Source organism: Cyprinodon tularosa, unplaced genomic scaffold, assembly GCF_016077235.1.
Source record: "Cyprinodon tularosa strain WSP-4 unplaced genomic scaffold, ASM1607723v1 ctg424, whole genome shotgun sequence".
Lineage (NCBI taxonomy): Eukaryota > Metazoa > Chordata > Actinopteri > Cyprinodontiformes > Cyprinodontidae > Cyprinodon > Cyprinodon tularosa.
In genome coordinates, this window is record NW_024039146.1 from 261,994 (window position 1) to 406,172 (window position 144,179).

General features: G+C 39.7%; 5 protein-coding genes across 8 annotated transcripts; 2 read left to right on the forward strand and 3 right to left on the reverse strand.

Annotated features, from left to right (window-relative positions):
* Positions 1 to 5,050: 5,050 nt before the first annotated feature.
* On the reverse strand, positions 5,051 to 25,025 carry narf (nuclear prelamin A recognition factor). 2 transcript variants are annotated; one of them, XM_038299304.1, is made up of 12 exons: positions 24,741 to 25,025; positions 24,175 to 24,243; positions 24,034 to 24,099; positions 21,796 to 21,924; positions 21,572 to 21,704; positions 21,289 to 21,423; positions 18,693 to 18,811; positions 14,816 to 14,945; positions 10,648 to 10,720; positions 10,381 to 10,518; positions 6,051 to 6,208; positions 5,051 to 5,977 (listed from the first exon to the last, which is right to left on the reverse strand). In XM_038299304.1, exons 2-12 carry the CDS (start codon positions 24,241 to 24,243, stop codon positions 5,730 to 5,732), a joined length of 1,398 nt encoding a protein of 465 aa, XP_038155232.1. In that variant the 5' UTR covers positions 24,741 to 25,025; the 3' UTR covers positions 5,051 to 5,729. The 2 variants fall into 2 exon arrangements, with proteins under 2 accessions (XP_038155232.1, XP_038155231.1); XM_038299303.1 differs by having other exon boundaries at positions 24,175 to 24,247.
* Positions 25,026 to 25,851: 826 nt separating this feature from the next.
* Positions 25,852 to 31,178, forward strand: LOC119792604 (cytochrome b-245 chaperone 1 homolog). Its single transcript, XM_038299312.1, has 6 exons — positions 25,852 to 26,007; positions 28,670 to 28,757; positions 28,848 to 28,889; positions 28,970 to 29,140; positions 29,229 to 29,373; positions 30,467 to 31,178. The coding sequence occupies exons 2-6, from the start codon at positions 28,670 to 28,672 to the stop codon at positions 30,612 to 30,614; spliced, it is 594 nt and encodes a 197-aa protein (XP_038155240.1). The 5' UTR covers positions 25,852 to 26,007; the 3' UTR covers positions 30,615 to 31,178.
* hexdc (hexosaminidase (glycosyl hydrolase family 20, catalytic domain) containing) lies at positions 31,015 to 43,724 on the reverse strand. Of its 2 annotated transcripts, none has more exons than XM_038299309.1 (12): positions 43,563 to 43,724; positions 41,322 to 41,416; positions 41,124 to 41,239; positions 38,954 to 39,041; positions 38,706 to 38,870; positions 38,444 to 38,627; positions 38,264 to 38,335; positions 36,216 to 36,414; positions 34,192 to 34,353; positions 34,011 to 34,118; positions 31,632 to 31,721; positions 31,015 to 31,541 (listed from the first exon to the last, which is right to left on the reverse strand). In XM_038299309.1, the coding sequence occupies exons 2-12, from the start codon at positions 41,403 to 41,405 to the stop codon at positions 31,370 to 31,372; spliced, it is 1,440 nt and encodes a 479-aa protein (XP_038155237.1). In that variant the 5' UTR covers positions 41,406 to 41,416; positions 43,563 to 43,724; the 3' UTR covers positions 31,015 to 31,369. The 2 variants fall into 2 exon arrangements, with proteins under 2 accessions (XP_038155237.1, XP_038155239.1); XM_038299311.1 differs by lacking the exon at positions 43,563 to 43,724 and adding an exon at positions 41,493 to 41,590 and having other exon boundaries at positions 31,370 to 31,541.
* A 99-nt stretch (positions 43,725 to 43,823) lies between these two features.
* Positions 43,824 to 98,863, forward strand: uts2r2 (urotensin-2 receptor 2). Of its 2 annotated transcripts, XM_038299328.1 has the most exons (9): positions 43,824 to 43,981; positions 44,976 to 45,202; positions 49,601 to 49,676; positions 49,786 to 49,828; positions 60,293 to 60,357; positions 60,877 to 60,933; positions 61,168 to 61,321; positions 70,664 to 70,787; positions 97,239 to 98,863. In XM_038299328.1, the coding sequence occupies exons 1-9, from the start codon at positions 43,914 to 43,916 to the stop codon at positions 97,373 to 97,375; spliced, it is 951 nt and encodes a 316-aa protein (XP_038155256.1). In that variant the 5' UTR covers positions 43,824 to 43,913; the 3' UTR covers positions 97,376 to 98,863. The 2 variants fall into 2 exon arrangements, with proteins under 2 accessions (XP_038155256.1, XP_038155257.1); XM_038299329.1 differs by lacking the exon at positions 60,877 to 60,933.
* Positions 98,864 to 112,418: 13,555 nt separating this feature from the next.
* LOC119792605 (urotensin-2 receptor) lies at positions 112,419 to 113,764 on the reverse strand. Its single transcript, XM_038299313.1, has one exon. It carries the CDS (start codon positions 113,548 to 113,550, stop codon positions 112,459 to 112,461), a length of 1,092 nt encoding a protein of 363 aa, XP_038155241.1. The 5' UTR covers positions 113,551 to 113,764; the 3' UTR covers positions 112,419 to 112,458.
* Between the last annotated feature and the right edge of the window lie 30,415 nt (positions 113,765 to 144,179).

Sequence of the window (144,179 nt, forward strand, 5' to 3'; positions counted from 1 at the left end):
CTCTGCTTTGAGCTTTTAAAAACTCTATAAAAAAACATAGTGAGGTAAGTTGCTAAATGCTCCTTTTTTTGCATGTGAAGGTCATAATTAAAAGCTTAGCCAGCTTTTACAAAAGTGCCAATAGCGAGAAGTAAACATGATTATCATGCATAACATCCAGGTTTTTCATGGGTGTTTGCTTCAAAGACATCGCTAATCCTCCTAATTATCAATCACTCTTGATATGTTTATGCAAGGCCGTCATACATGCCAGGATTTACTGGGGGTGAGTATGACATAGCGGAAACATTGCAAATTTTCTTTTGGAAAGTAAGCTTGTATGAGCGATGCAAACGACAAAGTTTAAACAGAGTGTGCATGAGGAGAAATGGGCTTGTACGCGCTCGCACACACATTTAATAGGCGTTCCCTCTCGGGAGCGGGTACACGGTTGTGCATGTGCATTTTTTGTGGGCAGGACTTTTCAAGAATTCGCAAAAACCGTCCACTATACCTTTAAGCAGAACTCCATACCCCTTTAGCGACTTCTTTGAAAAAAAAAAAAAAAACGACACTACGAATCTAGCCTTTTCTCCCTGTGTTACTGGAGAAACACGATGCTATTTTCTGTGGGGAGAGCTGTGCAGATGCAGCGTCCTGCAGAAACACCCGCCTGAACTTATGGAGAAAGGGAATCTTTCCAGTTTCCATTATTTAAAATAAATCAAACGTGCAAAATTTCAAAATAAACCCCCCTAGATTAGAAAACTTGACATAAATATCTTATATAATCCCGAATATGCATTTGATTTACACATCATAATAATTTATTTAACACCCTTTTGCCAATTAGCACTAAGAATCGGTGATGTGATGATAGATTAGAGTCCTGTTTCGCTTCTTTGATTACTATTCACAGCAAAAAAGTCAGATTAAAAAAACCTTGATTCATCTAGCAGAGAAAAACATTAATACATGATTTAATTTGGAAGAATTTAGATAAGCAAAATCATCTGCCAGTGAATTGTACTTGACAATTATTGTTAAAAATATTCTCAAAATATATATGTAAATGCTTAATTTTATTCTGTATACTGTAGTATGTTCAGTTTGTATCAATTCTGACTAAAATTCACCTGTTTGTTTTCAGAGAAAGCACAGCACCCATCCCCTACCCTTGCTCTCACTGCAGCTGCCACCAAAATGTAGGGACCTGGATCCAGAGAAGGGGAACTCCATCCTGCAGGTCTGGTCAACTTTTACATTTTTCAATGATGCAAGACGTTCACAGAGTTCTATTAATGATCAAATTATTTTATTCTGCTGTGTTGAAATAGAGAAATATAAAAGTTGCAGGACACTTTACCTCATAAAAAGTCTGACAGCCCTGAATTATAAAGCTGTCTTTACTGCATTGTTAAACCATGGAATTTATGATTAAACTAGAGTTAAAAATTACAATTGAAAGTGAGTTTGATGTTGTAGCCATGTGCTAAATTCAGATTGAATAACATATGGTATATTTCTTTGTTGTAATAAACACATTCAAAAGTGTAATCTTTCATATTTTTTGCAATTAATGATATTTCACTTTGCAGATCATCACTGATATTCCAAAATTCCAATTCCCAAGCGTGAACTTTGACTGAAGGTAACAATGAAACAGGCATTATCCCCATCGTTGTTCAATTCAATAATGTTATTGATGCATTAAAGAAAATATACATATAGTACTTACACTTATTAATTGTTGTGAAACTTTGCAGTCCATTCAGAAAGTACTTCTAATACTTTAGATATTTTTAAAAGCAAGTACTTTTTTACTTTTACTAAAGTACAAATGCCTGTGTCATACTTTTACTAGAGTATTTATTTGTACTTGTACTTAAGTACCTTTTCTGAGTACTTTTTCCACCACTGGATGGGAGAGTCTGTTTTCTGTTCTCCTGCTCCAATAATGGCTTAAGTATTTTGTTCATTAAAATATCTTATTTATTGTTTATGTCCAAATCTGACCGGCCTGCTATATATGTGCTGTGTGACTCTCAACCTCTTTTTTCTTCAGCAATTGAGAGATTTCATTTCATATTTCCATCAAAGTGGATGCATCTCTCTTCCTCTCAGGCTCATGAAATTGCTGCGTAGTCCCACTAAAATAGACCTGGGTTCTTTCTCAGTCAGATTATGCAAATATGTTTTTTTTTCTTTTATTCAATCATAATAATCTCACTGTATTCCTGCCTTAATTTAAAGGTAAATACAGTTATTTAAGGAAAAAGGGCTCATGCATAATTAAATTTTTGCATGTTTTCAGTACAGGGACCAAAGTAGGGGCCGGGACCAGTTCTAAGGGGGCCCTACTCTCTGTTTAGAACTGCCCATGGTTTTTGAGAGGCTGTGTCATTATGACCCATATTATAAGCTCAACCTCTGCACAGTACAATTGTCTTTGAGAACCAGCTAAAGTACAATACCTTTGAAAAAAATCTCATTAGTGGGATTTTTTTCAAAGGTATCGTACTTGGTTGAGCAATTGGTTGAGTTTATCCTCACGGTCATAATTACCTGGCTTCACAAAAACCATGGGCAGTTCAATACAGGGATTAGGGCCCCCTTAGAACTGGTCCTGGCCCGTTATGGCCCCCGTACTGAAAACATACTCTGCAAAAATTAAAACATACATATATGAGTCTTTTTTCCTTAAACAACTGTATTTACCTTCGATTTTAGCAGGAATAAACAGAGTGAGATTGCAATTTCATTAGAATCTTATATGAAAGCGAAAATGTCAGGCTAAAGTAGGCAAACATAATAAAAAAAGACTAGCTTCTTGCTCACTGCACTAATTTATTTCCCTTAATAGCAAATAATGAAATATGAGTGAGAAGAAAATACAGTGACTCATTCCTCTTCCATGAATCAGAGACACTCCTCTGGGACGCCAAGTTTTCTCAGGAAACGCATCAATGGGCTGTCTGTCTTTATAGCCATTCACCCCACTTGATTCAAAAATACAGGCTAACTTCCTATTCTAATTAAATGAGTCACATGATGAATACAGAATAAAGCATAATGCCACCAGTCTGCAAAGAGCTGGATGAACTCATCACATTAGTACAAATATATTCAAATGGTTTTCTACAACATAATCATCATGTTTGAACCATATTATCATGTTATGACAGGATAATTTTCAAAGATTTATTTTCTGTTTTGACAGCAACAGGCTTCCATAAATCAGGGACTTTTCCATGTAATGATCTGATGAAAGGCCTTCAGGTGTATCATATTATTCCCCCACTGACAAATATAAAGAGCAGTGGAAGAATGAAGCACAGAAACCAGATGTTGCAGGAATCTAGATTCTGGTTCAATTTAGCTTTTCAGCCTGTATACCCAAAAGTAACAGGTGGCCCCCTAAAAATGCATATTCACTTCACTCTTTAATCTTTATATATAGATAAATGTATGATTTTAAATGGCTTTTAAATGGCTATTTAATTAATTATTTGCATTTCATAACTTCACAGTAAATAATGTATGTAAAAACCTACTAATTTCAATTGATTAAAATTCATTTGTAACTTTATTGAACATTAATTCAATTGAGCATTTTATAATATCATACTTAATATTTAAATCATGTTTTTGATAAATTAATAAATGGCATTTACTTGTTTTTTTCACACTTTATTATTTGATGGGACTTTTTTTTGACATTACGACAGTAGAAACCACATTGTTCAGTGTTAAAGAGTCAGAAGTCGTCTGGGGTGCTGCTGCTGTTGCCCTCTTGTTTTGTTTTTTTTGTCTGAGTATTTCGATTATGATTTACTTAAATAAAATTTCTTGCATTTAACTATTTATGATAAAAAATATACTGCAGAATTGTAGATTACGGTTGTAATTTGTGATGGAAAAAAGAAGGAATTGCAGGATTTACCCTCATTATAGCTTCAAATCACATCCCTGTTCTTATCTTTTTGCTGATGCTGTAACAGACTCACAATGCTGTTCATTTTCTAGACATTTAATAAACATTTAGAAAATGTCAGATTTTTCTGAATGGCATAAGATGTCTAAAATCTTATCTGGTTATTTCACACATTTTAGTATTGCTTATTCAGTCACCAGATGACAAACCGGGAATACCAACAGGTTTTCTGACCTTCTGTCGGCCTACATGCTTTTTCTTTCCCAATATTAAACCTCCACCCAATGTTCTTCATTTTCCCCCCTCGCGGTACTCCACGGGCCTTATGTGGGAAATAAACCAAATAAAATACTTTCTAACAAAGAAGCATCTCTAGATGCTTTGTTAGAAAGTATTTTTTCAACAAAGTTGTTAATTTTAAAGGAGAATTCCGGTTTTTAACACTTTTAGCCCATTTTCTGTAGTGTCCAGGATGAAATCGAATGATCGACACCAAAATTTTGACAATTGGTCCTGTCTCTGCTTTTTGGCTCATTTAGAATCCACCCCTGGCTGCTTCAGAATGGCTTCCATAGTGCATGTCCGATAATGAGAATCAAGAATCCACCTTTCGTATTCCATTTTCAGAGTTTTTTAAAGTGTTTAACAGAGACGTTAGCACCTCGACGTCGGAGTACACAGAGTGAAGCGAAAAGACTACAACTGTGTAAACAGGCCCCATTTCTGTTTCCGGTGGCGGAGGAATATTGACTATTCCAACAGAACTCAATGGGATTTACAAAATGCTAAATAAAACACTACAGGAACGTTTTTTCTTTACGAAACTTTTTTTGGAACGTCATTGAACAGCGCTGACGACCCGGTTAGTAGCATATTTTAAAAAAAGAACGTTTAAGGTTGTTTTAAGGACATTATCGGACATGCACTATGAAAGCCATTCTGAAGCAGCCAGGGGGGGATTCTAAATGAGCCAAAAAGCAGAGACAGGACCAATTGTCAAAATTTTGGTGTCGATCATTCGATTTCATCCTGGACACTACAGAAAATGGGCTAAAAGTGTTAAAAACCGGAATTCTCCTTTAAAACACTCTTTATGTTCCTAATCAGCACAGCAGCAATGATAGAAATAATTCAACATTTCTTCAAAGAATTTCTTTATTTCTTTATATGTTACAGGTACGTTGGATCTTTGCGCATAAACACATATATAATTTAAAAAAATGGATGGTGGAGCTGGAAGAAACCTGAATAAAAATATGAGTACCACTTAAAACAACTACTTTTCAACCCCTCTGTTTACTGGATCTGTAGAGATAAGATGCTGTTGCATAGTTAGCTTTGTTTCGGACACAGTTTGTGTCTGTCGTCATGACAACAACGAAGCAAACCGCTGCAACATAAAATAAAACAGCAGATTCCAAAGTAAAATGATAGATTGGCAATATATTCAAACTGCTCCCATTTCCACCTTGGGACCGCGAGTCACTGCATGGTCCTGCATACGGATAAAATAATCCAGCTTGCTCCAGATTATCTGGAAAATCACCTGGTTTATCTGTTTATGATCCATGCTGGTACTGCTCCAGTGAGCAGGAATGGAAAGCTTGTACTGCTGTGGACCTCATATCTTCTTAGCTTAAGGTTTAACACATAGAGGGCCACTGTCTCAAAGGAGACAGCGCCCCCCTATGGTTGAAAGGATGAATAACCTGCAGAGACATCATGAGGCTTGTTATGCGGCACGGTCTGAAACTTGCTCTTAACCGGTTCAGGATTGTGAGCAGAGTTCTTCTGGACAGAACCAGAGGCGGTTTGATCACCACTGCATGTGTGGAGGCTGCGTGTGAGACTGACTCTGGCCTCTGAACTCTGTGTGAAGCAGCTTGTTGGCCTGCGGCGAGTCCTGGCCTTGTAGCCAGTCCTGATACAGAGTGTTTAAGATGGGGTTCAGTTCTGGTAGGCGGACTGGCAGGCTACTGTAGACCTCCTCCATCTGCTGAACCAGGGCTTTATCCACTCGACCAACAGCCTCACTCTCTGCCTGACCTCGGCCACTCAGGCATCCTGAAAGAGAAAAAAAAGATCAGCTAGAATCTTCTTACCGATCCAAGCAGGAAGCAGAATCTCTGAGCTTTACCTCCAGGGCAGGACAGCACCTCTACCAGCTGGTAAGGCACACGGCCTTTTCTCATCCGGTGCACCAAGGTCTGGATGTTCCGGAAACCATAGATGGCGGCGAACTGCAGTAGTGTTTCCCCGTCACGCTCCAACGTCACTTCCTGGAAATCCCGATTCCTGCAAAACCAACAACATTTTCTTTAAGAGGACAGAACTGAACCGTTATCGCTGACACAGCGGCGCCTTACAAAGATGCTCATCCCCCTTCAAATTTCACTATTAATCATAAAACATTTAATGTTTTCATTTGAATTTTGTGAAAGATAAACACAGAAACAGGTAGATAACTGTGATGTGGTAAAATATCACAGACCATATCTGTGACTTTATGACAGAGTAAAAATACTGATGTTACATTATGTTTTAGTCAGAAAACTTTGCAGTAAATTGCTGTAAATAAAAAAGGTTTAGAATAATCTTACTCATTTTTTTTCTTTAAAGCTGTAGGATCAATAAATAAAGTTTAAAATTGATCAAATAAAAAACTTTAATCTTAATTTTTTCCTCTTTCTATCCAACAACATCTATTTTCTGACATGCTTAATCCCAAGTGGGGTCACGAGGGGTGCTGGTGCCCATCTCCAGCTGTCTACGGGCAAGAGGCGGGGTACACTCAGGACAGGTCACCAGTCCATCGCAGGGCAACATAGAGACAAACAGCAACATTCATGCACGCACTCACACCAAAGGAGAATTTAGAGAAGCCAATTAACCTAACAGTCATGTTTCTGGACTGTGGGAGGAAGCTGGAGTACCCAGAGAGAACCCACACATGCTCAGGGAGAACATGGAAACTCCATGCAGAAAGACCCCAGCCTGGGAATCAAACCCTGAACCTTCTGGCTGCAAGGCACCTACTGCGCCAATGTGCAATCCAGCAGTTATAAGTCAGAAAATCGCCTAATTTATGAGAACTTTCCAAACATCTGAATAACATCGATTCTACGAACATTTTCCTCCTTTCATAAAACTGCTGTTTTGCTTCCATCTTTCCTACATTCCACTTACCAATAGGTTTCCTTTGTCCCGGCATAATCATAAATCCTTTTACAGAAGTCTGTTGGTTTTCACTAAGCATATTAGCCATTAGTGAAATATTTACCATAAAATACTTTCTGTGGAGAAAAAAGCTCTAACTGGTGGGTTAAAAACAAACCAGAGCCTTATTCTTCTGTCTTTTTATCAAATAAGAGTTACTGTATTTTCACGACTATAAGGCGCACTTAAACGTCTTTTTTTTCCCTCAAAATGTGCGGTGCGCCCTTTGGTGCGGTGCGCCCTATGTGTGTTGTAACTGCGACTTTTGAGACCACCTCATTGAGGAGATGATGAAAGAGTGGCTGAATGTAAGGAGACCAGGTGTTTTTTTTCCACTCATCACCATCGCTGTTAATATGTAACTCCATGCGTGCCCATCTCACAGCTGATGTGAAAAACATGGTGAAACAAATTAACGCTGTGCTCGCTGTTCAACCGCTCGACATCGGTGTGAACCGGACCCAGCAGGTGCAGCAGAAGCAGCGAGTTTACATGCAAAGTCAATGGTTGACGCGCGTATAGGTGCAGCAAAAGGTCCTGCAGCGCGTTTTGGTGCAGCACGTCGGGAGCGTTTAAGCATCTGACGCACCGCCAACGCGCTGCTGCTGCTCTAGATGGAAAAGTTTTGCTGCTGGATGCGCCGCATCAACCAATCAGAGAAGCTGATCTGGGAGCTGACAGAGAGACAGACACAGCGCTCTGATGACATATGATATAAAATGAAAAAGGCTGGATGAAGCGTGGCTGAGGGAGGTGAGGAGACCAGGTGCTTTTTTCCACGCATCACCATCGCTGCGTGCCCATCTCACAGCCGATGTGAAAAAAAGATGAATCAAATTAACGCTGTGCTCGCTGTTATCCCAGGGGTCTGACAAAGGAACTTCAACCGCTCGACATCGGTGTGAAGCGGCCGTTCAAAGTAAGGCTGCGAGCGGCGTGGGAGCGATGGATGACAGACTGAGACCACAGTTTCAGGATAAGTGGAAGGCAGCGCCGGGCAAGTTACGCCACCGTTTGTGGATGGATCGTAGATGGACTAACGTGTCTGCTGGCTCTGTTGTTCAAGCTTTTGCAAAAGCCGGCATCATTTCTGAGGAGCCGCGCTGCACGGAAAGTGACTGACAGCGATGAAGGGGAAATTGGCATGTCTGATTTAGCGCAGCTGTTTAATTCAGAAACAGAGGATGATGACTTTGATGGGTTTGATTAATACTTTGTGATAAATACATGAATAAAGCACAATCATACTCAGTTTTGCTCCCGCTGTATTTTTCTACCTGAAAACTTAATTCAACAGCAGCCTCTGGGCGGGTCTCCTCCTCTTCACCGCGGCGGCTGGCAGGTGTTTTTTCATCTAAATAATCTTAATCTTGCAGCTATATGTGCTGTGATCAGTGGGAATAAAGTAGTTTTAATATGTTTTTAAGTGAGAAAGTCCACCTGAAAACTTAATAATTGCAGTCAGTTCATCCAGATTATCTATTTCTGTCGGAGGCGCTCAGACCCCCACATACCAGCGGTGCGCTGACAGGAGAAATCCCTTCATCAGCAGCCTCTAGGCTGGGCAGCCTCCGGGTTCACGCGGTGGCTGGCAGGTGTTTTTCATCTAAATAATTTACAGTGCAGGCACCAGGATACCGGTAATAAAAGCGAACATATTCCGTCGGCAGGTTTCAGGATTTTAAGTTAATTTAGGAGTGATCACAGCTCTGTCATCTGCGATGTGTCTGTCTCACGGCCAGCTGCCAGGTTTGATTAATACTTTGTAATAAATACATGAATAAAGCACAGTCATACTCAGTTTTGCCCCCGCTGTATTTTTAAATACGCAGTAGAGCTATTTAAAGGTAGTAGAGGACATGTACCTGTATATAAAAAAACGCGCCCTATAGTCCGGTGCGCCTTATGTGTGTGTTAAATACAGAAATGGGACACATAACTGAGACTGCGCCTTTTAGTACGGTGCGCCTTATGGTCGTGAAAATACGGTATTAGGTAAAGTGTATAAATAACAACAGTGTTTGTACTTTAATGGTATCCTTCTCTTCTTAGTTTCTATAAATTTTACATATTATTCAGGGAAATAAAAGCAAACAAAGGCTACATATGGAAGAGAAGAGATTCTGTTTAACTACCATTTCTATTGGCACCAGTAACTATGCTGCATTTTCACAGTTTATTGAACAACCATTTTTTGTCTAGTCTTATAACTGACTGCAGCAATCTGATTTCCTAAAGGATTTATTTACATTTAGCTACTTTGGGAATAAATTCTTTGATTTTCACCTTTTTTCCGTCTCATTACAAAAGGGTTCCTACTGCTTTCTATCCAGAGCTTTAAAGGTTGACTGCAGGTGAAAGTCCCTCAGCTCTCTGGCTGCCATAATACTGCTGATGCTTAGAGCAAACCTCCACCTCTTGTTTTGCTGGTTATTGTGTAATTAGCTCAAACTTACAAACGTTTTTGATCACTAAGTTCAGCCTGAATCGATCCACTTCTTTCTGTGGACAAAGACGCACCAGGCTCCTCCATGGCTGCTCTGAAATGTGCCGCATCCTCCTGATGAAGGCGACGACTCTGGACCGAACAGCCGCTACAGTCTTTAAAGGACGGACAGACTGCCAGTCCGTCTCATGCATGCTTGTGATTGTAAATCATCCATTTTTACCTGTCTTTGTTTTCTCCTCACTCATTGTTATGGTGCAGCAGGTAGTGATTATAAGGACTACAGTAAAAACGTATCCGAATGATTATAAATGTCAAATAAAAATATATTTTTTTTGCTTAATGCATTTTTTTTTTTTTTTTTTACACACACATCTATCCATCTTTTTTCATGAGGTTTTAATTTGGGCTTTTCTGAAAACATCCAGGGTGTTAGAAAATGTCATGTAATTTTTTTCTGTTCTTTTTTCCTCTTTTTCCATCCAGAGATGCTCTCGATGTTTTTTTTATATCATCTTGGTACAAGGGATTTGGGGAGCTAAGGTTAATAGCATATAAGGATACTTTTTTTGTCATAGTTTAGATTGTAAATCATAATTATATTATTTCAACCTGTGTAAATGTTGCATAAGCACTGTTGGGGGGGATGGGCAACCAGCCCTGTAGCCCCGTCATGCTGTGGGGGAGAAAATACTGGAAACTGGAAAAGAAGTTCACCTTCCAGGAGTGGAGCTAAAATTATAAATGTGAAAAAATGTTGAAAAGTTCAGACAATATTGATACTTTAGCGCAGCAGGACTCTGACCTGAGGGTTTTGTATGTGATTTCCTGCACATCAAGACCAAACAGCTCTTTCGCCGTGTGTTTGAAAACATGTTCCAGGAATCCTTCAGAGCCTCTGCCATCGTGCCTCATCAGCGCCTCCTCCCCGCCTTCTCCCAGCCTGCAAACACATCAGACAGTTAAAGAAATAGATTTACTGAAACCGACCGAGAAGATTCCTGGTATCTGTTTAGCTGATCACATCTTTAATTATTCAGCTGAAAACCTGAATCAATTGAACTGAACTCACACTTGGTCCAGTGGAACAGAGTCCAGCTCCTCCACTGATACTTTCCTCTTCTCCATCAGGTGATAGATCTCCTCTGAAACACCAAACAGAAAATTCTTCAAAAAAAAAAACAAACTCCACAGCTCTGAGCATTCAGATATTCTATGAAAAATAACTATGATCTACTCCGATCTCTCTGATTGGATGCCATGATGGATCAACTGGGTCGTTATTATGGTTGTGGAAAAGGAGGAAAAAAAAAAAAAAAGTAAAGATAAAACATAAAATAGTTTTTTTTATTTAGTTTTGACTTTCGATTTTCAGTTCTATTTTCCTTAGTATTTGTTAGCAGTTGGAATTTTAGTCTTTTATGTAAAACAACTTAAAGCTACAGTGTGTAATTTTTAGCAACATCTAACGTCCAGACTGCAGACCGCAGCAACATGAACATCTCCCCCCCACCGGTTCTCCCCCCCAACAGTACGGCGAGCGTTACGCTACAAAATGTCTTTCACGATGTCCGCATCACCTACCTTCTTAAGTGATGAGGTTTGTTTACATAGATAATTTTATAGATAATATTCTCAGGCATAATACTGCCATCTACTGTTCAGTACCGTCTCAGTTAATCTCTCTCAACTTGCCGTAGTTACTTTCGAGCGTAATGGGCGATCTCGCAATCGCTAGTTTGTTGGCTCTGCGCTGCCGTAGCGCAAAGATGTCTGCCTCCATGGCTGCGAGACCCGCTCCTATGTAATTATAAATAACGAATTCTAAGGCAACGCAAATATTAAGGTTAAGAGGCTGAGCTCGTAGATGATGATAAATAACATAGTTATGTATAATATATTACATTTCTGACTGTATATCCCTGTAATTATTACACACTGTAGCTTTAAGTACCGGGGGGAAATAAACAAACAAAAAATAATAGAAAGAAAATCCCAGACAGACTGCACTGCAGCAAAACAAATGGCCTGACTCCTGTACTGCCATCTGGTGGCGTAATGCGGTACAGTAGGGGGAAAAGCGAAGCAGGACAATAGACCTAATAATAATAATAATAACAACAATAATTATAGGACTTTATTGATGTCAAATTGGAGAAATCTACCTCTGCAGTGGGCTGCCATTGTGCGGCACCCTGGCAGCAGTGAGGGGTTAAGGGTCTTGCTCAGGGACCCAGAATGGCAGTCTGACCTTATATTAATGCATTGTGATGAAGACCCAAACAATAATAAAGCCCATTCTCTATTAAAGTTCAGTTAATTTTAATTAGTTTTGTAAACTCTCGTAACACTTTCAGTAAATTTTTTCCAAGTTTTCCAAAACTAGAACTAAAGTTTGAAACTAAACTTTCCAACTAAACTTTTCCAGTTCTAGTTTTAGTAAACAATAACATTGGTTAGAATAATCTTCATCTTTTGTGTAAACATCCTTCCCAGGGTTCCTACAGCATACGGCAAGTTAAATTCAAGACTTTTTAATGCCACTTGAAATCAAAATTTAAGACCAAATTCACAAGAGACACAACAAAAACCTGCTTGTGACAACTTAACCCAAAGGTTTATTATAACATAAACCACTGCACTAAAGTTTCAAATTTTGAAAAGTTTCCCATACAGGAAGCTAAAAACAAACAAATGACAGATATATTTTAACAATTATTTAACTGAATTCACCAACTTTGTTTTAGCAGGGAACAAAACAAATCAGTTTAAAAGCCATAACATAACCAGTGCTAAGTCTTTTTTGCAGCTATTTTTCTTTGTATCGTTTTCTCAGTATGTTTGATTTCGTGATAAGTGGAGGCGTTGCAGAGACAAGGGTGGAACTAAACTGAGAAATACCGCCTTTTTCTCGGTAACTCCATTTTGACGCTTTGTGTTTCGCGCTTCGCATGTGACTCCACTGCCTTAATTCCCATCGTTCTGAGCTTGAATCGCTTCTTGCACAAAATATACTTTGCCTCATGTATGTTCCCTGGTTTTAGCCATGGAGAAAACTCTTGGCTGGAGCCAATTTTCGTTTAAAAAGTTAATGGTGCATCTCCCAAATGTCCCGTCCGCAACAACGCTTTTCTTGGTTCCGCTATCGGGACGGAACCAATAATGGCGAGCCATAATTTTTGTTTTTTTTTTTTATATAAAAAAAATTGTGAATTTTAACGTTTTATTTAGATTACAAAAATAAATCGTAATAAAAATAATCCTATTTATGATGTTTTAAAAATTAAGACCTACGAAAGACTGATCTAAGACATTTTAATACCAATTAAGGCCTTAATTTTATTTTGAAGAATTCAATGCCTTTTAAGACTTTTTAAGGACCCGCGGGAACCCTGCCTTCCAAACAAAAAAATGTTTTTTTTCTTGTACGATGTCCATGCTGTGCTCCAAAGAGACGAGCAAAGCTCTTAATAGAGCAAAAAAAAACTTTCTGTTAAATTTGTACATGACTAAAAAAAATTATTTAACATGCTTAAGAAAAATACTTTTAATAAGATGAATTATGAGTTAACAGACGTAGAAGATTGTTTAATTGAATTAATACAGAAATAAGCAGCAACTGAGGACGACCGCAACAGGGAAGTTAGTGATACATCTACTACCCGTACTTTGTTTGACTGCAAACACAGACAAACCTTGTAAAAGAAGAAAAAATGGATTAAGATAAAATGGACCAGAAGTGTAACATTAAAAGAAGAGAAAAGAAAATAAGAAACAGTTGGGGGCGGGGCTTATAGCTAATCCTGCGCAGAATAGGGGCCGGAAATTGACTGCATTAACATTATAATCACAATTTATTTAAACGCAATTTTTAAAACTCAGAGGCAGTTCATTTTGGTCACAATACATTTAACAAGAGGGTGACAAAAAATTTCTCATTCCAGCCATTTAGGTGGCAGAAATACGCTGAAAGTGCTTTAGTCCCACAGAGAAGAGAAAGCTGATTTGCAGATAGCATGCAGACTCATTAATGCATGAAGAAATAAGCACTTTTTCACACAAAGGTTACAGAAAGTCATCAAACAATGGACGCTGGACAAGAAAGCTCGTAAGGTTGTAAAAAAAAAATTAAACCTTGAAGAAAAAAATAAACAGTTTTGTTCATCCAATGGAGAATCAGGTAAAGTTTCTTTAACTGGCTTAGAATAAATTACATCTGATGATCAACAAGCCATATCAAAGCAGGAGGAAAGGTGCAACATTAGCCTGAAATCAGCAAACTGATTTTTATGAATTAACCATCAGCAGTAGTGTTCGGTTAACTAAAGCTGTATGAGTCCAGCCTTCAGGGTTGAGTAACATGAAGGGAGGAAAACATACAATAACATTGGAAGTGTTTAATTTCTGACATTATTGTCTGTTTTGGGTTTAAAGCCCACATAGCTCCCATATAACAGCTTGTTCATCAGGCTACTTGAAAAATAAAACAGAAGCTGGTTACGGTGGAATTACAAAACAAAACACTAGAAATATAAATATATTTTTTGAGTTTTTGCGGCACTAGTGGCTCGTATTTTTTATTTTTTGGACAGTAGGCTGACAGGAAAGGAGGTATGAGAGGGGGAGAGATGCGGCAAAGGACCACGGGTGGGATTCAAACCCGGGTCGCCCGCTCTGAGGACTACGGCCTCTGTACATGGGTTGCCAACCACTGCGCCACCAAAGCACGGCCCCTAGAAATATCTTTTGCGTTAAACTACACTTCAGGGTTTCCAGACTATCCCAGATGTTCTCTTTTCTAGCTCCTCCAAACATGTCTGAATGTGCAGATTTGTTCAGCAGCACTTGGAGATGCTCCAAAACCAGAATCAATTGACTGATGTCAGTCCAAAAAAAGAAAATGAAAAACGATCCACTGGACTTTGTTTCCAAGTTGCACTGCACTGCAAACTGCAGTGAAGACGGATGTCAGATGTTAGCTTTAGTACAAATAGTCGGACAGCAATGGTTAAAACATTCATGTTTAGATGTTATAATGATTTGGCCGTTTGTAGCGCCTGAGTGTGGGTGTAATGTTTGGGTTTTCTACATAGCTTTAAAAAAATTTTTGAGTAGAAAAGAAGTAAAACGGGTTTCAAAAGGAAGTGGTTTGATTAAAAAGCAATCTAACCAGAATATTTTAAGTACTCCTACAGAGATCAAAGGGCCTTCACACCATGTGGAGATTTAAACCTTCTTACTTGAGGTGAGGACACAGTCGACGTCTCTGGTCTCCATTAGACTGTTGTAAAACTCCTCCCTGACGGCCTCCAGCTTCTTATCAAAGCAGGGAGCCACCACCATGTGATAAACCTTGTCTGGACTCAACTTCTGTGGGAACAAAAGGAGAAAAAAAGAACTTTAGTGGAGGAAAAAAAAAAGAACAGATCTGGACAGGACACACAGTTCATGTTTGTTACAAATAGTGACAAATCCTCTAAAACACTTCAGGGTTGGCAGAGGTGGTTTGGTGCTAAAGCAAAATTATTATTTTTTATCTCATCTGCTGTAGGCATATCTTTCTTTTTTTCCCTCCCTGCTTATTAAATGCACCTCTTTGATTTTCCACCTTTTCTCCATACTGAGAGGCACGTGTTCACCTACAGTCAGGGTGAGTCTGAGTGGTTTGAGTCCAGGATTGAGACAGACCGGTTTCTAACAATTATGTACAAATACAGGGTTTATACAGGAATTGGTAACTCTTAATTAATGCTTTTTAATGCTCTTAGAAATAATTTTAATGAGATCAACAAGTACTCATGACTCTCATATATACTCAGCAAAATCTTTCGTCATCTTTACCGTCTACAGGCTGCAGCCATGTACCGAATTCCTCGTTTTCCAGCCAGTTTTGTGGAAATTTACAATTTCCCATTCTTTAGCTTTTTCTCCGCCTTGAGCTTCTTTCCCGAACAAACGGCTTTACGATCAACTGGAAGCAGATTCACTCAAATATATCGCAATATATCTGACAAAATAGGTTTTATAAACTTTTTTTTAATAAAGCATTTTAAATGCCACAATAATCACATTTAATGAGTTTTAATGCCAATTAAGGCCTTAATTTAAAAAATAATAATTTAATTACTTTTAATGACCTGCAGAAACCCTGAAATAAAGAAGTGAATGTGTTAATAAAAAACAGGATATGTGGCCATTATGCTCATTTAACTTTATTAAATCAGACTAATTAAATGGACTGTGGAAGAAGATGGAACCTTAGAGATTTTAAATGTTGCCTATGTGTAAATCAACCTGATAGTTTGAGCTCAAAAAGCAGAACCTCACCGACCTAAAACCTTTTTGAATTGACTAGAACAGGTGTTATAGTTAAACTCAACTCTTGTTTGTTTTTGGGTAAATTAACACTTCAGATTGTTGCTACTTCCCTCAATAACAACAACTTCATAATTTACTGCTTAATTCTCGACTCAAAATGACCAGAAGGCTCAAAGTTTATTAGCTAAAAAATAAGATCAATACAGGAAAAATAAGATTAATTTCTGTAAAATGCTTCTACAACTGAAAGGCTTTAAGCATGAAACCTACAGAGTAAGATGGACAATCAGATACTGCAGGAACCCTGCAAGTCCCAACTAGTTTGGACAAATTCATTGTGGTTGATTAAAAAACTAATTTCAGAGAAGATCAATAAAGTTCAGGAAAAAAAAGACTTTAGATGGAAGCTCAGCACATTAGTAGCATATGACTGAGGTTGATGGAGGTCATGTTCTGGGTTGACAGGAGGTCAGAGGCAGTACAGTGTGACTGGTCTTTGAACTCTGACGTCTACTCTGCCGCATGCAAAGGATTCTCAACAACACTGACGGACCACAGCCAGGAGCCCCAACCTATTTAAACACAGGTGGACTGGGCTCAAACATCAACTCCAGCCTGGTGTCAGACTACCAGATGTTCAGGGGAGTTCCAACAGCTGTGGACACACAAACAAAAGCTGCAGAGCTGCAGTCCAACACCCAGCGGATATTTAAATATCAGAGTCCCTCCATGGTAACTCTGTTTCACTTTAGATCCACTGCTCTGATCTAATCAACCTTCAGCTTTATTTGGTTTTCTTCACTCTGCCTGGGTCAGCTTTACGGTACCTGGACATATTTTAAGCATAAATTTGGCTTTATTGATGTACAGAACATAAAAACTTTAATTTTAAGGCTTATTTGATTATTTTATGCTCCCTTTAATCTAAATACTTTATCCCATTAATACTCAAATATAATCTTCTGAAAATACAACCACTCCAGTTTGATTTCGATTCTTTTATCATTTCAATTGTAAGCGATGGGGATAAAGTCTTTGTTTCTCAACATTGAGCCTTTGATTGTAGAGAACGCCTCCGCTTTATGAACACTTTTAATTAATCTGCCGCCGTTTCACGTTTCTCCTCTCCCTGTGAGTCACTGTCGCATGTTGAACATCCGTCCACTTTATCCCCTCAGCCAATCGCAGTTATCAATGTTTAAAAATAACTTCAACATTGAAAAATAAATAACTGTCCCACTAAGCCCGTTACTCCCAAAGCTTCCCACGACGTATCAGGTGAGGTCCCATCATAGCAGCTGAGGAGTATGCTACCACTGTGTGACTAAAGCTGAACAAAGTAGCTATAAAAAGGCTTCCTGTTAAAAAAGATACAAGTAAAGAAGAATCAGGTGCAGTGCTGCCACATCTGCTCTTTTAATGAGGGAAGTGAAAATTCAACGTTTTTCTTCTCTGAGAAGATCGACGTCAGCATTTCCATAAAGTATAATGAGTAGGACTGATCAGAACAACAACATTTCCAGGTTAGTTTAGATTAAAACATGAGGCTGGAGAACTAAATACACATTAGACATGCTGTCAGTCTATGTATTTAACCAGTTTATGATCAGTATCATTTGCTGACAGGAGATTAAAAATAATTAGGTCATGTCAGTCAGTAAGGCTATAAAGCAATAGTTTGTGTTCATGTCCGATGAACGTAGCAGCTGGAGGCTGGGGAATGTCGCCCGCTGACATTCCATGAATTTTTTTAAGGTTTTGTTAAGCTGAAACAAAGGAGGTGATTGATCAGCAGCTGTGCTCTGTCACGTTGGTTAGCAACTCTAACCAAGTGCTTTGGAGCACAGGAAAAAGAGAGCAAACATCTGAAAGGAAGGTTAAATAGTATTTTTTTTTTTCCTCATCAGTGTGTGTTAGACATGGATTAACACAATTTAAAGTGGTACATAGACTTCATTTCACCAGGGACAAACTGGCGAGAATTTTACAGGGAGCTGATCTGACTTGCCATAGATGTAAATAGGTGCCAACACATCCCATATGTTTTGGTCTTGCCCCAGACTCAAAGAATTCTGGATTGAAATCTTTAAAACTTTTTCATCTGTCTACAGGAAAGACATTGAACCGGTCCCTCTGGTAGCCATTTTTGGTGTGGCACCGGGGGGCATAGAATTAACGACAGCTCAAAGGAAGGCAATGGCATTTTCTTGGCTGTTAGCCAGGAGATTGATCCTATTTAATTAGGTGAAGGCAGTTCCACCAACTCATAAACGATGGATAGAGGAGGTAATGGCACACCTAAAGCTAGAACATCTTCAATTTACGTCACAGGGCACCATTAAGAGATATTTCAAGATTCTGCAACCTTTTATTTCTTATTTTGAATCCGAAGTTCCATCTGCTTCAGCATAATCAGCAGTTTTATTTATTTATTTTTTTTCCCTGTTTGGTGGAATTATTATCATTATGACTGTTATTCATACTTATGTTTTTGGTTTTCAACCCACAGATGTCTGGAACATGGGTTGTATGTGCGGGTGTAGTAATTGTCTTATTGATAGTTGCTTTTTTTGTTGTGATGTCGGTGTGATTTAATTATAGAGTCTTTTTGTTTTGTTTTGTATGCCCTGGACGGGATGTCTGTTGGTTTAATATGAAAAACTAGTAAAAACAATTTGATAATTATTTTCTTTTCCCTCTAAAAGTAAGAAAAAATCTGCCTTGTTTACAGAAGGCGCAAACACAGCAAAAAACGTCCAGTTATTATGACCTAATCTAAGCTCCTAAATGTGAACTCACCTGCTGCTTGGAGAAATAATCCTTGACCAGGCAGCCCATGATCTGCTGGGGGGATCTGGCCGTGCAAATATGAGGAGTGACCAGGCTGCCCAGGACCCGTTCAGCGTAGCGGATCCAGCCTGCAAACAAACCCTAGCAGCTGAAACGACCTGCAGTCTGATGTTTGAACCGAAACAACGCGACTTTTATTACAGTTCATAAAATAACCCCACCAAGAAATCCCAGACTGATAAAGGTTTAGCAGCAGCACGCCTTCTGGTGAAGGTCTAACTATTTAGTTAAATAAAGGAAGAATTCTACAGATTCCACAACTCTGAGATCTTTTTACAGCGTTTTTGTGAAAACATAAAACTAACCCCGTAAGTCTTTCGGAATATAAAACAATTATCGGTGGGATGTTTTTATGATGCTTTGTTTTCTTTAAAGTGAAAACCCAAAACAACCAGAACCCACCAGATGTTAGATCTGAAGGGAACTAGTTGGGTTGACTGCTTTGAATCGTGATGAAACCATGAAGCAGAAAGTCTGAAAGATTTGTAACCCTCTAATTACATTTCTGCACAGTTTTTTAAGTAATTCATCACATGTTTGTTAGAAAGAAAGAGGACATTGTTAAACTTCTTAATGTGGATTTTTCATGTGTTAAAATTCCAGACGGTCTGAGGTAGGCCTGGGAGATTAACCAGATTTTTACCATCATTCACCACGATAATTTGCGACAATTTTCCCAAGTCGGTAAAATAAATAAATGTAATTCTGCTGTTTTCCTGTGTGCGCTGGTGACTGGTATTTCCTTCCCCTTTAAGACACTGCAGCGTCCACCGATCCAGTAGGAAGCGTAATCAAAGAGAATGGCGGCTGAGCCCAGTAAAGAAGCGTCTAACTCAGCTGTAAATTAAATTGCATAAGTTAATCCTGTGGAGCCGAGCGGGAGCAGAGATGAAGCTGATCACGCAGAGAAGAAGTTGTCATGCTACGTTCACACCGGACGCCGCAGGCGCAGCAGAAGCAGCGAGTTTACATGCAAAGTCAATGGTTGACGTGCATCAAGGCGCAGCAAAAAGTCCTGCAGCGCGTCTGAGCAGCGTGTCGGGAGCGTTTAAGCATCTGACGCGCGTTACGCGCCGCAAACGCACTGCCGCTCGAGATGGAAAAATGTAACTTTTGCTGCTCAACGCGCCGCGTCAACCAATCAGAGAAGCTGATCTGGGAGCTGGCAGAGAGAGAGACAGCGCTGATGATACAGAGCGCTATGATCACTCCTCTGAAACGGTTTATTAATGCCTAAATTCACTTAAAATGCTGAAACCTGCCAACAGAATATGTTCGCTTTTATTATCCTGGTGCCTGCAGTTTGGATTATTTAGATGAAAACCACCTACCAGCTGCTGCGGTGAACCACGAGGAGACGACCCGGCCAGAGGCTGCTGTTGAACGGGATTCCTACTGACAGCGCACCTCTGGCATGTGGAGCTCTGAGCGGCTCCGACAGAAATAACATTGGAAGGCAGGGTGATAATCTGAATGAAGTGACTGCACTGATTAAGTTTTCAGGTGTATTTTCTCACTTAAAAATCTATTAAAACTACTTTATTCCCACGGATCACAGCAAATATAGCTGCAAGGCAAAGAAAGGATAGGGTAGCTCCGTCAAACGCGCGTCAGACACACTTTTGCACCGAGCAGCAGGAGCAGCAAAGCTGCTTCAGCCGCGCGTCAGAACTAAACTGGTACAAGCAGCAAAAATGAAGCAGCAGACGCGATTTTGCTGCTTTTGCTGCGTCCGGTGTGAACGCAGCATCAGAGTTGTGCACGCAACAGACCGATTTTGTAACCCTCTAATTACATTTCTGCAATGCACGATCAGTTCGGTGGCAGCAAAATTATACGATAGATGTCGAGTAAAAGAACACGAAATGCAAAGTTTGTCTGAAAACTGTCAGAAGTACCCAAAGTAACACATCCAACTTCCACCACCTACAGCACAACCATGCTGCTGAGTTCAAAGATGTGCAAAAGGTGCAATTACCTTTGAGCAAAAATGTTTGCAAGAGAGGAAACATTTACTCCTGTTCAATGAGACATGGCTGAATGTTTAAACCTGAATGGGCACGAGACTAATATTTAATTTAAAGTAATATTTAATGTGATTTATTCAATAAATAGACCAGCTGCATTTCCTGCACATGCCTTTATAAGTGATAGCTGGAGAATTTATTAAAACGGCCCAATTTATTATGATATTGATTTGAGGTTATATAATCCAGCCCTAATCTGAGAATACTTTCTTAATGATTAAGACTGCTACAGAAATAACCATAAATTCTTTATTGGTTGGTTTTTCCATTGTTCTTTGTAACTTTCTGGATATTTCTCTAACAGCGCTGATCCAGGGAGAAAGAGGCTTAAATATTGTATTAATGATTTACGACAACAAATCTAACCAAAGTTATGGACAAAATAAAGATGATCAGCGTATGTAACTTACACAAACAGCACAGTTGTGTGGGAAGTAGAGAGAGAAACAACAAATAACCTGAAGCAGATTTAGCTTAAAGAAAACAGAAACAAAGTGGGAGGAAGAGAGGCAGCTTACCTGGACAGGAGGAGGTGAACATGGGCAAGGCGTGGGAGTCATGGTGCCTCCTGCGATACCTCTGAATAAACTCCTTCTGGGTCTCTAAGATGCTGAAGCCTGCTGCCACGGTGGTATCAAACACAAACTTTACTCCTGCAGAAAAACAAAACAAAACAAAGAGTCATAAAAGGAAGAAAAATTCTGGTCACATCTTTATAGACTTCAAAATAAAATAAAAAATGGGTTCATTTATCATTAAATTAAGGTCGTTAAGGGATAAAGATGTCTCTGATCGGCTCACCGACACTCTTGAGGAAGCAGCAGAGCTTATGTGCGGCTTCGGTAATATCCAAACCAAACTGGACGGCGAAGAAAGGCAGCGACTGTGGACAAACCGACGCCACCACTACCTTGTGCTTCGATGCGTCACATTTCTGCCAACGACAACAGAAATGCCGCCAACGTCAGCCCAGACCCTTTCCCCTCCCCTCCGCTATGCTTCGTGCAGAATGCGTGTGGACCCACCTTGTTGAGGGCCAGAACACGCTCCACCTCCTCCAGGTTCTGCTGAGTGATCCTGAGGGTGTCCTCCTCAGAGAGGCAGCCGTCACAGGAGAGGCAAGCACTGAGCAGCAGCTGGGGACCTTCTTTTACCTGAAGGAAGAAAACGCCTCAAATTAAAGGATTCAGACATTTATTTACCATCTAACTACAGAACCTTGACAGCCTCATATTATAGACTTTTCTAAGAATTCAAATGACAGACGAACACAAAGTGATGCAAAGTTTAGAAGTGGAAGGAAAACAATATTTAGCTTTATATATATATATATATATATATATATATATATATATATATATATATATATATATATATATATATATATATATATGCAACAAAACGGTGTGTATGTATTTAAAAAATGTAGAAATAATAAAACAGATAAATAAAAGAGCTGAAGAGATGACATTCAATGAAAACATCCTTCAATACTGATGCAGTAAATTCACATTTCCTTTTCTGCTTTGTTTTTTATCTGTCCTTAACTTTATTATAGCACTCCGATGAGACCATGCGACAGGCTGACTGCATTATTGGCCTTTAACATCCAGGCACCCTGCGCAGGAAGGTAACTAATCAGAGGCTGTGAGAAGCTTAAGAGATCTACAGCTCAGGTGGGAGAATTGTTAGCGGGGCAACCATGGGGAGCTAAACAAATCTACCCATCGTGAAAGAAGAAAATGTCATCAGGATTACATTCATGGGAGACCAAAATGGAGATTCTTATCCTACACAGAACAGCTATGTGTGTAAGAAATTACAACTGCCTGTCGCTGTGAAAATGTCATCCATACCCTGAAAACTGTGTGGTTGCAGCAGTGTGATGATTCCTGGATTCAATAGAGCTTCTCCTTCCAATGCTAGACATCCAGCAGAATCATTGCATTGGTTTAGATTAAAGCAGAACTGCTCTTTGATATACTCTCATCCAATCAGACTGAGCATTAGTCACTTTGTAAAGAATTGAAGCCTCTAAATGTGCAAAGCTTGTTAGGTGCATCACACTGATAATTTGCACCATATAAATGAATGTTCTGAACATTCATATCAAAGCGCTTTTTGCACAATGTTTTTTTTTTCCCTCCACACTGTTTACATTTGATCACTGCTGCACTTTATGAACTGGAAATGTTAAAGTCGTAGTCTGTTCCAACCGTTGCATTTCCAAATTCTCCCGAGTGGTGCACAACTTTACACAAGTGAATAAAGTGAATGTGATTAGTCGTTTATCAAGGGGGCAGGATTGTTGTGGCGGAAGGTTCGCAAGCATGTTTGATTGTGGCCGGTTTGTTGGAAGCATCTTGTTAACCAGTTAGCAACTTAGTGCTAGTAGGTTCCCAATGGAAAATGACATCCAATAAGTGTTGGGAGGATAGTTTTGTGTCGGAGGTCGTGGATGAGTCTCCTCCGTCATACATTTTTAAATTAGAGGAGGAAAGCGGGGAAGAAGATGTTGTGGAAGAGGACGCCATGGTGGCAGAAGCTTGGTTTGGCGTAGAAGGCTTACAGCCGTACATGTTTGAGCCCTTGCATCCTAACGCTGCCAGTTCTGTTAGCTCTACGCCTGCTGAAGACACAGACGTCCACCCCCGTGAACACTGGGACGGAATTTAATGGTTGAGTAAATGATTCTTATTTCAAAGGTTGCGTATATTAGCTGTGACATATGAATCAAGATGCTATGACTGAAAAAATTTGATTGACAGATAATGGTTGATATATGATTGGCCAAATTTAGGTGTACAAGCTGACGTATAACTAACTGGCCTATATAAGATAATGAAATAATAGAAATTTTGGAACATTAAAGTCTGATAAAGTGACATTTATTTACATGTTTAGGCCAGAATGATTTGAAATTTAAATATGACTTCCCTACAACTTTAAATTACTGTCTGAAAGCTGTGCTAAATGAAATGTTTTGTATAAACTCTGTGTATATAAAATGACAATTAAAGTTGTCTAAGTCTAAATCTTTACATTTTATAACAAAAAATATATACACTTTCTTCAGCTTCACAACTTTGCACCCCTTTACGTTCGTCTATCTCATAAAAACTACATTCTAGATGTTGAGTTTGTCTCATGATCAATCAAACTGTATCAGTACCTTTTAAATGTGCTGTATAGAATAGAAAAAATAAGCTTAAAAAAAAAAGAAGTAGACGAGGGGCATTCAAGTCAAATGAAAAAGTCATTACCTGCCCATTGATTTCCTGAGACTCCAGGTCTGAGATGGCTTTGTCCTCAGCCTGCTTCTTGTTGCACTGCATTTGAAAAACAATCAGCATTTAAGGGCTTTCCTAAACAACTGAATGAAACCGTTTTAAACAGAGTCTTACCTGTTTGGTGCAGTTTTCACACTTCTCCTTCCGCTGTGAGATCTTTACCTCTGACATTTTCCCTGTCATCTACCTGGGAGGGAAGATTCAGAAATTGGGAAACAGAAGCATGAACTTATTTCCTGGCAACCTGTTTTCTAATGAAGTGAAGCCTGAAAGCTGCTGAGGCTGTTTCTGTTGGGAGCTCCACCCCCCCTCCTATCACCACAAACCAGCTTATCAGAACCAGAACAGCCTTTTAAAGCCGGGAAAACTCTGAATAAACACGATCCATCATCACCTTCACGTCAAACACACACAGGGATTACATCACAGCAGGCAAACAGGGTTAAAGTCTTAAAGTGGGACAAAGCTCCTCATCTTTAACCCAAAACAACAACAAAAAACATTGACTTTAGCTCAGGTAATGACTTTAAAAGCAATAATGCGTCACATTGATTGACCCTTTACAAACCTCTAATTTAGGCTGTAGCTAACAGGGTGGTTTAATCCGATATATGCCGCTTAAACTAACGTTAATGTTTATTTAAAGCTAAACTGTTTCCGAGCTGAATTTAGAAACTCACCGGACGGTAGCACTTCTGGACAAAGAGGTGAAAAAGGACAAGTAGCGGGAGAAGGAAGGCTTCCGCACCGACAGCGTTTCTGAGCTCAACTCAAGCCGAACTCTGTCGCTTTAACCCGGTATGAGGAAACAGAAACAGCCGCTGTCGACCTCAACCTCGCTGGGTCTATTTGCTCTTGAATTAAAGTAACTGTTGCCCGACAGGGCTTCCTATGTAACTCGCCATTCGTGTCTATGTACATCCACCTCCATTGTGTGCACCCGGACGGGCCTTGGTGCATGCGCACAAGAGGTTTTAAACTCCGGAAGCTGCGACAGAAGAACTTCCAAAATAAAGGTTAGACTCAATTCAATTCAGTTAATTTATATAGCGCCAATTCACAAAACGTGTCATCTCAAGGTTCTTTACAGTTCACCAGAACATACAGTCAAATTTATTCAAAGTTTTCTATCTAAGGAAAACCAGTTGATTGCATCGACTCATTGACTCAAATGCAATCCCTCACACTAAGCATGCATGTAGCAACAGTGGAGAGGAAAAACTCCCTATTAACAGGAAGAAACTTCCAGTACAACCAGGCTCAGTTTGAGCGGCCATCTGCCGAGGCCAACTGGGGATCAAGGAGATAGAAGCAGAGAAACAAAAGGGAACTGTAAAAGGCAGCCCGGTACAGGAAACACACAGCCAGGCAGACCAGCTCTGAGCCAGCTCTCATGTCAGAGGATGAAAAGAGCACATCCAGTCAGTCATGGTCAGAGAAACAGGACTACACTGAAAAACAGGCTGATCTCCAACATCTATAAACAAAGGTGTTGATGGCAGCAGCACAGCAATCAAACAATCAGTCAATCAAAGTATGTAGCTGCACAGTAACAATGCCAATTGGTGCAGCAACCATTATGTTGTGTTTTATATGTATTTTTATTTCTTGTAAAATATACAGGAAAAAATATAAGTGATGATAAAAAAGGTTTGAATAATATTTGCCTTGAAAGTGATGAATAACCTCAAATGGTGCATAGACTTTTGGGACTACTGCTCAATACAAGTGCTTTTAAGCCTTTATTTTGAAAGGTATCCTGGCTGGAGAGCTCATCCAATGAGAGTTCAGGAAACGCGGAAGGAAGAGTCCCTCATTCATGACTGTTGTTGCGACAACATGAATACAACTTCCTCGTAATGCTGTAATTCGTATGTTTCATCGTGAAAATTATCTTCTCTTTAAATCTACAAGGTGAAAGTTTACAGGGAAAAAAAGGATTTTAAGGTAAGAAATCATAAGAATATAAAAATGAGCGCATTTGTTGCCTTGTTTGTGATGATGAATTAGAGAATAAATCAGCCCCTTACATGCATCATTTTTCATTGTGGAAAATAAAAATCAATATATTGGCATCTTTATCCAGTTTCAGCTGCGATTCAAGGGTCAGATCATCCAGGAAGGAAGAAAAATATGGAAAAGCATAAATGTTTATGTTTTCTCATCTTAAATTGTTATAGAAAACATTAAATGAACTTCTGCCTGAGCTGTTTGGTAGGTTAAACAGTTTTCCTCATACACAGAACATTAGATCTGTTATTTTTAAGAGGATACTTTTAAATGAGCATGTCTCCATAATACGCTGAGTTTCAGGTTGTCAATATCAGCTTTAAATGCTTGCTGTGAAACAAGCATTAGCCTTAGCTCCTTTTCAGTTTGAAAACAGAATTAGGGAACATTGCAGATTTGTGGAGAAACAGGAAGTCTCCACAAGTTGAAGTAAATGAGATCCGCTTCCAGCTTCTTCAATTTCACTCCTTTGTGACTTCATCCAAACCTTTATCTGCTCAAATGAAAAGCATATGATCCTTAGTTGTTCATCTTTATTGGTATTTTATTCATATATTATGCACTGACCACAAAATCTAAGAAAAAAAAGGCAATGTTTAGTGTTGCACCGATACAAGTATCAGGCGGAGCCCCGATCCAGCACTAAAATGGTGGTATAGGTATCGGCGAGCACCAACAAATAGGGCACCGATACCATTTTGAGAGCCAAATGTTTATTCAACTATTGTCACCCATTCCAGTTAGGTAATAAAAAAGTTCTACTGGATTCTCTTTGTTTTAGTCTTTTTCCTGCTTCACAAAGGTAGGCAGCAGCTTGACAAAACCATGATGGCAATTATTTTACATGCAAGTAGTATGCAGTTCTTCATATATAAACACACACGTCAATTTCAAACAGATGGTATCGGTATCGGCCGATAATGCACAGCCAGGTATCGAGTATCGGGGCCAAAAAATGGCATAGACGCAACACTAGTAATGTTGGTAAAAAGATCTAAAAAGTCTCTTAATCCAGCGTCCAGTGTTCCTGCTATAAATGGTTATTAATTATTTATGGGTTAAGCCTAAAACATGTGTGGAGAGAAATTAGAAGAACTGACTGCGGTAACTTCTGCCAATCTTCAGGAATGCTGCAATACATTTTCAGCTGTCAGTCATGCTTACCAATAGACAAATAAATGAGAATACTGCACACATTTTATTGATTATTAATAACTTACATTAATCCAAGATACCTTTTCTTTGAAACTCTCTCCCATCAATAGATAAATAAAATGAAGATAATCGACTGTGTTTGACTTAACAAACTAAATCCAGTTTTCCAAACTTCTTATTTTCATATATTTTATTAAGAATTCTTTTAAATTTCCTTTTTAACTTTCTAAAAGTCAAATAAAGTAATATCTTTTTTATGCAAAGCCTGATGTATTCTACATATCAGTCTCTCCCTCCCTGATTCTGCTGGATCTGTACTGAAAAGCTGTTTAAGGAATAGATGCCTCCGCTCAGTGTTGTTTTAGGGAAAAATGAGGACCGATTAGAGCGTGTTCTGTTGAAACACAAATGTAATTTCTGGCTGGGTTGGACAGACTATTAGTCACATTGCAGATAAAATACCAAAAATATGCAGCTGCATTTCGGGGAGTGAAAAAAAATTGCTGAGAGGGATCATAATTACTCGCCTGAGATGCTGATGAAGAAGCTGCATCTATCCGTTCTGATCCAGGAAGATTTTTACTACGGTAATCTAACATTTACGCTTCTTTTAAATTTACTGAATAGAGCTTTACTTTACAACAGAGAAAAACTTTGTTTTAGCATCGTATTCTTTACCTTTAACACTGGAAAATTGCCCCATTTATCTCACACATTTCTGCCTCTCAACATAAAAAACAATATTCAAAGTTTTGTTTTTTTTCAAATGTGAAATAGATCAAGAAATGCCAGTGTGTGATGGACATAACTTGATGTATGCCTCCAAATCACTCCTGCTTAGCACCTCACCAGTCCTGTGGTACAATACCATTCAAAATGGCCCTTCCCAGTCAAACGCCAGCCGAATGGCAGGCCACATCCCTGCAGCTCCCAGCAAAATCCCCTCCAACTTCCAGCCACTGGCCTTTTCCTGGCGTGCATTTTTTTACTCCACCCTTTCGCTGAATTACAGGGTCTGACCAGGAGATGATGCTTCTCTTTACATCTTAATGTCCACAAATCATGACTAAACGAATATTTTAGTACAAAGATTGATGTTTAAAAAGGAATTGTAGGGGACCAGCCAAGGACCCATCAAGAAGAGTGGGGAAATTTTGAATGGCTACTACTGTAGTAACAACTTTGGTCAGTAAAGCAATATATATATATATATATATATATATATATATATATATATATATATGAAGGCATGTGAGGGGTTATTCTGATACATACTGGTGATGACTGATGTGGTTATTATGTACACAGCTGAGCGTTATGGGTAAAAGCTGCAGAATGGCGGACAGTAATCTTGCGGCTTATTAATGCTGCTCTACTTGCAACACGGAAAAACTAAAGAGCTGTGGATGGGAAAATCTCATGTTCTGTAATATTTATTTGTCAGATGGGCTACATGTCAGTAGAGACCAACAGTCCCACCCTGCTCCACCTCAAGAGGTCCCCTGGTGTCCGCTCATGGTCTCTTCTTGTGGGTAAGTTAGTGTATCTGAGCAGGCGATCCACATTCAAACCCCTCCGTATGCTTGGATCGCCTTCTGAATCCTTCACCTTCTGCTCTGCAGGTATAGCATCTGTAGGGCTGGCAGCTGCATACTACAGCTCAGGTATGAAAGCTGAACTTAATAACTTAACCCCTTAAATGTGCAATATTTGCTCTATGCCTTCATTTGTGTGGCTTCTACAGACAGCATCCCCTGGAAGCTCTTCTACATTGCGGGCTGCCTGTTTGTGGCCCTTCAGAACATGGAGGACTGGGAGGAGGCCGTGTTCGATAAAACCAAAAAACTGATCGAGCTCAAGACAACCAGCTTGTACGCTCTGGTTCTGACGCTGTGGAGGAAAGGACAGGAGACAAGTCAGTGAAACCGCTAATTTTTCAGTGGTTGAGTGGGAAAGAGGACTCCATTAGTGTAATGGCACTTAATGCTCTCTCTTTTTTCCAGTTGTTCTGGACCTGGAGCAGCTCTGTGATGTTTGCGTCCAGGAAGAGAAGGTGCGATACTTGGGGAAGGGTTATCATGTGATGCTGAGGTTAGCCGCCGGCATCTCCTACCCCCTCACTCAGAGTGCTACCATGGGAAGTCGCAGGTAGGAAAACCACGCTGTGTTTCTGTATGAAGCGTGCAGGAATAAAAGAATCAAATATAAAACAGAATGATAAGAAAAGTATAACTTTTCAGGTTATCCTCTACACAGACAAACAGATTCTCCTAGAAACATAACCTCCTTGCTGGAGGTAACTGAACAATCGGGGGGGAAAAAACAGCAATTTTAGTCTAAAAATCTTGTCTTTGATAAAAATATTTTTTAAAGTTTAATTTTTGGAGTTCATTCTTTTCAAATTTTTATTTGTAAAATTTGTTTTTTTTCTTCAAATTTCAATGAAGTAAAGAAATGTACACCTTCGATTCTACCTGAAATCAGTACTGGACGTACAATAAAATAAACAATACATGTTGGAAAAAAAGCTCCAGAACATTTAAATGTATCTATCCTGTTAAAAAGAGTGTGATACACGTGCACAGCTAAAACATCCTGTTACCAGTGGAGATGTTTAAGGGGTTTGATTCTTGTCGATTCTGCTTCAAGTCTCCTCCATAGCATCTCCATCTGGGCTTTGACTTGTTCAAGGAATTTCTATTTCTTTATCGTCAAGCCTTGATTTACAGGCATGTTTTGGGTTATTGTGGCGCCGTAGATCTCAGACTGTCAATGGTTTTTCCTTATTTTTTTGCTTTATAACAAATCTCACATTTTTATTAAGCATCCTCTGTTCCGCAGAAGGATTCATGGTAGATTTATTAATGGTAAATTTATCCCTTCATCATGACACTTCCACTATGAGCCCTAAAATGACATTTGGGTCTTTGGAGACTTCTTTTAGTATCTTGCTGGCTGCTTTCAGGGCGGCTTTGCTTTAAAAGCCAACCCTGGTAACTTTGGCTTCTAATTTTTTTCCTCCAGTTTCAGACCAAATAGGGAAAAACATAATGTTTTTATACTTTTTTTCTCACCTTTTCTTCAGCTTAGTTATCCTATCTTTCTTCTAACATAAAAAAAAGTCTATACCTTGACATATTTTATAAAAACACACACACTGTCATATGATGTCCCAATCCTTAATCGTCTGGAATTAAGTCAGGAACTCTTAGTCATGGTGTTTTTGCTTGTTGCCTCAAAGTGACGTTGAGGAGGTGGCCTCATTGGTGAAGCGCTTCCTTGGTCTGGATGAGATGCAGCGAAAGCAGCAGGAATATGAAGACTATGGAGAGGAGAACGATTCGCTGGGGGACAGCACGGACTCAGATGAGCAGACAGACCAGCTCTGATGGCCGATGTATGCATTCCCAGTGCATCCTGGGATGAAAAGTTTGAATGCAATGCAAAGATATGGCAGAGGTGGAGACTTGCCCTACACATGTATTCCCTCATTTCTTTTTCCTTAAATAATGCTTAAATGCTGTGGTTTCCACACAGATTATGTGTTCTGTACTAATTACTGTTTGAGAGCGCATTCGGATTATGGTCCCAGTGTGCCTCCCTGTTGAAGTCATAACAATCATTTGTTTGGGAGATGAAGGAAAGTGCCTTTTCCCACAGTTTTCTGGACCACCCAGCTCAGATCCACCTACTTACATGTTTTCATACTACTGTGTGTCCAACCTGGAGGAACGTAAGCTCAGCCTCAGCCAGAGCAAACCAAAAGCAAACTGTGTGTGGCACGATAACGCGTGTCGATGCTTTATTTTTTATGTTTGAAGCATTTTTTTATTTGAACCAAAGACTTAAACTCAGGTGATCACATGTATTTCATTATGTTGTTGATTTTACACAATTTTAATGGTTATTGATGTTTAACGCCTAAACAAAAAGAATAAAAGAATTATGCAGAAGTTTTGAAAGTTTTTTTCGTTCACTGAATAATTGCTCGACTTTAATATAACTAATAAAAACATCTGAAATTTCTCCTTTCCTTCATACTCAATACATACATCAATTTACATAGGACGGTATAATTTGATTGTAAAAAAGGAAAGGAAATCTCTTTTAGGCTGAAAATAAAGTCCAGTAAAGCTTGATTTCTTCATGGCACCATTTCTTTAATGCATTCCTGGATAGCTTCTGTGATTCGCTGCAGTGGAGCCATTACAGCGCTGACGTGTTCCTCTATCCACTCCTCCACTGTAGAATCAGGATAAAGAGCCACCATTTCCTTTTTTAAGGCCTCTACTTTCTTCTGTAACGTGTCCAAATACCTGAGAAGGAAAGAAGCCCAAACATAAGCTACCGTTTTGCAGAGGCTGCTTTCATATGTTCATGTTCAACTATTTAAAATGGACTCTTACTCGGAAGCCTGCTTGTGAATATGCATGCAGTTTAACGGGTTTACCATCTTCCTCTGCCTGTGGTAGGGACTGAACCATCCTCGTACAAACCTATAAGAGCAGGAAAAAAGAATACTTCTTCAAATGAAAGGAAGCTCTATAGATTATGGATGTTATGCATTTGAAGCAGCAGTTAAAACTCATTTAAATGAAAATAGAAGGATATCAATAAACCTCTAAGGATTTGTAAGATCACCACAGGCTAAAGCAATTGTCACACCTTGACGATTTAGACCTGATGTACAAAAAATCTGGCAAAAACGCTGGCATACGTTGAATAAAGTGCTGGTTATCCTCCCGCAGCAGTGTGTCGCAGTGAGCTTGTTGAATATATTTTTGATTTATGCCCAATATTGAAGCGTGGTTTGCGCTATGTTATTCCACGCCACAACGCAAGAGGGACAATCACCAACTAGCTGTGGGTCTGGATACAGCAGAGGAAGTGGGGGCATGTTTGTACGACAACGGAGGGACATGACAGTGAAAAAGTGCGGGGATCCAGGTGGAAAAAGGGTCCCAGCGTTCTCGCGCACCTCGCTCTTCTAGCTGATCCAACTTCACGTGTCGTTTTCTACAATGGTGGTCATACAAGCAAAACAAGCTGGTAAGGTACCAAACAGGAAATACACAGAGTGTAGAGCGGGTGTAGATTTAACCAATCAGAGGCCTCCTGTCTGCGGTCACCTACAATTTTGGAGAGGTGCATCAGAGGGTCTGTGGCAGGGGCGGGGGCGTATTTGCGTTAACTGCGGCACACAAGCAGACTACCTGGTTTCTGAGTATAAATCAGCATTTAGTTATGGGCACGTTTTGTATAAGTTATGAGCACGCTGAAGTACACTGAAGCACGCTAGCACACGTCGACATATGGCGAGTATGCGGAGAAACTTTGAGCATGCTCAAAATGCTTCTTGTGCTCGCTGTTGATATATGCCAGCGGGTGATCATACCTGGGGCATAAGTTACAGGCAAGTATCTGATCGTCGACGTATGTTAAGTGTAAGTTACTCATAAGTCGTGGAGTCTAGCTAACCCAAAACCTCTGAGTAACTTCTGCATAAATTATACGTAACTTATCAAGAACTTCTCTCCAACGCATATAAAAGTATTTGACGTGTTTCAGATGACCGCTGAACCTCCGTTTCTAACTTACAGCTACTGTATAATGGCGTATTGGTAGCGTTTTGGTATGAAAGGGGGTTCACAGGAGGAAACCGTCAGTTCTACTCCAGACTTCATCCCCATCATTGGGTGAGAGAGACGGTGAGTGTGATGGATCCTCCCTGGGTTCACGGCCACGACCAGCAAACTTCCTAGCAGAATTTGCTGCTACTGCAAACCTTCTTTCTTTTAATTTATTCTTTTTTTGGGCGGGGGGTAAACAGCAGCTAGGTTAATACCGTGATCAAAGACATCTTTTTATGCAGGCCAGGTGCCTCCGGCCGCATCGCTGCCCCCCTCAGGACACTGGCTTGTGCATCGTATTATGGGCATTACGCTGCTGTGCGTTATGCTTAAGTTAGGCTGTCGTTGGACATAAGTTCTGGACTCATTATGACTACGCTACGCATACACCCAAAATTTAAAAAATACATGGAAAGTTCAGTGTAAGCCAGCATTTTAGGAGATTCTGGGACGTCGGGCATACGTTGGCTAAATCGGCAAGGTGTGACAGGGCCCTAAAGCAATGCAGGTAGAAGTAGTAGAAGTGCCTTTAGATTTATGAATAGATATTAGCAAATATGCTATTCTCAGACCTGTGTTCAGATTGAAGAAGTAAATGGAAAGCTGCATATGAAGCCATCGCAGTAGTTTCCAGATCAGTGTCATCTATTTTAATTTCAACTTAAAAGTTTTTAAATAGTTCCCACTGTTTTGGAAAAAAAGAGCTCATTTCAGCTCAGATTTATTAGTTTTAAACCCCAGTTAATATTAAAGCTTACATTACTTTGGTTTAGTTTATCGATTCTTGCTGGGACGTCCCAAAGCTGTTGAGCTGTGGGATATCAATTCCCAGAGCTACATTAGCTTAAAAGGATACTAAAAAAAAAAAAAAAAAAAAAAAAAGATGATCAAAGCCTTTATTTAAATGTGTATGAGCGCCACAGTTGGATGCCGAAAGACCAGAGGTGCTACTTAAGAGTTTATTTTTTTTAGCCATTACTTTAATGCATTATTGCAAAGATGTCTCTCTAATGGCAGTCATCAAAACAATCTTCGTGATATAATAAACTCGCCTCTACATGCTTTAGTTCTTCTGAAGGTATTTGACAATATTCCTTCTGAGACAAATAAAACTTGACCTTGTTTGATGAGTAACAATACTGTTGTTAAACTTACATATTGCTTTCAAAAAATCTGAAATCTTCTGAGTCGAGCAGTGAATTTATCTCCAGGATCAACTCTGCCAGCTTCCTTCCTGGGAACAGAGACTCATCCGCAGAAGCTCTGAAACCCACAGAGAGAAAAACTTCAAAATATTTCCGACCTCGTGGTTTGCTAAAGCAGCGGTGGTCCTGACCTCTCCATGGCTTCAACCTCCACTGAAGATACTCCCAGCGTCTCTGTTACTTTCCTGTTCGCCTCAGTGCTGAATTCACCGTGGATGAGAGTCTGCAGACAGGAAGCCAGCGAGGGGAGAGCAACAGGAAGTAGCTCACACAGAACTGACAGGTGGTCATACCTGTTGGCAGAAAAAAAAAAAAAAGGTATGTTTGCTTCTGTCTCCTTGAACCCCAGTCGGCCTCTGCAGATGGCCGCTCACACTGAGTCTGGTTCTGCTGGAGGTTTCTTCCTGTTAAAAGGGAATTTTTCCTCTCCACTGTCGCTACAAGCATGCTTAGTGTGAGGGATTGTATTTGAGTCGATGAGTCGATGCAATCAACTTGTTTTCCTTAGATAGAAAACTGAATCAATTTGACTGGATGATGTGGTTGAATTTTCTCTGTAAAGTGACTTACGATGATTTGTGTTGTGAAATGGTGCAATATAAATAAACTAAATTGAATATAAAAAAACGAATTAATGAAATTACTGAGGACTTTCTCATTTTCATTCATACTTAAACATATTACATGATGTACATACTCCCTCATATTACAGATCGATATAAAGTAGTTTGTTATTGTGAACTATAAGGGACAAGATGTGTTTCCTGAAATTGTAAAATGTTAGCAGAACTAAATCTTTCTTTTCTAGAACCTTTTGCATTAGCTTGCTGTGCACAGCTTTCCTCTAAACGTCTGTCAATTTTTAGCAAACAGATCAAACTCAGACAGGGTAGAGAGTTTCTGAACATCAATCTCATTTGGATTAAGGTGAGAACTTTGACTAGGCCATTCCAGCACGTCAATATGCTTTGAGCAAAACTAATCCATTACATCTCTGGCTGTTTGCTAACCACATTTCTTCCTATTGGAAGAATCGTTGACCTCCAGTTCCATGCTTAGGTTATACCGTGTCTGAATTTGCTGCAAACATTTCAGAGTCTCCCTCAGCATGATGCTCCCACCACCCTGTTTCACCATGTGTTCCATGGAGTGTTAATTTTTCCTCCACATATAGTTTTGCAATCGTTGAATTGTTGTAATATGTAGCATCATCTTTTTTTTACTTTCTTAAATTACTATCTAATTTCATTGTTTGTATCAATTTTTATATTTGTCATCATTGTTTTTCCTAATATTTTGCATCATCTGTTTTTATTTTAATTAACATCTTATTGATCTATTTTACATTTTCTATTTTTCTTTTTAATTAATATTTTTAATAGTATAGTATCATCTTATTTGTTTTTTTTCTCATTTCATGTATTTTTTATTTGGCATAATCTTTTTTAAATCACTTTCTATTCAACTACTTTACAATTTTTGGTTATTTTCTATTTTAGATTTGGTTTAATCTTTTTTCTTATTTAATTCACTTTTTATTCATCCATTTTTCTTTTTTGTCATTTTTTATTTTGAATAATCTTTCTTAAGTTTATTTCATTGTTATTAATTTATTTATCTTTTTTAGATTATTTTCTACTTTCTATTTTTTATCATTTCACCAGAGCTCTTTATGTTTCTCGTGGCACCTACATGAGTCCTAACTTAGTGTGACTGTTTCAGTTGATTTAAGTCATTTTTTTCTGCAGCTCCTACAGGATGAACCGATTTTCAAAGTTTGGGAATCCTGATTTAAAGGTCACCATAACCAAACAGGTTATCCCTCTGTGTTCATGATGCAGTTATTACCTCAACCTAATCACTGAGACTATCCCAGATTATCTGGATCTCTACTGAGATTAAAACACACCCAGATGGACTCTATTGTTCTAGAATACTGAACTCTTTGTTGGACTGGATCTCTTTTAGGAGTATTAAAGGAAAGTGTGACTACTTTTTATTTGTAAAGGCGTTTAAAAAATCATGTTACCTAATTATTATTTCATTTCTGAAATAACAAGCTACTCACTGTTAGCCTATGACGTAAAATTCCACTCAGACGCGTTGATGTTTTGGTTTCTTGACAAAACAGAAGTTCTAACCTTCTGATTCTTACCTCTGCCAACCTGTGATGGCCATGCCCCTCATGTTAATGGCAGCAGGCAGAGAGGCCGCCACCTTCAGCCACTGCAGGTGATTATCCACGTGTCTCTGTGTGCAGGTCACGCAGGTGTGAACGAAAGTGGAACCTTTGAAGGAGCTGGCTGCCCACAGGTCGGACATGCCGGCACCGTGATACTTCTCCAGCAGAGACACTGAAAACAGACAGGAACCCGTTGATCACAGCCCTGAGGAGCAGGATGTTTAAGCGGGATTAAGAACACACCCAAGAAACAGAGCAAACTTAAAGGAAAATAGTAGACGATTATTAAAGAGGGAAAGTTGCATAATCATTGGCCTCAGCTGGCCAACTATGAGGCAAAGGAATGCTGTGTGCTTGTAGGTGATAGTGCTGCAGCAGTGTCCTACTAAAAGCTAGCCTGCAGATAATCAGACCACAGCTGTTTCCTGCTAATGTTGGTTAACAAGATTAGATGTTTAAAGTAGGGAAGAAGTGTTTACTTCTACAAACTCAAGGCTGCTATGCTGCCGATAATGACAGCCTCTGTATTTCTCTATATTTAAATCCCAGTAAAAGTAGGCATGAGCTGGCAGCTAAAGTCCTTTCATCTAGATTAGGAATCTGCAAAGTTTAAGTCCTCTTTGGATTTCCAGAGTGACTATGGCTAAAAACCAATAAAGAACAAATTATTTATTCTGAATATTGATATATTATAACACCATGTTTTTTCAGGTTTGTAAATATTTTTCGTTAAATCATTTTAACACATTTCCAGAATGGAATGACAGTGAAAGCAGAAAGCAAGATCAATTTTTCTTCTGATTGGTTCATTGCCTCCAGTGCAAAGCAAAACAGCATCGCCTTTCAAAGGAACATGAAGTAACTCTTGAATGCTGACAGGTGGCCTTTTAAAGGCAGGGAAGAACCGTGTCCTGTGTGGCAGTAAACCAGGGGTATTCAAAGTTTTCCAGGCCAATGACCCCCAAACTGATGGCGAAATGGAGCGGGGACCCCCTAATTATATATATTGTATGAAATTGTGTTCCCTTCGCATTGTGCGTGTGGAAATGCTCTTACTTTCAGTATTAAACATAGTCCTGAGATCTACTGTTGTTTTTCTTCGATTTGATCTCACCACACGTTTAACTGATCGCCAATCTCGATCATTCAGGATTTTTTTCCGGCCACATTTCTTCCTTGAACATGATGGGTCCCCACTGTCCTTCCAGTTTTTAATAATGCGTTGGACAGTTCTTAACCCAATTTTAGTAGTTTCTGCATCTCTTTAGATGTTTTCTCTGCTTGATGCATTCCAATGATTTGACCCTTCTCAAACAGACTAAAATCTTTTCCACGACCATGGGATTTATCTTTCGACATGATAGTTTAGGAAATGAGAAGCGAGTCATTGCACCAGTTGGGGTTAAATAACTTGTTGCCAGCTGAAAGATAATAGATAATATATATATATATATATATATATATATATATATACATACATACATACATACATACACAGCAAAATCCTTCATCATCTTCACAGTCGACAGGCTGCATCTATGTCCTGAATTCCTCGTTTTCTAGACACTTTTTTTAAAAATTTGCCTTATCCCATTCTCTAGCTTTTTCTCCGCCTCGAGCTTCTTTTCCGAACGTACGGCTTTCGATCAAACAGAAGCAGCTCCACGCAAACACGCAGAACCAGTTATATCTGATATATCTGATGAAAATAAAGCATTTTAAATGCCACGGTAGTCAGATTGAGTGAATTTTTATGCTAACTAAGGCCTTAATTTATAAAATAATAGTTTAATGACTTTTAATGATTTTTAATGACCCGTGGAAACCCTGTGTAAACTGTAGACTGACAGACAAAGTAGTTAAGACTCTCTCCTCTTTATTCATACATTAAAAAGGAGTTGATAAAGTTTTAAAGGTTATTCTTTGATGTCAACTCTGACTTGGTGCTTTTTCCTTTATTGTTTTTCTGGCGCAAATAACGAAGATACTGCATCTGAGGAGAACCAGCTGGAGTCTCTTACCAGTTTTATCCACATCCAGGTTTGGGGTGTAGTCCCACAACATTGGCTGCACAAGTCCTACTAGACCGTTTGCTGTCATATGGGAGGCAGAAAAATAAAACCAAGAAGAGTTTAAGTTAAGATTTAAACTAATAAGCAGAATATTAGAATTTCATATTTCAGTGATTGTAGCTGATGAACCTTTCAGTGTGTCCTGGCTCATGCCTCGCATCATATCATCCCACATTATGATATTCATGTCAGGCCACGCCTCTTTAATAGCCTTGGCAACCTTGTTCACATGACTAAGGAAAAGCTGTTCAACTGTACCACCAGTTGAGTCCAGCCAAAGTTTGGAGTCCTCCCCTTCTCCAAGGGTGTAAACCTTAAATATTTAAGACAAAAAAAACATCTTAGATAAAAACATTGAGTTTAAAGCCACCAAGCGTAGACACACTCCTACCTCATCTGCTCCTATGTGGAGCGTTCTTAGACCTGGATGCAGATCAACCACCTGCCTCAGCATCTCCATCACCAGCTTGAAGCCTTCCTCTTTGTGGGGATTAAGGGTTCCGACGCAGAGCGGGACTTCTCTGAGGTGCCACAGCGACCGATGCTTCAACACAAACTATGTGAAGAGAAACATGCAGCTTCGAAAAAACATGACTTCTTTAAGAATTTACAGAAACAATGTGCAGGTTTTTAGCATACCTCCATATGTCCAAAGGTCTGCACAAGTGGGATCACCTCCATGCCCCTTGCTTTGGCAGATTCCTGAATGGACATCACCTCCTCTCGGCTTAAATTAAAACAAATGACAATCAGCTGCTTCGATTATTAATGGCGATTATTAGCGGTTATCAGTTCCATAGAATGGCTCCAGATTCTGGCTCCTACCTATCAGTAGGCTCAGTAAGCTGCTATCACCAAATAAATCCTAATCCTAAACAGAGTCGTAACCAGAACATTTTAATAATGGTGGCCAGGCAATAACCAATGTAAACTGAGGAGTGGCCGAAAATCGGATTGGCACCAGAACCTCAGGGTCAATCTAAACTCTTCCAACAGGAAAACTAATAAGCAAAACATCCATATTTTCTAAATAAAGACAAACTATACCTTCCTACAGCCTTTGCTAACAAATAGACACATATATTTCAACACCCTTAATTTCTAAATAAAAGGTATAGTGGATAAAACTCAGTTTTTAGTTCTGGGGCGTAAATCTTTTCCCTTGTCATTACTTACCTACTTATATCAATAAACATTCTGCATAAAAGTGATATTTACAAGCATTAATATCTAAATAAATTGATTATTTCATAAGTTTATATATATAATATTGTTATTTAGCTATGATTTCACTGAAGACTCCCAAATGACTTGCAGAGACACATCATTTTCTCTTTACCCCATAAAAGTCAAAATCTAGTTCTGAAAAAAGCAGGAATTCTGTACTTATCACCTTTGATGTTAGTATATTGATGTGTATAATTAACCACAAAAAAATAAAATGTTTTGAATATTCCACTTTGGAGTATTAATGCTGCCACCATCTGTATTAGAGGACAAAAAAACATGGCAGGGGTGGCCATAGATTGGCTAATGGCGGCCATGCCCCCCCCCCCCCCAGCGGGGAGGTTGTGATGGAAATACTGAATACTGTTCAGCAGACTTTTACTCGTCTTCTACTTTTAATTCAACCTACAGCAATAAAGGAATAAATAATATAACAAAAACTTTTTTTGATAATTGTTCAACAAAAAAAAAGTCAAAGTAGAGCAAAACTGTAAGAAAAAGGGAAGGTTTTCAAATCATTTTATCAGTAAAATATCATCAGGAATGGGAATAGCAGGAATTTCAATATCCAGCCCCCTATAGAGACAACTGTGACTTAATCTAAAACCGTCTATCTCTCAGAAAATCATCTTTTCTGTGATGCTGGGAGAGAAATAAAACACATTCTAACAAGAAAACATTTACTGGACATAAAACGATCGATAGCTATAATGCAAATGCTTAGATCAAAGGATATTTATGAGTTAAAATAACCAAATAAGAGCACAACTCTAAATCCAAATTATAAAAAATTAAGTTTGATTTGTAAAGTGATAAATTTCATTTTTCTTTAAAGTAACCTAAAAAAAGATTAATTTATTCATTGTTTATACAGGAATGAGTAACTCTAAGTTAATGCTTTTTAATGTTCTTAGAAATTATTTCAATGCCATCACAAGTATCCATGACTCTCATATATATTTTTTGTTTTCCAGCCACTTTTGTTGAAATGTACATGTCCCCACTCTCTAGCTTTTTCTCCGTCTCGAGCTTCTTTTCCGAACATACAACTTTACGACCAACCGGAAGCAGTTCAACGCAAACATATTTGGATATAATATATCTGACGAAATTATTTTATAAACTTTTTTTTTTTTTAAATAAAGGATTATAAATGCCACCATAATCACATTTAATGAATTCTAATGCTAATTAATGACCCGGGGAAACCCTGTTATTACAGAGGATTATTGCATTTCATGTTAAATGAAAGTTGTGTGGATTCAGTGACATCATCCGTATGTTACTCACAGCAAAAAATTAAATATAAGCAAGTTTATGTTTGTTTTTTGAATAAGTGTCTTATAAGTGTTTTCCCTGGTATTTAGAACTTAAGACACTTTGTCAATGGAACAAGATAATTTAGGTTTAAATTGAAAGAAGGAGAAACGTCATTATCTTATTTCAATTGTATAATACCACATTATTTTATTTTAAATGTAAAAAATACTTATTCCATTTGCTTATCACAGTATTTAGCTGCTCAAGTGTACTCATTTTTCTAATTTACATTTTCCAATATTTTATTTTCATCGATCTGCACCTGTAAGCGGGATGCGCTGTAGCTTGCAGGAGCTTCAGCTCTCCGTCATAAGGAAACATGTCCTCATACTCCACCAGCAGGCCGTCAGCACCCAGCCGAGAGAAGAGCTCGATCAGCTGAGAACCAAAAAGAAAATCAAAACACAAACTGTGAGCAGGAACCACCAAGCAGGAATCAGAGGAAAGAGAGAAAGATCACCTTATGAAGGTACCCGATCCGTGGTGGGGCGCCTTTCAAATCTAGGTGGACAAGTTTCTTCCCTTTAGGCCATGGAGGACTCATTCTACAGACAGCTGAACAAAAGGCATTAGTTAGCAAGAGCTGAAGGGGATCCTGGTCTTTTTAGCACTTCACCAGTGAAAACTTGACTTATTCATGGAGAAAATAGAAACAGGACGGTTCATATCTGCCAGGGAGACTCCCCTTCAAAATCCCATTCAACACATTTCATTCAATGGTTACGTCCTGTTTTCATGTTGTGTACATGGAAAAAATTTGATGAATTTACCTTACAATGAATTTGCAAACAAGAATATGTTTGAAAATCAACTTATTATTACAGGGGCTGGTTATTTTATCCTTTTAACTATTTGTACCATTGTAGTTGGTGATGCCTTACTCAACTCTTTCAGGTGTTAAAACGTCCTTTTCTAAAGGCAACTATGCTTCATAAAGGCTTTACCACCCAACGATGAAACAATCTACTTATCTCCTATTATCAGAGGTGGCTAGTAACATGTTAGTTCAATTATAAAAAACCAGGCCTCTGCTGAGCTAAATGAGGGGATTGAGGCTTTAGATGTAGGTGTGCTAGAGAAGAGGAGCATCTAAAAGTTACAGGATGGTGGCTCTTGAGGACTGCACTTGAGCAGCCATGATTTACTCAGTATTTGAGCAGCCTTCTTGTTGGGGTTTGGTTGAGGTTTTAAGGACCCAAATGCAGAGGCAGGGAGGCAGAGGTGAGTTCATGTAGTTTTAATGGAGTGTTCACAGGTAACAGAGGCAGGAATCCAAAAGTCCAACTTAAAAAAAGCAAGACAAACCAGAACCATGGAGACATCAGAGAAGACATGCACCAGAAGCCGGGGAAAGACGAGGAACCAGCACTGAGGAACTGCATAGGGAGAGTATTTATGGCTGACTGAACAAAGACAGGACTAAAGGGCTGGTTATACTCCCCGCAGCAGTGTGTCGCAGGGAAGTTGTTGAAGACAATTTTGATTTATGCTAAATATTGAAGTGTGATCTGAGCTATGGTATATTCCATGCCACATTGCCAGAGGGACAATCAGGAACTAGCTGTGGTTCTAGATACGGCCGAGGTGGTGAGGAAGTGGGGTGAGTTTGTCCGACAACGGAGGGACATGAGGGTGAAAAAGAGCAGGGATCCAGGTGCAAAAAGGGTCCCAGCGTTCTCGCGCTAGCTGGTCCAACTTCACGAGTCGTTTTCCGCAATTGCGGTCATACACACAAAACAAGCTGGCAAGCGGATGTAGATTTGACCAATCAGAGGCCTCCTGTCTGCGGCCACCTACGATCGGGAGCAGATGTGAACAGAGGATTCTAGAAAGGAGCAAGGGGAAAAGGACCCTACAAGTTGGCAACAAAGAAAAACCTAAGAACTCAAATACATCCAGATAAAACACAACAAAATTAACACAATAAAACAAAGAAAACATGAATCAACGTGAAACTAAAAACTCAAAGAAAACTTAGCAGAACAAAGACAATAAAACTTCTAACTAAATACCTTTTTAACTAATTAACGTTTAATTATTTCGTGGTGGGCACTTTTAATCTTTTTGGCGCCTGCTCTAAGGAAGGCTCTAGGACTCCAGTTACTATTATCCACTGCAGCTGGATCTGTAGCTCATGGAGGGATTGAAGAAAAGTTTTGATCTAAGATGGCTTAGTTAATGAAAACAACACAAGAGTTAAAGGAATGAGACTGAAATACAAAATAGTTAATGGGAAAAAAAATATTTTACTTTATAAACTTCAATTGACAACTTAGAAAGATCTGCTCACAGTCTAATGCAATGAAATATATCTCATTCAGTTTAATAACATCTGGATTAGGGGATAGTCTATAAGGTCCTTAACTGTCATGTTTAATGTGTTGCAATACAACGTTTATTAAAATCAGACAAATTAAACTAGATCACACAGAAAATTGACCTTTTAGCCTGACTCCATACATAAAAATATGTATCCTCATTTATATTCACTGTAATTCATCATTAAATATATTTTTGCGGTTGATTTTTTTTTTTTTTTTGCAATGATCCAACAAAGGTGCAGAAACAAATCAAACAAGTAAAACTGTTTTAAAATCCTGCATAAGAAATTATGATTTTCACGACAGCAAAAGGAAATAAGAGACCAATTGGAACATGCGCCACCTAATAATGTTTTTTTCCCCCTTTCATTAGAGCCTACCTTGTCAGGTGACACCTGGAATAAAAGCTACCAGGACAGTTCTCAGAGGTAGCGATGATAAAGTTCGAAAATCAGAGGGAAATGGGGAAATTTGAACGATTTAAACTGAGCTGATGGGCAAGAAAGCAGCTTTCTGTGGTTGTAAAGTCTGTTTGGTTCCAGCAGCTGTAAAGGAAGTGCTCCCTACGTGGACCAATGGAAGCGACGCTTTCATTTCGGGATTAGCCAATAGCGTGCGCTGACAGGATGGTAACCGGAAGTGTGGAGCTCCCGACTGCGTTACGAGCTGTTGGCGGGGTGTGTGCTGCGTGTCAGCGAGCAGCTGGCAGTGGATGCTAGCTCTGAGGCGAAATGGCTCTGATACGACTGAGGAACCCAAAGGGCCCCAATGCAGCAGAGATAGAGAGGAAAATTAAAAGGTAAGTTGATTAAACTGAACTAACGTCCAAATGAAAAGGGACTGGAGAAGTGGAATGGAGCAAAAACTCCAGTTTTGGACGATAAAAGAAGTTTCCCACGTCAGTCTGATTAATTATGGCCTTCATTTTTAATAATAAGCAAAATAAAAACAAGGTTTTATAACAAACTTCCAAGTTTGACAAGTAGTGCTTTCCCTTACTGTAGACTGAAAGCCACAAATTTACATGGCTTTTGTTTGGCAAATCAGAGGCGTAGCTAGCAAAATTTAAAAATGGTGGCCAGGGAATATCTAATGTACACTGGGGGTTAGCAAAAAGCTAGTAAAATCTAGTTTTGAAAAGAGCATGATTTCCTTATTTATCATCTTTAATGTTTGTATATTGATGTGCATAATTGACCACAGTGTTTTTGTTGTCAAGAAACATAACATATGAAATATGGCCCCCTATTAAGCTCAGCCCCTGGGGGGACAAACACAAAAAGTCTTTTTGTGTTTGTCCCCGTTTACTCCGATCCCCCTGAATACAATCCAGCTCAAATGAGGCGGTTCAAAGCCAACATGTGCCCCTTGGGGGGGGCTTCACATGTCTGAAGACATCAGTGATTAAAGCCTCATAAGGGCTGTGAATCACAGCAGACAGCTGAGAGAAAGCAATCCCCCAGACTTTGACTATACCATCAGAGAGTGTAGGTCTTTGCATGAACTTTTTGGTTCCAGCACCTAAAAGTTCATCGGGCTTCTGTGACGGATCGGGTAGTGACACATGAACTGACTCAAACCCAAAACAACATGGATTCTTACGAACATAAACAGCAATTAATTTTCATTTTGATAGCTGGGTAAAATATCACCATATATAGTGATATCATCGTGAGACGTATTGTATCACAACACCCATGCCATGTATTTTTTTCTTGCACTGAAATGCATTATGAACTGTTTTTTTACTTTAATGTCTGATCCCAACTTTTCTATTTTTCTGTCCTGTTTAGAGGAAACGCTCTGAGACAGGGCTCCTCATGGCGGGGCTCTCGGGGGATCCTGCTCATGCTTCTGGTTACTTTGGGTTTATGTGCAGTCGCCGTGTGGCTTTACTTGGCTGCCTTGGATAGTGACATCACAGAGACTCTGGTCAGCAGCAGGGAAACAATCTCCCCTCAGCCCGTCGTCTACGACGTCCAGTGCTCTGAGGACTACGAGAACTACAAACGTTATCCAGGTGAGGTGCTTGTCTGTGCAAACATTGGTCAGGGTCACCTTTCACAGCATAATGTTGAGTTAGAATGAATGTTTTAGTTCATTTACACATTTTATCTCTGGGAAACCAAATATATTAACAAAAATAAAAAAGTCTAGCCTAGAACAACTTCTAGTACCGCTATGCTGGATTATTACTTTCTTTAGATGAGCTAGGATAAGTTATTGTTTTGTTTCTTTTGGGAGACATTTTTCTTTTAACATCGGGTGATGCTGCAATACAGCAAGGACTTTAAACAGAATTAGTAATAAGGAACATTAAATACTTGAAAAACACAATAATGAAAGTATGTACTAGTTTATATACACTCCCACCTCCTCGGAGGCTCCTGTTTCTCTGTTTAGGCCCCGTTTGTGGATCAGGCTGATGGTGTTTAAGGCGTATTTACACTGAACCCAAAATGACCCGTTTCAGTTCATGAGGACACGTTCTGCTGAACAGCCTGTTTCAGATCACCTCACACCATTCTTTGACACCTAGATCTAGGCTTTGGCTAAGACCTGGACTTCCATTTCCTAATTCTCAACCAGTCCTTAATGGATTGACTGCCTGGTTCTGGATCATTGGAAACGTCCAGTTTTGCTTCAGATAGGCTCTCAATTTCCTGAAACCTGGTAGATCCTGAATCTACCCTGGAAGATCATATGGAAGGTGGAAGATCACGATTTATCCAACTTTTATGTCTGGTTCTATGAGGTAATTTATCAAGGAAGCTAAACATGTCCTCTGATGGGAAGTTTAAATAATTCAGCTCAGACTTCTCCGTTTGAAGAGCAATCTTCCAGAAATCAGTTTTTTCTCTGCAAATTTAGAGCCCGGCTTTATTTTTCTTACTTGGCAAAGGTTTGCTTCTGTCTTATTGAACTGGTACAGACATTTTATTTCACATTAACCTTTGAAAGAAGCTACCAAAATGTCTTAAATTTATATTATTATTTATATTTAAGGGTTTTTTTTTATTTATTTTTTAAGCTTCTTTCAGTTTGTTTGCATTGATAAAATGCTTTGACACTCTGACCTAAATGTGTTAGCAGTGGTTTTATAAAGGTTTCAATTTTTAGACAATTTTCTGTAGGCAGATTTTGAATTTTTATGTCCTCTTTAAATTCCTTACCAGACTCATCTCCTTTCGTCTTATTACTAAATCCTTCAATCGTGTTCTCTCTTCCTTTGGCTGTCAGCAGCGCAATAAACTCAGTTCCTGATGTGATGTGGCAACCTTCCTTCTAAATGCAAAGTAATGATGTTACAATCATAAATTTATACACTTTTTGTAAGATTAGTCGGAAATTGTTAAAAACCTACCATCTGTATTGTATTAGTTGGCACTATTGGCTCTGAATGTCACCATTAAAGTTAGGGCTGAAACAATCAGATTAATCCTGATTAATTGATTATCGAAATGATCATCAGCTAATTTAGTAACTGATTAATTGTTAACTGGAGTGTAGAGACTCTAAAACATGCCTTTAGCTGACAGAGCAATCCATGGGGCCGTGGGTTTGACATGATGGTCCATAAAGACTCACTGGTTGAAATTGTGATTCATACATTTATAAACAGAAAAAAAACAACTTAAAAAAAAAAAAAAAAAGCAAAAAACATGAGTTGCAGCATTATATTTCCGTTTAGGATCAATTGACATTTTTTTTTTTAAACTAAACTTAAAATGAATTGAGCTCTATTCTCATTTACTCATGAGTCTCATGAATCTCATGAGTTTTATTGCATTGATTCTTCTCAGAATCATTTCACTTCGACTCTATAAACTCTATAAAGCGAAGCAGAGGGGAAGCTTATTTTAGTGAGGTTAGTTTTTTTTTTTTTTTTTTATAGATTAATGTTTACAAGAACCACAAAATGTATACCTTAAGTAAATCTAATAGATTTTTCGTTATAGTCTAGCTATAACCAATATTCAGCAATATATTGGTGAAGATTCTCAGTCATTCAGATCAAAGTCATTCCAAAAAAGAAAGTAAAAAAAGAAAATCCAATGGACTTTGTTTCCAAGTTTGAAGACATTTCGCTTCCCATCCAAGAAGCTTTTTCAATTCAAAATGTCAGGATTAGCGTTGAGTTTGAGGTTTTGTACAGTAGCCCAAAAAAGCCTTGTTTTAGTTTAAAAAACATGCAAATTGAAACAGACGAAGGGGTCATATTTGCATGTTTCTTTTTTTGAATGGACCAAAATACTTTCATGAGAGTTTTTATTTATTGGCTATAGCAGATAAAGGCAACAAAATGGACCAAACAACTTCACGGTAAAGGGGAGCAAAGTTAAGATCAACTTCTGTTCAGATCAGTTCAGTCTTCAGAGATCTTATTGAAAGAAAGTAAACTAATCAACATTTTTCACAATGTCTGAAAGGACAGAAGAAGAAGCTTATTTCATTCATCTTTAAAACATTTTATTAGAATTTGAATGAGCTGACTGACTGCTAACATCAATACCCTGTCCAAAAAGGGCCGCCTCTTCCTGAGGAGGCTGAGGTCCTTTGGAGTGAGCCGCCCTCCTGGGAGGCTCCGCCCTCCTCTACGCTGTCCTCTGCTGGGTTTTTTTCAACAATGATCAGCTCCCTTTCAAGGATAGGATTTTAGATTTCTTTTCTTCAAACATTTTTTTTTATATTTAATAAGTTTTGAACAGTCTTTTTTTTTTTTTCTGAATCCATGTTTGTTCTGTGTTCAACCCAAAAATGCGGCTCATCCTTTACTCTTTAAAAAACAAACACTTCACTACTTTTAAACCAATCCCAGGTTGCTTCTTTAAATTATAAATATATTGTAAAGTTTTACATTTAACCATGTCCCTAAATTTTAAAGCTTTTATTCTTAATAAAAACGTCTTATTCTCGTTAATATAAAAATATGTTGTGATTAGTGGCAAACAAATGCGGATTCCTTGGGCTGCCATAGTTTAATCTGACATCAGTTCATCAGTTTCTGTTCTTAGACGTCTCATTTTAACTTTTAAACCAGCTCAGTGGTTAATACCATTAGATTCAAACATTAAGTTTACATTTTAATCATTTGTTGGGAAACCTGATTGTTTTACAGCATTTTTTTCAGCTGGAGTTTGGTTGCCCTTTAAATTAAGGCTACCTCTTAGAGCGGATGATTAAAATTAGAGCTAGTGTAAGAGCCAATTTGAGACAAATTCATTTATAGTTGTAAAAAGGTTAAAATACAACATTGATACATTTTTGTTGTTAAGATTATAATTTAAGTTTAAAAAGTCTAATATTAAAAACATAGAATATAGAAATGCAATTTGAAATGCATGTTTTTGGGCTTCCTGCATGTCGTAATTCTATACGTGTGTTTTTTTTTTTTTTTTTGGTTGCTCGTACTAAATAACTGAGGGGAAAACAGATATGCTGGAAGCAACGCAGTTTTTGACTGAGTTTATATTATGATAATGTGGATTGTCTTTTATTTTTGTTTTCTTTTATTAAACATCACAAGTTGAAGAATAGTATCTTGTTGTTTCAATACTTGTTGCTAGACTGTTTTTCCAGGCAGCACAGAAGAAACTGAAGGAGCTGGAGTGCCGCTACAGCTAGCGTTTGAAAGTCTTTATTTTTAATAATAAAAGTTAAGGGGGAACAAAAATGGTCTAATCGTATTTGATATTATATTCATTTTGAATAATCATTCATCCCTTTCTCAGTGGTTTGTTTATGAAGTGGTAAACTGGTCCAAAGTTTTGGGGCAGCAGTGGCAGGGATGTTTGCCGCCTGGTAGCAGAAGACTCGTGTCCTTCGCCACCTTTCCTGCCATCTTACTGAAAAGATTTAGAAAAAGTTGAACTCTTTAATATTCCTGTGTTTCTCCATATTAGTAACCAGTAAATTCACAGCCTGATTTCAGTTAATTAACCCAATTTCTTTCATCAATGTGTAAAGTTTACTATATTTGCATAAAAGGAGAATTTTCACATGACCGTTTCAGAAAATAAGCAAAACAGAATTAGAAGTCCTGATTTGGTCTCTAGTGATGTACCTTTTCATCCACTAGGTGGCACTACAGTCCAAACATGAAGTTGCTGAAAGACTTGAAACATTTGATCAGTGCTTTGTTTCAGCAAACAACTGATTGGTGTTTGAATTTTTTTTTGTTATGGACAGACTTCGTTTCAGTTCTTGAACCAGGATCTTAAAGTTCTGCAGCTTTTAAGGAAAACCGGGTTTGGACTTAAATCAAAAAGGTCTGCCAGAAAATTGCAACATTTTGTGGCTTTTTTATTTTTATGAAGTTGTTTTGTTCACAGTTTCTTTGGGTTTTGGAGGATCAGAAGATATTTCACTATAAAAGCTGCTTTGTTGTAAGAGGGTCCCTCGTGTTTTCCCGCCTCAGGTTGCACCCCTCAGAAGTGTGGCCGAGCTGTCACAGACGGCGTGGTGACGAGTGAGGAGGCTCAGGCCCTCAGGAGGTGAGCGCCAAGCCTCTCTCAGATCCTTTCACCCCTGGCTTGTAAATGTATTTTCCTTCTTCCCATGCAGCTGCACCAGTGCTTTAATGTTTCTGCTTCTGACTCGCAGGCTCGCTGAGAGGGGACTGGCGCTGGCCGGGTCCGAGGGAGGAGTGAGTATTTCACTGATCCTTACTGAATGGCACTAATTAACAAAGCTTGGCAAGAGAGATTGTTATGAATATATAATTTGCTCTATTTGCTGCTTTTTAAGATCTGGTATTGTAAGGGTTGCACCGATTTGATCTGTGACAGGAGACAAAATGAAGATGGCCCCCCTGTTTGTGTCTTAGAGGTCATAAAATAACCCCTCCTTCCATTTCTTGACTGTGTGGGTAGTAGATGATAGTTTTTCTATGGGTAGCTTTTATCTGTAGCTAATTGAAAGCTAATTTTCCCATTACTTCCACAATATCTAATCATTTTTCTTGTGATAGAAAAAGGAATGAGGCTTGTTTGATGTGTGCAGTAAACAGTTTATATTGTAAAGTATTGGTGTGGCAACATCATGCTGTGGTGATGTCTTTTCCACAGCAGAGATGGTCTGATTCATAAAGCTTGCTGGATCTGAAACTTGCATGCTTCACATTACAGGAAAACATTGCATGGTCCCTTTGATCTGTGGGTACACTTAGTTTGGAGGAAGTGAGAAATGCGACACAGATGGTGAAGCCACACTGAATCCTAATCGCTCTCAGACATTTAATTAGGGCTGGGTGACACGGCACTTGTGTGTAGTAGTTTGCGAAGGACACGGTGGCTTTAGTGGAAGACATGGAAAATGAGAGAATTAGAAGGGAACTCATTTTTTTTCAGGGATCAACAAGGTTTCCTGTCCTATAATGAGGATCTTTTTTTTTCTTTCTTTCCTCCTACATGTATACATTTTTTGAAGTCTTATTTATGGCTCTCAAGATGGAAAATCACAACTTTGATCACATTTAGGTTAATTTTAGGGCTGACACTATCGGATTAATTGTGATTACTTATTGAAATAATCAACTAATTTAGTAACCGATTAATCGTTAGCTGGAGTGTAGACTTTAAAATGTGCCTTTGGCTGATGAAACAACCCACTTAGAGCATTAATTATATCAAAATTGTACAAAAAATTGTGTAAACATTTTGCATTTCAGATAAAAATCCTTTTCATTTGTCAGTATGATCTATCCAGCACTGCTCAAGTGGAAAAGATTTATTTTCACTTGGATTAATTTCATAAAAATTCTTTTTTAAGGAACCTTTTTCTATCTGATTATTAATTGGTTAATCGGGGGAAAAAATCGACAGATTAATGGATTTACAAAATAATCATCAGTTGCAGCCCTAGTTTATTTAAAGTGTGTGTAAAGAGAATCCCCCTATTTTTAACAAAACACATTTTAAATGTTTTGGTCAACACATGTAAAAAGTCTTCCTACCTTCTATGATTGCACTGTGGAGCTAGAGTTATATTTGGCCTTCTGACGTCTCATGGCTGCCGTCGGCATATAAAAACAAACAGCAAGGCTGCCTCTGCATTGTTGCTGACTTAGCACCTATATTTAGCGACTTTTTAGAGTCTTTAGCGACTGCTTTTCAAAAAAGCAACTAGTGACAAACTTAGTGACATTTTCCTGTCTTGATGAAGACTTTGGTGACAACACATCATAGTACTGATTGTTCTGAATTTACAGTCTACATCAGACACTTGGTGAATGAGCCACTCCCTCCTCCAACACATAATCCCCATTGACAGTACCCTTTTGAAACCGTGCCGAGATCGGTCCGAGTATTGTAAGCCGTATAACGGTTGGAGTGTTAATGAGACACAACCTAATTGCGCTAAACTGGTACTAGTTCATCAGTAGGTCTCGGCACGGTTCAGTTGAGGCTCGATTCTCAGATAACAAATAGCGGTTGAGCAGACTGCGTCATCTCCTTACAGTCAGACTCCGTAATCATGGAATTTCAGACATTCATTAAAAACTAGCTTCCCTACCGTGCCACACAATGTCCAGTGATGATTCTGCTTAGCAGTTTGATGAACATAAACTCCTGTCGTTGTTTCTTGCATCTGTAAGCCCTGATTAGACTGTCGTTTGTCCTATGCACTTCCAAAAAGCCGACTCTGTCAAGTAAATTCACCAAAGGCTGCCTTCTTCACCTGACTCTCTGCAAACAACGAAATATCACAAATATCGCCACACTTCCTGAATGTTACGGGTGCCGCCGCCATGCTCTCCCTCTAGAGGGCAGTAGTACCGTAGATTGTCACTAGGAGGTGAGGAACCGTGCTAGCGTGATGTGTAAAGCCGTCGTAAGAACTCGGCAAAGATCGGTTTCAGAGGGGTAGTGTAAATGGGACAATAGGGACTTGGATGCAGCAGCTGCCGCCTATTTCTGTAGTCACAGCGCAGTGCATCTCTCCTCTGTTACTTCATTGAACACGAGTCACTCATACGCCAAGCTTCCACTGATCCCTCCTGAATTAAAAGTCAGAATATAAATCTAATATTTAGCCTGTGTTTTTTGTCTTTCAATCTCTTGCATGGAAATATTACAGCGTGTGGAAACGCCTTCAGCGTCTCAGAGTAAATGAAACACTGATATTTTTTCATTACTATTGACACCTATTTTTGCTTAGTTGTGTTTTTAATTATTTCAGACTTGGGTTGTTTAATTAAAATAATTTATTTGGTTTGATAAACTGAGAACACATTTATTTACACTTTAAAAGGAATACAGATATTTTACTTTCTGCTTTCTTTAAGCCTAAAGCTGGTTCATGGTGAAAATGTTTCTGAATCCCCACCAGTGTTGCTTATCTGTGGAGCCCAGGGCTGTTCGCTCCGGCCTCGTCGGTGATAAGCTGTTAGTCACTAAATCAGCAAATGCTTTTCCAGGGGGATCCCCAAAAATAGCTCCCAGCTTAAGGAGATGTTTTTTTTTTTTTTTATTCTCCATATAACATTCTATCAGCCTGCTGTGATGGGAATGCTTCACCTATTCTACGCCGAGGGTTGTCTGCTCCCAGATATTACAGAGTCATGGTGGTATTTCTGGATAAGGTGGAGAAATTACCTTAGTATTTAAGCATTTTATTACTGTTATTGGCTCTGCTGGAGGATTTTCAGGGGATAACTGTGAAAAATTGAATGTGAGCTGTGGCAGTGGGAGGTGGATGACACTAATCTACAGCTCTCTGTTCGTTTGTCAGCTATGGGCAGATCCCTGATCTCTGAGCTGCTAGATCAGGGGTCTTCAACGTTTAAGGCTGGTTTATACTCAGAAACCAGGTGGTCTGAGTGTGTCGCAGTGAACGCAAATGTGCCCCTGCTGCAGAAACTCTGCTGCACCTCTCCAACATTGTAGGCGACCGCAGACAGGAGGCCTCTGATTGGTCTAATCTACATCCGTTCTCTACATTATGCGTATTTACTGTTTGCTACCTTACCGGCTTGTTTTGTTTGTATGACCGCCATTGTGAAAAACCTGGGAAGATAGACCAGCTAGAAGAGCGAGGTGCGCGAGAACGCTGGGACCCTTTTTCCACCTGGATCCCCGCTCTTTTTGGCCCTCATGTCCCTCCATTGTCGTACAAACTTGCCCCCACTTCCTCACCGCCTCGGCCGTATCTAGACCCACAGCTAGTTCCTGATTGTCCCTCTTGCGTTGTGGCGTGGAATAACATACCGCAGACCACGCTTCAATATTGGGCAGAAATCAAAACTATCTGCAACAAGCTCACTGCAACACACTGCTGTGGGAGGTTAACCAGCCCTTTAAAATCCGGATAGCCATTTTGCTCCATGTCTGGCTGAGTGAAAGTTGTTCAGAGCTGCAAATAATTTATAACAATTCAATAAAATGCAGCTTATTACATTTTTGTTAAGTATCTTATATAGAAAACCCCATGCTGCATGAACAATAAATCTTCCATTTGCTGTAGTTCAGTGAGCAAAGAGTTCCTCATTGTCATCTGTAGTGGTAAATTTCCTCACTTCTGTTGCTTGGAGGCGAGCTTTAAAACACAAGGATTTTCGCTACATTGAAGCCTTCATGGTAGTTAAACGATTCTATTTTTATCTGCTGCAGATCAATCCCTTTGATCAACTTGTAATGATATAAGCAGAAGTTTCACTATTTATACAACTTAAACTTTGTCAAGTTATAACAAATACCTCTATTTTTTGGGGGATTGTAATCAGTCAAAATAATGAGCTTCATAACTGGGAGATCAAAGGGAATAAATGATGCATAGTTTTGTTTATTTAACAATAAAAATTTAAGGGGTTCATTTATATTCATCCACTTTTCTTCAGGCGATGCTTTGTGCACAAACATTTGGCTGCAGTGTTCTCCAGTTCGTCATCTTTGAATATCTAGACTGTTTATTTTTCTTTGCTGACAGCACATACAGTCAGATTTAAGGAACACTATCTGTAATTTATAAACCACAATTTTTAAGGCTGGCATAAAATTTTTAATCGGATTTTCAGTCTGACTGGGTGATTCCAACAGATTAAAACACTTTGATCCAAGCCGTTTCCTTTTGTCTTCCAGGATACCCTTATATGACTGATTACTGATTCCTGATTTTTTTTTTTCTTGACCTGCCGATTCCGATTTTGACCAACAGAGATTTCCTTTTTATAAATGTCACTGGCAGCAGTTTAGATCACAAGACAATTCAGTCATATTTCACTGAAAAAAACATTAATATTTGTTTTTGTTTTATCTGTGAAATAATTAAAACTATAATAACTGCTTTATGGCATCAACTATGGGTGGGTGTCAGACCTTTACGGGGGTAGATCAGGGCCGATCGATTGGCCAGACGATAAATCGTTGCACCCCTAGTTGCAACTTCGTTTTTTCTGCTGTAGATGTACTCAGTCTCATTCTTCTTTTCTTTTTGTTTCTCTGAGTCACTGATTTCCCATGAGTGTAGAGTGGGGGGCGTTTTTCTGTGCTAGGCTATCGTCTATCTTTCTTTTTGTCTCTTTGCTTTTTTTTAATGTTTTTTTTTTTGTTTTTACGGCACTAGTGACTTGTTTTTCTGACAGTAGGCTGACAGGAAAGGGGGTATGAGAGACATGAGGCAGAGGACCATAGGTCGGATTCGAACCGGGTCGGCCACGTCAAGGACTAAGGCCTCTATATATGGGTCGTGCGTACTAACCTTTATATCTTCCTTTGATATTGAGCTATCAACCTGACCCTGAGACGCTGCCCTGACCCACCTGCAGCAGCAGTGACACACCAGTGCATGCCTGCTGAGTTTTGCATTCCTGTCCTTACTTCTGTCGTCACTAGCTCCTCATTTTGAGGAGGAAACGGATGAAAATGTCACCATGGGGGGATTTTTATTTTATTTTATTCTTTTTAAATATACAGTTATGAACATGCTTCTTATTCAAGTTTGTCCTTCAAGTTAGTTTTCTAACAATTTAAAGAAAAAAAACCCTGTGAAATTAAATAATTATTCATTAAATGGTCATCCACTGTGTGTTGATTGATTGATTCACTTCATTGATCTCACAGTGGAGAAATTTACTTGTTACTTCGGCTCAATAGTCAAAAAGAAGAAGGTGCACGGGGGTATATACAGTATTTGCAGTGCGTCCACATATACATATATAACAGCTGAAACCTCTTAATTAACAGACTGCTACATGCGTCATCTTGGTAATCTTGTATGTCAAGGTTTCAGCTCTTGGACTCACCTTGTATGGGTTAAAGGTATAGAAGATCATCTTTTATTTCTGGGTGGATCATCTAAATAAGTGGCCGTCCAAACTGTCAGTCATACTGTTGATATGTTTACGTAAAGCCGTCCTACGTGTCCCTGTTGGCTATCTTTTTCTTTTCTGAGCTACGGTTTCAGTCATTGAAGCTCACCTTTCTCACAGCGATTCTTTGAAAATGGCCCAGGGTCGTAAGAGAAAAAAGTGTCTATGAGAAGAAAAGAAAGGTCTCGGAAGAGGCAGATATATCCTGGAATGCAAGCTCTCCTCGCCAAGCACTTGGCGATTTGCTGTCACAGCGGCCCTCTGTCGCTACCCGACAGCGGTGACTACAGGGTTTCCGCGGGTCATTAAAAATCCCTAAAAGTCATTAAATTTCATTTAATTTTTTTTTTTAAATTAAGGCCTTAAGTGGGAATAAAATTTAACAAATGTGATTATGGTGGCATTCAAAATGCTTTATTTAAAATAAAAGGTATGCGTTTATAAAAACAATTTCATCAGATATATTATATCGCAATATATTTTTGCGGAACTGCATCTGGTTAATTGTAAAGCCCTATGTTCGGAAAAGATGCTCGAGGCGGAGAGAGAGAGAGAGGGCATAGGAAGCTGTTCATTTCAACAAAAGTGGCTGGAACAAAAGTACCCATGACTATATATATAGAGAGAAAGAGATAGATAGATAGATAGATATTATTTTTTTTTTGGGTCATGGGTACTTGTTGATGGCATTATAAATTATTTCTAAGAGCATTAAAAACCGTTAAATGAGTGTTACTCATCCCTGCATAAACGCTGGACTAATAAAATAGCTGGCGCAGGCACTGCATAGTGGTGGAGGAGTTATGTGACCAACGTGGAGCAAAAAGTAGTGATGATCTGTCAGAACGGTAAGTTAACTAAGTTTGCTGTAAAGTCCACTATATATTCCCAGCTCTATATAGTGAGTGAGGGATTTAGGGGTTAGGGAGGACATTCAGGCACAGTAAGCTTATATGAGCTTTGAGAACAGCAACTCTTAAATAGAGCGAGCACGAGGAGAAATGGGCTTGTGCATGCTCTGGCACGCGTTAAATAGGCGTTCCCTCTCAGGAGCCGGTACAGGGTTGTGCATATGCATTTTTTTGTGGAGAGGGTGGGTCTTTAAAAAAAAAGATTCACAGAAATCCTCCACAATACCTTTAAATATACAGTATTTTTAAGAAATCATATGTGTTATTAACCTTTTTGTAGCCTGTTGGGAAGAAATAGTAAAAAAAACCAAGATTGAACAGTTTTCTTTTTATATTAGGGGTGTGCAAAATAATCGTGATGATGATGCATCGTGATTCTAATTTTCGTGATCTACTGCATCGATTCTTGATGCCAAGAATCGATTATTAATTTAAAAAAATGAATAAATAAAATTGCATGAATGGTTGGCGAACATCAGCCAAAAACAAGTGTAATACAACTTCCAGTCCAGTAGATGTCGCTGCAAATGTGTTGACGCACGCTGCCTTGTGTCACAAGCATTTCCGGCCGTGGGATACTGTGCCGAGTCATTCAAAAACAAAACATGGAGGAGAAAATATTGCAATGCATCGCAATAATTCAAGTATCGTGATGCATCGTGATAGAATCGCATCGTGGCCTGTGAATCGTGATTCGAATCGAATCGTGACTTCTTTGGCAATACCCACCCCTATTTTATATAGACGTATCTTCTGCACATCTGTTGGTTTTAAAAGACTTTAATACCTAAATGATGTATGGACCAATGCTTACTGCCTTAAACAAACATAAGGACCGGGCACAGAATGAACGTCAGTAAAAAAAGATGTCAAAACTGGGAGCTGGGAGCTTTAAAAGCCTCTTGGAAAAGTCTGCAGAAATGTTGCATGAATGTTTACAGACTAGGTTCCGTGGAGAGAAATATAAAGAAATTAGACCTTTCCCAAGTTTTCCACAAATAGGATTGATGGACCTGCTGCTGCTTTCTGGATTCCTCCTCTGAGCTCCAGTGTCCTCCACTAAGTTCACCTTCAAATGCCGCTAGATGAATATTTCATAAGCACACCAGTGAAGCCTGTGACAAAATCACTCACACATGTGACATGTTGTGACAAGAAATTTTCCAGAAGCTCACAGACGAGTAGGACGTGATCCTGCTCGTTGTTGAAAATGCTGCAGTGGGTTGACTTCTAAGTGCAGTTGGAGCTGCAGTCTGTTTTAAGGCTGTATGATGCATTATTTTATGCAGTAATTAAAGATTATAGCCTAGTGTTGGGAAATGTCTAAAAAAACAAAGCAATACCAGAATATATTAAAGTGCTTTTGACCTCTTCTCACAAATTCGTGTGTGTGTGTGTGTGTGTGTGTGTGTGTGTGTGTGTGTGTGTGTGTGTGTGTGTGTGTGTGTGTGTGTGTGTGTGTGTGTGTGTGTGTGTGTGTGTGTGTGTGTGTGTGTGTGTATATATATATATATATACTGGTGGAAAGAAATGTCACAGAAAAACAGTTATGAGCTCAAATCAAAAAATACTTCCACACTGCTATTTGTTTTTTAGTTCATTGTGCTCTTATGTGAGGTAAAAAGGACAACAGACTACTTCTACTGTGGCTGACAACACGGACAGCGGTGGCGAATCACAGGTTTCTCCAAATAAATTCAGTCTTTTTGGAGACAAAGCAGAAGAAGGTGGTCAGCTTGTCATCAGATAGCAGAGCAGATAGTTCCTCATATTAATGATAATAAGAAACCCAGACCCAGAAAACGGAGTAAAAGCAGCAGCAGACACAACTGATGATTTCAGGATTTGAAGCCTTATATTCTGCAATTATGTATTTATTTCAGTATGCCCCATGCTTTTATGTTTTAGTCTTATGTGTTATTTAAACACATAAAAGGGGGGCTTTTCAATTTCAACCCTTAAAGTGTTAAAATACATTTTTTATATTCAAAATAAAAATATCTTCCTTCTCAAGTATATGAATTTACATGTTATGTTTCTAGGGATGAAATGAACCTGATTGGCCTTTGAAACTGATCTCCTATTTAAAAAACACTTATTTTGGATTTTTCATTATTAACACTATTGCTATCTGAGGTTAGTTTTGCGACAAAGATGCATCTCTACCTGCTGATCCTTGATCTATCTGCAGGAAACCTTTTTTTTGGTGAGATTTTCATTATAAATGCACTAAAACTTATGGAAATGGCATCAAGGTTCTCCTCCTCTGTAAAATCTCATGTCCTCTGAACAAATTCAAAGGGAATTCAGATGTTTCGTGTTAAAGACATTTTGCAGAAAAATCCTCAGATAACAGCAGGCTGTGCTCGGCTGTAGGCTACCCTGTCAGTTTTCCAGCTCTGTTCCTTCAGTGCTGATCCTTTTTACTCCAGAAAAGTAGAGCATTCTGGTGTTGTAGCATTGCTGCAACTAAGCAGCAGTGTGCTGTTTTTCCAGATTAACTGTTTTCTTCTAGCTGAGCTATTTTGAATTGACGTTGGTACTAGGGCTGAAAAAAAATTAATCGTCATTACTGCACTTGAAAAAAATCGAAATCTAGATAAGTAATATTTTCTTAAAATGCATTTGTTCTTGGATTGAGGAGGTAAAAGAGAAATATTTGCCAGTGGAACAAGACAATTTACATTTAAAATAAGAAAAAACTATTGCATTGTCTTTTTTCAAGTGCCTATTATCTAATTATCTTATTTCAAGAGTAAAAATACTCATTCCATTGGCAAACTATGACATTTACCTGCTCATATTAAGGTTAAATACACTTAATTTAAGGGTTTTGTATTTATTTATAGATTAATTTTCCAGTTTGAAATATTCTTTAACTAATTTAGTAATCAATTAATTAACTGGAGTATAGAGACTCTAAGTCATGCCTTTAGCTGACAGAATAACCCACTTTGAGCAGTAATTATATCAAGATTTTAAACATACAAATGAACATTTTCCATTTATAATGATAAATAAAATGTAATCTGTCAAAGTGCTCTATCCAGAACGCCTCAAATGGAAATAGAATGGAAATGTTTGAGTTTCACCTGGTTTTATTTCTTAAAGTTTTCTTTAAGGAACCTTTGACTATCCCATTATTATTTGAAAAATATAATCTACAGATGAACCGATTTTGAAAAATAATCCTTAGTTGCAGCTCCAGTTGGTTCAATGAATGATGTCAGATTTCCCCTTTAGCTCCATTTCTAGTCGACTTTTGGCCATCAAATTTGAATTAAGGAATATGCCGTTTTTTTAGGTTCCCAATTGTCCTCTATTAAATCTCAATAAAATGTAAAATAACACCCAATTTTATAATTCGATGGAGTTGTTTAGTGGACGCTTCATTGCTTTGTTGCACTTTAAGGACTTTTTCCTTCTAAGGTGAGAGTAAGATTTAAATTCTTTAATACACCTTCCAGATTCTTTCCTTAAGTTCTTCCTTCTACCTGTAGAGGGCGGTATTGTACAATAGCGCATAAAAAGGCAGTTAGGAAAAAGGAAACTAAGTCTTTTTTTTTTTTTCTTTTTTTTTAATGGAACCATCTAAACATCCCAGCAATGCTCTGCTTCCATCCTGGGGGGCTGATTGGTCCTCGGCTCAGAAAGAAGATGTTTACAGAGTCTGAAGTCATTGTAGTTAAGCAGCAAGGACACCTCTGAGAGAATGACTTATTTTCAGCAGTGTCCCCAAGGAGCGGTAAACAAGCAAAGGGCAGAATCCGGAAGAACAAAATACAAAAAAAAACTAAGTGCAGATGAGGGATTAAGGTTGATCCTTGAAGCTGGAGTTGCACATTTGTCAGAGTAGTTGAAGTAAATAGTGTTATGTCTGTTTTCCCTGCAGGCCTCCATACTGGACCTTCACTCTGGAGCATTGTCCATGGGAAAACAATTTGTTAATATATACAGGTGGGAAATTACACCTTGCTTTTATTTGTTTGGGGCTGGCTTCAATGCAAGCTTCTAGGTATTATACTGTGCTTTGCATTTGCATACATTCCAACACAGGGTTGTTAAGTAGGACCAGAGATTTCTATATGCTGTGTTTTCAATAGTATCTCAAACTATGAATTGATTCATCAGCCAATTGAGTCGTCCTCTCATAGTCTAGTCACCCATCCATGCCTCATTCATTATTCCTGGCAGAAATGGGCTGTATTCAGATCATCTGCTCTGAAATGTCTTCCTACCATGTCTCCTGTGTCCCAGCGGGCAGGGTTCTAACTGACCATCTGGAGGATTTTAATCAGGAAATGTTGCCTTAGCAGCTCCCTGCATCACTCTCATTCTTTATGCTTCCTATTACACAGGTGTTAAATATTAAAATATTTGTTGTAAAACAAACAAACAATTTTTTTTCCCCCTCTGTTCCTCCTGATGGTTACCTGTGGCTCTGTGGTTCTGCTTTGGTGGGGGATGTTGCTGCAGGTATTTCGGGGATCAAATCACAAATGTGTTCACAGAAGAGGATTTCAAGCTTTACAGGTGACTTAAATTACAAAGATTCTGTGCATTTAATGCATTGTCACAGTTTTTCTCCAAATAAATTATATAGTTTTTATGATAAGGAGAGTATAAAGATATTTTCTGGTTGTCTGAAAGTAAAAACATCAAGGCATGTGTTTCTGGCTCTGAACGTGTATTAGACAACCAGTATACAAGGATTATAGTGGTATCAGCTGTTGGTTTGAACTTGCTGTGTTCATTTTCCACGATCAGAGAAGTGCGTGGCCGGATCCAGGCGGTCATTGCTGAAACATTTGGCTTGGACCCGACTCTGATGTACCTCACCAAGCCCACCTTCTTCTCCAGAATCAACAGCACCGAAGCCAAGACCCAGCATGACGAGTACTGGCATCCGCACATTGATAAGGTAATCGTCCAAAAAACAGAGTCATGAGTCTGTTTTAAGCAGTTTATTACGACGGAATATTAGGGCCAGGCTAGAGATTTTTTTTATTTTTAGAGTAAAGTCGAAACATTAGGAGAAAAAAGTTGCAATGTTACGAGAATGAAGTCATCATACAACAACCCGTTTGAGAAAGAAAGCTTCAAGCCGACCAGCACCAACAAACAGCAACCTGAATACACTTTGACATTCTGCCCAATTTGATGCTGCTGGTGCTAAAAGATTTTCTTATTTGTCAAACCAATGCCAAAGTATAACTTCGCCTAATGCTCGGCATTCCTCGTTTTATGGAGAAAGTGCTGGCTGTAAGAGTTGTCATAAAATACAACTTGTTTCTTGTAATTTTAAGGCTTAATATTACGACTTAATTCTTGTAATATGACTATTATTATGACTATTCTCGTTGTGACTTTTTTATCGTAATGTTACAACTTTATTCTCATAATTTTACGACTTTATTCTCTTAATGTATTTGCATTGCACTTTATCCTTGTTATTTACATATTGATTTTCCTAATTCTAGGACTTTATTCTCTTAATTTTATTACTTTATTCTAATAATGTTACGATTTTATTCTCATAATTTTAATGACTATTTTCATAATTTTATGACTTTATTCTCGTAATGTTACGACTTTATTCTCGAAATAGAGGAAGAAAAAAAAGCTATAGCCTGCCCCTAATACTCTGACTTAGTTAATAGTTTTAAAAAATGTATGGAAAAGAAAATCCCTTCCTTCCTCTGCTCCTTCCTTCCTCCAGTCCTTTCTTCCTTCGGTCGGTCCTTCCTTCCTTCCATCCTTCAGTCGGTTGTTCTATCCTTCCGTCTGTCCGTGCCTTCCTTCAAAATGTTTTATTGCAAACAGCTTTGTGCATAACTGCCACTTTGTTGTAGCACCAATGCATTGCAAACATATGGCTTTAAAAACAATCCTATGATTTATTATTATTTATTATTGATTTGAAAAAGCAAGTAATTGTGTAAAAGTGATTGGAACAGCTGAATGCTTTAAAAGAAAATAGTCAGACTTCAGATTGTCTTTTAATGATTCACATTGTATATATAAAATAAAACCTGTTTGACTGTGAGGCAAACAGAAATCCAAACCTTTTTTAATGTTTTTAGACCCGAACCACCCACAATACTAAGATTCTTAGGTAAAAATTAAGAATCCGGGAATAGATCGTCCCACAATTGCAAAAAAACATCTAAAATCTCTGAGATCTTTGAAATTGTTTGTTGACTGATGAGTAAAAAATGGTAAATCTGTTTACCACAGAAAGTTCCCACAGGCAGCTGATCTGACTCATCATTTTATACAATGAGGTTCAAACTGATTTATCTTCTTAAATTGGACTGGATGCTCTTTAATGTTCTTTTATCAATTAGTTTTATATTTTAGATGCATAAAAGTATATTCCCAATGGGACTTGCTTTTTCCTCATTTGTTAGTTTAGAAAACTATAAAAGCAGCGCTCTGAGTTGGAGGCTGTTGTTTCCTCTTCCTGATTTTTAGATTGCCTCCATTCAGTCCCTTTGTGTTGTCAAATATCCTCTATTGGTTTTACAGCCGCATCAATATCTGCCTCTTCACCCTTGCCTCCTTTCTCTCAGCAACAGGAAACAAACAAATCAGAGAAGAGCTTCGCTGTCTCTCTTTGCCACTTTTCTCTGGCCAATTGGACAACCTGCCCTCATTTACATGCAAATAGCCTCTGACTTCTTTAGTGGTGACTTTTCTACCCATCGATCATGAAGCTGATATTGTGTCAGAGCTACTTTTGAGGTGTGACAGCAGAGAAGGAGAATGTTATACTAGAAATTGACCTGGCTGTTGGCGTCTGCTGACACATTCGCATTCCTGCCCTCGTCTTGTTGACGTTAAGCTGGACTCTAATTGATATCCAGTCAGAGCAGCAGAATAGCCTAAGCCACCTTCTTACCAGAGGTCGTAATAAATCCAGGCTAAGGATTTTTTTTTTTATCCTTTATATTGTGGAATAGCTGTTTCTTCAAGGCACCCAGAGCCACGTTAATATTAGTCGGCAATTTAAAGTAGGTGAATTACATAAAGACACTTGCATTGACATTTATTTGTTGTTTTTTTTTTCCCAACTTTTTTTTATTGTCATTAGACTGTCACAAGTACAGAGCAACGAAAGAAACTCTCTGCATTTAACCCATCCCCTTGGCGAGCAGTTGGTTGCCATTTGTGGCACCCGAGGAGCAGTGTGGGGTTAAGGGTCTTGCTCAGGGACCCGGAGTGGCAGTCTGTGGGAGTGGGGCTCAAACACAGAACCTCTGAATTCCAAGTGCAATGCCCTAACCACCACCTCACCCCTAGCCACTAGGCCACACTCCCCTAGGGACTTTCTTTTGTTTTATTTCTACAAGAGGATTTAATTAAACAAATATTATTGTTGGGCACAACCCAAGTTCGGCTCTGTTTAAAGTCATAGGGAAGTTTCAATGTCAAATCATTCTTGCTTAAACATGTATATAAATGTACTTTTTGTCAGATGATATTGTCACAAAATTTATAAAAATTTCTATTTAATAAAAAATCCTGTCTTAAAATCTTTGCCTTTTTTCCCCGTTACCTTCTGCAGGCCAGTTAGTTATGCGTCAGCTTGTACACCTAAAGTCGGCCAATCATATATCAACGATCATCAGCTACTATACGCTTAGGTTGAAATACGATATAAGATATGTTCACGGGGATGGACGTCTGCGTCTGTAGCTTCGGCAGGCATAGAGCTAACAGAACTGACAGTGTTGCAAGGCCTCAAACATGTACGGCTGTAAGCCTTCTACACCAAACCAAGCTTCTGCCGCCATGGCGTCCTCTTCCACAACATCTTCATCCCCGCTTTCCTCCTCTAAATAAAAAATGTGTGATGGAGGAGACTCATCTACGACCTCCGACACAAAACTCTCCTCCTCTTGCATGTTCCGCTGTCCATAGCGTTCCTTGACAGTGTCGTTGCTAAGTCACCAATTTAGTGCTACTTGGTTAGCCTGATAAACCAGACTAAATGTGAGATTAAATGTGTAATTTAGTCTGGCCCTGATAAATGAGACATCGGAAGATTGTTGATGAGAACAACCCGTTGTTTTTCAAACCTCTGTCTGTGCCTATGGGCCAACTCTCTGACCAATGAGTGCAACTGACTGTGACGTAGTAAGCGTGACAGAAAGCTGATGTGGGGAGTGTAAACAAACAGCCTGTCGGTAAAAAAATACATCCTTCTTAAAAATGAATGAGCGTATAGCGTCTTCCTGCTCACGTTTCAACAAAAACCCCAAGTCTAATCCTTGCAAAACTGATTCCAAAGCTGAGTCAAAAATCCCCATCAAAGCCAGCGGTCCTTCACACATGACTATGCCAAGAGAGGGCCGCTGCAGATGGGCTGCAGTTAGCCCTGGCTGCCGTTAGCTTCGGCCGTCTCAACTTCGGAAATATTTTTTTTAATTACGCATTAAATCGGTAAATGGACCATATAGTGACGCTTTAAAGTATAATATTCTCGCCTCAAATTATCTTGAAAAATAGTTTTATTGAAAAACAGCAACGGAAAGAGAACTTTTAACTTTTAATGGAGCGCTCCATTGAAAGCTGCTGCTGCCGCAGTACATGCTACTGTTTTGTGCAGTTTTGTTGTCACGCCCTAAAAAACCCCGCCCACTTTGCATCCAGATATTCAAAACACATCTCTGCGTTATGATTGGCCTGCCATATTTAGGGCCTGGGGCATTGATGGAGGCTAGACCTAATCGCAGGAAAAATTATTTTGGCCGCTGGCGGGTGGGGCTAGTTTACTAGGCTACTTAAAACTTACTTTTATTGAACAAGAGCAACAGAAAAGAGAACGTTTAACTTGATACTCTGAGCTCTGTGAGCAGCTCCATTAAAAGCTGCTGCTGCCGCAGTGCATGCTGGGACAGCTGTCAATCTCAAGAACGGACAAGTCTGCTCTGATGCATGCTGGGTAAATAGGGAGGGGCAAGAACATCATCTGGGGACTTTGTCCGTTCTCTGTCTCCTGTTCTTGTGAATTGGAACAGCACTAGGGCTGAGGCTGATGACGTTTCACGACTACGTGAGAACGCACAAGTACACAGATTGAGAAACAGCATGAGTTTTGTTGCTTTGTACTAGTGACAATGTAATGACAATAAAGTTGAGTTCTATTCTATTCTTTATGGTTGGTTCTAGATCTGGGTGTACATAGTGGTGTGTACATAGTAGTCTTACATTTGCACACCGTTTCCCAGGACTTATGTTAGTAATTTACTAGTTATTAACTGAGTTTCATTTCTTGTAAATGCTCTTTGGATTCCCACAACCTTCTTTAAGCTGAGGGTGACTGTAATGTGGCATTCTGTTTTTACCCAGCATTCACTGCTGACTAGGGCTGGGTATTGTTCAAAAATTTTCGGTTCCGGTACCAATACCGATACCTTCATTTCGATACCGGTTCCTGAACAATACTTTTTTCGATACCAGTTTTATAATATCAGTTCAAAGAAAAAGAAAATTACGCAACATAAAAAAGTACAAATCTTGAGTTTTATTTTAAGCTCTGATTTTTCCATTTACATTTTTTCTCTTACATAAAAAAAAAAAATTCAGTGTCTAATATTCACTGTTACATTGAGGACCTTTTTACTTAGCAGTTTTCCTTTAGAAAAATTACCATGTCTGACAAACAAGCCCGTTGAATGGGATCCTATTGACAGCGCACCGCTGGTATGTGGGGGTCTGAGCGGCTCCGACAGAAATATTTATTGGAAGGCAGGATGAACTGACTGCACTGATTAAGTTTTCAGGTGGATTTTCCCACTTAAAAACATAATAAAACTACTTTATTCCCACTGATCACAGCAAATATAGCTGCAAGGCAGAGAAAGGATAGAGTAGCTCCGCCCAACGCGCGTCTGAGCCACTTTTCGACCGTGCAGCCAGAGCAGCAAAGCTGCTTCAGCCGTGCGTCAGAAGCTGGTACAAGCAGCAAAAAGGAAGCAGCAGACGTGATTTTGCTGCTCCTGCTGCGTCCAGTTTGAAAGCAGCATGATTCACTCCGCTCTGGCTTTGCTCTGCCCACGGGCTGCTGAGAGAAGGATGGTCGCGCCGGCTGCGGTCCGCTCTTCTTGCAGTCAAACACCAAGCAACTTTCTGCTCTTAAATTGTTTCCGTGCACGATGTAATGCATTGCGCACTATTGGCATCAGTCTTAATAATGTGAAGCCACACTTTTGACCTGGGGGGCATTTTAAAGTGGTTCCATGACGCTGCAACCAGTTCACAACAGATACACATGAACCCTGGCTGTAGGCAGGACCACCTGTGTATTTTTCCTGGATGACGCAATCAGGTTAAGTGTTACAGCCAATCACCGAAACTTGGTACCGAAAGACGAGGCATGTTTCGATACTCTGTAGAACCAAAGCATTTCGGTCGGTACCATAAAAGAACCGATGTTCGGTACCCAGCCCTACTGCTGACAGACTTTGTGCTGTTAGCAGAGCCTTTAAGCTGGTGGTTATATGTGCGCTGTTAAGGTGATAATAAACCAGTAGGCCTTCGCTTATGTGTGGGCTGCAGCTGTAGAATTTACAACACGGAGAAAGTCCTTCTAATGAAGTTACCAATTAATCAGATGGAACAAATTTTAATCCACTGTGACAATAATCGTAAATTGAACAGAACTCACTACAGACCCTTGTGCACGTGATGTGGTGAGCAACAGCAACATCCCTGCTGAGAAAACCCACACATCCTTAGAGAGAACATGCAAGAGAGACCCTGTAGGGCAGGATTAAGTTCCAGAACCTTCTTCCTCCCATGCAGATTGAATATGTCATTCAAGGATTGTCATATGAAATAGGCTATATAAATAAACTGGACCACATTTAAAACAGCAGTAAATCCATTAGGAACAGAGTTAAAGTTTGATGTGAAGAAAACTTAAGTTCAGATTTAGGAAAGGACTTGGGTACAAAGGGAAAACTGCAGATTTGTTTCATATCTTTACTAGACCTCAATGACCTTATAAAACATAGACCATAGAATAGGCCTCAAGATGAGCGACTGACTGAGGAAGATGATGTTTTGATTAACAAAACATTTAATTTTAGAAGGACTGAAAGACTTAATAAAGCAAAACTAGAATCCTTCAATAATTCAGTGGCCTGGAGACCTTACAGGATATTTAGTTGAAGCCCTCTATATGAACTCTCATTTGCATAAGCAGTGAAAATCTTCATCATGTCATGAAAGAACCTCCTATAGCCTGTGATATTTTGCTGAGCTGGACTGCATTAATTTAGCCACCTATTCATGGCCACTATGTCAGCAACTTTTAATAGATAAATGACGAACACATTTTCGACATACTTTGCTTAAACCAACTCCCAATTACCCTTCTTTACAAAACCTTGGGGATTCATTAAACAGGAAAAATTTGCATATTTTAACAAGAAACTGACATTTAATCAGCTCTCCATACATGGCCATAGAGAGGTTGATCTGTGATGAGGCCTAAATTCAATATAGTAGTTTGAACAGTTTCTGTTACTTAGCCCACAAAACAATACAAACTGCTTGTTTCCATTAAAAGCCCAGCACAAACAAAATAGCATGTAGCATTTATGAAAGACCTAAGAATTTCATGAACCTTTAAAATCTATTAAACCAATTTTAGTATCTTGATTCACTGCTTTTATTGTTTGTTCCTAAAAGGAACAGCAGTTTGGTTTCTTAGAGTTTAAGGAAATAATGAAACCAATTCAAATTAGGTAAGTAAAGCAGCACTCCAATGCATTAAGTCTTGAATTGGGAGCTCCGCTTTAACCTTCATAGAGTATTGAAAGTGTTTACCTGACTGAAAAGCATGTTTCTGCATAAACTACAGCTTCCTTTCTGTTAATGAGAGCTTTTATTTTGGCTTTTATACAAACAATAAGAGCAAGTAGGAACTCAATGATCTAATTCTTCAATCTCTCTAAAGATTTTTGGACATATGTAAGAAGAAGGAAATAAATGATTAAAAAGAAAATCAATTTCCAGTATTGGTGCAAGGCAGCATGTCTTTGTTCACACCATTTATTTTGTGACTAAATGCTGTGTCATTATAAGTTAATTATAACACCTGCAGTGCTGTGCAGAAATATTCGCCTCCCATTAACTTTTCAACCTTTTTCCACATTTCAGGCCTCAGACATAAAGACCTAAAATTGTAATTTTTTGTGAAGAATCAACAATTGGGACACAATCGTGAAGGGTAGCAAAGTTTATTGGATATTTTACACTTTTTTAACAGATAAAAAACTGAAGATGTGGTGGCCTAGTGGTTAGGGCATTGCGCCTTGAATCCAGAGGTTCTGGGTTAAAGTCCCACTCCTAGTGACGGGTTAATGGGGCATCTTGAAGCGTTTCCACACATTGCCAAACTGTATTGATCAGCAGGATACAGTTTGAGACTGCAAAAATATCCCAGCACATGGGTGAATGTGAATAAATGAATTGGCCCCTTTATTTTCAGTGCAGCAAACTCTCCAGACGTTCAGGGAGGATCTCTGAATGATCCAATGTTGACCTAAATGACTGAAGTTGATTAATGAGTCCACCTGTGTGTAATCAAGTCTCTGTATAAATGTACCTGCTCTGTGATCGTCTCAGAGTCTGTTTAAAGCTCAAAGAGCATCGTAAAGAACAAGGAACACACCAGGCAGGTTAGGATTGGATACAAAATAGTTCCAAGGCTTTAAACATCTCAAGGAAACACTGTGCAACCTAATATTGAAATGGAAGAATTATGGATGAACTGCTGAGATCTACAGCTGAGGTGGGAGGCTCTCTCCATACAATAACAACCAGTTGCATACTACAAAAAAAATCTGCCCTTTATGGAAGAAAGGCATTTCTTAAAGATATCCATAAAAAGTATTGTTTAAAGTTTGCTACAAGCCACATGGGAGACACAGCCAACGTGGAAGAAGGTGCTCTGATCAAATGAAACCAGTACTAAATTATGTTTTGTGTAAAAGCAGCACAGCTGACCACCCTGAACACGCTATCCATACTGTCAAACATGGTGGTGGCAGCATCATGGTTTGGGCCTGCTCTTCTTCAGCAGGGATAGGAGAGATGGTTAAAATTTATGGGAAGATGGATGGAGCGTAGGGAGGTAGTGCCCCAAAACTCAAAAAAAAAAAAAAAGAGAGAATCTTCAATGGAAAGGTTCACATATAGGCATATCCAAGTTTTAGAAAGTAAAAGTCAAGACCTGAATCCAATAGAGAATCTGTGGAAAGAACTGAAAACTGCTCCATCCGAACTCGTTGAGCTCCAGCTGTTGTGCAGGAAGAATGGGCAAAAAGACATGCTACTGATAAGAGACATACCTCAAGAGACTTGCAGCTGTAATCACAGTGAAAGGTGGTGCTACAAAGTATTAACTCAAGGGGTCTGAATAATTTTGCACACCCAGTTTTTCATTTGTTAAAAAAACTTAAAAATGTCCAATAAATTTAATTCCATCTTATAATTGTGTCCCAGTTGCTGATTCTTCACAAAACATAAAAACTTTATACCTTTATACCTGAAATGTGGCCAAAGATGAAAAGTTCAAAGGGGCCATGTACTTTCCCAAGGCACTATAACAGCTGTCTGTCTTCAATGCCAACTACTAATCTACTTATTATTGGGAGTTCTTATGCTGCAACCTACTAAGGACATTCTAACACCATATATTGACCCAGTGCTGCACAAGTTTTGCCAAATATGCTTTTTATATTGGCATAAAAACTATTCCCCTCTAGATCAAGATCTGGCCAGTCATGTTCTGTTTTTTGTTGTTGTTTTTTTGTCGTAGTAAATCTCAGTGTTTTCAGAAGCATAGCAGATGATATTACAACATTAGATAATTTTCACCTTTAAAAGTAAATTTTTTTTTCCTTCTGTACTCTGACCCAATATTGCTGCATTATCTCATTCCAACTTTCTTTAATACGTTGAAACACCCTGAAACTAGCCAAGTTCTTTATACATGTGAAATCATCATAGCAGAATCATCACATCTGGTTAAAGCAATGGGCAGTTCACACTAGCCCTCACATCACACACATTTATCACCTTTGCTCAAAGATGTATCAGCTGTCAATAAATACCACGTCCCCTGCTGTAAGCATTTGGTGCCTGGCGAAGATTCCTCTTTCACCGAGAGTAAAGGGGTGCTATAAATCTGGACTACCCTGTTAGGTGCATTAGTTTTCACTTTTATGCTTTTCTCTCTGTCTTCTAGGAGACATATGGCTCTTTTGACTACACATCTCTCCTGTACCTGTCCAACTACGGTTCAGACTTCACCGGTGGAAGATTTGTCTTCATGGATCCGAATGGCAATCGAACTGTGGAACCACGGGCAGGTATCTGTAGCTTTCATTGTCCTTTCTCAATTTAGAACAGGGGTCAGCCATAGAGAAAGACGGATGATTATTTTGGCTGATATTATCTCGTACCAGTATCAGTCGATACGTGCATGTGTTCACCGTTTCATTAGCACATTTAGCAGCCATGGCTTCAGAGCGGCCACCTGCTGAGGCGGCCTGGGGTTCAAGGAGACAGAAGAACTGTAAACCAGCTCCTTCCAGGGCACACACAGCCAGGCAGACGAGCTCTGAACCAGCTCCCATGCCACAGGAGGAACAGAGCACATCCAGCCAGTCAGTCAAAGAAACAGAACTACACTGAAAAACAGGCCAAGCTATAACACATATAAACAAAGGTGTTGATGACAGCAACAGCAGGAACAGACCAGATGAAGCTACTATGATTAGAAAAAACAGAAAGCGCATAACATTAGAGATTTAACTAAAGAAATACTGCAGAGTGGGAGAATAGAGATAGAATGATGAAAAAGGGGTTGCTATGTCCTCCAGCAGTCTATGCCTATAACAACATAACTATAGAGATAGCTCAGGATAACCTGAGCCACTCTAACTATAAGCTTCATCAAAAAGGAAAGTTTTAAGCCTAGACAGGGTTAAGGCCCCGTCCACACAAAGCCGAACCCTGGCCTAAACGCACAAATTTTTCACCAAACCAGCCTCTCATCCACACGAAGCCGGCGTTTCGGGGGTCTGTAAACAATCTTTTTTTTATTCAGCCTTCAGAGTGGGAAGATTCTGAAACGCTGTTTTTGTGTTTCCATCTTTAAGCTCTAACCGCATTTTTTTTTTTACACGCATGCGTCATAGCGTCGCCTCTTAACACGCATGCTCGACACAGTATCACAACAACAATGGCGCCGTACTGTGTTAAATGGTTGCTGCTCATGCTACTCACTAGGGGTGTAAATAATAATCGTTTTGTATCGATGCATCGATCCAAAAGCCGACGATCCGATGCATCGACACGTCCGCAAGATAATCGATTAATGTTTTTTTTTTTTCCCTCCGGTCTATTTTTATCCATTTGCTCCTGGGCGTAACTCTCCTCCCTCCCTGCGGTGCCGCTAAACTTATTTTGCCCTCCTACCGCGCTTCCTGGTTATACTCTTACAGCAGTGTGTTGCAGCAAGCTTCACACAGACATTTTTAAATTATGCTCAATATTGAAGCGTGGTCTGAGCTACACGCTGTGGGTCTAGATACGGCCGAGGCGGCGAGGAAGTGGGGGCGAGTTTAGTCCGACGACGGAGGGAAAAAAGAGCGGAGATTCAGCTGGAAAAAGGCTCCCAGCGTTCTCGCGCACCTCGCTCTTCTAGCGGGTCCAAATTCACGAGTTGTTTTCCGCAATTTCGGTCATAAAAACAAAACTAGCCGGCCTCCTGTCTGGTGCACTGTTTGAGGTCAGCTACAATCTGGGAGAGGTGCAGCGGAGCGTCTCAAGGGGCGGTGACGTCAACACTCTGGAGCCTTCTTCTTCTTTTTTTTAATGGCGGTTGGCAAACAACTTATAGGTGCATTACCGCCACCTTCCAGAATGGAGTATGGACCAGACAAACTATTATATTCTCCCTAAAATACCCGTTCTTCTTAGAAAATTAAAAATACTACCAAAAACTACATCCCCAGATGACCTTTGAAACAATTCCCTTATATCTAGTTTACTTTTATTCCTGTATAACTCTCTACACAACATCTCTCTTTCCTGAGTATATTTATTAAATTCTAAAAAAATATGTTGGACAGTTTCTTTGGAGCCGAGGTATTGCATCGAACTCATTACACTGATATTGTGCAGTATTTTTACAGTATTTTTTGATGCAACTTTTCTACTTCTGTTATTTGCTGTTGTTTCTAAAGAAACTGCATAACGATATTACAGCTTTCATTGATTTATTTCAAACTTGAAACTTTGTTTAGCCTGTAAGATGTAAAAAAAATAATAATAATAATTAAAAAAAATTTAACCGATTAATCGATTAATCGAATCGAATCGAATCGAATCGTGGTGTATTCTTAAGTATCGAAAATAATCGAATCGTTGGGTCAGGAAATCGATACTGAATCGAATCGCCATGATGGATGTGATTTACACCCCTACTACTCACCCTGCTGTCGGGCTTACAACAGAATCTTCTTCTTCTGGAATATCTCCAGGAAGAACAGAGCAATATCGACGACATAGTTCAGCACCTGAATTTGACTGAACCACGAAAATGGACCCGCAGGGCAACCATGTATAAATATTAGTGCACATGCCCAACATTTCGTTGCTTATTTTTGCTTTGGCACCACAGCGCCACTTACAGGCCTGGCATACATTTTGCAGCGTTTTCATGCATTCGTGTGGACGATCACATTTATTTTACGTCTCCGTCTTTATGACAATTGTCTGGAAAATATCAGCGTTTTGTGTTCGTTTTGACTTTGTGTGGACGGGGCCTAAGAGTAGACAGGGTGTCTGCCTCACGGACTAAAACTGGTAGTTGGTTTCACAGGAGAGGAGCCTGATAACTAAAAGATCTGCTTCCCATTCTATTTTTTTTTTAGAAATCTCTCTCGAAATCAGCTGAAGGCTTTTAACCACAGTTTTTGGACTTCCTGATAGTAAACAATTACATTAGTCCAGCCTTGAAGTAACATCTTCTAGTTCTTCATGGAACTATGTTTCTTGCCTGCCTCTCATATCTGGACACAATCTTCTCTGCCTCATCCTTGGTGTTTTGTCTCAGAAAACCTTTTTAACACCAGAGGTCTGGCAAACGGCACTCTAGAGACAAAGATCTTATTTAGCTCTAGCCATCTGCTGCACAAAACCCCAGGATTCTCTCCACCTTGTCATGAAAGATTGGTCATCTTTCTTTGCTCCCCTGGATGCCATGTTTCACAAACTGTTACCATAAGGCTTGATGAACACTGCTTTGGACCAATTGAAAGGTAAAGAGGTTGAAAAGAAATAAATCCCTAAATTCTCTACCATGAATAAAATCTTAAATATATTAAAGATATATCAGATATATCACTGGTTAATAAAATCTTCTGTTGTAACTTCTGTGGTGGACAGTTGTATTTTTTTATGGGAGTTGTGCTTTTTCTTTCCTGGAAGCAGCATGCCCACGTAGCTGCTGGAAATTGCTTAGTGTTTTTTTTTTTCAGACCAAATTAACTTAGAAAAGGGTTTATTTCGCATGTATTTTGCCAATCTTCAGCAGATCACATCAAATTTGTTTCTGTAGCAAACAGAACCAATAATCCATAATGGCTTGTTCACCTTATTATGGATATCCTGTAATTCATTTACTAATTCAACTCCAAACACAGTAAAGCTTGACCTGCTGTAACACAGCTGCTCCTCTGGAGGGGGGCTAAGTGCACTAAAATGGGCTTCAAAATGACGGTAATCCTCTCTAAGTGGGTAATCAGCAGCAAAGGCTTCTGCAAATGGAAGATTCAGGGAATTGTGTTTTACTTCACTGCATGTCCAAAACAGGTTAGACATCCACATCTTATTGGAAAGTAACAATGTACAAGTTTAACAATGTACTTTCTGCGTTTGAGTACTTAAGTTACAAAAATACATTGAATGAACTGAATTGTTGGTGACTGCAGACAATGCATCAAACTCACTGAAAAATCTAAAGAAATGCAATACAAGGCTACTGGATTAGTTCTATGGGGAAAAAGTACCAACTCACAACCTTTTTAAAGGTCAGTCACTAGAGTTAAAGACAAAAAAACTTGTTATATTTGAGTTGAACTTATCTGATATTGTCCTTTTTCATTCACACATTTTTGCTTTCTATCTTTTCAACCTTTATAGTATTCAAATCAAGTTATTTGAAATTATAAAACATAGCTGAATATTTGCAGAGTTGAAGGATAACACAGCAAGTTATGTCAACGATTGTTTTCAGCAGAAATATTTAGATGATCAGAATCATTTTGCTGGAATAAGACCCATTTTAATTATATGGAATTTGACTTATAAAATTGATTGATTTATAAAAAGTAGTATAGACAAACCTTTATGCATGAGGTGGAACGGCTTTAGAGAAAATATGAGGTGCTCAGTTATCTAGAGGAGTTCAGATTAGAGCTGCTATTGGAAATTCAGGAGTTTGGTCTGATTAGGTTATCTGGATGGCTTATTTTTAGGGCGAGTCTTAACCTGTGGATTATTCAGAAGTAGAAACGGGAGCTACTATGTTTTCCTCTATTGAGCCTCTGATACACTTTACCTCGCAAAACATAAAGAGGAGGAAGAATGGATGGATTGTTTGTCTATGGAGGAAATTACGGGGGAACCTAGACAGTTTATTTCCAAGCAATATTGCAACAGAGCACAAAGTGCAACCTACATTGGCTCTGGTACCCAATAAGCCTTAAAATACATCATTTAATAAGAAAACAACTAACCAAATTTTATAAAAGTTTAATGCAGTGGCCAAAGGTTTCCCATGACAGGAATAAAAGAGTTTACTGACAATCCCTATTACTGTCAATGGGATCCAGTGAAAGGTTGATTCTGTGTTCTGACCAAATGGGTTTGAGCTTAAATGGCATTTGGTTTACATGGAAAGTCTAAAGAGGATGCGCCTTAAGGGGAATTTTGCACTGTGCAGTTTGAAGCTTTCCACAAGTTTCTTAGAGAGTTGGAAGATCTAAACTTTTGCTGCCGGATGTGAAGCACCAACCAATCAGAGAAGCTGATCTGGGACTACATGCAAGCTGTAATATCTGATTCTGAAGAGCGTCAGCATAAATATTTATAGAGAATGGATTTTTTTTATATGTACAGGAAAGATAGTTCTCCAATCATTATAACTGATCATTATGAATCTTTACCAACTGAACTGTGGCGAAACAGTTTATAAAGCCAAGCCAATCTTGATTGCAAGGGGAAAAAAACAGATCAGCTGTTGAGCAGAGCCTTAACTTGGCAAATGTGTCCAGGTTGAGGCTTTGCCTTTTTGATGCTTACGTGCTCGGATTGAACGCAGCACATTAAGAAGTGAGGTGGTCTAAGGATTGATTGTATGTCTGTTACACAGTGCATCGACTTTGAACTAAATGAAAAAAGATTTCTGTTTTTATATACATTTTTTTTTTTTTACCCTCAGCGTCCAGATCTGTCAATCATCTTGACATCCTTGAAACAAAAGTACAACAAAATCTTGTCTTTGGAATATTTATATCAATGCTTGCATGAGTTTTTTTCAGATTTCTTCTCTGTAAGAGCTTGTAAATAGGGTATCTTCTCAATATTTCAGAGCTTAGTGAGTCTACTCAATATGGAAAACAACTCCTTAGGCCTCTCCTCCTTCCTGACAGCTTTACTCAGCCTTTTATTATATCTGACACAAAGCAATCCCATGGTGTTCCTGTCCTCTTTGTCCCTTCTTTCCTTAATCTCAACACATTGTCTTCTCTCTGATGTCCCAGCTTAGCGCTTTTGCCTCTTTTAATCAACAGCGTTTAAACAATAACCCCTTTTTGTCCTCAATTTTCTGCCTTTTATCACACCTCTCTTTCTTCTTTCCCCCGTTTCACCTCGAGTCTGCTCCATCAAAGTCCTCATGTGCCGCTGAGGAAGCAGCCCCTCACCGCCTCAGCGAACAGTAGTGAATCATCGTGGCCCCTTGACAGCATCGTGTGATGAAGTGGTTAAGGAAGTTAACTGAAGGTCACATTAGAATAAAAATGACTGCAGCTCACTCACGTTCTCAACAGTCTTGTTTCAGCAAAGTTTCAATAACCTTCAAATAACAGTGAGGATAGTTTGCAGATATCCGTCAGCCAATGGAACTATGCGAATGAGAAAACAAAAAATTATTAGATACAAACTGGAAAAACTATATAATTACACCTTTTCATCCTCTTACATCGGTAAACCTTTTCAATGGCACGCTAGGCAGGTGGCTGACATGTTTTGAAAGGTGAGAGTCAGCTCATCAGATTTAAATGGCTGATGGGGTTGCAAAGATATTTCTGGATCTTATGAAGTGGTTCTATCTAATCAAGTGTAATTAGAACATCAGGGAGACTTTCAGGAATCAGCCATCAGAGTGCAGTCAGAAGTATGGATAGAATATTAAACCTAATAACCAGACAAGTTGAGCTGATGAAAATTAACTTCATGGATTAGAACAGATATTTATTTAAAAGTTACAAAAAAGTTTAAAAGAGATAAAGGGATGACTTTCATGAAAGGGTCATTTTTGGCCTACAAAGGCAGATTTAGCAACAAGTTGAAAATAATTCAGCACAGCTAGAGTGTGGTTTAATGTGTTACCTCACAGGAAATAGAATGGGAGAATGCCAACGTAGGTGGGGAAAAATAACTCAACTACCAGCCAATACAACACATTAAATACTTTGATAGTGGCTCTGAGCCTCTGACTGTAGGTGTTGGGTGGTTTTCTTGCTGCAGGCAAACCTATGTCTCTGGATTTATGCAGCCTCTAACAGATTTTTTTCTAGGAAATTTTGTATTTAGTGGGGGTGCAACAATACATTAATATGTTGGTGAAATTTTTTTTACAATTAAATCAACTCTATTGCATTGACTTAAAAAAAAAGAGAGAAAAAAGAATCCTCAGAATCTTTCAAATATGCTTTACTTTGAAATTCACAAGGCACACAACTATAGTGAACAGGCCAACTGTTATCATTTTTATTTTTATTTATCATAAGATAGCTATGTTTTAATTAAATGCCTGATAGTTTAAGAATAGTCATATTTAAGTTTTTGTGGCTTGTTATGAATTTAATAAGTATTTGTTAGATGAGCAGATGCTGTTGCATTATATTGATCACAGATATGAATAGACTTGTGACAGACAGATATTAGCCAACATCGTATCGCCACCTGAGCAAATCAGTATAGCATTCTGTTGCGATATAGATGGTGATTTAGTCCCCTATTATGTAGTTCCATCACTCATGCCATCAAGCTGTTTCAGCTGATGAGAAACACATCACTATGCTGCCAATACCATCTTTTACTATATTTAAATTTCCTTTTTTTTGGTCAAGGTTACATTAGGTGTTCAAATATAATTAGGCATTTCTTCTAGATCAAAACATTCTCCACATTTGCTCTGTCCCCCTTCATAGTTTGTTGTTGAGTTTAAGGATCAATCCCAAGGTCCGAAATTAACACTTGCCAATTGCGACTACATTTTTCATTTGGTTAATGCCAGAAGGTGTGGAAATGTTTGGTCCACAGTTCTTTCATCTTTACTATTTTACTATTTAAGTACGTCTCTGCTTTGTTCCTCTGCTGTCTACTCCTCACTCGCCAGTACAGAGAGAACACCCCCAATACCCCGTTATTAAATGACAACTCTGCCACTAGGCCAACTGTGGAGGTATATAGTCAGAGCAACCAAACCTTTTAAAAGACAACATGCCGATTAGAAGGAGAGGGTGAAGAGAAAGTTTATTGTAAAGTCTTACAGATGCTGGGAGGAAGGATCTGTGATAATGCTCCCTGTTGCATTTAGGGTGCAGGAGTCTGTCACTGAAGTAGCATTCCAGTTCAGGGACAGCTTCATGCATGGGGGTTTTGAACATTATCCAACAAAGATGTTAATTCAGTTAGAATCCTTTTCCTTCCCACCTTCTGCACTGAATCTAGCGGGCATCCAATCATGGAGCTAGCCTTCCTTATTAGCTTATCCAGCCGCTTTCTCTCAGCTACAGATAAACCTCTGCTCCCAACAGACAGCTCCAAAGATGACTGATGCCATAACAGAGTCATAGCAGGTCTTTAAGAGCGTACCCTGCACTCAAAAAGACCTCAGTCTCCTCAGCAGGAAGAGTCTGCTCTGACCTTTCTTGTAGAGAGCCTCAGTGTTGGCATTCCAGTCTAGTTTGCTGTTCGGTTAAATACCCAGGTACTTATAAGAGTCCACTGTCTCAATGTGCGTTCCCTGGATGTTCACCGGTGTCAGTGGGGTTAACTTTCTTCTGCCAAAGTCCACCACTAGGTCCTTGGCTTTCCTTGCATGAAGTCGTCTCCACCTGAGATGAGGCAAACTATGGCAGAAAGGTCAGATAACTTCTGGAGGTGGCAGCATGGAGAATTGATGGAGAAGTCTGCAGTGTAAAGGGCGAAGAGGAACGGTGCCAGCACTGATCCCTGTAGTGCAAATCAACCTATCTGAGACACAGCCCTGTGCCCTCACATACCAGTGAGGTATTTCAAAATCCACTGGGACATGTGCTGGTCCACTCCTTACAGCTCCAGCTTGTCGTTTAGGAGTCCTGCCTGGATGGTGTTGAACGCAATGGAGAAATCAAACATGATCCTCGCAGTGCTTCCAGGTTTCTAGAGCTGAGTCAGAGCTTGTTGCAGGAAGAAGATGATGGCATCATCTTCCCCAATCCCATGGTAGGCAAACTGCAGTGGATCCAATTAATCCATCATGTTAGCTTCGACAGCAGCTGTCCGAGTAGTTACAAATTTTACTATTTTACACGTCAAGCACTAAAAAACAGGCCCAGCTCCAAAATCGAAGGGATTGTTGGCAGCAGCCCAGCTGCAGTCCAGGATGTCAGCAGTCAGAGTCGAACAGGAGCCGACCAGATGAATTTTCAATGGCAAGAAAAAGTAGAGAGAACATAACATTATGGATGGAACTGACACTGCAGAATGGCAGTGGGCTGGGATAAAGCAGAATAAGTGGTTACCATGTCTTCCAGCAGGCTTAACTTATAGCAGCATACATGTAAAAAAAAAACCAAAAAGCTCAGGATAACCTTACTATTTTGAATGAAGTTTGAGAAAGGTAGAGCATTTCTCATGTGTAGAACATAATCTTCATTCTGAGCACCAGCATCTTTCAGTTACTCCTCTGGCTGCATGGTTGTGGAGGCTATGCAACTGTTTTTCGCAGAAGGAAACAGTCAGGTCAATCCAGACTCCAGCATTCATATTCTTGAGTTTATTTCTTGTAGCAAAATACTCAAAATTGTTAAGTGGGCTAAAAATAGAGCAATAACGAAGTGAAAAACTCATAAATAAATTATGAGAGGCCAATAGTGTCCACAAATTGTATTCACTGAAGTAGCTATTGACCTCTTGACTACTTCTAGTGATCAATGTTTAACTTTGGTTGCTTCTCAATTTAGGTGGAGGTTAGCATCACGTATGATTAGCTAGATTTGTTTATCTTTTTTTTTATCTAGCGAACTTCACTTGTTGCAGATGATTTTTCATAGCAAAGTTAAGGGAGCTGTTGGCAAAACCAGTCTAACAATGTTTTTACTTATAGAAATTTTTAAGTGTATATAGTTTTCTTTGTTTTAACAACTCCTCTATATTATTAAAGTATCACATTGAATTCCAATAAAAACATTAAATTTTGTACTTGTGTTACTTGTTGAAAATACAGCAACACACAGAATATCAACAGCAACAGCTTTCTTTGCACAAGACACCTCAACAAAATTATCTAAAAAAAGCTGAAAGAGCTGCTCAAAAGAACCCCTGCTGTGTGAGCAGCATAAAAGATAAAACAAACTTGTAGGGAAAGCTTGACACAGATGGGAGCACAGTCTGTTATGGTACACTTGTCTGTATGAAACATCTCTCAGATGTCCTACATATCTTCTCTTGAATTCAGTTGTCAGACCTTTGTTGTGCCCTTTCTTGTTGTCTCTTTTTGTTCATCTTGTTGGAAATTCACCTTTGTTTTGCTAAAAGTTGTTTTCTTCCAGCTTGCTGGCTGCTGCAGCAGTTTTATGATCAATGGCTTTTGTTGGCAAACATAACCCTCCTTCTACACATTCCCCTGGTATTAAATGAAATGGTTATCTTACCTGTTCAGAACGTGACTTATAGGAAAAGACTGGGAAGCTTTAGATGTTATGATGCTATTAAATGATTTAAAGGACACCAAAGGTAGGAGTCCATGAGGCTTAACGTTAATGGAAAACATCTGGTACTTGTGGTGTTGTGCTGTTTAATATAATACATTCAGTTTGATTTGAAATTATCTGTAGAATTTGCACTACTCTAGCAATAGTTTTTGCTATAAATAACCATATATAAGTGCTGTGTACAGTTAATAGCATTTGGAGGTTAAGTTGTTAATTTTAATCAAATGTACATGGTTGAGGGCACCACATCCTTATAAAGAACCATTAGCCAAACGGTTCTTAAGTCTCTTACAGTTATTGTATGTGAATTCTTCTTACTAGGTCAAATGAAGCAAAAAAAACGTATGTACCGTAATATGACAGATCGTTAATTATGTGGTGCCTATTTTCGCTCACATTCCTACATACCCTCTTTTAGGGTGTGTGCAGTTGTCCTTATGGTTGTCTTTCTGGAACTGCCTTGTTAACGGGGACCTTTGTATGTCTGTGGCGCTGAGGTATTTTCTGTCTTTCTTATGCTATCGGGGCAGGTCTATGGCTCCTAGGGCTGGGTATTGTTCAAAAATTTTCGGTTCCGGTACCAATACCGATACCTTCACTTTGATACGGGTTCCTGAACGATACTTTTTTCGATACCAGTTTTATAATATCAATTCGAAGAAAAAGAAAATTACACAACATAAAAAATTACAAATCTTGAGTTTTATTTTAAGCTCTGATTTTTCCATTTACATTTTTCCTCTTACATAAAAAAAAAATTTCAGTGTCTAATATTCACTGTTACATTGTGAGGACCTTTTTACTTAGAAGTTTTCCTTTAGAAAAATTACCATGTCTGACAAACAAGCACGTTGAATGGGATCCTTCTGACAGCGCACCGCTGGTATGTGGGGGTCTGAGCGGCTCCGACAGAAATATTGGAAGGCAGGATGAACTGACTGCAGTGATTAAGTTTTCAGGTGGATTTTCCCACTTAAAAACATAATAAAACTACTTTATTCCCACTGATCAAAGCAAATATAGCTGCAAGGCAGAGAAAGGATAGAGTAGCTCCGCCCAACGCGCGTCAGAGCCACTTTTCGACCGCGCAGCCAGAGCAGCAAAGCTTCTTCAGCCGTGCGTCAGAAGCTGGTAAAAGCAGCAAAAAGGAAGCAGCAGACGCGATTTTGCTGCTCCTGCTGCGTCCAGTTTGAAAGCAGCATGATTCACTCTGCTCTGGCTTTGCTCTGCCCACGGGCTGCTGAGAGGAGGATGGTCGCACCGGCTGCGGTCTGCTCTTCTTGCAGTCAAACACCGAGCAACATTCTGCTCTTAAATTGTTTCCGTGCACGATGTATTGCATTGAGCACTATTGGCATCAGTCAAGTGAAGCCGCACTTTTGACCTGGGGGGCATTTTAAAGGGGTTCCACGACGCTGCAACCAGTTCACAACAGATACACATGAACCCTGGCTGTAGGCGTGACCACCTGTGTATTTTTCCTGGATGACGCAATCACGTTAAGTGTTACAGCCAATCACTGAAACTTGGTACCCAAAGACGAGGCATGTTTCGATACTCTGTAGAACCGAAGCATTTCGGTCGGTACCATAAAAGAACCGAAGTTCGGTACCCAGCCCTAATGGCTCCTCACACCCAGTATTGAACATTTAGACCAAATATAAGGGGGGGGAGGGGGGAATGGAAATCATTCTAAAATAATATCTAGTTGTTCACTCCCTCTACATTTGTTGTGCTTTACATGTGAAAGTAATATACACTATATTGCCAAAAGTATTTGCTCACCCATCCAAATTATTGGAATCAGGTGTTCCAATCACTTCCATGGCCACAGGTGTATAAATTCAAGCACCTAGGCATGCAGACTGTTTTTACAAACATTTGTGAAAGAATGGGTCGCTCTCAGGAGCTCAGTGAATTCCAGCGTGGAACTGTGATAGGATGCCACCTGTGCAACAAATCCAGTCGTGAAATTTCCTCGCTCCTAAATATTCCACAGTCAACTGTCAGCTGTATTATAAGAAAATGGAAGTGTTTGGGAACGACAGCAACTCAGCCACGAAGTGGTAGGCCACGTAAACTGACGGAGCGGGGTCAGCGGATGCTGACGCGCATAGTGCGAAGAGGTCGCCAACTTTCTGCAGAGTCAATCACTACAGACCTCCAAACTTCATGTGGCCTTCAGATTAGCTCAAGAACAGTGCGCAGAGAGCTTCATGGAATGGGTTTCCATGGTCGAGCAGCTGCATCCAAGCCATACATCACCAAGTGCAATGCAAAGCGTCGGATGCGGTGGTGTAAAGCACGCCGCCACTGGACTCTAGAGCAGTGGAGACGCGTTCTCTGGAGTGACGAATCGCGCTTCTCCATCTGGCAATCTGATGGACGGGTCTGGGTTTGGCGGTTGCCAGGAGAACGGTACTTGTCTGACTGCATTGTGCCAAGTGTAAAGTTTGTTGGAGGGGGGATTATGGTGTGGGGTTGTTTTTCAGGAGCTGGGCTTGGCCCCTTAGTTCCAGTGAAAGGAACTCTGAATGCTTCAGCATCCCAAGACATTTTGGACAATTCCATGCTCCCAACTTTGTGGGAACAGTTTGGAGCTGGCCCCTTCCTCTTCCAACATGACTGTGCACCAGTGCACAAAGCAAGGTCCATAAAGACATGGATGACAGAGTCTGGTGTGGATGAACTTGACTGGCCTGCACAGAGTCCTGACCTCAACCCGATAGAACACCTTTGGGATGAATTAGAGCGGAGACTGAGAGCCAGGCCTTCTCGTCCAACATCAGTGTGCGACCTCACAAATGCGCTTCTGGAAGAATGGTCAAAAATTCCCATAAACACACTCCTAAACCTTGTGGACAGCCTTCCCAGAAGAGTTGAAGCTGTTCTAGCTGCAAAGGGTGGACCGACGTCATATTGAACCCTATGGATTAGGAACGGGATGTCACTTAAGCTCATATGTGAGTCAAGGCAGGTGAGCAAATACTTTTGGCAATATAGTGTATGTTTGGTCTGTCTTGGCACTTGGACACTAAGAGGACTAAACTTCGGGACACGTCACGTCGCCTTGAAGAATCTTTGGCCAGATAGAAACTCAGATGTCTGTTCAGCATATGGTGAGCTTCATGACGTCAAATTCAATCTTTCATCATTTTTGATATGTCGCACTAAAGAGGACAAAAACATAATATTTCCCAATTTTAAACTATCTGCTATTTTATTGAACGTCTCAATTGAAGTCAAAAATCTTGGTCATGTGTTGACAGACCGTCTGTCTGATGATGAGGACATTGACCGTCAGGTCCGAATGATATACACTCAGGCAAATAGCCTTGTCCGGAAGTTTGGATTCTGTTCTGACGAAGTGAAACTGAACTTGTTCAGATCATATTGCACATCACTGTATAAGGCACATTTGTGGTGCAACTTTAAAAGGCCAGTCTTCATAAGTTGAAGGTGGCTGATAACGATGCACTAAGACTTTTGTTAAATAAGCCCAGATGGACCAGTGCCAGTGAATTGTTTGTATCTGTTAGTGTCAGGACTTTTATGGCTGTTTTCAGAAAGCTTATGTATAGATTTATTTGTTAAATACTCATCTGTGCTTTGGGACATTGGTAAAATTGCCTCCTGAAGGGCTAGGCACCTTCTCTGTTGTACTCTTATTCTTTTTTATTCTTAGTGTATCTGTTTTCTTTTAATGTATACTGGACCTTGAGTCTGTAATAATAAAATTAATCAATCAATCAGATGCCAAGATTAAGGTAGCCAGTCTTAGTTTTGGCTATAACCAGTTAGCAGATGCACAAAACAGCAGATTTTATTTCATTTTGAATCCAAGGTTCCTTCTAGAAGGCAATCTTTTTTTGGCAAAGTGAAGACATTCAGCCACATGTTCCCCAGTGCAGCCTGTGGAGACCTTTGGGCAAAGAGGAAGGACAGGGTTTTGTAACTCTTTGACCTCATGGCGATTCCAGCTGTGAAACCCCTCCATCCCAAGACTTCCATGAGAATAGGCAAACACTACATCATTGAATTCAGAGGTTATAGTATTCTCTTTATTTCTCTGTTTACAGAATAGGTGTTACTTTCCATTCTTACCTGGGAACAAAAGCATTATATATAGCTAGTCAGAATGTAAGTGGCTGATTGCATCTGGGAACCCATTTTCAGTCAAAGATCTATGTTCATTGTGGTCCCTTGAGGCAATAAAACCCTGTGATTTATCAGCTGCTCAATTACGAGCCTGTGGGAATGATCCATATATTGACCTGACAGTGTTTGTAAGATGGATTGCTTTTCTTTCAAGCACCAAACTTTTGGTATGTTGACATTGGAATCTCACCTTAGGTTCGTTTTTAAAGTTAAAGATATCAAATACAAATTAGGGTTGTTGAAGTGTTTATTTAAAACTTAAAGGGCATAGGAAGAGGTCAAATTAAGTCATTTGTCAAAGCAATGTAAACAGCACGCACGTAAAGCCCAACACTTCAGTATATTTATATTTTTGTTTTAAATTATTTGGCATACTCATCCTTTTGAAGGTACTATACCCTGATTTTTAAAGCCTTCTAAAATCAACTAAGCACACACATACATATATATATATATATATATATATATATATATATATATATATATATATATATATATATATATTACACATGATGAAATATGGCCTTTGGCACTACAGAATATTGATTTGTTATGACATATTAGTTGTTTTCAGGTTCTATTTTCCAACCTGGAAGAAAAACACTTGCCTTCACTGTCTCCCTTTGTGTGGGTACTGCCCATTTCATGACGGGGTCTTAGAGCTGCTGCAGGATGTTATCTAGTGAGATAAACAACAAAGTCTGACTCCTCTTGCAGCCTAAACGCCCTTATTATTCTATTCATTATACATTATTAATTTTATAGGACTTGTGTCTCTAGTCGAGTTTGTTGTCTAAATGAACACCAAGGTATTTATCTCCCCCCAACACCTCCCCCCACAATGTTAATTGGATTTAACTTGTTTCTGTTTGATTCGATGAGATTGACATTGGCTAAAAAAAATGCTATCACTGCAGATCAGCTAACCTGGCATAAGCCATATTCATATGTGTACTTCAATTTTAATTTTTTGCAGTATCCGTCTGGAAAGACTCTGGTGGAAAATGTTCACAAAGGGAAGGGACATTTAGTACATTTCTTTGGGTTGATTGGGTAAATCACCAAGTGGCATCGGCCTCCCATTTCGAGCTTTTAGTCAATCACAACAGTGGTATCAGCTGAGACGTATCACATTCTCGACTTGTTTCACAACTAGCACAGTCAGCTAATAAATCAAAGTCTTGTTAAAGCATGCCAACATTTTTTTTCCATCCACAAAGGCACAAATAGCATCCCTTTAAAAAAAAGAAATGGATGGTTTTCCAGCTAAAACAAATGCAGCCATGTTTTTTTTTGCTTGCGCCACTTATGGTTGAAGTCATAGACGTCACTGCATTTCATTGGTCCGAAACATTTCTGTATCTAAGCTAATGCATCTTTTGGTTTCTGGCAAGATGTTATTTTCGAGATTTTGTGAATTCATGAATGTCCAATTAATCTAGCTTGTAAGTAGGGATGGGAGATATGGCAAACATATAATATCACGATTTTTAAAAATATAAAATCATGTTTTCAGTTTTATCACGATCTTACGTGTATTTTTGAGACTAATTTGCAAGTTTCTGGTGAGTGTAACCAAACCGTTTCTGTAAGTAAAACAATTCTTAAAAACATAAACTAAGCAAAAAACTATTTAGGCCAAAGAACATCTTTGTGATACTTTTAAGTAGGATAGAAGCTGTTTTTCTAACACATGCAAAGAACATAAAATGCACCTGAGACCTGTAATGGCAGTTTTCGAGAATTACTTTGAGCTGGTGTTTGAACCCCTCGTTTTTAACAGTGTTGAACAGAACCATATACAGTATGTTGCAAGATTCAAATAAACTGCTTCTTTTACCTTGTTCCAACTCTCGCTTGTATTTCCATACAGAGTGCTATCATCAAATGCCTGTGATAATGCTGTTTGGGTCCAATGATGCTGCTTCTGGCTATGAGGCTGCCAACTGTCCCCTCGGATGTTTTTGGCTCTCATAATGTTTCGGCCTCTTTCTTTTCAAGTAACCAATGTGCAAACTATGTCAGAGAAACTTTAAAAACTACACTTAATGGCGCCTTGTTATTTGGGAAAAAGCCTAACCAGTTACATATAATGGCCAAAATAAGACCTGTGTTCATTAAATGACCAATCTTTTTAGTGAATCAAATTTATTTGGTAGGTTTAACATAATTTGTGATTGTTTTAGCTTTCATATGAGCCATTGCTAAAGCCAATCGATTAATTTTAAGACCGGTTATAAGATCTTGTTTCTAGAACATGGATAAGTGACAAGAATATTGTCAGGGACTGTATGATTGAGTCAGCTTGACTACGTAGTAGGTCTAGTGCGTTTTTGATCAGCGTAGAACTGCCATTTATAGAATGTGACCTAAATGATCCTACAGTCACCTCACAATTGTCTACACATTCTAAAGCTTCAAGATCTAATATGGCCATATTTTACCCCTCTACTTGCAAGGTAAGACATTAGCATCTAAAAGAGCCACCGTGTCTTCAGCGGAAATGATACTGCTCTGCCTCACACCATCACCACCTAACTGGAGAAAGTTGGTGTTGTTTACTGTGTGATAACTATGAGGGCTAGTCATTTTCCTGGCCAGTGAATTCAACAGGATCCGTCAGTCATGCTTGAATGATGCAAAATACCACTTTGGGCATGACTTTAATGAAGCAATAGTATGATAAGATTTAAGTTAACAAGTTTTTAGCATACCTAATTTTTCTCCCTATCCTGAATTGTTTTTCATCTAAATCCCCAAAATAAAACCTACTTTTGTGAAGCTTAATCCCATCATGAATTCAGCTGTTCTGTTAAGACCTCAGAGGTTTATTAGAGAATATATATAAAAAAACATAATTATGTAGACCAACGAACACATAAAAAAGGCTACGGAGATGTTTAAAGCAAAGAAAAATTCTAAACAAGTCTTTTCGCTCTAATATTTTTAAATAACCAAGAGTTGTCAATAAAGAGGCATGACAAAGTTTTCCGATGATTCTGTCACCTGTAGCCAAAAACACAAAACTGCATCACTCTTCTACTCGTTCAACTTTTTAACTTGAGTAGCCATTAGTGTCCGAGTTGAGTCGGATGCTGCTCACTTCTGAGTATCCACAAAATCCCTCTTGATTATAATGTTTTAATTGTTCTCTAGATTTGATCCATTTAACATGGACATGCTTGACGTCACAGCTGCAGAGACCACTCGGGAACTTCCAACCCACAGCACATTCAGGGAAAATACAGACTGTCAATCTGCTTATCAAACGATGCTATAGTTAAGGATTAAAAAAATACTTTTTTTAAAGATATTTTTTCAGCAGAAACTTACAAAATGCCTCCAACACATTATTTTAGCTTTTAAAAATTCATCTGAAAACTCCTTGTTGGTTTCATATAAAAATTGTTAATGTCCTGCCCTTATATAGCACTTTTACAAGCCAGAGGACTTGACCAAAACAACTACACACTACATTCAGTTATTTACGCACACACTTACACACTGATGGTGGCAAGCTTTATTTTGTAGCCACAGTGTCCCTGGGTCTCACTAACAGAAGCGAGGCTGCCGTACATGGGTGCATACGGGCCCTCTGACCGCCATCAGTAGACAATGCAGGTGAAGTGTCTTGCCTAAGGATACAAGGACACTGAAAGCTGGAGCCAGGGTTTGAATCGACAACCCCAGACATTTAAGCTAGTTTTTTTTTTTTTTTGCAAGAACCTGTTGAACAACTTTTACATGTATTTTTCAACCCATGCCGTTAGAATGGTCATCTTGGTAGAGTACGTAGGGTTAATTTAAATCAGCTTCCTCAAACATGCTGACTTTACAAAACTCATATGCTTGAGGTCCAAGTTTTTTTGAGCATATTTTCTATTTTAATATTGTCTTATAAGAACAGCTCTTGTGTGTTTGTGACCGCTGCTCTTTTTTATACCCGGCTAGCCCAATTATGACCATTTTACTAAAACTGTCACCCATAGGCAAAACATTTGAGAACAATTTAGGAACCCCTGAATAAACAATCTGGAAGCTTTAGGCCCCGTCCACGAAGTCAAACCCTGGCCTAAACGCACACATTTTTCACCAAACCAGTCTCTCATCCATACGAAGCCGGCGTTTCGGGGCCTGTAAACGATCTTTTTTTTATTAAACCTTCAGAGTGGGAAGATTTTGAAACGCCGTTTTCGCGTTTCCATCTTTAAGCTCTAACCGCATTTTTTTTCTTACACGCATGCGTCATAGCGTCGCCTCTAAACACGCATGCGCGACACAGTATCACAACAACAATGGCGCCGTACTGTGTTGAATGGTTGCTGCTCATGCTACTCACCCTGCTGTCGGGCTTACAACAGAATCTTCTTCTTCTGGAATATCTCCAGGAAGAACAGAGCAATATAGACGACATAGTTCATCACCTCAATTTGACTGAACCACGAAAATGGACCCGCAGGGCCGTTTTCCGGTTTGAATGTTGTATAAATATTACTGCGCATGCCCAATATTTCGTTGCCTGTTTTCCTCTATTTTTGCTTTGGCACCACAGCGCCACTTACAGGCCTGGCATACATTTTGCAGCGTTTTAATGCTTTCATGTGGTCGATCACATTTATTTTACGTCTCAGTCTTTACGACAAACTTTCTGGAAAATATTAGCGTTTTGTTTTCGTTTTGACTTCGTGTGGACGGGGCCTTAGTGTCTCTCTTCACAGAGAAGCAGGTTTAACATCGCTATTGGATGAGAGAATCGCAACTCAGGACTGCCCACTAATTACCCACTCACACTGAAATTGGGATTTGATTGTCTATAGCAGATCTTCATTGAGGTTCTGACTTCAGTCTGACTGAGAATCTTTAAAGTACAAGAACTGTAACACAGCAGTCACCTTAACTTACTACCTGTCAGCCTTTTATCTGAAAATTATGGTTTCACAGTAAGGACCAGAGAGGTTGTGCAGAAAATGTGCCTGCCTGACTGGGGAAATTGTGATTAAAGGTTTCAACAAGCTGCAGAAATGTCCTTTTTCACAGTCCCAATTGAAAAGAATATCTTATCATTCCTTTTTCTCTCGTTTGATCATTGCTCATTTCACCCCGAACCTTTCTGAAGTAAGTTGAATGGAGAAATATAATGAAGCTGATTTTCATCTGGCATTACTTTATGCCATTTCATTGTGCTGTGTGTTTGAGAAATACCAAGGCAAAGAAGCAGCAGCTTCCGATAGGTTCAAATCTTATGAAGTGAAATGCTAAATGGACTTCAGCTTCATAAAGCAAGATGTCCGAAAAGAAACACTACATAGGTGTTCTGTCTGCAAATATAATTGCACACATCTGTTTTCTTTGTCTCTTTAAATTTGCTACAGTGCAGAGTCCTAACTATAAAACCAACATTAAAATATTTAATGACGTGCAAAAATAAAATAAACTTTGAATATGCTCATGGAAATGTTAGGTTATAAAGCTGCTCTAGTGCTGCATCAGGTATATGATGTTTAGTTGGATCCAGAAGTGCAGAAATAAGGCATGTTTTGAAAATCAATTATTGTTCTGTAGTCTAAAGGCTGATTTATACTCAGAAATCAGGTCATCTGCGTGTGTCGCAGTGAATGCAAATGTGCCCCCGCCCCTTCCGCAGACACTCTGCTGCACCTCTCCAAAATTGTAGGTGACAGCAGACGGTGCCGCAGACAGTAGGCCTCTGATTGGTCAAATTTATTTCCTGTTTTTTGCCTTACTGGCTTGTTTTGTTTGTATGACCGCCATTGTGGAAAACAACACGTGAAGATGGACCAGCTAGAAGAGCAAGGTGAGCCAGAACGCTGGGACCCTTTTTCCACCTTGATCCCTGCTCTTTTTCGCTCTCATGTCCCTCCGTTGTCACACAAACTCGCCCCCACTTCCTCACCACCTCGGCCATATCTAGACCCACAGCTAGTTTGTGATTGTCCCTCTTGCGTTGTGGCATGGAATAACATAGCACAGGCCAAACTTCAAAATTGGGCATAAATCAGAAATATCTGCAATAAGCTCACTGCGACAGACAGAATATAAGGGTATGGCATGTTCTGTATTCTACCTGCATTCTACAGGAAACTGTTTCTAACCTAATTCCAAGAAAATCTGGCAGCAAAAGCAAAAATCCATGTCCATACTGCTGTGGATTGTTCTGTTACTTTATTCACTGAAGCAGAAATCAATACTAAGTTTCTTGTTTTATCAGTGTCTACTTTTTCCTGTATCTCATAGCTTTCAGCTGCTCTTTACAACAAGGATGTTTCAGTATAATGGATTTAACATGCTGCATGTGAACCAGATTTAAGTATTAATATAAAAACAAAACAGAAGTTCCTGTTCTCAATGAACTCTCAAACATGCACCTTATGAAGGGGATATTCTATACATGGCCCATAAGTTCGATCCAGTGGTTTTCATGGGGAAGAACTAAGCTGTCTTAGAGTTTACAATGCCATTTTAGAATGGCTGACTATGAATAATGTTCAAATTCCTTTCAGCAGCTTTCTCGCTGTAGAACGCCAGTTAAACTGTAATGGGACCTTCACAAGTTCTAAATGTGATGTTAGAGTGATGCAGTCAAATTGGAGACCTAAATTCAAAGGGCATTGATGGATAGGCTTGAAAATCCAACTATGCAGATAGTTGATCAATACAGCCTGAGCCTCTGCTGAGACGGAGAAGGGAGTAACGTCCATTTTTAATGTCTTTAGCTGCCAAGGAGACGGGCCAAAGGTTGGCAGTTATAGGGTTGTTCAAAGAAAAACCGACTCTGTTCTGCAAGTAAGGAACAATCGGAACTGTTAAAACTCACACCCACTGGAAAAGTAGATTGGTAAAATCACTTGGTCCCCCCCCAAACAAAAATGCTTGAGCAAGACTTCTTTAAAGGTTCAAGAACGTAAACAGGAAAAAGTGAGGCCATGCTTTGTTGGACTATTTGGATTTTTTACTTTTGTATTATCTGTTGTCTTTAAAGTCTGGTCTGGATCTGAGAAAAAAAAAAAACCCTACTCTTTACTTTATCAACAAATGAGATTTTTATTGGAGCCCTGGAAATGACCTGGAAATATCTAAGCCTCTTGAATTCCATTGGCAGCATCCCTCCTTTGTGTTGTAGCTAATCTCCCTCACTGACTTCTTTCAGTCTATAAGGTTCTTTACAGTAAACACTAAGCATTTATATTGACAATTTCATGGGATTATTTGCAAAGAAACTCAAATTCGAAGTAATCTTAAGCAATGCTGCCAATGCATGCATGAAAAAGTGCCAATATTTTTCTGTTCTTCCTGTATTGCCCGCTCTTTGCGAGTTAATTGTTCTATCGCCTATTCTTAACTTCTTCATTGTAAATTCCTTAGTGAAAGAGTAAGATTTAATATTCCTTGACAGCCTCTTATCTAATAGGCTGCCAGGGGGATTGTAACTCCCCCAGAAAAGCTTTAACTGAAGAACACACGGGGGCACAAGTTGTTTGTATTTCCTCTTGGGAAAGTAGACCATACAAATTGCGACGCAGTGATCCCAGCTTTTTTTTAGTCTTTAATTTACCAAGATAACCCAATTTTGAAAGTTGAGGCAGTAGCAAGTTTCACAACAAAACTACTTAAAAAATAGTTGTAATATAGAGCCACACAATAGTTTTATAAACTTTGGCTGTCTTGTGTCAACAGATGAAAGGAGGTCATTTCAGAAGATTTCACAAAAGTTCTGATGGGTTGGTCAACTGTAGAGCAAATCCCACATATCTTTTTTCTTTACCACTTTTTATATTTTCCACCAGTTAATCAAAATATGCAATTATCAATAAAGCACCCTATATGGAATTCCAGTAAATGAAGTAAAATATTTTTGCATGACTATAACAAAGGATTTTAAGGCAAAAGAGGATTTTAATATTTTGCCTGCTTGCCAGGGGTCTCAAATGACTACAAAGAGATGTATCCATGGATGAATTTGGAGGAAAGTGGAGGCCCTCCCTCGATCCAGACTACGATGCAATGAACGGGATGATAAAGCTTAAACAATTTATAAAAAATATATTTTAGAATATTTTTAGAAGTAAGGTGGAATAGATTATTTATTTATTTTTTTATTAAAGTGATTTTTTTTCTATTACCCAACTAACCAAACCAGATGCAGGAGTTTGCTCTGTAACCGAAGCTTTGCGGGTTGAAGCCCTGTTTCAAGCATTCAATACCTTTGGGCATTACATTACATCATTACAACCAGGTTTTTAGCTAGGAATATTTCATAGGGTGAATACCTTGGTTTATCTCATCTTTAGGCTTTGTACAGCGTAGGGGGGTCTGTGGGTATCCTCCCCTAGAAGATGTTGAATATAGACTCTGAAACACTATTTCCTGCATTTTGAGGTGGAATGCAGCTAACTTTTTGTCTTTGTCACAGCACTACTTTTGTCCTTATGAGAAGTATGTCTGCTTGACTAGAGGTGGATATTTCCTGTGATCATTTTCAGGTACAATCTTATGTTTCATAGGTTAATTCAAACAATCAGAAGGCATAGTACTACCTTCACACTGCAATTTGAGCAGCAAAAAAGCGTTGGTTACTTCATTTTTTATTCTTGCCCACATAAGGTCAGATGAGCGTCAAAAGCATCTTTGACACTCAAGAAGCGTGTCCAGTAAAGTGTGTCCAGATGCGTCTGATGCTTGTGCTGCTCCTGTGTTCAGTGGCAGAGAGCGGCTTTGCTATATTTTCTGTTATAAGTGGGTAAAAAATAGTTCTAATATGATTTTAAGTGAGAAAGTCCACATAAAAATTGTGATTTGTGAACATCGTTTGTGCAGTCAGTTCATCAAGATTACGATCCTGCCTTAAAATATTATTTTGCTGTCGGACCAGCACGTAGTCCCAACATACTGGTGGTGACTGGGAATCCCCAGCAGCAGCTGTCTCAGGGCGGGTCACCTCTTGGGGGTTTCTGGCAGCTGGAAGTAGATGTTAGCGTTTTTCAGGTATGTGGTACCAACTGCAGGCACCAGAATATTAAAAGCGAGCATATTTTGCTGGCAGGTTTCGACGTATCAAGTTAATTAAAGCGTTAACAGTTTCAGAGGAGTGGTCATAGAGCTCTGCATGAACATCGCTGTCTGCTGTACAATATACGACCGTAAGCATTGCTAGCTAAAAGCATGTTACCTACTGATGGAGGTCAGAGGGCCCGGTGACGGCTGTGTACGTTAGATGGTGAGATGATGTCTCAGCAAAATGTCATAAAAATAACACCTTTTGATGCAAGAAATAAAGATTTGAAAAAAGTAAATCATCAAAATAATGCCCGGGTTATGTAGACAGCACTTCAGGATATCCATGTTGATTTTGGGTTGAAGTTAATGATATACTATACCTCTTTTATTTGCAAATCTTTATAACACTTCAGAAGGACCAAGATCAACAAAGTAAACATCTCAGGATTCAAAAATAGACTTCAGCAAATAGTCTTATAAGACACTTCTGACATGGAAGGCAGGTCATTGCACAACTTTGAGGCAGGGAGAGCAGAACTTTCTCCTCTTAGTTTGCTCTTGTTTTTTATTTATTTATTTATTTTTTTGGTTTAGCAGGCCTCTTTAATAATTAAATATGAAGTACACAAAGGTTCAGTGCTGGGAACGAATCTGTCTTTACTTGGCTCTATTGCATTCTGAAAGCAAGAAAGCTGCCTTACTTTTGTGCCGAGCTTGATTGTCCCAGTCAGATTATAATTTAAATTTGATCTAGCTGAATCAGATCAGAATATTCCGAGTGGAATACTTACATGGCACATATTTAGTCTGATCGATCATTTATTTGCTTATGTCCATATAAATGTAGTTAAACTCCCACAACAACATGCCAGGCATTCATATATCTTCTCTAGACAATAAAGCCGTAAGCTGTAGCTGTCAAGGTGCCTTGAAAAAGTACTAAAGCAAAAATAACTTGTTTAAATTTTTTATGCATATGCTTTTGAGATTTAATGTGAAGTAGTTGCAACTAGGGCTGGAAACTGTGGCTTAGAAATATAATTTCAGGTTTTTTAATGCTAAATCTGATTATTTCTTTATTTTCATGATTAAATAAAAATGAGAAATAACAAGAATAACTTCTAAAAAGTAGCTTTTATTCCAAAAATCTCTTCTTGGAGTTGACTTGAAATCAAAGTGCAATTAAATACAAACTGTTACATGCTTGTAACACTAGTTGGTAAGCCCTATAATGTAAACCATAACACCATGACACACAATATGTCTACAGCTAGCTGGTATTACACAATTATTGGTAGTATACATCTAAGAACAAGAAGTAAACCAACTGATGTTACTTTAAACTAAGGAAGCCCAAGGAGTGCATTGGTGGGAAAAAGTCCAGATTCTTTTAAAAAATTCAATCTTCATAAACTGCTAATTGGAATTAATGATGCTATTAATTTACCCTTCAGCCCTAGGTGCCACATTAAGTAGTGGGTAATTGAGAAATTGAAGGAAAATTAGGCTTAGTTTTATTTTTATAAATCTGTTGGGTCCATCTACAACCCCAAATTACACATCATTCCCTTAGGGGCAGAAATGCATTTCGCAAGGCACGGAGTGAGTAGCTGCATCAATAACCTGTTGATATGCAGCAAAACTCGATGCAGTGTTACACTTATGCCCTACGATGAAGATTTAACACATTCACAAACTTTAGATGGAAATGCAGCCCAGATGTGGGATCGTTATACAATGATGTAGAAAAGCAAGAATCGCCAAATAATGATTCTAATAAAGCCGGGCTTACACTGTGTTTTTTGCCCTTTTTTGACCGACTTTCAAGTTGTGCAAGAATTTTTCGATCGGGCCGACTTTCAGCCTGGTAGTGCATCGTATAGTGCAGCGGTCCCCAACTGTTTTGCACCATGGACCACTTTATGTCAGACAATATTTTCACGGACCGGCCGGGGGGGTAAATACGATAAAGTAAAATGATACGAGTGGCATAAAATCAAATACAAACAGCATAAAAACAAAACAACAAGCCGGTCACATCTAGGCGTAATCGGAGAAAATGACACACGAAGTGTGCTCCTGATGTCCAGTCTGCTCCGTAGCTTTGTTTTGGTCGCTGTAACTGCAGAAAATCCCGCTTAACAAAGATAGGGTGTTATAGATAGGATGAGTCTTGAACTGAATTAACCTGTGTTAACAGACACAGATGCACCGACTGATGTAATTGGGAGAGAATACCGCAACATTACTCAGACTCTGATCGTCGATAAATTATATATATATATATATATATATATATATATATATATATATATATATATATATATATATATATATATATATATATTTATTTATTTTTTTTTTTTTCTGTGCGGCCCGCTACCAAATGACCCACAGACCGGTACCGGTCCGCGGCCCGGTGGTTGGGGACCGCTGGTATAGTGTATAGGGGGTAACGAGGGACGATCAGCCTCTTATGACCATCTCCCGATCAGGAATCGTGAGGTCAGGAGAAAATCAAACATGTTTGAAATTCAGTCGGCCATCGGGTGCAAACAAGGATTCTTCTTCTTCTTCTTCCTCTCAGATATAAACACAATGCATGGTGGGGGTGCGAGTAAAATGGAGTTCTTTCTGTAAAATTGACAGACCGTAGTAGCCAAATTTGCTCAGCTATGTCTTTGTCCCTATACGTCGTCGCCTTTTCTTTTTAGGGCTTTCAACACAAATTTGTAAAAATTGCCAAGGCAGCACGTTTCTCTCTAGTGAGCTTCATATTCCTCTTGTACTTGTTGGGCTTCTGGATAGATGAGTCCAAGCAGCACCACCTCACTGCGGAGCTGAGTCCGACGTAGTTTTTAGACGTACAGTGTGAGCAGGTAGATCGTATCAGAGCCGCACAGTGTGAGAACATGCATCGTGAGCGGTGAACTTTTAAACCCTGTGGTTTCATCGTAAAGGTTGAGCTGTAGCAGCGTGCATCGGTTGAAAAAAAATTACATAGTGAATGCCCGGCTTAAACTGGATTCTCATGGAATTAAGTTTTCTAGAAAAATAGACCTGACTTTTTTTATTTATTTTTTTAGATTTTATTAAAATAAATGTTGGTTCTATCAATTCATGTAATAAACATGTCAAGGTGTTTTGCTAAACTCATGTTTTGTACCCTGCTGCTCACCATTTGTTTGGTAAAGATCACCTTCTACCTCTTTACAGAATCATGTGCTTAACATCAGCCTACAATATTCAAAGCTTTGTGGCTACGGTTCAAAACACCAGATAATGATGAAAGCCATAAGGCAAATGTTTCTTGATGTCTTTGTACATTCACTTTCTTCTAACAAGTTTTTTTATTTTTTTTCCCCCATCCAGGGCGAGTCTCTTTCTTCTCCTCTGGATCAGAGAACCTTCACCGTGTGGAGAAGGTAACATGGGGGACACGTTACGCCATCACAGTCTCCTTCACTTGTAACCCCAGCCACGCCATCTCTGACCCCTCGCTGCCCTGAGGTGTCCACCGATGACGGAGCCGCCAATATGCTCAGACGAGCCCTGCAACAAAGATGGAAACAAAGAAAATTAACAGGAGGAAGAAACTGTTTTTATTAGATTTTCATAAGTAAACCAGCTGCGATCAAGAACTCTCAGCAGCTGCAGCGTAAAAACAAGCAGCAGGCACGTGAACGCAGCAAAGAATAAGTGAATGTATATGTAATTGGTTCTTTTTTGAGTATCCTAGGTGGAAACTCTGAGATGATAAACTTCAAATAGTTGGTTTACTTCTGCTTAACCAGCAGCTGTTCTGCTGCATTTTTTACTGGAAGGAAAAAGTCCTGGTTCTCCTTTTTCCTCCTGTTTTGAGCAGTGGTTAAAAGGCCTACACTGCTGATGTCATGGTGCACAAGTTGGGTTTTTTAAGGATGCTAGTTTTCTCCATCATTCCACTGCTGATGAGGATCCACGTCCTCAGAATGTACCCACTGGAAGCTTCATGTTCAGGAAAAAGATCTTTTTCACACAGATTATGAGTTCCACTCACTAGAAATCCTGCTTCAAAAACATTTCCACGTAATTTTTTTTCTTACATTTAAGAGCAAAACTTTGCATTCTGCAAGAAAATTCTCTATAATTTCTGTTATTAATAATGATAGCTAGCATCTGAAAGTGTCAAAGCTTTTACACTGGATACCCAGTGCTTGGTAATTGCAGACATGTCTCAATGCAAAGACTTTTTCCTTAAGTTTCGTCTGCTTTCCTATTTCTTCTGTTCTTGATTTATTTTAAAGTTTGTTTTAGTAGAAAAAGACAAGATGTTTTCAAATGATCAATTCCATATTTAAGGGAAGAAGGCTTTTCAAACCAACCCGTTCCTATAAAATAAAAATAATAATTATTATTTTAATAATTTCCCCCTAAAAATACTGATAACAGGCACCAGATTTCAGTATATGACCTCACTATGAATGAATGCTGGCCCAATTTTTACAGAATAGTTTTAAATAAGGGTTTTTAATCATAAAACATATAATCTAAATTCTGACCTTTGTACTCTGTTTATCTTTGACATGAAAAATCTCCAATGGGATAAAATCTTTTTTTTTTTTCACAGCGATGTAAATCTGCCAACAGCTTGGATTGTTGTTCATGTTATTTTGAATGTGTCAGGGTTCCTGCTGGGTTCTTATGATTCAAGGAATTGCTTGTAAAAAAGAAAAACCAAACCATAAACCTGCATCTCAAACTGAAACCGCTTTAAAGATGTAAATCTTCAGTGATTCTCAGGGCCTTTGTTTGTTTTATAAAGGACATTTCTGTTGGTCTGCATCTGAAGGTTTGTTTATATCTTGCCGTTGTATTGAAGTACTGACCTGAGAGAACTCAATGTGCCAAAGCCCTGTTTTAGCACACAGAGGTAATGTTCTCCTGTTTCCTTTCAGCAATTATTAAACCATAACACTTGAGTGAACGTTTTGTATTTATAAAATAAGCCAAGATCACTTGTGTGTACGCCTCCATTCTTATCTGCACTTTGGGAGCCACTCGAGGAAATTACTTGATTGATTGATCGGTGTGAGAAAACATCTTCCCTTCCTTTCCTATTTTCCACACAGCTGCTGTAGCCAATCCTTTGTTTTCGCTCCCATTTACTCTTGATATATTGTGGAAATTGGCTTTAGAGTGAGTCACTGAAACTTTATTTCATCTTGGTTACTTCTTTCAAAGTTGAGTGTGCACACTTTCTGAGATCTTTTTTGTTTTTAGAGACACCGGAATATAGCAAGCTCCTCGTTCCATAATTACTTAAAAGGGGATTGCTGTTTTTTTTTTAATTCGTTTAATTTCTTTTTGCACGTATGTGATGTCAGCACTCCAACAGCAAGCAGAAAATAAATGATAAAGCACATCTCATCCTAGTGGCTTATTCTACCCACTTCTAAACATTGAAAAACGGATTGTTTTAAATCATAGGTTATAAATTAAACTTAAAGTTACAATCTGTATCTAAACTCTACAGAATTATGGGCAGAAGCTGCTTTTATATCCCACAATGGCAGAGCTACTTAAATCAGTTTTTCTGGGAGTGTTAACAGAACTGACAAGAATCAAAGTAATGACATTTAAACATTTGACAATGTGACCCTCTGGGCCATTGCAGGTTGTCGTCACAATAATGTTAGAGCCAACACCAATACTGATTCAAAATGAAATGTAGTGCCTGTTAAACACGAAGGCATCAAACAGATGTCTTTTTTATTTTGACAAAAGCAGCAAATAAAGATTTAAAAAGGTAAATTGTCAAAAAAAAATGTCCAGGTCGTGTAGATCATCAGGGCATCTGTGTCTATGGGGTATTTGCAATAAATATTGATTTTGGGGTGAGTTGATCTTTAATGATGTACTATACCAGTTTTATTTGCACAACTTTACAACACTTTAGAATGACCAAGCTCCACAAAGTATACATCTCGGGATTCAAAAATAGAAAAGCACACCTTCGAGGCAGTAGCAGTGAAAGTGTCTCCACATTGTTTTTTTTTGTTTTTTTGTTAGCAGGCCTTTTAAATAACTAAATGTGAAGTACCCCAAGGTTCAGTGCTGGGAATGAAACTTTATTTAGCATTTATTATCATTTATAAAGTGAAAGTAGAATAATGGGCCCAGACGTTCGTGTTTCAATTAGAAGTTGCTCTGCAGCATTTTGCAAAACCTACAGGCTGGGGGCGGAGCTAAGGGCGGTCATTCAATTCAAATAGTACAAAATGTTTGACATTTTATTAGTAAATTAACACTAAAGTGACAACAAAAATATGACAAATACTGGATTCATGATCTGTTAAAAGCTAGTTTTGTGTTTTAAGAGGGTGAAGGGAAAGTAATGTCTGCACATCATCTAGAAGACTTGTAATTAAACATGCTGCTCAAGCCTTTTAATGTATGTTTATGCCTTAAATACCCATAAATGTTTAATTTTGACACCATACATGCATAAATATATATGTAGATTTATTAGCAAGGGCTTCATGAAAATCCAGTCAGTCTTTATTGATTTATTTGAAAAATATATTGCACTCTTTCCTTTTTAGTGTAGGTTGACCCTGAGCTGGTTTCGGTACCTATTGCTTTTATATTGGTCCTTGCTCAGCCACTGCTGCATGCATCTAATCGACACATTACCGTCCCCTGAACAGAGCCAGTCACAGTGATACAGCCTAGATGTTACAAATGTATGAATCATTTTTCAGATAATGAATATTGAGAATACAATTCATTGAATTGAATTTTTACTCCCATTCTAGGGGTTCATTTTTAAATCAGTACAAAAACTTAAAATGCTGTGGACTTTTTCAAATGGCTTTAGTCTAGCGGTGCCGTTTTATTCCGTCTCAGTCCAAAGCAGCAATACTCTTGCTGGCAGTTGTGAAGGGGAGAACTGTTCAGTTATTTTAAATGCAAAAGGGGTGAGGTTCATGGTACTAAAGTTAAGATTAAAAAAACTTTTGACAGATTGAAAGTAGTATAGTTTTCTATCCACTTCAGATGTATTACACATCCCCACCTGCAGAGTTTAACTGTTCCTCGGTTCACGGGAAACAAATTATTGGAAAAAATATGGCTGGTTTACCGCAGCACAGCTCTGCTTTATAAGCATCTTAGTTTATGCATCAGGAAAATGTTTGACATCTCTTCAAATTTTTAACCAAGTAAGTCTACAGGATCAGTTAAATACAAATCTGGATTTATAAAACCATGTCCACACAAAAAAGTAAGCACATTTGCTTCATAGATCTCTGCTGTGCCCTAAAGTTTGGTTCCAGGGCTCCACCTCATGTGCGGCCCGATATATACAGCCGTAAATGGTCCATTTTGCATTTAGATGAGCCAGGTTATCAATATTACTTAATGGTTACCATGGCAACTGCCACCAGGTAAGTAACAAAAGGTGCCGTTTAACCAAGGCGGAAATAGATGGGTTTGTGAGTGAGCTGGAGATTGACATATGTTTGGTCTGATGTACCGACTGATCGTATTAACGAGGACCTCTGTGCAGCATTGCATTTATCGCTGGCTGGGATATCTTCAATTTATAATAATAATTTTATACAATGATTTTGTTTCAGAAAGTTTCTTCAGGCAGTTTCTTTGGATCCGATAAAGTCAATCTATAATTAAAGATTCATATGATGTGAAATGAAATGTCTGAGATGAATTAGGATGGATTCTGGCTTCAGTTCTCCGCCTTATTAAACATCTTTATCACCAGTTTCCCCTCCCTCCAAAATGGGCATACCTGTACGGATCGGTCAGAGATGGCGTGAGTGACCACACATTTTCATGCCAAGTTTGTTCTTTATTTTCATAGATTACAACACTTGCATGGAAGTCAGTATTTGCAATGCTTTATAATGAGACCCCAGCCTTTGGGAGCTGACATAATGATTTAAAATAGCTTTTTTTTTTTTTTTTTTGATACAGGTTCTCCGGCAATAATACATAAACTTATATAGGGTTTTAAAAGGTGCAAACTGTTGACCTTCCTTTAAATGATTTCTCCCTTTGTTGTTTGAGCATGTTGCTTTCCACCTGCTTTGCCCTAAACTTTCAAAGCATGCCCGTTGGGCAGCAGTCAGCTGAGTATGACTCAGAGGACCATTTGGGAATATCATAGCCCACCCTTCCCTGGCACTACATGCTAATTAACCACAGGGGAAAGAGAATAAAGCAAGTAGTAATTTTTTTCCCTTCTTACCTCACGGGTGAGGCATGTTCATCATTTACAGATGAACCAGAAACCACGGATAGGGCTAACATCGGCTGGCACTCTTCAAATTGATACTAGAGCTTATCATGTCAATGCTGGAAGGCTTTAGTGAAGTTTAGAGGCTGATGCTAAAACACTTTTTACATTCCCACCAAAGAAATATGAAAACTTGCTCTTAAAAACTGGGCAAAAAATCCAGGGACATAAAAAGTTATACCTGCACATGTAAAGGGAAGAAAATATTGTGCACGCTGCAGAGCCGGCCCGAGGCACAAGGAAATCAAACGACTGCTTATGGCCCCTGCTGAGGTAGGGGCCCCTGAAGAACAATTATTTTGTTTGTTTTCTTGCATGTATAATGTATTTCAACGTAAATATATTAACAAAAAACATTCATATTGATTTTATCATATAGTTATAATTCAATCTGAAAAACTCACACGGAAAGAAAAAGACAATTAGAAGAATTTTATTGATACAATTACTTTAGTCTTTGGCGCTCAGATGTCGGCAGGAAACATTAGCGCTGAATTTTGATTGATATGCATGATCAGGCATAAAGAACAGGGCTGTTTCCCCCCAGGCCTGAAACTGGTGATGGAGTGGAGATAGATGAAGTTGGTCAGTCTGTAGACTGCTGGTTAGTGAGACGGTCTGCTGAGCTTTATGGGGAGATCCAGTGGACTGCGTGAGCTGATGCTAGAGCTTCATTCAGGGACCTGGAAGATGGAAATCCAGTTGGATAACACAGGTTGAGAGAACCTGTCCATGATGAGCAAGCATAAAGCGACAGTGGAGAGAAAAACTCCCAGTTGGGAAGAAACCTCTGGCAGAACCAGGCTCATCATGGCGGTCTTCTGCCGGACCGTTTGAAACAAGACATGGAACGCAGTAAGAGTCCAGGAGTAATGAATTTTGATGAAGCTTTAGCTACGATGGTGGAGGAGGGGCTGGAGGTGAGTTGAAGCGGTGTCATCTGAATGAAGTCACACAGCGCAACCGCCGCCTGCACACAGGAGCAGACAAGTGCGGATGGCCTCTTAAGATGAACTTTGGATGCTGATTGGTTTTCGTGGAGGTGTGGTTCAAAGCTGATTGGCTGATCGCTTTCATCCACCTATGATGGTGGATGAAGGCAGCAATCAGTTTCTTCAGTTGAACTTCTGCCTAGGCTCTGTTTTAATGGTGAGTCGAAAAGGAACAATCACCATACTGATAAAGGCCATAACGCATAACACACCTTGCACCTCATTCAGGGTGTTTCTTCATAAAACATGACAAGAGCAGCTGGCTGAGCTCTGTGCTACACAAAGATACGCTGTCTGCTCACTTATAGCCAAATGCAGTCCAGCTGATAGGGACACAATCTGATCTGGATTGCACCCTGTTCTGGCTGCATTTGACTTTCCAAAAACAAAACTGAAAGAACAAAATATTCCAGCAACTGAATAAGGCAGTGAAGTTCCTGACCTCAGGATGCAAAGGGCAGACCTTGGCCACAAAATAATCAATGTAGATTTCTCAAAAGCATATTAATCAGTTAAGTTTTATTTTCAGCACAGAGAAAATGTTTTAACAGTCAAACCCCGGATTCCTAATACCTTCAAAATAAAAAGTCAAATGCTATTTGGGTAAGCTGCTGTTTTATTAAAAACAAACCTAAGGTTTTCATCTATATTCCTCTAAATGTCAAACTACTGAGGCTAATATTAAATCTTGAGGATATTTTAAGGAGTTTAAATTTCTATAATCCAGCAGCATCTAAATCTAATTTTACACAAGTGGATCACACTTGTTTGTTGACTCGATTGATGTCTTTGTGGCTCTTGAATGACACCAAATCTCTTAAACATATCTACAAATTTGTTGCCTATAGATTGGTTGAATCTGGTTTATTTAATATCAGATGAAGCTTCTTTCATTGCTCTTTTACCAAAAGCTAAACATTTATCAGAGAATTACAGTGCAGCTATTTTTTTATGACTGTGAATGTTTGGTTTCGGTTCTACGAAATCAGGCGTGTCTTGTTCTTCCAAGCTTGCTTTCCGGACAAATCCACCCATTTGGTGATTCATTAAATTACAGACTAGTTGGTGGACAGTATTATTTGGCAAACAATGGTACATTTAAACAGTTTTGGTGGGTAAGACCAGCTGTTTGACTAATTAGAGTCTGAACTGGAATTTTTGACTTCGTGTTAGAATATATTCTTATTCCCTTGGGAAAATTTGCTAAATTCTGTAATATTTATCAGTCCATTTTATATTTTCTATGAAAATAAAGCACATAAGCTCAAGGGATGATGTATATTTTAGGCTTAGGAGAAAAACCAACAATTTTCCATAAAAACAGAACTTTATTTTTTCATGAATTTTGAACATACAAAAGAAGTTGGACCGTTTCCAATCCCAGTTCTGAAATCGTAAAGCATGGAGAGATTGGCTACGATATATTTATGCATGAGTTTAGAAAATCTGGCATGCAGAGACAGATGTGGCCATAAAAAATATCCACCTACCCGTTGGGACATTGGCTTGAAAATGTCACAGCTTCAAGATTAGATTCAGAACATTTTCATAATAGCAGAAAATCTGACGTTTCTCTTGTCTGAGTGCTGAATGTGAGGACCACAGCAGACGTGTCCAGACATGTATTACAATATCATACATTTCCTTCTCTCCTCACACTGTTTCTGTCTCTCAGAAGACATGGGGCATGGGTTTGCATGAGTTATCAAGATGTTCTTTACTGTATTCACCTTATATTTGTAGACGTTTAAGGTAAAACCTGAAAACACTGGCAACTGTTTGTTACAGTGAGCAAAAGACACTTCTCCAGTCCACACATCTATAAATAAAATGCAAGTCTAAAGATCAGATTATTAATATAAAAAAACTAAACTCTACAAATGTATTTAAATACATATTATTGTGCATTCCCCAGTTATTCTGTGATATTCTGGAAATAAAACCATTATGAGTCTAGAATCCCTAGAGGGGGTCCATCTGATAGGGTGTCAGATGAGCTGTTGTTTGAGGTTTATTTGAATATTAAACATAAATTAAACAGAAATACAGGCATTTAATAAGTAAATTATGTTTAATATGTAAAAACTCCAAATGGCTTTCATTAACATTCTTGGTCTGTGCAGAATATACATTAACTTGGAGTTTTATTATAAAAAGTAAAGTTTTATTATGATTCAGCCTTTAAAGCTTCATGGGGGGTGAGAAAAAAAAATAAAATAAAAAAATCTGTTTTATTATCCCTGCTGTTGAACTTTTTTGATGACAAGGTTTCCGTCATATATCCATTTTAATTTTTAAAACTAACAAGACATCCTTTAAAAGCTTGTGTTTTATTGTGATATTGTGACAAAAAATGAATATTTGATATTTAGAATATTGAAACTTTAAATTGATACAAAAGGATGAATCATAATTAGTAAACATTTCTTACATTATCTCAAAATATTACTGAAAAGGATCCTGTTTTGGAATAAATATGAACACTCCCAGTTTTATCCCTACCTAAAAGGAGTTAATTCATTCAGAGATGTACGCAACCATGTTACCATTATAACAACATGGTGAAGCCTCTGGAACAGACTTTTTGAAGGGCAGGGATGAACCGAAAAAAAGGCCACATTAGCGTCAATTTGGCTCCCAAGGGGGGAACTTCAGCACAATGAGTCGATGCAATCAGCTGGTTTTCCATAGATAGAAAACTTTGAACCAATCTGACTGTATGATCTGGTTGAATTATCGCTGTAAATTGCCTGAAGTTTACATGTGTTGTGAATTTGGTTCATATAAATGAACTGAATTGAAATTAATTTTACTTCCAAGGGGGCACTTGAGCACATGCTTTGACCCACAACAGAGCACTTTCTTACCCATTTTGACTCACAAGGGGGCACTATAACACACGTTTTGACTCCCATGGGGGCACTGTAACACGCATTCTGACTCCAATGGGGGCACTGTAACACACATTCTGACTCCCATGGGCACACTGTAATACACATTTTGACTCCCATGGGGGCACTGTAACACACATTTTGACTCCCATGGGGGCACTGTAACACATTTTGACTCCCATGGGGGCACTGTAACACACATTTTGACTCCCATGGGGACACTGTAACACACATTTCAACTCCCATGGGGGCACTGTACCACACATTTTGACTCCCATGGGGGCACTGTAACATGCATTTTTACTCCCAAGGGGCCACTGTAACACACATTTTGACTCCCAAAGGGGCACTTAAGCACTTATTTTGATTCCCAAGGGGGGGCCTTTAGCACACGTTTCGAACTCCCAAGGGGGCACTTTAGCAAATGTTTTATTTTCAATTATGTGCGTTTTTTAACAATTGCTCCCTGTGCATGCCACTGATCTGGAAGAACACTGTCCCTGAGTTTTAAAGTGAGGAGAAAGGGAACCCTCTTTCTCCTCCTTTCCTAGTACTTAAGGACTGCCCCTGAGCTTACTGTAAAAGTTCTGATGTTTGCAGATGGCACCACTATCATTGGTAAGATCTGCAACAACAACAAAGCTGCATACAGGCAGAAGATGGACCAACTGGTTCAAGAGTGAACTCAAAATTACCTGGAGCCAAACCTAATAAAAAACATCAAAATAAGGTTGGACTTCCCCAGACTAACCGCAACAGTTAACTGCAGAGAGGATCATTATAACTGACTTTCCCTCCATCCAGGATCAATGGAGGTCTAGACTAGACTCTTACCTTCAGGCAGGAGCGTCCCAGCTTTAAAGCAAAAAATTAGCCACCACAAAAAACTGTTTCCTTTCCCAAGCTTTGATTCTGATTAACAAAATTACAACTTGGCTGGGAAAAAAATAAGCATACATCCCCATATGTACATACTGCTGCTTATCGAAATTCCTTTCACATATATAAGTAATAAAAAGTTTATTCTGATAAAGGAATCTAAATAGCTGATTCAGGCCTTCAGAGAGAGGATTATAGCAGATTCTCAGTCTGGTAAAGAGATTGTAGAAGATCTTTACATATTACTGCCGACGCATTGAAATTTGGGTTTCCAAGCAAGAGACTGCAAAAGGTGGAGGTGTGCAAGCAATAGGCTTTTGCTCTAATTAAAAACCTGAAGACAGCACTATAATCTGCCAGAGAGAATGAGGACAAAGGTATAGACTTTCAGAGTCGGGTAATTCTGAAGTTAAATTACTGAACTGAAACCATCTTTAGATGTAAAAATGGTCATTAAACGACTCACAGATGAAAGAGAGGAGTGGGGCAAATGTTCCTAAGTCTCAGTAAAGATATTTTAACCAAAGAAGGAAACCCTAGTTGTTATGAAGCAGGGTCAGACCACAAATCAGCAGATTGGGAAAACATCAAAATCTGAATCTGTTTTATAAATGCATGTGCTTGTAGTTATATGAAGTTAAATAATGAAATCTGTAACTTGCTGCAAAAATATGTTTGTAGAAATTCAAAAATAAACAAAGACACGATTAACAAAATAACCTCAAATGGATTATTTTACAGTTTCAAGAGAGCAAAAGAATAACAAACTGTTTAACTACAGGTGATTAGAAATCAACCTGAGACAAGTTAAGAACCTCAAATCATCCTTACCTGTATGACTGTTAACATTGGGAGGAACCCTGAACATTTAAAGAGAAGCAAAGGACATAAAACACTCAGCAATCAGGACAAACTGACACCTACACCACATGAAACCAGCCAATCACTGCAGCTCTCCTCACCCATTTAGTCACTACCATCAGTATCACATGTCAGTTCCATACACCCACTTGTTAGGGTGAGTCAATATTGCAAAGCCCCTCATGAATAATAAGGCATAGAAATGAGCCTGTTGAGAGCATTTCTAGTTAAAATCAAAGAGCTTAATGGCTTAAAATGGCTGAATATTAACTACACAACGTTATGGTCTCAGAGCTATGAATTTAAGACCATTTGATGCTGTTGGGCCTTAATGTCAAACAAACACACCTCTGCAAATTGTTTAGTATTTAATTTGACAGAGAGGTATTTATTCGCTTAACCAATAAGATAAGATAAGCCTAGCCAGTTATTCCTTAGTCAATTTCACAGGCAAAATATAGGTATAATGAAAACATGTCAACCAATAGTTAATGTACTATGCTATTAATTAGTCTTAACAATATAACACCTGGATATTAACTTTCTAGCAGCAACCTCAATTCTTGTCCCCAAAATGGTAATTTGCTACAACTTTAACTCAGGTGTTGCATTGGAAGGAGTGGAATCAGTTCTGTGTTCTGAGATGCATGAGATTATCAAGAGGCCTCAGATCTAGAAACCTCTCTAGATCTTGACTAAAGATCTGGAGAAAAGAAGATGATGAGGGTGAGGCTGACAAAAGTGTTCAAACCTCTGCATCTAGCCCTTATTTTTTCATTTTACGGCTGAATTATTCAGTGCATTTGGGTGGGAGTTTATGTGACAGAGGCAAAATATGATAAAGTGGAAGAGTAAAGTAACCTGTTTTATACCACATTTTCACAAAAAATAACCAAACTGATATAAAAAAGAACATAGCTGTGTGTTTGAAACTCAGATAAAATAGTCTTAACTTCTTACACCCTAAGGGGGTATAAATAAATTTCTGCCTGACAAAAACACACAAAAGTAAATAACTTATAGCCTCACAGCTATTAGATTTAAGAAGAAACTTTTGGTACGTCTGTAAAGGTAAGATGTCATAGAATGGTTTTCTGGTGTCAGCACCATTGTAGCTTTGACCCTGCCTGAACTATTAGGGACAAAATACAAAATATTTTGCATTTTTTGAACCTCGCCAAAATTTTCTTTGAAATAAACATTGCAAAACACTACCAAAATATTATTTATAGCACAAAAAAGTAGTACAGACTTTTAAATCTAAATGTTGTGTAAAAACATACCAAATTTGGACTCAATCAGATGAATCATATTTATTTTAGAATGGTATTAGTGAGAAATTTCTTAGGCGAAGAGGCCATTTTGGCACATTTATCCATAAATGTCACCAAACTGTGCCAAATGTGTTTTTTACATCAATACTGGGGGTTTGTTAAAATGACGAGGTCACGTAGCAGATTGGACCCACCGGTGGGTCCGTAGGGTTCTAGGGGTTAACAGCGATCCTCAGGTCTTGCCGCTAACCAAATTTGATTTGCTCTATTCTTTGTCTTAGTCCTTTAAACACTAGAATTTTCTTCAAATCAAACTTTTCCATTTTGACCCTGGCTGACGGGTTTTGACCTCAGCCTGCTGCTTCTTTTCCTTCAGAATTCCCTAAAAGTTAACATAATCATTCTTCTTATCAGCTCTCTACAGCTTCCAGGTCCCTGCTGAAGGTGGAGGATTCCAACAGCACAATACTGTCACTACTGTGTATCATGCAGCAGATGGTGGATTTTTCATTAAAAAAAAGTTGTTTCGTTCTCATCTGACTAGAGCACCTTCTTTCCCATGCTTGTGTCATCTGTATGGCAAATTGCAAAACCACAAGAAATGCCTTTTGTTTCAAACTTCTCCATAACTTTATTCATAAAACTGATTTTACTTGTATCAAGCAATTTAGCTACTGATAGTTGTTACACTACTGTATATACAGTGTCACACCGAATTATGCAACAATTTACTATTTTAAGAATACTGGACTGGACACAAAGAAGGGTAAATATTCCATCCCCTCATGACGTGCTGTCCTGGTTAGTGAGCCATATTTCCCATTGAACTGTTTGATTCTATTTGATCATTTTGAAACCTAATTCCAGTCTTTTATTTCAAACTACATTTTTTTAATAATATACTGAAAGAATTAGGTGTACAAAGCCAGATGAAGGCTATAGTTTCCTTTAACACCTCCAACAGCCTGCTAGATGAGACAAAATTGAGATGCTCTGTGTACCATGAAAAACAGGGGTGAAAAACACCTATTGCATCATTATGTTTTCCTTTAAGATGGCAGGAACATGGGTACCAAAATCAGCATCAGAATCAACTTTGATCAAGTCCACATTGCTCTCACTAAAGAAGTGAAAATAAATGCAAAATGAGAAATCAATATTTTTGTTGGACATATGGAGAGAATCTGAGACTGAGCTGGAGGTTCATTTTTAAGCAACACAACACTCCTGTAGTATAGTATAACAGTTTGAATCAAAGCTTATTTAAATGTTAGAACGGCCCAGTCAAAGTCAAGAATTCAACTGAGAATCTATGGCAAAACCTAAAACTGTTCTTCAGAAATGCTCTCCATCCTATGTTTAAGCTACTTGGCAAAAAACTTAATTGGTCAAAGCAATTATTCACTGCTCCAGTAGCAAATCTACAGATCCCCCTAACTACCCCCTTACTTTCATATCTTTTGAATTAATAGTCACTAATTTATCCAAAAACCCTTACAGCCTTGAAATTAAACATTAAAGAGACAATTTGTTAGGTTTTACTGAAAAATATCTTTACAATAACCTTTTTTTTTTTAACCTTTTACCACAAAAACAACGTTTAATGAGCAGACTGACTCCTCAGTAGTTAATCGCCGAGGCAGCTATAGGCGTGGAGCCTATTTTTACTGAATGAACTTCGGGTCGGAAGTTCTCTGTTATTTGACGTCTAGCGTGTCCATGTTAAATGGGTATGATCTAGAAAACAATTGCAGTGTTACATTAAGGATAAATTTTGTGGATACTCAGAAGTGACAAGCATCCAGGTCAACTCAGACACCACTTAGGCAGCTCCATGTAAGGAGCTGAAATCCCATCTGGATTTCAGGGTTCACCTACTGGGTATTCCGGTAATAGGTGCCCTGAGTGTTATGTGTGAATGTCCGTACTCCGTTTTTTTTTTTTTTTTGAAGAGTCTGTGTGTTGCTCGTGGGGGCACTAGGGTGGGAAGATGTGGTTGAGACTATGTATTTGTTTACTTGTCAGGTTTGACATCTGGGTTTTTTGGTCCCCCAGCGCTCACCTCGGTGCTCTGAGGGGGCGGGTCTTGGCTCTTCACAACCACTATTGACCATCTTTCCTTTGGATAAACTTTACATGCACAAGTGCTTTTTTACAAACAACTACAGGTGCTTAGTTCCAGGTACTTAGAGATTCACTTCCATACAGAAAGCCCATATCCTTATCTTCAGGTACCACAGTAAATGTCAGATTAAATAAAACCACTTAGACTTCAGCAATGGTATTAAGGTGTTACTTTAACGTATCTCTAACAGTATATACATTGGTTGTGCTGTTCTTTTTACAACTCTTTGCAGGTGATGAACACACAGAAGACATTTTATCATTGTCTCCCAGTTATCTCCTTTTTCTTTCACCTTCTCTCCTTTTTGTTTTTCATTTCCTGTTCTATTTTCTCATTGCAGTGTCCATATAATCTGTAATACTCCCTGCATGAATTATAAAAAGCTATTTATATGCATAAATCAAGCGGAACACAATGGCGAAAGCCGTACTGCTCCACATGTGAAAGCAAAATCTGTTAGGCTCTCTCTTTGGCATCAAGACATTCTTATTGCCTCATTTCCAGAAAGGAAACTGGGAAAAATAATGAATAAATAATTTGGAAAATGGGCAGAAAAGTGTTGTGTTTAGCCACAGGTGGAAGCATAATTATACAACACCATCATGCCTCTTTGACAGACGAACAATAAAATAGAGGAAGGTATAGTTTGTTAAAAAAAATCTGCTGAACTGAACCATGAAAGCTGAGAAAGACAGAAGCAGGGTGCAAACCACATAGGTTTGGATCACTCTGTGGGACATTTTGATGCCCATCACTACAATGGTTGCCTTTTAAGCACTTTTATATGTGACAACGGAAATCAGTCTTGCATAAAATGTTTTCTAGTTGCTTATATGGGCTTTTGCTTTACTCTCTTACCTAAAAACTGTTGTTTTTAAGAAGAGAAAATTAGTTAGAAAATTTAAAGTTTAAAACATGTTTGGGATGTTTTGTTGTACTTTAAAATATAGATTTCTTATGTACTTCAATAAAGAGGTCAACCATGGCCACCTTGCTCTTCTTTACCTCCTTTTCTCCCTCATGTCAAAAAAGTTTTGGTATCACATAAAACTCCAATCAAATATATTTAGTTTAAGCATCCAATGACTGTGAGCACCTCTCCCACGCTGTAGTTTTGTGGGTGCATCTTTTTTTGTTTAATTGGCTCACATTAATTCATGCACACTACTTATGGAAACCAAAGCCTAGAATCTTTACATTAAAGTAGATTTAGGTTTAAAAATACCTACCTACAGCAATTCTTTTCCCAGGAGTCTTTCCCTCCACCCAGTAAGTCACCTGAGCGTCCCCATAACCAGCGTCTCAGAGTTAAACTCATACTGGTTGCTGGAGGATCCTGACTTGCCCCAGGAGTGCAGACTTGGAGGCCGATGCTTGAACGATGAGGTGTACTTATAAAAGCTCTTGTGTCTGTTCTTCAGGTACTCCCTGTAGTTCTTAGTGAGCAGCGTGTAGAGGAAGGGGTTGATGCAGCTGTTGCTGTAAGTCAGACTGGCCACCAGGTAATTGATGCAGGTGTGCGTCTGTGACGCAAGGCTCAGCGGCTTGGTGTGATACAGAGGCAGCAGCTGCCAGATCCAAAAGGGCAGGAAACAAGCCCAGAACACCAGCACGATGGTGAAGATCATGATGAGAACCTTCTGCTTCGGGGAGCGCTTCCCACCTTTGCTGATCACCGCGGTGCGCTGCGATTCCAGATAAGTCCGGGCCAGGCGCACGTACAGGTAGCCGATGATGAGCCCCGGGGCCATGATGCTGGTGCCAAACAGGACTGTCACATACACTTTGTAAGCCAGAGGAGCCCACGTGGGCGCGCACATCCTCTTAACTCCCCCGTCCGGCGTCTTCTTGGTTGTCTGGGCTACCATGATCATCATGGGGAGTGTGAGGAACAGGGAGAGCAGCCAAACACCCCACGCCAAAGCCTTGCGGTAGCTTTTGGAGCGCCGCACCGTGTCCAGCGGCTGCGTGACGGCCAAGTAGCGCTCAGTGCACATGACGGTGAGGGTGAAAATGCTGGCATGCATGGTGAGGAGGTCCAGGCTGAGCAGGATGCGGCAGCCCACATCCCCGAAGTACCAGTCTTTTAGAAAGTATGTGGACACCACGAAGGGGATGGTGGAGAGGTACAGGAGGTCTGCTAGAGCCAGGTTGATGATGGAGATGTACATGGAGGTGGCGAAGCGGATGGAGTGGCACATAACCACCAGCGTGTACACGTTCCCGGACACCCCGATAATGTAGACCACGGACAGGAGCGTCCCGAAAGTAGAGGTGATGACGAGTTCATGATCAACAGCTCCGAGCGACCCGCCGCCTCCACCTCCAGCTCCATCCAGCTGCGGAGTCAGAGACCTGTTGTTCATCACGCTCCGTGGGCTCCGTCCGGACTAATCAGTGCTGCAGGAGTTTGGGTAAAAGCGCGCACCTCTCCACGGCTGGTCTCTCCGCTGGTCCTGCTCTGCGCGCACAGCGCGCTGCTCTCCGCTCCTGACGTCACCCCCCCAACACTTACACCCCGATACTGACAATGTATAGACTAACATTTTCTCCTTTTTCAGCTGAAGGAACCAAGACTTCTGATTTTATGAGAGGGAAAATGATTAGCTGCTTAGTTTTTACGCAAAGACCAAAGAGGGATGAAAACCACAAAGTGCGCAACGAGTCAGAAAAGAACAGATATATGAACACAGGATATATATACAGAAACACACACACGCATATAGTTTGAAGTATATATATATATATATATATATGCATATAGTTTAAAGTAAAATGCATCACATATTTGCTGTAAAGCTCTCTTAAGTTAATTTTCTGTACAAGGAAAAAAACCCATTTCATTTAGCTGTATGCTTTCTTTTATTGTTTTCCTCTCTCAAATTTGCTCATCAACTGGATTTACAACTGGACATTGACTGACTATTATATCTTAATATTCATGACTGTACAGTTGGCTGTTGGCCTGGTAAGGCAAGGCAAGGCAGGCAAGGCAAGGCAAATTTATTTGTATAGCACAATTGTAATGCAAAGTGCTTTACATGATTAAAATATAGGACAATAAAACAGAATCAAAGCAAGTAGAAAAAAATAAATAAATTAATAAAATACAATAAAAATGCAGAAACAAAAAAGAACATTAAAAATATGTAATGGTGGGAGATTTACCTCCATCCCAAGTCTTCCCATTCCTGTTAAAAAAAGAGTTTTTGTTTTATGCTGTTGCCACATGCATGGTCAGTATTAATAAAGACTGCATGTCACTGTCAGGGTTTGGTTGAGGTTTTGAGGACTCAAATGCAGAGGCGAGGAGAGTTGAGTTCTTAAAGATTTAATTGAATAACTGAGGCCAAAAATCAAAGTGCAAATAAATGGAACCAAAAACCAGACAACTTCATGGGAAAAACTCATGTGCGGAGCAAAGAAAAGAAGAGGAACCAGCACTGAGGGAGAGTGTATATGGGAGACTGAACAACAGTGGCGGTTCTAGACCAAATGTACCAGGGGGCCAGTGTGTTTTCATGGGGGCCCAGAAAACTATTAAATAAAAAACAGGGCTAGGGATTCAAATACATTAAAACAGCTGCATGAACTGAAATTTCTATTCAATTGGGTTTAATTAAAATTTGAAATATATTTTTGAAAAATGCATTTAGTAGATGAATGCTGTGATCCTATTTCAATACCACTGAAGCTATCACCTTATTGTTTTTATATAATTAGTAAAACAGAATTTGTAAAGAAAAAACATGAAACAGATCCAAAGGATCTTTCAGTAACTATGTCTGTTCCAGCGCAGATCATCATTTGTATTTCTTTGAGTACTATGTCTTCAGTAAAGGGGCCATAACAGGGGCCAGGACATGATCTACAGGGGCACTGGACCCCACTGGCCCCTGTCTAGAACCGCCCATGCTGAACAAAGACAGGACTAATGAGCTGATTGGGAGCAGGTGTGTACAGAGGATTCTAGAAGGAGCTAGGGAAAAGGAGACCAATACATGAGGGCAACAGAGGGCAACCAAGAAAAACCTAAGAAATCCAGAAAACACAACAAAATACGAATCAAACCAATAAAACTAGAAAACGAAGAAAAACATGGGTCAAAGTTAAACTGAATACTGAAAAGAACTTATCAGAACCAAGATGGTGACAGTCAGTGACTCCATTGCATCTTGCTGGGCTTTCTTTGATAGAAAACCTTTAAAAAGTTCCATGGAAATACTAAACTTATAGTTACTGCACTGTTTGAGAACTAGGTAGATACCATAACACAGCCAGGATGGTGTCATTATTTACAATGGAACTTTTTTTGTCTGTTGTCGCTGTTTTTGTCTTGTATTGTTTGATTTAAATTTACACCCTCAGGATTCAACCCACCCTCCTTGAACTTCATTCATTCAAGATCACTTGAAGTGTAGACATGTGGTATGGAATCTGTTTATATGATATGAATAGCCATTTTTGTACATTATATTGAGACAGAATTTGTTGTTAATTGGTGTAATATGAATAAACTGAATAAAATGTCGTTTCTTCCCATGAATGTTGGTGAGCTTCCCTATTCCTGCTGAAGATAAGCAGCCCCTCAGCATGATACCGCCACTATCAGATTGGATAGTGGTTGCTGTATTTATGGTTACACTGCAAGAACAATCTAGAAATAAGTCAACATTTCTTAAATTAAGTTCAATTGCCTTTTATTTGAGGCGGTAAATACAATGATTTGCCAATAGAATTAATATATTTACTCTTAAAATAAGAAAATTTGATACTATGCACTTGAAATTAGACCATGCAGTTTTTCTTATTTGAAGTAAATTGTCTTCTTCCATTTGAGAAGTTTCTCACTTACCTCCTGAATTCAAGAAAAAAATGCACTTATTTTCAGTAAAAATGAGTTATTTTGTGTATGTGCATTGTTTTCTTTACATGCATTTGTTTTTTTTATGTCAGCTGATTCTCCCACAGGAGCTGTGATCTTTGCTCCTCCACCAATTCTTTCACAGCTGTATTTGCTGATAGACTTTACACATGAAACAACAGGAGGGGGCGCCATAAATAAAACCATATAAAGCGTATTGTAAGAAATTTAAGATGTTTCACCTCTGGATATTGGACAGCCTGAGCTGTGAGCCAGACAGCTCACAGACAAAAAAATGCCTGTGTGCCTGATAATAAAAAAAAAAAAAGCTTGGCTGCCAATTTGGATATCGTATTTTCTTCCAATGCAAAATTAAAGCTTCAGGGATAATTAACCTTGTGAAGTGACACCGGGTTTGCCACATTATTACAGCACTCACTGTGCATTAATGATCCTATCTCAGTTTTCCTCTATTTTATGCATCCTCAAGATTACTGCAGTGGTGCAATAAGTTTTTTTGTGATTGACGGGTAGCTCCACGAAAAGAGTTTGAAATGTCAGTAAAATGGTACAGGAGGAAAAAGGAAGGAAAGTTATACTGTTGCTGTTTTTCTCTCTGCAGCCTCAGAGCTAAGCTTATGAACTGTAGGAAACTCAGTTTTAATTTTATCTTATTTTATGTCTGATGTATAATGTTCCACATTTACTACTTCAGATGTACACAACTTAATCCAAGACATGAAATAAAGGTAAATATGTGCCTGTTTTAGAGCTCCCTGGCTTTTTCACACATGATAAACAAATGCATTTTAGTTGACATGCTTTTCTAAATTGCTCTCTGGACTAAGAATGATATGGATGGCTTTGTATCCTCATTTCTCCCCATGTACTATTGGGGACAGACACCAACCCTCCAAATGGCTCTGAGAGGATTAGGTCAGTACAGGAATTGGATGCATGAATTTAACTTAATTTTTACTGACTTTGACTTGGCTTTTGAACAAAGTCCATTAATTATCATTTGGGCTCAAATTGAGGACATTCCAGATGTGTATTGTGAAGTTGTTTTATCACTTTCAAAACTGGAACACAGGAAAACATAAAAAAATATATTCAAGTCCCTCTAGCAGGTGACAGCATTTCTTACCATTAAACATACCCAATGTAACTTTTTCCAGTATTATTTAGTAATATTCAATTGATGTGACACAATATGTATGAACATTCTATGTATGATGCAATGTAACCTAAAATTCTTGAGTTCGCTATGAGCTAACTTAAAGGAATAGTACACCAAAAACATGATTAGCCTTCATTTTCTACTCACCCCCATGCTGAACAACACTCTGGAGTACTTTTTTGATATCTCAAATGCATCTGGAGATCTGGGAGGCTTCTTGCTGTCTGCTGACATTCAAATAATGGAGGTCTATGGTGACCGAGACAGAAAGGTCCATAAAAGTCCACAAAAAACATGTCAATATTCCTCCATACTGCTCGTCCAATGTATTCCAAGTGTCCTGAGTGGGTAGCATCCAGAATTTACTCGAAACGAAGTCATTTAGAATGTTTTTAGAGCATAAACAGTAGTGTATAGGATTTCCTGAAAGCGCGCACATGCGCGCTCACGACGCTACGGAAACCGCGGCAGACCAAACCAGATGAAAGTGCGCATTCAGCGTCTGCTCTGCCGATAATGCAAGCGTAGAAGAAGAAATGTGCTGTTTACCTGTGCAAAGAAAGAAACAACGAAAGAAAAATGTCTGAGGACTTCAGTGTTGAGGAAGAGCATGAGTTCTTTGCCGAGCTGAATGCGCTGGTTTCGTCTGCCGGCTTCCGTAGCGTCGTGAGCGCGTATGTGCGCGCTTTCAGGAAATCCTATACACTACTGTTTATGCTCTAAAAACATTCTAAATGACTTCGTTTCGAGTAAATTCTGGATGCTACCCACTCAGGACACTTGGAATACATTGGACGAGCAGTATGGAGGAATATTGACACGTTTTTTGTGGACTTTTATGGACCTTTCTGTCTCGGTCACCATAGACCTCCATTATTTGAATGTCAGCAGACAGCAAGAAGCCTCCCAGATCTCCAGATGCATTTGAGATATCAAAAAAGTACTCCAGAGTGTTGTTCAGCATGGGGGTGAGTAGAAAATGAAGGCTAATCAGGTTTTGGGTGTACTACTCCTTTAAGGACCGTTTACATATTTTACACACTGCATGTTCATGTGCATTGCCTTCCTGTCCTAGCAAAAGGTCTGAATCTCACGTGCAGCACAAGAGAAGGCTTTTATTCAAGCTCTTTGATGAGGCCATGATTACATTGCTGGTGGAGCACAGGGCCCGTGTGACTGACAAAGAAAAAAAGGAGAGGTGCCAGCTGTAACCCCGAAGCAGGGTTTCAATGACCGCTTTAGTCTGCTGCATGCGCTGAGAGTACGTGTGCCGATGTTGTTGTTCACTTTGCTGTCACTTGTGCAGGTAATCGCTGAGTCCTGTGGATCTTGAGCAGGGAGAGGAAGCGTGCCCGCTATCATCTATGTGATGGACGACGGACCATGATAGCCTTGAATGTCAGAGCTTACTTTGGAACCATACCAATGATGCCAGGACTTCGGGGAATGGGCCTCGGCATGGGGGCGCTCTTTCTCATTATTTCTTATTTCCCCAGGAGCTTAGAGGGAGCTTATCCTCAGTCTCTTACCTGCAGCAAGCTGGCTCTGTGCCATCCAGGAGATTGTGAGGCCAACCAAGTGACAGTGCCAAGGTATTGGGTTGGACAAACAAACTTTGCAGCGTGCTGCGTCCTCAGGATCGTGAGGCAGACGAAAGGAGTGCACCTTGGCATGTTGTCCGACGGGCTTTCTTGTGTCTTTCTATCCTATTTGCTCCTTGGTGTTATAAGGTGGACCAAAAATAGTGCTCCCTAGGCACAAGGCTCTATTTCAACATTCACAGATCCCCAAACCAGCCCTTGGCTCTGCTTAGAAAACACGTCCTGAACTCTTATGAACAGGACCTGTGACAGAGGTTGCCAGAGTTCAGCATGCACCGGGAACAGGTCCGGCTATATGCTGGCAATGCAGATCAGAGTCTTGCCCTTGTACAGCACCTGAATGGCCCTTTAGTAAAGGCCCCCTTACTCCATACTCTTGAAGCACGCCCCCCACATGGCACCAAAAGGGCAACAGTTAAATGTGTTCTCCAGGTTCAAAAAACCCATAATATGCATTTCATAAAACTTCCATGCATTCACAAGCACCCTGCAGAGGGTGGAGAGTTGGTCCAGTGTTCAAAACCCACACTGCTGGTTGAAGCCAAAGGTCAACAATCAGCCAGACTTCTGTCTGTCGAGTTTTTTTTTTAACCACCTCGAGTAATTAACCAGTCTGACCCAAAATACCCAGCCTTCACTTCAACCAGGCAAAGCATGTTGGGTTGAGGAGGTCCTCAAAGTCATTGCACTGTCTGACAATGTCCTCAGTCAAGGTCGGGAGCTCCCCTCTCCCAGTGAATACAGTAATAGCGAAGCTCTGCTCTCCCCGAGGAGGTATTGCCAGAATCCGTTTAAGGCAGTAGACTTTCTCCACGGTTTCTCCAAACTCCTCCCAGTTTTTGCCACTGCTACCACCTGGGCAGAAGCACACTAGACAGCACCTGCTTGCTGCCTAAGGAACCCCAAAAGCCACTCTAATCAGGACTCATTCTTCGACTTGTTGTCATCTCTTATCATTTGTGTCCACCACCAAGTTAAGGGTTGCCCGCATGACAGGCACTGCAGAATTTATGGTCATATCCACGGCAATATGCATCAACAACAGAGGCAACAACAGAGGCAGAATTATGGGTAACCCAGATTGTGGATTAAAACCATAACTGTTATGTACAATTCGATAAGCACTTGGTTTGTCTGTAACATGTGGTGGTGCGCTGTTACAAGTGGTTCCATTCAAGGTGCGCAGTCACTATTTTTCTGTGTGTGATGTGTGATCATGTACTATATATACTTATGGAACTTTCGCCGTATCCTAAACCTTTGTCGTGTGTTGTACTTCATATGGGGCCCACCCAGATAATGTTGCTTACGGGCCTATTGTTGTGTCATTACGCCATTGGTCTTGATTCAGGGGTGGTCATCTGTGTTAATCATGAAACGTTTTGAACCGTTCTTGGTCTGGTTCGTCATCCAGAGCCTAATGCCTCCAGTGACTCTACTAGCAGCTTTTAAGCCGCCAAAAGGGGCCTCTAGAATCACCTGAGCACTGAAACCCCTCCTCTGTGTTAAGGTGGTGATTCAAGAGGGGAATTATTTTTTTGGGAAAAATTGATTTTTGGGGGGATTTTTAATACTTTTTCATACTTTTGATATTTTTTTCTAGCTTTTGAATTTGTTTAGACTTTTTAGTTTATTTTGTGGAAGATTTTATCCTTTACATGAATTTACATATATTTACAACTATTACACCTATTTACACATATTTGCATGCAAAAACATTTTGAAGTCAGATTTTGATCAAGTGAGTCTGACAACTTGTAGGCCTGTGTTTGTCTACTGGCCAATGTAAGAAAGAAATCTTCTACTTGCAAGGTGGGTTGCATTTGGACACTGACCAGCACGTATATGGGAGCTTGGATTAGCATCACTGTAATGCCTCTGTTTGTGTTCTTTCTACTGTTTTCATGGTGGAAGCATCCAACTGTTGTACCACCTCTGCTTCTTTGGAGCCCTGTTTGCTTCTCATTTACCAAAGCTTCTGCCAGCTTCTTCCTGCTCCAGGCATTTTTTTCAGCCTGTCTCTTAAGGAACTTGAGTTAATACACTCACACTCACTATAACTTTGGTAATGCATGGAAATGTTGATGCACCTCTAGGCTGCATTCCAGCAATGTTATTCATCTCCTCTTTCTCTTCACTTTTGATTCTCTTTTTACATTCATATTCTAAACTTTTTTCCCCAGTTCTCTGGTTTGTCCCATGTGTGCTTTGTATTCAACTTGAAATTTGGTTCTTCGTTCTCTCTCCTCAAGAAGATTAAAAGTCTTATGTTGCAGCTCTTTTCAAAAGTTAACCCACTGTGTGAGATCGTTGATGTGACTGATAGGCTGTTCAATGTACATCGAGGGAGGTATCATCGTAACAGCTGTTGCACGGTGGGACATCTTGTCAGTCTTATAGAACTATGGGTGGCGAACATCCGTTTTTTAGGCGCCTTGGAAGCAGTTTGACATTCTCTTGCCGGAGCGTGCATAGACATTTTGGGGGCAGGTACTGAAGTTGGAAAAAGGGCACTTTATAAGTCTCATGAGCCGCCAACAGCCAAACACCATGTGATGCTGACGTGAAATGATCTTCCACAGTCCATAGGTAGAAATGCCTAATTGGTGTCAATTAAAAAATTAACCACTAATATAAAAATAAAATATAGATTTTTTTCACTTTATTTTTCATTTATGTGAAAAAAGAACACAATTTACACTTTTAGACGTAGACCGACTATTGTCATTTTTTACACACAGAGTGTATACAAAAAAATTTTGTTCAGTACAGCTCTAAAGACATTTTCATTTTTAAAGTGCAGCAGTGGCAAAAGGTAAGCAGCAGTGATAAATGTAAACATACGACTGTATATGATTTACAGTTTCCAACATTCAGTTTTTTTTTTTTATTTAACCACCATTTTATATAACATTCAGCAGTTGTATGGCAGATGGGAAGAAAATCTGCTGTAGCTGCATCGGACTCTTCGGAGTCTCTTCCCAGAGGGCAGCAGGGAGAACAGTCCATGGTGGGGGTGTGAGGGGTCATTAATGATGTTACGGGCTCGGGACACGCAGCACTTGGATAAATGTCTTTAAGGGAGGGAAGAAGAGCCCCGATGATCTCTCTGCTGTTCTCACCCCTCTTCTCACCTTCTTCTAGTCTGAGGCGCTGCAGCCTCCACACCACACAGTGAGACAGCTGGTCAGAACGCTCTCTATGCTGCTTCTGTAGAAGGTGGGGAGGATGGGTGGGGGCAGGTGGGCTCTCCTCATCCTCCGTAGGAAGTACATGCGCTTTTGTGCCCTTTTGACCAGTGAGGAGTTTACAGTCCAGGTGAGGGTGTCTGTGATGTGCACCCCCAGGAATTTGGAGCTGCTGACCACCTCTACAGCTGAGCTATTGATAAGCAGTGGAGCGTGGTGAGGCCGGTTCTTCCTGAAATCAACGAGGATCTGCTAAGTTTTCTCCACATTCAGGATCAGGTTGTTATCTCCAGCCCACCAGCTGCTCCACCTCCTCTCTGTAGTCCAGGTCGTTGTCGTCTCTGATAAAGCCCACCACTGTAGTGTCGTCTGCAAACTTCACGATGTGATTGGTGGTGAAGCTGGGGACGCAGTCATGTATCATCAGGGTGAAAAGCAGGATGCAGCCCTGAGGGGAGCCCGTGCTTAGGATAATGACATCAGAGGTGTTCTGTCCGACCCAGACTGACTGAGGTCTGTCCGTTAGGAAGTCTAGCAGCCAATTGCATATGGGTATATTGAAGCCCAGCTTTTTCAGTTTGCCTATCAGTTGTTATGGGATGATGGTGTTTGGCTGTGATACCATCCTGGAGAGAAATATCAGCTATGCTGATGCCATGAACACCTTTGTTAAAATATGTTCGTGCTTGGCCTATTTTTCAAAGTAGTCCTGTTTCTCTGACAGTGACTGGCTGGATGTGCTCTCTTCATCCTCTGACATAGGAGCTGGCTTGGAGCTTGTCTGCCTGGCTGTGTGTTTCCTGGACATGGCCGCCTGTGGAGCTGGTTTACAGTTGCTTTTTGTATCTCTGCTTCTTTTTGTATCTCTGCTTCTTTCTGTATCTCTGCTTCTGTCTCCTTGAACCCCAGTCGGCCTCGGCAAATGGCCGCTCAAACTGAGTATGGTTCTGCCAGAGGTTTCTTCCTGTTAAAAGGGAGTTTTTCCTCTCCACTGTCGCTACAAGCATGCTTGTGTTTGAGGGATTGCCTTTGAGTCAATGAGTCGATGCAATCAAGTGGTTTTCCTTAGATAGAAATCTTTGAATCAATTTGACTGCATGATTTGATTGAATTTGAGATGACATGTTGTGAATTGGCGCTATATAAATAAACTGATTGAATTCAGTGACTGAAAACAGCATACATGTGTGGGTTTATTGTCCAATCTTGTGGTACAATCAAGGGTTTTAGTTTCTGTTTCCATCACATACAGCATAAATAATCAACTACCCATAGTATATCATGCATTCAGCTATTATTTAGTAAAACAATTTGCTTATACAGTGGGCCCAAAAAGTATTTAGCCATTGATTGTGTAAGTTCTCCTACTTAGAATAACAAGAGAGGTCTGTAATTTTCCTCATAGGTACACTTTAACTATGAGAGATGACATGAGAAAAAAATCCAGGAAATCCAGGAAATAGGACTTTTAAAGAATTTATTGTAAATTATGGTAGAAAACAAGTATTTGGTATATTAATTTAAGTTCAACTCAATACTTTGTAACATAACCTTTGTTGGTAATGACAGAGGTCAAACGTTTCCTGTAAGGTTTGCACATACTGTAGCTGGTATTTTGGCCTATTCCTCCATGCAGATTTCCTCTAGGGCAGTGATGTTTCGGGGCTGTTGCTGGGAAACACAGACTTCCAACTCCCTCTACAAATTTTCTAGGGGGTTGAGGTCTGGGGACTGGCTAGGCCACTCCAGGACCTCGAAATGCTTTTTACGGAGCCACTCCTTCGTTGTTGTGTTTGTGTTGTGTGTTTGGGATCATGTAAGGCTGGAATTTCCAGCCACCATTCATGTTCCAGGGCTCTCACTGATGGAAGGGTGTTTTGGCTTAATATCTCTTGATATGTGGTCCTGTTCATTCTTCCCTCAACACGCATCAGTTTGCCTCTCGCCTTTGCAGAAAAAACAGCCCCAAAGCATGATGTTTCCTCCCCCATGCTTCACAGTATGTATGGTGTTCTTGGGATGCAACTCTGCATTCTTCTACCTCCAAACAAGACGAGTTGGGCTTTTACCAAAAAATCCCTATTTTGGTTTCATCTGAGTCCATGAAATTCTCCCAATCCTCTTCTGGATCATTCATATGGTCTAAGACAAACTTCTGGCGGGCCTGGACATGTACTGGTTTGACCACGTCTAGCACTGGAGGATTTGAATCCATCTCGTTTTAGTGTGTTACTTATGATAGCCTTTGTTACTTTGTTTCCAGCTCTCCGCAAGTAATTCATCAGGTCCCTCCGTGTAGCTTTGTGATTTTTGTTCACCGTTCTCATGGTCATTTTGACCCCACAAGAGGAGATCTTGCATGGAGCCCCTGTTCGCAGGAGATTATCAGTGGTCTTGTATGTCTTCCATTTTTTTTTACAATTGCTCCCACAGTTGATTTTTTCACCTCAAGCTGCTTGCCTATTGTAGATTCACTCTTCCCAGCCTGGTGCAGGTCTACAATTTTCTTCCTGGTGTCCTTCTACAGCACTTTGGTCTTGGCCATGGTTGAGTTTGGAGTGTGACAGTTTGAGGCTGTGGACAGGTGTGTTTTATACAGATAACAGGTTCAAACTGGTGCCAATAATACAGGTAACGAGTGGAGGACAGAAGAGCTTCTTAAAGAAGTTGTTTCAGGTGTGTGAGAGCTAGAAACCTTGCTGGTTTGTGGGTGACCAAATAAAATTTTCCAACATAATTTACAAATTGACATGGTTTTGGTTTTGTCCAAGTTTTATTTTGAGTTTTCGTTGGTCATATTTCGATTCTTGTGTTCTAGGTATTTTTGATTGTCTTTGAGTTCTTAGAGTCCTGTCAAACCACCTCCACTGTGACAGTGGAGGTGGTTTGACAGGACCCAAACGCAGACAATAGCTCAAAGGTGGTTACTTGAATGTTTAATAATAAAAGGGGTAACAAAAGCAAAAAGCCAAAAATGCTGAAAACCAAGAATACTCACAACAAGAAGGGGAAAAAATAATGACAACAAACCAGCAAAGAGTGACTGAACAGGAGGAGATTATATGGGAGAGAGAAACAAAGACTAGGGCAGGCTAATTAGCAGATTGGGAGCAAGTGTGAACAGAGGCAAGAAGGGAGCTAGAGAAAAGGAGACTGACACAAGAGGGCAGACAGGAAATATCTAAAAACTCAAATAAAACCAAAAATAACTAGAAAATAAAACTTGGACAAAACCAAAACCATGACATAAATAGATCCTTTAAAAATTCTATAATGTGATTTGCTTTTTTTTTTTTTTTTTTTCATTTTGTCTCTAATTATTAAAGTGTACCTATGATGAAAATTACAGACCTCTCTCATTATTTTAAGAAGGAGACCTTGCACAATCAGTGGCTGACTAAATACTTTTTGGCCCACTGTATATGTTATTTTAAAAACCAAAAAGGCCCTGTCGGCTTCACAGGCAGGCTGGTTTGCAAATCGTCATGTCTCTCTGTGTACAGCAGGTAAACCTACTGTTTTACCGTATATTTCTATATCAAAAAACTAAATGAATAGGAAATAAATCTATTTCATTTAATTTTGTTTGCGGCCTTATAGAATCTCGTATGCATGACCTCTAAAAATAAACTTTAACACAAACAAGAGTTGGATTTGAATATATATGTTTGATTCAACATGAGTGTCCTTAAGAAATAAGTTCAGGAAAAGTCTTTATTCAGCACATTAAAGAGCACTACAAGTGCAAATAATCCAACAGGAAGATGTTGCGGCCCAAATAATTTAAATCCAGGCTTCCAGAACATAAAACTCACCAGTTTGTAACAGTCCTGCTGTCCAACATGCACATGCCTGTTCACCGTGCAGAGTGATGCTCCATGTGACTACTTATTATTATTTTAACAAAAATTTAAAGAGGGGTCAATCAGCACATTCTAAGATGTGGTTGCTGCAGCACTTAGATGTGAGGAGCTGAAAGAGATCTCAAAGCTTGAGGATATTTATGCTACATTTCAAGCATACAGTGCTGATTGCGAAAGAGGATTTAGTTTAATGAATCATGTCTAAACATCATCCAGGAATTGTCTTGAAGTGGCACATTTGGACAACCACTGTAGAAGTGAGAAGGACAGATGTGAAAATACATTTGGTCATATTTCTGTCATATTTAAGATTTATTTATGGATATAAACACGGAATGCTTATAATATTATATCATTTATGTTAGTAGAAATGTTTAAAAAATAATTCAATATTTTACAAAGAGTTACAAAAAAACATATACGATATGACAAGCTACAGCACACATTTCATTGTGCAAAATATGAATGCTTTGATGTGAGAAACAAGTTGCCTGAAATATGTAATGTCTCATTTCTCCCAGAGCAGGACCCTTACATATAAAACACTGTATTTCATGAACAAGAAGGTTTTTTTTTTTGTTTTTTGTTTTTTCTCTCTATAGGGAGAACCGCTCCCTCTCCCAAGAACATCTCAAGTGCGGAGCCCATTCCCCCCGTCCTGCACTCCCACCGCTGGCTGGCGCCTGGGCTCGCCAGTGCACTGGTGGTGCTCAGTGTTTGGGGGTGGATGCTAGGGCGGGTACTGGTATATTGCTGGCGGCTGCGCCACGGGGCCAGAACTACTAAGGGGTGGCTGGCTGCCGGCGGAGCCCGCTGACTCGTCCCCACGGCTCCCGGGGGCTCCGTCATTGTGGTGGCTGGGGGTTTTCCTCTGGGCTGTCTCTCCTCCTCCCTTGGTGGGAGTCGGATTTCCTGGGTTGGCCCCTCCTGGGCGCCTTTGCTCTTGGGATCCCTTTGTGCATCTGGGGTTTTGGGTCCCCCGGTGTTTGACTCTGTGCTCTGGAGGGGCGCGTCTTCGGCTCTTCACAACCACTCTTGAGCTTTTTTTTTTCTTTGGATAAACTTTACATGCAGAAGTGCACTCTCACAAACAACTACAGGTGCTTGGCTCCAGGTGGTTAGAGATTCACTTACACACAGAAAGCCCATATTCTTATTATCTTCAGCTACCACAGTATACATGTCATATTAAGTAATACTACTCATACTTTAGCGATAGTTTCAAGGTGTTACTATATCCGTTTGTTGTGCTGTTCTTTTTACATCTCTTTGCAGGTGATGAAGCAGACTGAAGATGTTTTATCGTTATCTCCCTTTTATCTCCTCTTTCTTTCATCTTTTCTCACTTTTTCAATTTTTCCTCTCCTGTTCTACTTACATTGCAGTGTCCATAAAATCTGTAATACTCCCTGCATGAATTATAATAAAGCTATTTATATGCATTAATCAAACAGAATACTATGGCAAATGCCGTACTGCTCCAATTCTGAAAGCAAAATCTGTTGGGCTCTTTTTTTGGCATCAAGACAATTATTCTTATTGCCATATTGCCAGACAGGACGCTGTTAAAAAAAACAACAGTTTTTTCTTTTTTATTTTAAGTGAGCTAACTGACTTATTTAAAAAGTAAAATAATGGAAATTGTCACTGTAATCAGATTATTTTAATACCTCACATAACTTGCCATGATCTCGATTCTATAAAAAGGTGTAATGTTGGTGTGTGGCCAAAGCCTGAATATCTGATGTTGCTCACAGTGGTCCTCAGTGTATTCAGGAGGCTTGTGTATAAGCCAAGACACATGAAAAATCAGAGGGAACATTAACAAACATTATAAGCTTCATGTCCAGGGGCGCTTGGCCTGACACCAACCTATTGTTGAGAAGGTGTGTTAACCACAATGGACAAAATTCTACGGTGCTCCGAGCTGATTTTATACACCTCCGAAGCCCTGCCACTGTTGATTTTTTTTCTTTTAACACCTCGGGTAATGAATAAATCCGAGCCAAGGTACCCAGCCTTTCCTTTTACCAGGGCGGGCTTATCAGCTTTGTTCGGGAGATCTTTAAAGTATTCATTTCACTATCTGACAATGTCCTTCAAGGGCAGTTCCCACATACAGATATAGCAAAGCACCAATCTACCTTTGTGGGGCATTTCTCTTCTTATATCACTTGATGGGACTAAATGCCAGCAGCTGTGAATAATCAACCATAGGTCCCTCTAGCCTAAGATCTTACTGACAACATCTAATGGAAGACTGAAAAAACAACTGCAAAAACAGACTGAGTGTATTTCCAAACCCCAAAAGTATCCAATAGAAATATAACAGGAAATAATTCCATAATAACAATAATAAGCAAAGGAAAATACGCTTTAAAAAGTCAGATGTGCATCTATATTGGTGATAATTTGGTACCGTCACCAAGCAGTGCCTATAAAAGCAGTGGACAGACTGTGCATGTGCATACCACTTAGTTAGGGTGCTGTGGCTGCAGCTAGTGTCCAGGAACTCAGTTTGACTTGGATGGGTCGGGCTAATTGTCTCATGTTGCACTTGCTGCTTCGGATGAGGCTGACTCAAAATTATACATTGTTTAGATCCTTTGCTCCAGTGAAGATAAGGTGCATCGCTTCTGGCTCCGCAGCAAGTGGGCATCATCACCAGCAGGTAAGGACCATAGCGCTCGGTTGTATCTACATAATTGATCTTGTAAATTTTTAAGTCTTTTGTGTGCTTTTGTGTACTTCTAGGAACAAGAATAGCAGCATGGCCCTTAAAGGAATAGTACATCCAAAACATGATTAGCCTTCATTTTCTACTCACCCCCATGCTGAACAACACTCTGGAGTATTTTTTTTGATATCTCAAATGCATCTGGAGATCTGGGAGGCTTCTTGCTGTCTGCTGACATTCAAATAATGGAGGTCTACGGTGCCCGAGACAGAAAGGTCCATAAAAGTCCACAAAAAACGTGTCAATATTCCTCCATACTGCTCGTCCAATGTATTCCAAGTGTCCTGAGTGGGTAGCATCCAGAATTTACTCGAAACAAAGTCATTTAGAATGTTTTTAGAGCATAAACAGTAGTGTATAGGATTTCCTGAAAGCGCGCGCCTGCAAGTTCACGACGCTACGGAAACCGCGGCAGACCAAACTGGATGAAAGTGCGCATTCAGCTCGGCAAAGAACTCATGCTCTTCCTCAACACTGAAGTCCTCAGACATTTTTATTTTGTTGTTTCTTTCTTTGCACAGGTAAACAGCACATTTCTTCTTCTACGCTTGCATTATCGGCAGAGCAGATGCTGAATGCGCACTTTCATCTGGTTTGGTCTGCTGGCTTCCGTAGCGTTGTGAACGCGCCGGCGTGCGCTTTCAGGAAATCCTATACATTACTGTTTATGCTCTAAAAACATTCTAAATGACTTTGTTTCGAGTAAATTCTGGATGCTACCCACTCAGGACACTTGGAATACATTGGACGAGCAGTATGGAGGAATATTGACACGTTTTTGTGGACTTTTATGGACCTTTCTGTCTCGGGCACCATAGACCTCCATTATTTGAATGTCAGCAGACAGCAAGAAGCCTCCCAGATCTCCAGATGCATTTGAGATATCAAAAAATTACTCCAGAGTGTTGTTCAGCATGGGGGTGAGTAGAAAATGAAGGCTAATCATGTTTTGGGTGTACTATTCCTTTAAGGGCCTCTAAACAGCAGGGAAACAGTAATGGTATTTGCTCTTTTTTTTTATTCTTTTATTCCCCTTACAGTTTCTATTCTTGGAGTTGGTACATTAAGTTTCATCCTTTTGTTTTATTTAGGCTTACATTTGAGTTGCTTTGTATTATGTTTTGCATGTCAGTGTTTGCTTTGTATATTGAACATTTCTAATTTGCAGTTGTTCATTTATTGTTGGTTTGTGACTTATGTCTATCCTTGGCAATTCTTTCATTGTACTAAAATATACACCTGCTATCAGTCTCTGTTCTTGGAAACCATTTAATTATTCTTTCCTTTATGTTGTTAAACCATTTTCTTTTTTTTTACTTTTCCATCGCTTAAGCCTGTATATTATTGTATAATGTTGTGTAAACAGAGTAAAGAAGATTTTGTATTTCTTGTCTACAGCCTGGCTTTGTGTCCTCACCAATGTTGTTTTGAAAAGATGGTCTTAGAGCCATCTCTCTCTGTATCCAGACTGTGGCGTTGAATCTATAAATGACCAGTGTGTAAGATTTGTGATTCCAGTTTCTCCCCCAGGTCACAATAATAAACAACAAAACAATAGTCAAAATTCAAACGAAAAAAAAAACACAAGCAAGAGACAACTGAGTCAATAGAAATGAAGAATGAGGCAGCAACTAGGGGTTGATGGATCGAGGTAGGGTAAAAGACTCAGGAAGAAAGGCCCAGGCAATGACAACGTATGGAATGGCTAAAAGAATGTGATAAACTGTGATTGATGGTTTATCTGGGTTTTAAGTAGAATGCAGGGTAATTGGAGGTGTTTGAGGCATGCCCATTCACCCTAAGCTAAAGTGACATAATACCTTTCTTTGCAGTCCTTTTTTGAAACCATGCTTTTAAAGCCTAAACTTTCATAGCTTAGAGCAGTAGTTCTCAATCTTTTGAAACGTGTCCCATCTCAGTAAGTATATTTTCCAGATGCAACAATCCGCCAGAGGTTTTAAAACTATTATTAAACAGGAGGAGGAAAAACAAACATCAGCACTGGTTGGGCCATTAAAAGGAGGAATGTAGCTATGCTTAGAGACAAACAGCAAGGAAAGCAGAGGTCAGAATCGACAGTGGAAGGTCATTATCCCCTTGCTAGAAATCCAATATGGCTGCCTTGGCTATAAAGATCCATGGCTTCAAAAAGAAAACAAAAGAAAAATGCTCTCCAGATGATTTGTATCTAAACAAAAATTACAGAATCGAATCCCATATAATAAATACATAGACAGGTTGCTAGGATATTTTAGGGGGATATTGTATAGTGCTATCGCTAAGTTGTTGCTTAATGATTTTGAAACAGTTGTTCATGCGAAGTATATTATGTAATGTCTAAAACTGTAATATCTAAGAACGTAGGACCAAGAATTAAGAAGAGACAAACAGTAATTACTTAAAAGGCCTTTATTGAATAGAGACGAGTAGGGTGGGGCACCACCCATCACTAGAAACTCTGGTGGAGAAAAACAAAGGTAAGTGACCGTGATAATCTTATAGAAGATGATAATGGCTACCTACCTGGTTTATCAGTTCAGTCCATCTCCATAGAACACAGTAGTATTCCGCCAGAGGGCTGCCAACTAGATGTGGCAGACGCCGCCCAGAGTGTCAGGGGAACAGTTGAGAACAGGAAGGATCAGAGTTCCAGGAGTCCGTAGCCTGATCAGGGATTCTGATAAGAACAGGAACAGGCTGGTACACGCTTCCATGAGTCCAATAGAGAGTTCACACAGAACGTTCTTATAGGAACAGACAAGATCAGCAGTTGAGAGGCAGGATATCAGGAACATTACGGTACGCTAAAAACTCACTTTCCCAACTCAGCCAAAACAGGAACAAGGCACGCTCAGTGGATAAGAGGTAGGACATGATCAGTGTTAGGTTAAAAAATGTAAGTTCGTAAAAGAAGGACTGAGTTTACACAGAAAGGGATTCTCAACCGCTTCTACAGAAGGGGAAAGAGCTGCAACCCAACTTTCCAGCACTCTCTCCCTCGGACCTCCTCTGCAGAGCGCTTTTATTAACAGAACGTAACACAAGGTTACAAAACAGAGTATTGTTCTGAAAGGACAATTGATCAGGTCATAAGACAGCATGCTTCACTGACTAAATCAGACAGAGCGGTCTTCTGATTTAATCATAAGACAGAGTGAAGCATCTCATTTCTCCAATGTTTTATATTTACATACATTAATTTTGTAATCATCATTGAATAAACCTAACAGTCAGGAAAACCTCTCTCACCACTGGGCCCCTGAGAACAAGATCATGAACTATGGTCATCAGCAATGATCTAGCCTCGAAAGATGGGACTGAGCTGTATATAAAGAAGCAGGAGTAGGTGGATTAGATGAGTGGTAATTAGAACCCTGGCAGAGTTTGGCAGGTAAATGAAATGAGCAATTGGGCCAGCTCTCAGAGCCATGATCGTGACAAAAAGAATTTACTGTCATGCAATGACACATCGTAACATGTCTTACAAATCTTTAACACCTGGCTATCATTGGAGATCACTTTATAATAGCCTCCTCCCTGGGCTGGCACCTTGTTGTGGGGGAGGGGTTTGAGTGTCCCAATGACCTTAGGACCTATGCTGTCTTGAAGCTTTATGCCCCTTAGTGGTGTCACCCAAGGCAGACAGGTCCTAGGTGAGGGACCAGACAAAGAGTAGCCTAAAGTCCTCTTATGACGAATAAAATAAATGAATCTAGTGTTCCCACGCCCGGACGCGGGTCACCGGGCCCCACTCTGGAGCCAGGTCTGGAGGTGGGGCACACTGGCGAACGCCTGGTGGCCGGGCTTTTACCCATGGAGCCCGACCAAGAGGAAACATGGGTCCCCCTCCCAATGGGCTCACGACCTGTAGGAGGGGCCAAAGGGGTCAGGTGCAATGTGAGATGGGTGGCAGTCCAGGGTGGGGACCTTGGCGTTCTGATTCTCAGCTGAATAAGTTGGCTCTTGGCACATGGAATGTCACCTCTCTGGTAGGGAAAGAGCCTGAGTTAGTGCGTGAAAGGTTCCGACTAGAGATAGTTGGACTCACCACGACGCATGGCTCTGGCTCTGGAACCATTCTCCTTGAGAGGGGCTGGACATTCTTCCATTCTGGAGTCGACACTGGTGAGAGGCACCGAGCAGGTGTAGGCATACTTGTTGCCCCTCATCTTGGTGCCTGTACATTGGGGTTCACCCAGGTGAACGAGAGGGTTGCTTCCCTCCGCATACGTGTGGGGGGACGGGTTCTGACTGCTGTTTGTGCTTATGCACCATACAGCAGTTCAGATTAGCCATAATTATTGGAGTCTTTAGGGGGGGTACTGCAGAGTGCCCCTCCTGGAGACTCCCTTTTTTGGGGGGGGGACGTCTGGGCCTCCCTACTGAAGCTGCTACCCCCGTGACCCGAAACCGGATAAGCGGAAGAAGATGGATGGATGGACTTTATAATATCAGTGTAAGAGTATCATTAACATGCTATGGTAAAACATAAACAAGCAAATACCAGGTCCAACATAGTCCTTTGTTATTTTGAGCTTCCAATCAACACTCATCAGATATGCACTCTCTTCTAGTCTGTTTTTGAATATTTCAAAGATATGATAGATGGTAATGGCTTATATTGTTGTGGTGTAATATCAGTCATCATTATATATATATGTAAAAAAAAAATTTTTATCTTTAGTGGGATGCAGTCTTCTACTACTTAGTTGGAAAACAAACATACATTTTATAGGGAACAATATGATTTGGCAAATGGCAGATTTCTTTTTGCTATGCTTGGCTTCTGGTCTTGCTTTGCACCTTTCTTACTTTATCCCACCTACTCTTTAGACTTTTATTGATATTAGTATTTGGCTCTCCGTGCTTTGCTGTCTCTCATATCATTTAATATAACACCTACCTTGCAAAGCCCTTTTGCACTCTGCAACTGTATTTTCAGCAACAATTTGTTTGAAAAGCTTCTGCAGGTTCTTACAGCTATGAGGGGTGCTTATTTAATTATTTAAAGAAACCTTTGCTGTACATTTAAAACCAAATTTTACCTTCCTGACTGACAGAAGCTTGATTGTGCATTATTTACATTGTTTTGTGGGGTACATGTCAACAGACAGAGTAAACAAAGTGGCGCGTGTATGACGTCATCCACGCATGCGGACTGGAGTAATAACAGGCAGCCCGGGACACGGCCGGCTACACTCTACCCCTTCTATTCATTCGGCAAGCTAATCTGAATCGTTCAATTCCATTTCAAAAGCGAGCTAATCTGTGGTAGTAGCACTAGACATCTTCCAGGCATATGAGTGAAACTAGCAGCAGTTCCGTGGACAGGATGAAGGAATGGTAGCCGGCGCGCGGATGACATCATACACGCACCGCTTTGTTTTTAAAACATATAAATATGAAAAATATAACCATGGATGTCTGGGGGACATGGATTCGCCTACATGTTATGAAAGCTGACGTACCATAAAGAATACATTATGAAAAGTTTAGTTTGTGCCTTCAAGTCGTTGCCCATAGGAAGACATTACTTGGATATAACCTAACGGAATATCTTCAGAACGGCTCCAAATTACACTAAACTCATATGGGTAAGTAGAACATGATGTAAAAACATAAAATCAATGGCCAAATGTAAAAAAAAAAAATTCCCCTTTAAATCAGAGGGAAGCACCTGCTTCAAGTTGAGAAGTTAGAGTATTGAGGGCAGTAGATACTGAGGCCCCGTCCACACGAAGACGAACCCTGGCCTAAACAGACAAATTTTTCACCAAACCAGCCTCTCATCCACACGAAGCCAGCGTTTCGGGGGTCTGTAAACGATCTTTTTTTTATTCAGCCTTCAGAGTGGGAAGATTCTGAAACGCCGTTTTCGCGTTTCCATCTTTACGCTCTAACCGCATATTTTCTTTTACACGCATGCGTCATAGCGTCGCCTCTAAACACGCATGCGCGACACATCACAACAACAATGGCGCCGTCGCTGCTAATGCTACTCACCCTGCTGTCGGGCTTACAACAGAATCTTCTTCTTCTGGAATATCTCCAGGAAGAACAGAGCAATATCGACGACATAGTTCAGCACCTGAATTTGACTTAACCACGAAAATGGACCCGCAGGGCAACCATGTATAAATATTAGTGCACATGCCCAACATTTCGTCGCTTATTTTTGCTTTGGCACCACAGCGCCACTTACAGGCCTGGCATACATTTTGCAGCGTTTTCATGCATTCGTGTGGACGCTCACATTTATTTTACGTCTCCGTCTTTACGGCAAACGTTTTGGAAAATATCAGCGTTTCGTGTTCGTTTTGACTTCGTGTGGACGGGGCCTTAAAGGTGCAGTAGGAGATCTTTTCTGACGCATTTTTGTACCACGTGGCTTGAAGATCTCCCCACAGCCGTGTAGCAAACAGTGAAAAAGAAGGTCTGGAATTGAAACAAAAGAAATGGTTCCCGCTACAGTGTGAAATCAAAGAGTAATGCCAACAAATAACGAAACACAATCCGTGGTCCACTATTGGTTCCTGACACGTCAATCAGGATTGTCTGCTTCTCCCTTCCCCCTGTGCACGTACCCTGACTCATGAACAAATAGACCCCTTGGATGCCTAGATGTTATATTTATGCCTAGATATTATATTTATGTCCTTACAGAAGGAGACCCAGGGGACAGCCCAGAACACATAAAAGAGGCTATAGCTCTCTGTTGGCTCTCCCCAGAGGAGCTGGAGGGGGTGTCTTGGGAGAGAGATGTCAGAGAATCTCATTTCTGCTGATTCCCCAACGAATCGGTCCAAAAAAAAACAAAATGTGACTGACAATAGATGATGATGAAGTTTATATTAGGGAAGAATGATAAGGTTAAGCAAATAGGGTCACAAATTCTGACACAGTGAGTGGTTTAAACTACCCAGCTTCTGTCCCATCAACATAAAACCAACATTTAGGTGTAAGTAATAACACAGCAGCTAACCGAACTAAAAAATCCCCTTCTACAACCTTAACTTTCAAACCTCATTATTTTCAGTTTAAACTATGTACTTCTACTATAATAACATTCAAAACTCTATTTGAAAAATAAAGCACCCTGTGAAGGTTTTCTGAACTAAAGAGTGTTGGGAGTGTTGGCAGATCACCTCACCCGTCGTTTGGAGGAACAGGATGCTCAACTACAAGGACAATCCCAAACGCTCCGTGAGTTATACCATCTAGTTGGAACTCATAACCAAATGCTACAGAGTTGTGCTAACTTCCTGAATAGCGCTAATGCTGCATCTGTTCAGCAACCATTTCCGGGTCCAGTCCCTCCCCCGAGGTCACAACCTGTGACGTCATCAGAGTTCCGCCCTAGTCTTCCAGAGAAATTCTCCGGTAACATGAAAGATTGCAAAGGATTTTTATTCCAGTGTCGGTTGATTTTTCAGAACTCTCCTGGTAGCTTTTCCACAGATCACAAGAAGATAACGTTCATTCTTTCTCAGTTAACAGGAAGAGCCTTGGAATGGGCTCAGGCAAGATTTGCCACTGACGACAGTTTAAATTGCCGTTTTTCTGACTTCATTGCTGAATTTTCCCAGGTTTTCAACCAGGAAACTGACCAAACTATTGATTCCAGAGCTCTTTTCAGCCTTAAACAAGGAAATTCATCGGTGGCAGATTTTTCAATAAACTTCCGGGTTAAGGCGGCAGCTTCCGGATGGAACCAAAGCGCCTTGAAGGGAGCCTTCTTCATGGCATTAAACGAACAGATTAAAGATGAACTAGCAACCCTCGACGAACCAGCTTCCCTCGAGGATTTAATTCGCCTTTCCATTAGGCTTGATAATAGGATTCGAGCCAGAAACAGTTCTAGGAAGCAGAGTAATTTCTCTCCTGCCTCTCTTAATGTGACTGTGTGTTCTCCCTCTACAGAGCAGATGCCCACTCAGAGGTCTAAGTCCCAATCTCTACCATTGCCCGTTCAAGCCTCTCATTTGGGGGAAAGGGATTTTGAACCTATGCAGGTGGGACACACTAGGCTCACTCCAGAGGAGAGACAGAGGCGTTTCCTAAGCAAGCTATGTATCTACTGTGGCGAGAGTGGACACTTCATCGCCGCCTGTCCGGCAAAATCAAAAGCCGGAGCCCGCCAGAGGATCTGAGGAGTCTGGCAGGCCAAATTAATACAATAAAATCTCCTCGTTTGTTGCTGCCTGCCACACTCTTCTGTGATAACCAAAGTCTCTCTTTCTCCGCTTTCATCGACTCAGGCTGTGAGCGTAACCTAATCGACTCTAACCTCGTCCAGCAACTCCAGATTAAAACCGTTCCTCTCTCTCAGCCTCTCAGTGTGTCCGCCATAGATGGAAAAAGACTCCACCGTGTTACCCACCAAACCCAGCCCCTCGAGCTACTTCTGTCAGGTAACCACCGAGAGACAATAACTTTCTTTGTTTTTCCCTCTGCATGTTCTCCGCTGGTCCTCGGGTTCGAGTGGCTGGAGAAGCATAACCCTCACATTAATTGGACTAAACGTCTTTTGGAATCATGGTCCACCATGTGCCACGAAACCTGCCTTCGTTCTGCTGCCCCTATGTTGGGGCCTCCTAGTGGTGGGGGGGAGATGGACTCTCCCGACCTTTCTTCAGTTCCCCCTGAGTACCATGACTTAGCCCCTGTCTTCAGTAAGGTCAGTGCGACGTCCCTACCTCCACACAGACCATACGATTGCGCCATTGAACTTTTACCTGGTGCACCCCTTCCTAGCAGCAGATTGTATAACATTTCCAAGCCCAAAAGAGAAACAATGGAAAGATACATCAACGAATCATTAGCTGCTGGAATAATTCGCCCTTCATCCTCTCCATTGGGTGCCGGTTTCTTCTTCGTGGGCAAGAAGGATGGTTCCCTGAGACCTTGTATTGATTATCGAGGTTTAAATCAGATCACAGTTAAAAATAAATACCCACTGCCTCTTCTCGCCTCTGCTTTTGAACCTGTACAGGGTGCTACAGTGTTTTCCAAGCTGGATTTAAGAAACGCCTATCATCTCCTCAGGATACGAGAGGGCGATGAATGGAAAACTGCCTTTAAGACACCCTTGGGTCAATTCGAATACCTGGTGATGCCCTTCGGTTTAACTAACGCTCCTGCCTGCTTTCAGGCTTTGGTTAATGATGTTCTCAGAGATTTCCTCAACGTGTTTGTTTTTGTGTACATTGATGACATTCTCATCTATTCCAAGGACCTCCAGGAACACAAGAGACATGTCCGTCTTGTCTTGCAGAGACTACTGGAAAATAAACTGTTTGTGAAAGCCGAGAAGTGCGAATTCCATCAACCTTCAGTCACCTTTTTGGGGTTTGTGCTCGAGGGCGGCCAGGTAAAACCTTCAGAAGACAAGATCAAAGCAGTTTCTGAAAACCGAAAACAGCTACAGAGGTTTTTAGGGTTCGCTAACTTCTATCGTCGATTCATCAGAAACTACAGTCAAACCGCCCTTCCATTAACCTCTCTGACTTCCGTTAAACGAACTTTTCAGTGGACTCCCGAGGCTCAAGCTGCTTTTGAGAAACTCAAATCCTTGTTTTCTAGAGCTCCCGTTCTGATACAACCTGACCCAACAAAACAGTTCATCCTAGAGGTGGATGCTTCTGATTCTGGGGTTGGAGCGGTTCTCTCCCAGAGGCTCGACTCTGATCAGAAGATACACCCATGTGCTTTCTTCTCTCGCAGACTCTCTTCCGCAGAACAGAACTATGACGTGGGTGACCGAGAGCTCCTGGCTATTAAGTTGGCGTTGGAAGAATGGAGACATTGGCTGGAGGGAGCTGAGCATCCGGTTCTTGTGTGGACTGACCACAAGAACCTGGCTTACATCCAGTCAACCAAGCAGGCAAATCCTCGCCAATCCAAGTGGTCAATCTTCTTCTCACGTTTCAACCTTATCATTTCCTACAGACCCGGATCCAAGAACGTGAAGCCCGATTCTCTCTCTCGTCTCTACTCCGTCGATCATCCAGAGCCACCTGAACCTGTCCTTCCAGCTTCATGTACCATTGGAGTGGTCAATTGGGAGATAACGGACCTTATCAACTCTGCCCTAGCCACTGAACCAGATCCAGGTACCGGTCCGCCTAATCGTACATATGTCCCATCTTCTGTCAGGTCCCGTCTGATCCAGTGGATGCATGCCGCCAAATTCACCGCTCATCCAGGAGTGAGTAGAACAGTTGCTCTCATCTCCAGGCGCTTCTGGTGGCCCACACTCCACAAAGACGTAAAGGAGTATGTGTTGGCTTGCCCCACATGTGCCCGCAACAAAGCCTCACACCAACCTCCTTCAGGCCTGCTTCAACCACTACCTGTTCCCTCGCGTCCTTGGTCCCACATAGCCATTGATTTTGTCACCGGTCTCCCTGTCTCCCGAGGTATGTCCACCATTCTAACCATTGTTGATCGTTTCTCGAAGTCCTGCCATCTAGTACCCCTCAGGAAACTTCCCACGGCCTTCCAGACAGCCCAGCTACTTATTAAACATGTTTTCCGGCTTCATGGCATTCCCCAGGAAATCCTCTCGGACAGAGGTCCACAGTTCATTTCACAGGTATGGAAGGCTTTCTGTTCTGCTCTCGGTTGCAAACCATCCCTCACTTCAGGTTACCACCCTCAATCCAACGGCCAGACAGAACGAATGAACCAGCAGCTGGAATCCACCCTCCGCTGTCTCACCTCCAATAACCCCGTGGATTGGAGTCAATACCTCCCGTGGATAGAATACGCCCACAACTCTCTCCGTTCTGCATCCACTGGACAGTCCCCATTCCAGGTTAGTCTCGGATACCAACCACCTCTTTTCCCTGCAGATGAGAGAGAGATATCGGGGCTGTCCGTCAACCAACACATCCGTCGCTGTCAGAGGATTTGGAGGGAGACCATCGCCACACTCAACCAGTCATCCGAGTCAATTAAACGTTTCGCCGACGCCAAGAGACGCCCCGCCCCCGAGTATTCTGAAGGCCAGGAAGTGTGGCTCTCCACTCGAGACATCCCCCTCAAGGGGATGTCTCGAAAACTCTCCCCGAGATTCATTGGACCCTTCAAGATCTCACGAGTCATCAACCCCTCAGCTGTTCGTCTCCAATTACCTCAGTCCCTCCGAATCCACCCTACATTCCACGTCTCCCAGATTAAGCCCGTTTCTTCGAGCCCTCTGTGCCCACCGTCCGACTCCCCACCACCCGCCCTGGAGGTCGATGGCCATCCGGCCTTCACAGTGCGCCGCATTGTAGACTCCCGTTGACGAGGTCGCGGATGGCAGTACCTCGTCGACTGGGAGGGCTACGGACCGGAGGATCGTCAATGGGTCCCGGGCTCGTACATCCTCGACCCTACTCTTATCGAGGAGTACGAGCGTTCCTGCCCATCTACCTCTTCCGCACCGCCAAGGGGCGGTCGTTGAGGGGGGGGGTACTGTTGGGAGCTGGAGAAAATCCCACCTTTCTCCAGCAGAGTCCGCCGTGGATCCTCTGAGGGAGCCTCCTGCACAGCTGCAGCTCATCTAGATCATCAGAGGATCCACTATATAAGCTGTCTTCAGACCTTGCCTCAACGCCGCAGTGTTGTTCCAGTTGGTCAGCGCTAAAGCCTAGATCTTTGAGTATCTCCATGACTTTGAATCCAGGTTGGATTCTAACCTCTATCTCTGTGTTTCCAGGAAACCTGTGTCTCCTCCGTGAGAGCTCAGGAAGAGCTAACCTGCCGAGCCGACCCTCTGAGCCAAACCCTGAAGATTCTCTGAGAACCTCCAAGCAGCTCTGGACCAGAGCTGGGAAACCAAGGCTAAGGTCTGTTCAAGCTAGACGTGAGACGCTGAAGCAGCAAACGGACTCTGCTGATAAACACCTCTCCAGAACCAACAGTGACTCTCCCAAAAGAGAACCTCAAGAACCCTCAAGGTACAATCAGAGCCCACTTGGAAATCAAATCCTGTCAGCAGTCCTTAACCGCTCTGTCTCTCACGCAGACTCCGGTGAAACCAGAACCCAGGCCCGAACCAGTCATCAGTACATTCTGTGTGTTGTGCTTAATAAACGTGTTAAACTTTCATCCTTGTGTCCGTCAAGTGGTGTTCTGCATAATTGGGTCTCCATTTGAGAACCCATCATGACAAAGAGTTTTTATTTTTTTTGATACATTTTTAACACAATCTTGCTGTTCATTAGCAGAATGGTTATATAGAAACGAAATGACCATGACCAAGTTTTTCTATAATAAAATAGAAAGAAATGTCATGTAGTATTTCTGTAATGCTGTGAAACCAGCTAAGCAGCAACACATGAGAAACTTCAGTGAAGCAATGGTAATAAAAAAAAAATCAATGAAAAATCACAGTGTTTGAAAAAGCAAGCACAATGAATTCTTTAATCTCTTGTATCATTACAGGAATTCTGAGCCCCAGTTACTGACAAAATTGCTTCATCTCAGGTTTGCAGGAACATGTTTCAGGAGCTCTTAAGTGCTCGGTAAAGCATTTCAATCAGCTCTCTGCCAGGGCCATTAGAAAACCTTGATTATTTCTTTTAAAACCAGCTGTATTCGAGTGACGCACCAATAGAACAAAAGAAAACCTAAGCTTAAAATATATCTTAAAAACTGCAGGAGAACGAATTATTCTATTTCTGTGTCTATTGGAAGAGTTTTCTTTTACAAATATGGAACTCTATGAAGGTAATCAGTCATTTTTTTGCTAAATAAACCAACCAAAACAATAAAAAAAGAGGGAAAAGTAGAGCATACCTTTACTTTGAGTTATTTGGTTTAAAACATCAACTAATCATATTTTGTAAGAGTTAATTGAACCAATCTAGAAAAAAATTGAAAAGAAATAATGGGACTTTTTTTTATTTTGTAGTTTGCTGATAAACTACTGTTGCACTGACCTGCTAATTGGTGGCAGCCCAGGGTGGGGCTATATGTGTGCACACCTGAAGTGCTTTGCCTCACATTGGTGAAGGCATAAATGACACCTAGGAAAGCAGCTGCTAATTTCTTGCAAGTTGTGTAAGAGACTTGTGCTGAAAAGTAGCTGCAGAGAATTGAGGGCCCATGTCAAAAAACTGAAGAGGCAGTCGGTAAGAAATCTGAATTTCATAGGATCTTACTGCTCTTTAATTATGTGTAATTTGAGAGGAGTCCTGCTCATTTGATTTATGTTCCAAATGGCTGCAGTGGTGTAAATAATTTGGGAAATGTGAATCCATGTTGTGCTTTATCAGGTTGTGTTGTATGGTTTTTAAGGTTAAATGTTCTGGCAAGGTGCAATATCGTGGTACATTTTGTAAAACTGTCATGTGTATATGACGATTACATTGATTCAAATATTGTGATTTCATTTATAGTTTGTGTGTCCTGAATATTATATGTTCACTAACAAGCATAACTGTCCTTCTGTCCTAAGGGTTTTACCTGACTGTTGTAAAGACTGACCACAAAATTGGGAAATAAAAAGAATGGAAAAAGTTTCAACTGCTTTGTCTGAGTAAATCTAGCTATACTCTTAAAGTCATGGGTCCATCCCTTTCAAGTGTGGGGTGCAGTTACTGAAACGCTTGACAATTACTGTTGTTGATAATTTCTCTAACACTACAAACAGAATTAAGTAATTGCCCAATGGCTTAACTTCAATAATAAAAATGTATTTATGGTTATTTTGTGTTTATTAGTTATTTAGTTATAATATCCAACTGTCCATATCTTTTAGTAATATTGGCAACCAAGATGCACCTCTAATGATTAGTTAAGACTGTGGTATTAAAGTTATACAGGACTAAATATCAACTTTTTGGTACTTAAAAATTTCAACCAGCAGACTGGGATGCATGAAATGGTTAAAACATCAGTAGAGAATGTTACTCATCCTGAATGACAACTAACATCTGCAACCTGCTTTAAGTCGGTGGAAATTGGAGCATGTCAAAAATTGGATTTTTTTTTCTTTTTTTTTTTACTAATGACCATCTTGCCCATTTTCTAACACGCTGCCTTGTACTGATAACTTTAGAATAATATGGACTTTATTCAAGCAGAAAACTTGAAATCTTAAATTTGGATTTAACTGCAGAGGTTCCAGCATAATCTTCTTGGCCAATGCAGAATCAGATTTATCCTGGCTTCTACTTTTATCCAATCATCCACAGTCCTTGGCTGCTTTTTTAAGCCCCTTGGCACTTTCTCCTCTTCTGTTTTGGTGTTAATACTGATTTAGGTTTGCCTTTTCTTTCAATTTAATCCAATTTCCATCAGTCATTTTTCACAGTTCACTCACACAAAGAGCTTTAAACAGGCAATCTTCTTGCTTAAATATTTGCTTTAATATAACCAGCAGTAACAATGGCTCATTAAGATCTATAAAGCACAAAACTAATTGTAGAATTATTACATAAAAAAAAAATACATGGCTGCATATATTTGTTTTAGAAATGCTAATTTCATGGTTCTTAAAGGTAATGATAAAAACACAAATAATACTAATGCTACTACTTCTACTTCTAGTGATATCCAAAATCAATTAGAATATACAGACAATATAAGATAAAAAAAAACAATTAAAGAGACATTCACATGTTTAAAGCCCTATTATAAAAGTATGGTTTAACCATCAATTAGAAAAATAAAAAATAAACAGCCTGTCTAAAATTTAGAGAAAGAGGATACAATAAACTGGGACCATCAAATGTCTTCCTTTGTCTGTTGCCATTCTAACACTGCAAGACTTGAAAGTAAAAACTAATTTAAAGATCTGCGATTGAGAGAATAGTTTTGACGAGTGAGCAAACCAGCAAGATAGGATCTAATAAGCCTGATTAGAAATTTAAAACATACAGATTACAATCAACAATACACAATATTAAAAATGGGTAAAGGCAATCTGTTGAGGTGTACAATCTTAAACAAATGAGTTTTAAACCAAGAATTAAACTGAGGTAAAGTATCAGTTCAGTTTAAACAGTATATAGCAGAGTGGGAGAAAGCCCTGCTCCACATGATAAGGTGAGTAGGAGGCTCAATTGGATGAAAGAGGAAGATCCAAGGATTTTGGGGAGTCGGCAGCAATCCTAAAGAGGTCTGAAATATGTGGAGGAGAGAGATTTTGAATGACCTTCAAGGTGAACAGAGGAATTTGAACTGAATTCTGATGTTGACATGGAGTCAGTGAAGCTCCTCTGATGTGATGAAATATAGTGGCTTTGGTCATTAAACAAGCAGCTGAATGCGGGACCAACTGAATCTTATTGAGGGATTCCTGAGGAAGACCAAAAAGAAGAGAGTTGCAGTAATCAATGGGCAAGATGACAAGGCTATGGACAAGAATAGAAGCAGAACACTAGGAAATAATGTGTAATGGTAATTATTTGGGGGACCTTTCTTTCAAACACTCTCAAACTGCTTGTTAAACATACACTCAGCGCAACGTATAAAAATAGAATCAAACTGGTTTTTACGACCTAACATTTGCTTAGCAATCTTTGTAGATCGCCTGCAACACATCAATTTATTGTAGTACTAAATAAAA

What these genes read in the sequence shown, in the direction of transcription:
- narf (XM_038299304.1), bottom strand. Translation starts at nt 24,243, where the DNA reads ATGACAGGGAAAATGTCAGAGGTAAAGATCTCACAGCGGAAGGAGAAG. An exon ending in CTCAGGAAATCAATGGGCAG is followed by an intron (nt 21,925 to 24,033) that starts GTAATGACTTTT and finishes TTCTTCCTTCAG; the next exon opens with GTAAAAGAAGGTCCCCAGCT. An exon ending in GTGTTCTGGCCCTCAACAAG is followed by an intron (nt 21,705 to 21,795) that starts GTGGGTCCACAC and finishes TGTCGTTGGCAG; the next exon opens with AAATGTGACGCATCGAAGCA.
- LOC119792604 (XM_038299312.1), top strand. Translation starts at nt 28,670, where the DNA reads ATGGGCTACATGTCAGTAGAGACCAACAGTCCCACCCTGCTCCACCTC. An exon ending in CTCATGGTCTCTTCTTGTGG is followed by an intron (nt 28,758 to 28,847) that starts GTAAGTTAGTGT and finishes TCTGCTCTGCAG; the next exon opens with GTATAGCATCTGTAGGGCTG. An exon ending in GCTACCATGGGAAGTCGCAG is followed by an intron (nt 29,374 to 30,466) that starts GTAGGAAAACCA and finishes GTTGCCTCAAAG; the next exon opens with TGACGTTGAGGAGGTGGCCT.
- hexdc (XM_038299309.1), bottom strand. Translation starts at nt 41,405, where the DNA reads ATGAGTCCTCCATGGCCTAAAGGGAAGAAACTTGTCCACCTAGATTTG. An exon ending in CCTGGATGTGGATAAAACTG is followed by an intron (nt 36,415 to 38,263) that starts GTAAGAGACTCC and finishes GTCTGTTTTCAG; the next exon opens with TGTCTCTGCTGGAGAAGTAT. An exon ending in ATTCACAAGCAGGCTTCCGA is followed by an intron (nt 31,542 to 31,631) that starts GTAAGAGTCCAT and finishes TTTCCTTCTCAG; the next exon opens with GTATTTGGACACGTTACAGA.
- uts2r2 (XM_038299328.1), top strand. Translation starts at nt 43,914, where the DNA reads ATGGCTCTGATACGACTGAGGAACCCAAAGGGCCCCAATGCAGCAGAG. An exon ending in GAACTACAAACGTTATCCAG is followed by an intron (nt 45,203 to 49,600) that starts GTGAGGTGCTTG and finishes TTCCCGCCTCAG; the next exon opens with GTTGCACCCCTCAGAAGTGT. An exon ending in AACTGTGGAACCACGGGCAG is followed by an intron (nt 70,788 to 97,238) that starts GTATCTGTAGCT and finishes TCCCCCATCCAG; the next exon opens with GGCGAGTCTCTTTCTTCTCC.
- LOC119792605 (XM_038299313.1), bottom strand. Translation starts at nt 113,550, where the DNA reads ATGAACAACAGGTCTCTGACTCCGCAGCTGGATGGAGCTGGAGGTGGA.